General features: G+C 41.3%; 4 protein-coding genes and 1 long non-coding RNA gene across 15 annotated transcripts in view; 1 reads left to right on the top strand and 4 right to left on the bottom strand.

Annotated features, from left to right (window-relative positions):
• The window catches only part of LOC123768445 (vascular endothelial growth factor receptor 1), a 22,195-nt gene extending 14,881 nt beyond the window's left edge, over nt 1-7,314 (bottom strand). The window contains exons 1-8 of the mRNA XM_045758993.2: nt 6,335-7,314; nt 5,570-5,853; nt 4,229-4,472; nt 3,730-3,921; nt 2,968-3,147; nt 1,354-1,508; nt 1,025-1,184; nt 327-464 (exon numbers count right to left, since the gene is read on the bottom strand). Coding sequence (XP_045614949.2) covers nt 327-464; nt 1,025-1,184; nt 1,354-1,508; nt 2,968-3,147; nt 3,730-3,921; nt 4,229-4,472; nt 5,570-5,853; nt 6,335-6,365 — 1,384 coding nt within the window. The 5' untranslated portion in view covers nt 6,366-7,314. The remainder of the gene's footprint in view (nt 1-326; nt 465-1,024; nt 1,185-1,353; nt 1,509-2,967; nt 3,148-3,729; nt 3,922-4,228; nt 4,473-5,569; nt 5,854-6,334) is intronic.
• Nucleotides 7,315-13,675: 6,361 nt separating this feature from the next.
• LOC123768580 (zwei Ig domain protein zig-8) lies at nt 13,676-33,410 on the bottom strand. 3 transcript variants are annotated; one of them, XM_069336074.1, is made up of 7 exons: nt 32,863-33,410; nt 24,002-24,168; nt 20,492-20,593; nt 19,352-19,460; nt 18,226-18,510; nt 14,894-14,989; nt 14,271-14,408 (listed from the first exon to the last, which is right to left on the bottom strand). In XM_069336074.1, the coding sequence occupies exons 1-6, from the start codon at nt 32,924-32,926 to the stop codon at nt 14,913-14,915; spliced, it is 804 nt and encodes a 267-aa protein (XP_069192175.1). In that variant the 5' UTR covers nt 32,927-33,410; the 3' UTR covers nt 14,271-14,408; nt 14,894-14,912. The 3 variants fall into 3 exon arrangements, with proteins under 3 accessions (XP_045615187.1, XP_069192175.1, XP_069192176.1); XM_069336075.1 differs by having other exon boundaries at nt 14,272-14,408; nt 14,907-14,989; XM_045759231.2 differs by lacking the exon at nt 14,894-14,989 and having other exon boundaries at nt 13,676-14,408.
• Nucleotides 33,411-70,123: 36,713 nt separating this feature from the next.
• Nucleotides 70,124-86,394, bottom strand: LOC123768448 (26S proteasome non-ATPase regulatory subunit 5). 2 transcript variants are annotated; one of them, XM_045758996.2, is made up of 8 exons: nt 86,178-86,394; nt 85,348-85,492; nt 83,645-83,890; nt 77,297-77,549; nt 76,709-76,909; nt 75,076-75,185; nt 74,703-74,892; nt 70,124-73,114 (listed from the first exon to the last, which is right to left on the bottom strand). In XM_045758996.2, exons 1-8 carry the CDS (start codon nt 86,357-86,359, stop codon nt 72,903-72,905), a joined length of 1,539 nt encoding a protein of 512 aa, XP_045614952.1. In that variant the 5' UTR covers nt 86,360-86,394; the 3' UTR covers nt 70,124-72,902. The 2 variants fall into 2 exon arrangements, with proteins under 2 accessions (XP_045614952.1, XP_069192403.1); XM_069336302.1 differs by having other exon boundaries at nt 86,100-86,187.
• Nucleotides 86,395-91,391: 4,997 nt separating this feature from the next.
• On the top strand, nt 91,392-126,575 carry Rnb (R and B). Of its 7 annotated transcripts, none has more exons than XR_011230475.1 (18): nt 91,392-91,578; nt 93,303-93,451; nt 93,952-94,069; nt 94,866-95,083; nt 96,670-96,847; nt 97,920-98,151; nt 98,287-98,534; nt 98,681-100,219; nt 101,096-101,257; nt 102,080-102,204; nt 102,670-102,939; nt 103,661-103,805; nt 104,213-111,320; nt 112,908-112,974; nt 114,361-114,676; nt 117,383-117,546; nt 118,790-118,888; nt 126,477-126,575. XR_011230475.1 is itself a non-coding variant. In XM_045758994.2 (13 exons), the coding sequence occupies exons 1-13, from the start codon at nt 91,411-91,413 to the stop codon at nt 105,011-105,013; spliced, it is 4,353 nt and encodes a 1,450-aa protein (XP_045614950.2). In that variant the 5' UTR covers nt 91,392-91,410; the 3' UTR covers nt 105,014-112,095. The 7 variants fall into 7 exon arrangements, 1 of the variants encoding a protein (XP_045614950.2); XR_011230478.1 differs by having other exon boundaries at nt 91,470-91,627; XR_011230479.1 differs by having other exon boundaries at nt 91,474-91,627; nt 94,552-95,083.
• On the bottom strand, nt 126,506-132,381 carry LOC138371445 (uncharacterized). 2 transcript variants are annotated; one of them, XR_011230482.1, is made up of 6 exons: nt 132,146-132,381; nt 129,230-129,450; nt 128,014-128,065; nt 127,502-127,560; nt 127,106-127,167; nt 126,506-126,544 (listed from the first exon to the last, which is right to left on the bottom strand). It is a non-coding gene; the product is annotated as an uncharacterized lncRNA (long non-coding RNA). The 2 variants fall into 2 exon arrangements; XR_011230481.1 differs by lacking the exon at nt 132,146-132,381 and adding an exon at nt 130,518-131,050.
• Between the last annotated feature and the right edge of the window lie 11,798 nt (nt 132,382-144,179).

Raw genomic sequence — 144,179 nt, 5'->3', positions numbered from 1 at the left:
CTTACAAATCAAATATAAATCATGTTAGACAGTTTAGGAATAGTTGGATCTGAAAAAAGATATGTATATACTCACAAAATAGAAATGACTCAGTTATTATGCAACGAAAATTATTCTGACAGAAACAGAACATGGGAGGACAGAAAATGGGAGGTAAATCTCCCGAAGAAAATGGGAGGTAAATCTCCCGAAGAAAATAGGAACTGCATGTCTAAACTGCATGATAAATAATAATACATGCTATACATTCACTACATATATTAGACCTCCACCAATTCACGAAAGGGTTAAAAACAAAAAACAAAAAATCCCACCACATGACGTACCTTCCTGGCGCGCAACTGAGGTCCACACGAGGCCAGACAGCGACACCATCACACTCACTCGACACGTGAGGGTCACGTTGTCACCCTCTACCACACACTCTGTCACCTCCAGGTCGTGTTCCCTTAGTGATGCTGCATCTGTGAGGAACACAAGGCATCTTACCTGTAATCCTTGCAAATTAAGAGTTAGGTACGACAGCTCCGAGGCCTCGTTCATGGCGCACAATGTTCACATCTACCAATTTCAAAATGTTTATAAAACCAGAAGATATCCACTGGACCCCTTCCCAGGATGCAGCGCCTCAACAGTTCACCAACTCCCGGGTACCAATTTACTGTTAGGTGAGGAGAGGCATTAGGTGAAAGGATACGTGCCTAGTCACTTCTATCCCGCCTGGGATTCCCAATTGTGAGTCGAGAATGAAGCCAACTGTGACACCGAGACTGCAACTCTCCCAACAGGCAGACTTCCCTATGGAGATGATGGGTCACAATAACGTGGCTGATGATATGATGAAGCCTCACATCAATCATGCCTCACATCAATCATGCCTCACATCAATCATACCTCACATCAATCAAACCTCACATACGACTTAATAATGGTCCAGGACGGACCGAAACGTCGTCGTTCCTCCATCTTCTGCTGCGTGGTTTGGACATGAGACTTCCCTAGAGAATCAGGAGGTATAACCCACCTGACACCAGCAGGTGAACGGGTCTGGAGGTGTGGCTGCCGTAGGTGTTCCTGGCCCTGCAGGTGTACGGCCTGGACTCTGCTGCCGTCAGCGTCCACTCCCGCACCACCTGCGATCCCCGGGTCTCCTGCTGGAAGTCCGAGGCCCTCGCCTCTACCGCCTGTCGGGGAATAACAACAGAAGGGAATATACAGCTTTTTATATGAAGTTTTATGAGGACGCTTAGTCATGTGAGCAATGTTTTAAAGTTAGAGGATATGTGAAGCATTTTAGCGTTCAGTGTGTTATGTTATTATTTAGATGTATACGCGTCTCAAGTGTTTATTTACCTCGTCCTTGGAGGTGCAGTCGGCACTGGAGCAAGGGTAGAGGGCAAGGGTTGGGGTGGGGTTTCCCCAAGAGTGACACTTAACCTTAACGTCTTGGTTAATCAACACGTAGCCTCGCGTCGTCTCCATGGTAACGCTTGTGTTGAAAGGCGCGCCTGCAGGGAGGGAAGTGGAATCACAACACAGTGTTTTACATTACAATTGCAACACATCACAAGGACATGCAATTTCAGTAGAAAAAGAAACAAAATACAATGGTTTACGGATTAAATAAAGACACGCGATTTGTATGGGTCAATGAGATTCTCAATTATTCAATCGTTCGGTCGCTTGCGGCACGGTTGGATGAAGCCAGTAACTGGATGGGTGACTGTACTGATGCAGCCTCGCCTATGGTCGGAGCCGGTCGGCCGAGCGGACAGCACGCTGGACTTGTGATCCTGTGGTCCCCGGTTCGATCCCGGGCGCCGGCGAGAAACAATGGTCAGAGTTTCTTTCACCCTATGCCCCTGTTACCTAGCAGTAAAATAGGTACCTCAGTGTTAGTCAGCTGTCACGGGCTGCTTCCTGGGGGTGGAGGCCAAGTCGAGGACCGGGCCGCGGGGACACTAAAGCCCCGAAATCATCTCCAGATAACCTCAAGATAAGATGGCTTGAGGGTCCTAATTTATGGGGGGAAAGAAATCACAACAAACTACGTCAACAGTTAATTTCTCGTCGACATCAAGAAGGTGACTAGAATGCGTCTTGATTTTAGTTCAACTGTTCTGCGTCTCTCTATGCCGGAACACACGTGGACATCTTCAAGAGAAGACTAGATAGTTTTCTTCAAGGAGTGCCGGACCAACCGGGCTGTGGTGGAAATGTGTGCCTGCAGGCCGCTCCAAGCAGCAACAGCCTGTTGGACCAAGCTTTCACTAGTCAAGCCTGGCTTCGGGCCTGGCTTGGGGAGTGGAAGAACTTCCAGAACCCCATCCAGGTACAATCCAGGTATGGCAGAGATCTTAAGACATTTTCTCCTAAGCTTATCGTAAGACTCATCTTGATCCCTCCCGGGAGATGAGGTGGACGGGACTATCGCTCTTTCTTAAGATCCTCTAACCCATTTAGAGCACCACGGGCTCACCATAGCCCGTGCTACTTGGAACTTTTTGTTCCCAGTAGCTGAATCTATAACAACAACATTTAGATTAAATATATAAGTTATATCAATCATGGCTATATCCTAAGAGACATATAGCGGAAAATAGAGTGCAAAACAAATCGTAAACTATTATATCATAAGATCACCACATTAAGACTACACACTACAATAATTTTAACGACATAAAAATAGGATATCATTCTAAATCAGTGCAAACAAGATCAAAAGTTTTTCCGAAATTCTAAATTATAACAAATTGGGACAGTGTTTGTTGGGACAATTGGGACAATTGGGACAGTGTTTCCTGCCCGAAACGCTTAGCGTAATAGTGGCTTGAGGCATTGTATGTACTATCTCTATCTATAAATCCATCAACCTTTGTATTTCATCCTTGTATGTATGTACCTTACCTGAATACATATTTGTATTTTGTATTTGTAATTACGACCAAGTTGTGAATCATTTCTTACTGAAGACGTCAAAGGTGGTGTGGACGCTGCCTGGAGGATGACCTTGGAGAAGGAGAGTAAGGTTGTAGTCCCCGGCGTCTTGTAGGGTGTAAGGAGGTAACAGATGCAGGGTAAGGAAGCCCTGGTGACACTGATCTTCCTGTCCCACCTCTGTACAGGTCCCGTTGAGGAGCACCTTTCCTGCGGGAGCCAGCCGACAACGGTAGCGATAACAGTGCTGTTATCATGGTACATATCGAGAAAATAGTGGGTGAGGAGGTAGAAGTAAAAAAGAAAAATGAGAGAGAGAGAGAGAGAGAGAGAGAGAGAGAGAGAGAGAGAGAGAGAGAGAGAGAGAGAGAGAGAGAGAGAGAGAGAGAGAGAGAGAGAGAGAGAGAGAGAGAGAGAGGGAGAGAGAGAGACAGAGAGAGACAGAGAGAGACAGAGACAGAGGGAGAGAGAGAGAGAGAGAGAGAGAGAGAGAGAGAGAGAGAGAGAGAGAGAGAGAGAGAGGGAGAGAGAGAGACAGAGAGAGACAGAGAGAGACAGAGACAGAGGGAGAGAGAGAGAGAGAGAGAGAGAGAGACAGACAGACAGACAGACAGACAGACAGACAGACAGACAGACAGACAGACAGACAGACAGACAGACAGAGACAGACAGACACTGAAATTCTAGGATTTACAGAATGTGCTACGATCACTGAAAACTGAAGTCATTTGGGTTTATTCATTATAATCTAACAAATGTGCATTTGTTATCACTGAAGCTGCCGTTCCTTACCACTAGGATGCGTCCAGATGAAATACGGTTCCAGACAAGTAGAAAACCGGATAATCCAGTCGACAGTGGCTGGCTCCGTACGGCTGCTGGTGTCGAAGACGTCCGCGCTCTGCTTGAGGTCGACAGTGTGGTCGAGGGTGTGGTTGAGCCTCGAAGGAGGATCGACACTGAGACTTGGGGCTCTCTGTGAATCTGGAGGAGGAGAAGCAACACATCACATATTCCTCCAGCCGGCGTGGGTAAAAAAAGAAAGTAGGTGGAACGTGAGTGTGTGTAGGTTGGGTTACTGTTTTGCCTGAGTAGAAACAATCCAATTGACCAATCCGCATTTTCAGCGGATTGGTCAATTTTTGGTAAATAAATTGCGACGTGTTAGACGGGAGGACAGGTTGTTGCACAGCTGACATCAGCTGACGCAATGGTTCCCGCCATGACACACAGCTGACAATTTTTCCCGCCCTGAGACACAGCTGACCCAATCGTTCCCGCCCTAACTCACCAATGACTCCTACGTTAATAGTGGCACTCGTGAGGACTCCAGGCTCTCCCGGCCATAGCACCAGGCACCCGTACTCTCCTGGCACCGTTAGCGGCTCTGACGACGTCGTCACACCGTCTGACGTCACTCTTGTGTCTTCTGACGTCACGCTTGGGTCTTCTGACGTCACGTTTGGATCTTCTGACATCACGGTTGTCCTGACAGTCGCCCTGAGGTCTGGCCAGACAAGACTCTTGACTGGGCCCTGGTGATGGTACAAAGTGCATATGTACCATCTTAAAATAGTGATAATCTATTATGTACCATCTAAAATAGTGATAATATGTACCATCTTATCTTAAAATAGTGATAATCTCTTCCAACCCCTCCTCGGCCAAGCCACGGCCAAGCCACGGCCAAGCCTCAACCAAGCCTCGGCCAAGCCTCGGCCAAGCCTCGACCAAGCCTCGACCAAACCTCGGCCAAGCCTCGGCCAATCCCAGTGACGCGTTTATCAACAGTAATCATCCATAATTCAAATCAGTATTTCCTCAAAAACAAATTATTATATTGTGCTTTAAAATGTTGTGTATGTGTAGTTCTAGGGGTAGATTATGTTATGCATTTGGGTTCTGTTGGCCAATATTTGCATTTGCAATACGTGGGTGAAGTACTTTGTCCTCAGGCTAAGCTCGTTAAAGCAGCGGCTGCCTCCTTGCCCCTCACCTACACACACAGATACATTCATCAATTTTAACGTATTGTGCATTAAACAAAATGGTTTATTCTCATACGTTATTATTTTATATTGAAGTTCTATGTAAAATTAGAAGTTGGTTTGGTTAGGTGTTTATAGGTTCTGTTGGCGATTATTTGAGCACTTAAAGTAACTTCTTTGATTTGAACAATTACTTTCTTAACTTGAACAATCGCTTTCTTAATGTGAACAATTGCCTTAACTTGAAAAATTACTTTCTTAACTTGAAAAATTACTTTCTTAACTTGAAAAATTACTTTCTTAACTTGAAAAATGACTTTCTTAACTTGAAAAATTACTTTCTTAACTTGAAAAATTACTTTCTTAACTTGAAAAATAACTTTCTTAACTTGAAAAATGACTTTCTTAACTTGAAAAATAACTTTCTTAACTTGAAAAATAACTTTCTTAACTTGAAGAGTAACTTTCTTAACTTGAAAAATAACTTTCTTAACTTGAAAAATGACTTTCTTAACTTGAAAAATAACTTTCTTAACTTGAAAAATAACTTTCTTAACCCGAACAACAACTTCCTTAACTCGAACAACAACTTTCTAAACTTTAACAATAACAACTGTACTAGCCAATGACACTTGAATTAGTACCTTACTGAGCCGTCGTCCACCGGGAGTGACAATGGTCAGGTCGTACCCCGAGAAGGCTCTGTTGGGGTCGTCGACGACTCTGTAGGCCTGGCAGGTGAGGTTGAAGGTGGCTCCAGGGGCCAGGTGGTAGGTGGGGGTCGTGGCCTCCACCCTGTACCCCTGAGACAGGTGGTAGGTGGGGGTCGTGGCCTCCACCCTGTACCCCTGAGACAGGTGGTAGGTGGTGACATTCTCCACCATGTACCACGAAGAAGTGGTCAAGGTGAGTTTAAGTTCCCAACAGCCTATGGGAGTAGGCAAATACGAGAACATAATAACAATTACATGAACATAGGCGTTAATAAATTACGATAAATATATGAGGAGGGATGGGGGCCACCACCACCACTGGTTGATGTGAGGACCCTTTGTCTCAGTGAAGAGAATAAATGACCTTCCGGGGAATTCATCTTGGACCCCAGGTATGGATTTCGGTATTGTATTCTATTTCCCCTATTTTTTGTATGTTTTATTTGCTAATAAATCCAGCTGTCTAATGCACATATGTACACATACTGGCGTATACATCCACATATTGAAACACAATTTTAGTGACATACACATTCCTCGTACATAAGTGATGATATACGCATACACAGATTGAAACGCACTCGCCTGCACACTCACACACCAGTTAAGTGCACGAAACAGAGGACATTCATAAAAATATCTGTTATCAAGACTGATAAACACGACAATAACAAAACAAAAGACTGTCGTACTGACCCTTGAAGTGTCTGTAGTATTTCTCCCGCATATCACTGAACGCTTCTTCCGAGGTCTCTCGCGCCCCCAACGGACGGAAGACTCCCGCCTCCTGGGTCTTCTCCAGAAAGATTATATAATATGTCCGTCTGAACGGGAAGTGCCACAGGCCATCTGAGGAGCCGTTGTCAAGATCCGCCACGATGCTCAGGCTGAAGGGCGAGAGGGTCTTGCTCCGGACGCACGGGCTTTGGATCGGCTGTACACGAACGACCTGATTCTTTCCCTCCGGCTGCCCCGTCGCGTTCTTGACGAAGGCCAAGAAGGACACCGAAGAGGAAGATATCAGCTCCTCGAGGGTGTAGGAGGCTGTGGAGGGCGGCGGCAGGTCCTTCTACCCGGAACATCTTAGAGGTGGTAGCCGCCAGAGCCGTCGAGGACATCGCTAGGACTAGAGCCAGGTAGAGCGGACGCATGGTGACAGGTCTTGTGGCCGCGTGGGACTGTCAGTCGAGCCGAAGAACGCGTTTCCCGCCAGAAATGATCAGGTGATAAGCTGCTCTCCGACATCAAGGTTGCTATTTGCAACATCAGTAGCAACAGCAGCAGTAATATTAGCGACAGCAGCAGCGGCAGGGGCCATTAGCAGAATCAATACACTATAAGAAGCAGTAGCAGTAATCAGTGGATTAACAGCCGTGGTATTGGCAAGAACAATGGATACAACGACGGTGGTATTGGCAACAACAGTGTTATTGATCAGTAACGGCAGTAGTCACAGTAACACCGTCAGTAGTCACAGTTACATTAACGGTGAGCAGATCTACCAATAGTTCCATCACCATCGACAGAACAAACTTGTCTGTGTTGGCGCTTCAATATAATTCTCCACACATGCGCGCATGCGCCCTCTTACTTACCGTGTGACAGGTGTGTACCATAATACCCCCAGGTGTACCATAAGGTGTACCACAGGCTGTACCACAAGGAGTATTACGAGGTGTACCTTAGAAGTGTACCGTAAGGTGAAACATGAGGCGCATCATAAGGGTGTACCATGATATGTATTACGAGGTGTACCATACTGTGTACCACGAGGTGTACCATAGGCTCTACAATAGTGTTCTAAATCACGTGTCAAGGGCTGTGACCCCTGATGACCCCGACGACGACGAGGACGACGACTCGTGCTACGAGTCGTCGTGACGGGAGGTCTTGGTGGTATATCGATGCTCTTATATAGGAGGTGGTATATCGATGCTCCTCTATAGGAGGTGGTATATCGCTGCTCCTTATATATTTCACGTGAGGAAGTAGGGTTAATTATACTCTGTGAAAATGTCTGCTATTATGTCTTCACAGCTTGCCATCTGTCTGTCTCTGTCTCTGTCTCTGTCTCTCTCTCTCTCTCTCTCTCTCTCTCTCTCTCTCTCTCTCTCTCTCTAGACATGCGCTAACGACACAATGCCCTGAACTATGCCACGATAAGGTGAAAGAATTACAACCTACAAACAAGTTACAATTCTTTTACCATGTCGTGGCACAGTTGACTAAGGCCCATCTGGAAACATCCCGTGCGTAGGCTCGACATCTTATCAGGGCCCCTTGTGGATTTGCTCATTTGATATATCACGCTATAGTGATTTATGTGTGTATATTATATATATTATATAAGTTTTGAGGGACTATATTTTGGTCATTTAATCAAGACCTTCTTGACCCCAAAAGAACTTCTTATATTGTAAAATAAGACAAAATATTGGAGCTATTTAATGGGATCGAACCTGCGTGCTTGGACTCCTCATGCACAAGCAATAACACCTCACAAATACATCTCCACCTCGTGGCATTGTGCAATGTAATATCATATTTATAAACCATTCTTCATGATAAAAAAAATATTACCAGGAAAAATATATTATACAAGAGACTACCATCGTGACAGCGATAAGAACAGGAAAAACAGGAACGGTATTTAATAACATAAAAAAATATTTATGTCTTGATGCGGATGCTAGGCTGCCAGGCACCTGATTAACAGTAAGATTACATGTCACATTTGCCTATATATATATATATATATATATATATATATATATATATATATATATATATATATATATATATATATATATATATATATATATATATATATATATATATATATATATATATATATATATATATGTCGTACCTAGTAGCCAGAACTCACTTCTGAGCCTACTATGCAAGGCCCGATTTGCCTAATAAGCCAAGTTTTCATGAATTAATTGCTTTTCGACTACCTAACCTACCTAACCTAACCTAACCTAACTTTTTCGGCTACCTAACCTAACCTAACCTATAGAGATAGGTTAGGTTAGGTTAGGTAGGGTTGGTTAGGTTCGGTCATATATCTACGTTAATTTTAACTCCAATAAAAAAAATTGACCTCTTACATAATGAAATGGGTTGCTTTATCATTTCATAAGAAAAAAATTAGAGAAAATATATTAATTTATGAAAACTTGGCTTATTAGGCAAATTGGGCCTTGCATTGTAGGCTGAAAAGTGAGTTCTGGCTACTAGGTACGACATATATATATATATATATATATATATATATATATATATATATATATATATATATATATATATATATATATATATATATATATATACATATACACATATACATATATGTATATGTATATGAATTTTTAAGACAGGTGAGATTATCAGGTCGACGCAACTCGAGAAGAATTACAAAATAAAATAAGTGAAAATTGCCTAAATCGAAGGTATGAAACTAAGGGCCTTTGACATTAAATGAAAATCTGTAGGATGGATTTTTTGTAAGGGTCATTTTAGTGAAGTTGTTGAGCGGATTATATAGACCATATTTTTTATCTTATATGGCATTTTATTATTTCGGAAGGTCATGTTTTGTCAGTATACGGCAGCCTTCAAGAGCCGGAATTGTAGCATCGTTCGTCATTCACGACGGACGTCTTTAAGCTCCATAACCTAGAGTTCAGGTTATCAAGTTAACGAAGACTATACTTGGAGTCACGTGACAAGTGAAGATCTGGCGTTGAAGAAACATGGTATCTTGTTGCCACGTAGACTGGAGCAGGGTACGAGTTCAGCTACTGCGGAAGGTGGACCCATTTCATGTGTAATGACCTCTTCGCTATGCATGCGATTGAGTCACAACAACGTGGCTGAAGTATGTTGACCAGACCACACACTAGAAGGTGAAGGGACGGCGACGTTTCGGTCCGTCCTGGACCATTCTCAATCGACTTGAGAATGGTCCAGGACGGACCAAAACGTCGTCGTCCCTTCACCTACTAGTGTGTGGTCTGGTCAACACCTCTTCGCTAGTCTGAGGCAGGTCAACACTACATCTACCTCCACCAGCCATCTCTCGTCCTCACCAACCAGCTGCTGTGGCCATTACGTGTCACCAAGGAACACGTGTAGAAGCTGCTATGTCAAAGGAGAGTACGCACGAACGCTTCTGAAGCTGTAAGTATCGGACTTATTTTGAGCCGAGTGTTCCAGTGTTTAATTGAGATCGCACGGAGGTGCATACGGGCTGCTCGGCCAGTCCACCTCACTGTCCTCACTGCTACAGTGATCAGCCGAGTTCTGAGTTCATTGTGTTCCGAATATCTTGTACTCAAGCGGTTTCGGAAAACGTCCGATGGATCACCTCATTAAGTAGTGACATTGAGTGATACTCAACACCAATGTGTCAAGAATAGCTACCGAGGTAGATGTATTTTTATATATTACTGTGTATACCATACACAGTAATGTTCCTGGATATCTAGACTTAAGAGCCCCTGTATGATTTCTGCCAGCTGTTGTAAGTGAAGCCAGAGGCAGCAGTGCCACGTATCATGCCAGCGTCAGGTGTAGGACACACCTGCGCTGCACGATTAGGTTAGAATTTTGCTCAGGAGTGAAGGGAAGAGAGTTTTGAAGGGAAAGCGCCAAGCCATTACGAGCACTTGGAAGGGGTCAGGATAAAGATTTGGGATGGGACGGGGAGGGAGGGGGGAAGGAATGGGGGCAAAACCACCTTGGAGGGTCGGGGATTGAACGCCGACCTGCATGAAGCGAGTCCTGCGCTGCACGAACTGGTCGAATTCATCACGAAACAATGACACTATCTCTGAGAGTGCCTGCGACTGTCTTATGTTGTTGTGTAGTAGTGTAAATAAACTAAATGTTATCTCAAGACTTTATATAAGACGCTCACTCTTTGTTTACATCAATGGTCCCTTACTACTGATATATATGTAGGCTAATCATGCATTTCACGATGAAAATGAATATCAGGGCGACGGCAATCATCTTGTTAAGATATGTTTATTAAAATTCTTCACGATGTTTACAGCATATAACTATCTTCATCATCAGATCGACGAGAGTCACACTTCAGCAGTTAAGAAAGAACACCATTGTTGAAAATCTAGGTTAAAATCTAGTCGAAATGTTATTTTGATGTTTAAAAGCGACAATGAACTACGGGCTCACCATAGCCCGTGCTACTTGGAACTTTTTGTTCCAGGTAACGAATCTTAAAACAACAACAGCGATAATGAACCTGTCATCCAAAACTGATGGTACCTACGACGACGAAGATTGGAACGAACACAATATGGATTGTTGCTCAGACGAAATACATAACTGAATGAATTTAAGCGCAATGATAATGACTTATCTAGAATACAAAACTCTACTTACATTCAATGATCAATATAATAAGAATATCCACACATTAATATATATATAAATGAAACTTTAATTAAGTTAGTCAATTTGACGAAACTCAAGTAAATATCTGAATTATTTTTCATAAAATTTACGAACATTGAAGATAATGAAAATAAATATTAAGAACAAAATATAGAAAACTGGTAATGATTTATATAATGCAATAAAATAAATTACTAATTCTCAATAATGCAATTAAAACAAACACAAACAAGGACAATGATAAAGACTAACGCATCTTTTAAAATATTAAGACGGGAAGCTAAACAAACTTTGAACACAATTTAACCTTGGACAGGTGTACAGCAGTCGTTTTTATGACTGTCATTTTCCAGACAAACTCGGAACGTATTAATAGACAATGATTTCTTTAATATAAGATGCTCGATAAGTCCATAATTCCATCAGGAAGGATAAGAATACTGGAATCATAAAGGTTCCCCTCACACTAGTGTACCCATGAATAAACAGTCGTTTTCTGAAACAAATGGGAGACTAATTTGAAAAGCAACTGTTTGATGAAGCTGACTTTGATGTTATAGACAATTACAATTAATTAACATTAATTAAACAATTAATGTTATAAACAATTATCTTTGATCTTAGATTAATGGAGGTATTTTAAAATTAAAGAAACAAAAGTGCAAATAGTTGATATATTTATGAAAAATGAGATATTAAGTAACTCGGTTATCTACCATTCTATTATTCACTCAATCTAATGCTACTCACTCATCTATCAACTTTACTAACTAATCTATGCGTATCTTTACTCACTCATTTGTTACTTTTTCTACTTCCTCATCTATCTCCTGCAACCAAATTTATTCATATCTAACACTTATACATCTTGGGTGGACCTATCTCCAGAAGGTCACGTATGACTGCGTTTTGTATCTGATTTACCCTCGATGAGGTCAGGAAGCCGACGGCTTGTCCAAAGTCCCCATATTTGTATTGATCTTTCCCAGGTAGATTTGCAAACAGAACACATTTTTTAGCAATTACGGCTTCGGCGGGTAAGCGGTTCCTCTTTTGTCCACACACACACCCACTACCGTCTTCAAACTTGTTATATGTGATACCCAATTGTGATCTGATAGTTTCTGTTTAAACTCATGTTTGTTCTCTTAAAATTTACGTTATCCTGTATCTAAACAATTGTGAATAGTGTTAATGTAAAATTTAAGGAATTCTGTAACTTGCTCATCAATGCTGTAACTTAGTTAAACGAATATTGGGGTTCATTTTCTGAGCACATTATGTGTCTCTGTAATCTTTTTCCACTATAACTCAGGATCGGTATGATGTGCGCTGCCTCTCATTGAATGGCTATGAGGATTTATTTATTTATTTTGTATTTATATACTGTATATACAAGAGGTTACATTGGGTTTATGAGAGTACATAGCATGATGTGTTCACATTCTTGTAAAATCCACTAGTACGCACAGCGTTTCGGGCAGGATATATAATAAAAGAACTAAACCATCAGATGCTATATGGTACATACTAGTTAATACTTATTATTATTATTATTATTGTAGTTATAGTTGATAGTACCAACATCGTTATACACTCACACTGTAACTCACAATGTTCGTTTTCTGTGTTTTAAGGATATAGAGAAAACGAGCATATTCGGCTCTACCCATTTTATTTACCCGTAATTACTTTTAGTTCAATTTCTCTCTAATGGCCCTGACGGAGATAGGGAAGCCGGCGCCTTGTCGAAGGATACCCCTCCTCCCATTGTCTAGATGATTTTTTCCAACTGGATTTTAAACTGAAGTAATGTCTTGGGAGACTTCTGATAAGGCGCCGGCATCCTGTCCTCGTCGGGGACACTACAGAGATGTGCCCGTCAAGTAAATTCAGGTACATTTATGGCTTTGGAGGGTAGGAAGTTCCATGGGTTTATAACCCAGTGGTTGAAAAAGCATCTCAGGTTTTCTGTCCTACATTGTGGCTTGTTGAGCTTGAAATCGCTGCTCTTTGATCGTGTTATATCTCACCTTTTAAAGAAGTGATTTGGATCAATATCCTCCAATTTGTTCAGTATTTCGAGGGTATAGTACCTTGCGGTACCCCACTCATCATATTTTTCAGTCAGATTCATTTCGACTTAGGACGACACTGCTTAAACCAATGCTGTATACATTTAGGAATTTTAACATTCATTCTATGTGTTTGTAATTTTCTAGCCAATCTTTCACGTGGTACATTATAAAAAGTACCACACGGGACTACCCACGGCATAGGTTCGAACCCACATCACGGCTCCTACGGATTTTCTCATTATCTAAAGTGTGAGGGAAGCCCATGCATACTACGTCAACTGAAAGTCCTTTGTCTGAATAGTTCGTTACCATTTTCTAAAACGTGAGCAGATTAGTTATATGTAATCTGGCGGATATTATATGTAAACTTCCACTTAAACGTAGACTGAGGTAATGAATAGGCTAATGTCATATACATATGCAGGTGATGGTCATTTATTAGCTATTAGCGGTCATATATGACCTGGTGGGGATCATACAAAAGTAAGTGGAAGGCATTTGTATATTGTCTTAATGTTTGAAAGGAAATACAGCCTCAGAGGCGCCCAAGAAATGGAACTTTATTGCAATTTGTCAACTTGCACATTACATTGATAAGCGCAATGCTTTACCGAGCAATATTGCACACCACATTAATTACAGCAACTTATGATGTCCTCAACCCTTCCTGAGGACCTCAGATGGCTATGAAGTCAGACGAAGATGCGTCCGGAGTACTGTATACACCTTACCAGGGTGTGGGCAGTCAACAGGTCTCTTCCTCCCTCTCTTTCCCCCTCTACGACGCTGTAGGTTGAATAGAGCGCACCGTCGCCAAGCTTCGGGATGTATTGCTCCGGTTTAATGAGGTGGGGACCCGTCCATGTCCCATGTGGGACCATGAGGGACCATGTGGGACCTTGTGGGACCGTGGACCGTTCTCATGCTGGGAACGAACGGCCTTGGCGCCAGACAGTTTCTGGGTACGAGGCTTCGCGAATGAGACACTAGTTAACTTGTCATGATTAGCCAACTACCACCACATACGAAATCTAACGAAGATTCTTTTCAGTTAAGACACACAGTACAGGTGATGCTTCCCACACTTCATAACCACGAGGAGCCGCTAGAGGTTAGATATTCAAAGTAGGCGTGAATTAAATTTGTCAACAAACAGCAGTAGCCAATAAGGAGCCGCGTAGCGAGGCAGTGGGAGGAGCTCCGAGAGGCTGCGACCTCTTGCTCCGCCCCATCGTTGTGACCCTTGTGAAGAGCAGCGTGTTTTTCACCTGAAATTAGATGTTAGAAATATATAAAGACTATCGATAATCTATATTATATAGTCACATAAATTTTTATGTTATCTAGAGTGAAAACAGATAAGTCATCCTTAAAATAGTTATTTAAAAAAAATAAGGAAAATGACTAATATGGCAAGTTCCAATGGGTAAAAGTTTTACAAATTAATTTATTCTTAGACCGAAAATCTTAAATAATAATAATAATAAAAATAGTAATCTTAATATAATAGTTATGTTAAATAAATTATGATCTCGATGGGTAACTCTCATTCAGATCTCTGTTAAGAATAAAACTAAAATATTATTCAAATTAATAAAAAATAAACTTTATAAATATTGATCAATTACTTGCATATACTTGCATTACTATAAATTACGGGCTCGCCATAGCCCGTGCTACTTGGAACTTTTTATTCCAGGTAAGCAAATCTTAAACAACAACATATTGTAAAAATTACACCAGTGATAATTACACAACTGACTGACCAATCCTTATAGACGATCATTGGTGCGGTGGTCACGGTACTGTGTACGTTTAGGGGTGATCCTGGACGGCATGGGTTCGAATCCTGGCCGGGTCAAAGAGTTCTTAGTGATATATGGCTTGCGCGTTCATGCAACTTTCTCACATAATTCATAATATTTGAAAAATAAACAATAGGCAAGACAAATTGCTCACTAAACAGGAATTTTAATGTGGCGTTCCAATTGACGTAATCAAGTCCCGTGCCTGTCACACTCTAGTGGTTAGACGGTCTGTGAGCGTCTCTCTCTCTCACACACACACACACACACACACACACACACACACACACACACACACACACACACACACACACACACACACACACACACACACACACAGGTCTAGGAGGAATGGTATAGAAAATGGCTGCTAAAGTCCAACTCAGGAAAGTGTAAGGTGATGAAATTAGGCGAAGGGAGCAGGAGGCTGAACACAATGTACCATCTGGGAGGTGAAATCCTGCAAGAGTCAAATAGAGAGAAGGATCTTGGGGCTGATATCACACCGACCCTGTCCCCAGAGGCCCACATCAAAACGATATCATCAGCGGCATATGCTAGACTGGCCAACATAAGAACTGCCTTTAAAAACTTGTGTAAGGAATCGTTCAGGACCTTGTATACCACTTATGTAAGACCAATCCTAGAGTATGCAGCTCCAGCCTGGAGTTCATACCTAGTTAAATACAAGACAAAGTTAGAGAAGATCCAGCGGTATGCCACCAGGCTGGTCCCGGAACTGAGAGGAATGAGCTACGAGGAAAGGCTAAAGGAGCTGAACCTCACATCCCTGGAAAACAGAAGAGTAAGGGGAGACATGATAACCACCTACAAAATTTCCAGGGGAATTGACAGGGTGGACAAAGACAAATTCTTCACCACGGGTGGGACACGAACAAGGGGACACAGAAACTTAGTACCCAGATGAGTCACAGAGACGTTAGAAAGAATTTTTTCAGTGTCAGAGTAGTTAATAAATGGAATGCATTAGACAGTGATGTGGTGGAGGCTGACTCCATACACAGTTTTAAATGTAGATATGATAGAGCCCAGTAGGCTCAGGAATCTGTACACCAGTTGATTGACAGTTGAGAGGCGGGACCAAAGAGCCGAAAGCACAACTAGGTGAGTACACAGAAGCAAGTAAAAGGCTGAGCGGACAGCACTAGGGAGTCGAAACCCAAAGAGCCCGGGTTCGATTCCCGGTCGAGGCAGAAACAAATGGGCATTCTTTCACCCGATGGCCCTGTTCACCTAGCAGTAAAGAAGTATCTGGGAGTAAGACAGCTGTTACGGGCTGCATCCTGGGCATGTGTGTGTGTGTGTGTGTGTGTGTGTGTGTGTGTGTGTGTGTGTGTGTGTGTGTGTGTGTGTGTGTGTGTTTATGGTGAAATTTAAGCATCAGATATAATAAGAGAAACAACAGTTCGAGAATCCGCACATTAAACAACAGACAGTTAGAAAGGCGGGGCCCAGGAGCTAACACCTCGATCCAGCAGGCACAAATAGTAAATACAAATACTGTAGAAAATACACACGCACGCCACAAAAAAATGCGTGTATGTTTACGAATCCTCGTCATACATCACGAACATTCATCATAAAAACTACAATGAAACAATCAAACAACGTAGTTAGTGTCTCAAACAATCACCCAACAAACCACATTTAACACAACAAAATTAAACTAATTAAAAAAAAATATTAATATATAGAACAAAAATAAGTAAAATAAAAGGAAGGAAATATAAGAAACATAAGAAAAGGAAGAGAGAGAAAAAAAGACCACTCAATGCGAATTTCCTAAAAGAACGGACAATCAACTTGCAACACACGTTCGGGGAAAACTTAAATTGGATTTTTCGTTGGTCGCCGGTCAGTGTTTGGACCACTGAGGAAGGGAGCAGACCACACCATTTCGGGGGGGGGGGAAGAGGAGGGGACATTAGACCACTTGTAGGAGGCGACCAGAATGCTAAGGGAATGCACATTATCGTATCGAAGTCGTCTTATGAAAGATGAGTTTAAAAGAGTCCTTGTAAATAATGCAAAATAGTCAATAAACATATTCCTAAGAGTGAGGTTATGAAGGATTGTGAAGGGTTGTGGAGGATGGCCAAACTTGACATCACAGGAGTGACGTGAGGTTGTGGAGGATGGCCAAACTTGACATCACAGGAGTGACGTGAGGTTGTGAAGGATGGTCAAGGGTGACATCACAGGAGTGAAATCCTCCACAGGTTATGGAGGATGGCCAAGGGTGACATCAGCGGTATCCAGTATTCACACAATACATCACTGTTTTGGAAGTTGGAGTGAGTAAAAGTGTTCAGGAACAGAGTGAAGGGTGGCCAGGAACAAGCCAGAGAACAAACAGAAACATACAACAGTTCAAACGAAAACAAGCAACGCAAAATACAGCAACAAACGTGAGAGCAGAAAGTCAATATCACTATTCCCAGTGTTGCATTCGAAAATGAAAAGTGAAAATGCACCAATATTTGTTATTTCCAAGAGGAAGAGACGGCACTGCAGCAAGTGCTGAAGGAGCTTAGTAAAATCATTATACATTTGTCAAGGAAAGGCCTGTCTTATAATGTTCACTTATGTTCTACTTATAATGTTCACATCACGTCCCATCATCAGAACTACACTGGATATACCATTCATAATCCTGAAGGATAGAGGACGCTACCTAACATTTTTCATAAGAAAAAAAATTAACATTCGCAATAATAATGTCATTATTTGACGTATACCTCTGGGACCTGAGAGGGTGAACCCCTTCGTTCTGTGGAATACAGAACGGGATCTTAACTAATGTAAATTCATATGAAACATTCAATCACAAGTGATTGATTTATCTATGAGAAAACACGGGGGCTGGACGATGGGATCGAACACTGGGGCGTCATTGATAGCGGATTCAATCACATGGTACTGTCCTCAATATTTTCTTATTAATATCATAAGATATTGTTAGGTTAGGGTTAGGTGTTTACAATTGATTTATGACGTTTTTAAAGTTTCAAACTGGGAGTGAGTGAAGCTTGTTTCGAATCACTGATTCGAAACAAGTGAGCAACACACATACACACGCACACAATTTATACAACTATTTGTAGTTTTATATATATAGTTCAATTCGAATCACTGATTCGAACACAGTGAAATTGACTTCAGTATAAAAAAACAAGACAATCTCTTTCACTAACAAGTGAGCATTTAACCCGTGCGTTGTATTACGAACCCCAAAACGAACCGAACCCTCCATACAAACCTTCCACCACATGGAGAGTGAGGTTGGCAGGTCGAGCGAGGTGAGGTTCGCAGGTATACGACCCGGCGTCCTCCCACGTCACGTTGGAGATGACGAGGGAGCTAGCCAGGTGGTGCTTGACGACTCTCAAGGGTCGTCGAGGGGAGTAGTTGATCATAGTATTGTTGTGGAACCAGAAGATGTAATCCGGAGGCTCAGTGGCAAGCTCCACCGTGCAGTGGAGCCGGAGTCGACCCCCGGTGTGGACGTGAACCTCTGGCCCGCCTCCAATCACCGCTCGCGCCTCTGTAACAGCCTCGTTCAGGTGGTGGTACTATTACCCTTTCCTAACTGCTCGTTCATTTTGACTGCAGTGTCAGGAAGCGCTACCGTACCCTGATAGTGATGACCTCGTACAGGCAGTTGTGAAATTATTGTTCTCCATTTTCTATGATCATACTAACTTCAGGCATTATGACAATACATACAAGGTAGAGTATAATTTATTAGCGGTTATGAACTGCGACTGTTGACTAATAACTGGCATTATTCCGCGAGTTGGCCTCGGCAACTTGCTAACTACACATTCGCAGTAATTTGTTTAAATTATGTCATTTTAATTGTAGTTAAAGTTAAACATTTTGCAATGGAAATACGATATGAACTTCAACATTATCAGAGGTGCTTTAAATGTAAACTAAGAGTTAAAGCTTATATAATGAAGCTTATATAATATGGGGCAATGATGGCATGTTGAAATACAATCCCAATAGATACACCTTAGCTTTCTAGTCTACGTCAGTACCCCCTGCACCAAATTCTCTTTTCTTTTTTCTCTAATTCTCCCTTTTTATCGTTTAGTACTCTCTTTTTCTCCTGTTCCCCTCCCCCCTCTCTGACTTATCAACTTCCCGCAACCCGCTGTCTACCTGTACCCTATCGTCACCTCCTCCTATCCCATATTAACCGGTCCCTTCCACTCCCCATTCCAACAATCTATCCCCAACCTTTCCTAACAAACTAACCCCACGTCCCATCTCTCCTTAACCAGTTATCTCCCCCTAGTTCCTTAGCAAGCTATCCTCCCTTCCGCCCTAACAACCTACCAGGCTAACTAACTACCCCCCCCCCACAACCACTCACTCACCAACAACCTTGAGAGTGAAGAAGAGTGAAGCTGGAGGGTGAGTAGTGAGTTGACACTCGTAGAGGCCAGCGTCACTCTGGCGAACGTCCCTCACCGAGAGTTCCCACAGCTGCTCCAGGTCAGGTCAAGGGTCACCACGCACGCCAAGGGGGTCAACAGGAACGTCAAGGGGGTCAGTCACCATGCACGCCAACACCATGGGTTGTATGGTTGGGTTCAAATAGAATCATTAATTTGTGGTAACAGTTGTATGTTAAAAATCTGTGGTAAATATTGTATATTTACATGTTGCAAGGTTGGGGTTTTGATTATAAATATATATATATATATATATATATATATATATATATATATATATATATATATATATATATATATATATATATATATATATATATATATATATATATATATATATATATATATATATATATATATAACTTTAGAACACTTTCCCACCAGGAGACTCGAACCCTAGCCAGCACAGAAGCCTTCCAGCAACTGGCATAACAGGTACGCCTTAACCCGCTCCACCACCCGCTCAGACCCTTAAAAGAGATGGTAATGTCTATGCCTTAAGCATAGACACTGTGTCTTCCCATATTAACAGGGACTTGATGAAATTAACGTCTAAATGACCCCTCACTTGCTCTAGTGCTCTTGGGAGGTGGTGATCTTTGGTGTATTTAAATACTCCGAAATTACCATCTCTTTTAAGGGTCTGAGCAGGTGGTGGAGCGGGTTAAGGCGTACCTGTTATGCCAGTTGCTGGAAGGCTTCTGTGCTGGCTAGGGTTCGAGTCTCCTGGTGGGAAAGTGTTCTAAAGTTGTATACTTAACTCTCGTGTTTAGGAGAGTTGTGCCTTAGGCATATATATATATATATATATATATATATATATATATATATATATATATATATATATATATATATATATATATATATATATATATATATATATATATATATATATATTGTTGTTAATGGGACCACGTTTACGATAAATTACAAATATGTAGAGTAGGACTGTGTGTGTGTGTGTGAGGGAGGTCAAGGACCAGTGCAGCTGTGTCAGGAGTGAGGAACACCCAACAGGAGAGACAGACAGACAGACAGACAGAACAAAGGCGGTCGACGTACCCTCTGGTGTCTGACGTGGGTCACGGCATACCTGTCCTCCGACGAGTACACCTGTCCCCCAGCCGTCAGCAGCTGGTCCTCGTCCCTCTTCATCCAGGTCACCTGCCGGAGGGAGAGGAAGGGTAGGGGGGTGAGACACACACACACAGGCTTACACGCCGCCAACAACCTCCTCCACTCCACAAAACCCAATTCATTAACCTGCATTTGCATCTAAATGAGAAACAAATATTCCCATTCCCTGACGGAGCCCGGATGTCGGGGGTGTCTCTCGTATTCTGGGTTGATATACTGTCCGTTCTCCAGCTCCTGGTTTTCTTCCTTTTCTCTCTCATTACACTCTTTATTGACTTTATAATTTATTGTATTTCATCTCGTTTATTCTGTACTACTTTGATTTTTTTTATCGATTTGAAACGCGATTCTCAGGCAATTTTAGGTATTTCTTTTAGAGTTATGGACATTATTGATATGTAAAATAATTCATCCATTTTCGCGTTCTTGGAATCTTTGTACAACTATCAAAGTAAACTTAATCTATTCTAACGTAACCTATCCTAGCATAGACTAATCTAGCTTAATCTAACCTAGCCTAGCATAGACTAATCTAGCCTAATCTAACCTAGCCTAGCATAGACTATTCTAGCTTAATCTAACCTAGCCTAGCATAGACTAATCTAGCTTAATCTAATCTAGCTTAATGTAACCAAGCCTAGCATAGACTAATCTAGCTTAATCTAATCTAGCCTAATCTAACCTAGCCTAGCATAGACTAATCTAGCTTAATCTAATCTAGCCTAATCTAACCTAGCCTAGCATAGACTAATCTAGCTTAATCTAATCTAGCCTAATCTAACCTAGCCTAGCATAGACTAATCTAGCTTAATCTAATCTAGCCTAATCTAACCAAGCCTAGCATAGACTAATCTAGCCTAATCTAACAATATATTCAAAGTTTTTTTCTAAAATGTGAGCTAGCTGCGAATATTGTCAACTAACTACTATACCTCGATTACTTGAACAAATTCATAACAGCAAATCTAAGTTCACGCACTAACATCCAAATCACTGGCCGTAAACACAAGCTGAACAAATATGTTTTTGAATGTGTTGTTATTTTTGTTGTTAAAGATTCGCTACCTGGAACAAAAAGTTCCAAGTAGCACGGGCTATGGTGAGCCCGTATTTTTTCCTTCTTGAATGTTTCTCGAAGTTGTTTACCAACGTAAGAACTGTTCCTTTCTGAAACAGGAAGCATCACGCGCTGAATATCTTTATAAACTGCTTAGCCTGGCGGAGTTGGTCAAAGTTTGTCATTTAAAACTTCGTTAAATTCCTGTAAACTTTTTTGCGCTAGAGCAGACATTTTGTAAAAAAGATATCAGGCAAATAATTCACCCTAAAATCAGTGCTGGTTCATCTGGATCATATGGAAAAAAGCGCTTTTGATCAAAGACTTATTACCAGCAATTTAACAAAGTACAAGGCTTAACTAACACAGTAACAAAGCTTAACTAATTTAACCCTAAGCCATTACGAATAGGTCTACGACATGTAGCCGTAATTGGCTAACCTCTGGAATTGGTAATTAAGGTATTTACAAAAGAAATTATAAGGCTAAAACTTTCACAAGTTTTATTTTACATATTCACTTATTCTTATTCTTATATATATCACTTATTATTATTATATATTCATTTATATTCATTTATATAAATATTTATTCACAAAACACAACTATTAAGGATTTTTTTAAAATGGGGGTTTATAATAAACTTTTTCCACATGTGACCAAGCATTAAAGAGCAACAACAAATATTTCTGCTACAAGAAATATATATATATATATATATATATATATATATATATATATATATATATATATATATATATATATATATATATATATATATATATATATATATATATATATATGTGTGTGTGTGTGTGTATTATATATTATATAATTTCTGCAATTGCACATGGGTTTAAAAGCTAGAACGCAGTTATCAAAGCATTACTCTTAAAGTATTTGCAGATGCTGGGGGCCAAGAGATGATGCCGTTGATCTCTATTACGTCTTATTTAACGATCACCTGTGAAAATAACAACCAGATCAGCTGCTTAATGAGCCAATAAGCAAAGGTATTAAGTCAACGAGGCAGTACTTCCCCCCCCCTCCTCCCCATTCACACACACTTAAACACAATCAGATGAGTCCCCCCCACTTAAGGTGATGACTTAACATTTACACTTAACAGATGAGTCCCTACACAAGCACACATTTAAGTCCACAGCTGAGGTGCCAGGGGCCAGATTCACGAGGCAGTTACGCAAGCACTTACGAACCTGAACATCTTTTCTCAATCTTTGGCGGCTTTGTTTACAATTACTAAACAGTTAATGAGCTCCGAAACACCAGGAGGCAGTTTATAACAATAACAACAGTTGATTGGGAAGTTTTCATGCTTGTAAACTTTTAATAAATGTAAACAAAGGCGTCAAATATTGTCGAAAGATGTACACGTTCGTAAGTACTTGCGTAACTGCTTCGTGAATCTGACCCCAGGTCTTGTGGTCCGCAAGAGCAGTCAGGTTTCCTGAACCGGACAATTGTCAGTACAGAGAGTGGGGAAGTGAAAGTACCCTTTCCTTCCCTGCTTCCTGTCTACCTCTCCTCCTCTCCCTCTTTCATCTTTCTCATTAAGTCCCTCTCTCTAAATCTCCCCTTACCTCTCTCTCTCTCTTCCTACCTTCCTACGCTTTGCCATACCTACCCAAACCCAACCTTTCCGCCTTCCTTTCAATAGTCCTTTTCTACCCATGACTCCATCTTTCTCCTGTTCCTTTTCGTCTTGTCCCTCTCCTCTTCTCTCCTCTCCTCTTCTCTCCTCTCCTCTCCTCTCCTCTCCTCTCCTCTCCTCTCCTCTCCTCTCCTCTCCTCTCCTCTCCTCTTCTGTCTCTCCTCTCCTGTCCAGTTCATGACCAAATTGTTGGATCGGCTCTTCTGTACACTCAATTTACGCCATTTTATTGTTGACATTGTCCAACACGGCTGGAGGTGGGAGGGGGAAGGGTACGGGTGGAAGGGGTATGTGGGGAAAAAAAAGGGAAAGGAGTAAGTGAGGGCAAATGTGAGATGGAATGGGTAAAGACTGTCCATTACGAGGCGTGTGAAGCGATCTGACCCTTCTGTTGTTAGAGTTAATAGCCCCTTTCCACCTTCCAACTGGGTGCTATACGGGAACTTATGTTTTGGGAGTCTAACTTGGTATATTTAGGGAGTCTAACTTACTATATTTTGGGAATCTAACTTACTAATGTTTTTAGAGTCTAACACTAATTTTGAGAGTATAATTAACTGTGTATTACGAGAAAATTTACCTCGTCAGTAGAGGCTAGCTTACTATGTCAAGGGTACCAACTTACTAGACTCTGAGCGCTTGCTTAACGCGTCCTGGAGACCAACTTAGCGAAGGCAACTTAGTGGGGTGGTGAGAGGAAACTTACCATCTCGTCGCCGAGGTAATGGGTATAGCACTTGATGGTGGCAGTGCGGCCAACCTGCGCGAGTACGACGGTGTTGTTCTGCTGCTCGGGCGTGACTCTCCGAGGGTTGGCAGCCCTGGAGTGTTTACTGTAGGGAAACACTCCATCATGGCGCCAGCCGTCGGCACCTGTGGGGTGAACACCTTTGTTAATACGTCGAAATACGGTGAGTTACTTTAAAATGCGTTTTGAATTACTTTAAAATACGTTGAATTATTTTAAAATATGTTTTGAATTACTTTAAAACACGTTGAATTATTTTAAAATACGTTGAATTATTTTAAAATATGTTTTGAATCACTTCAAAATTCATTGAATTATTTTAAAATACGTTTTAAATTACTTCAAAATACGTTTTGAATTATTTTAAAATAGGTTGAATTACTTTAAAACTTTTTTAATATACCTTGAAATACTTTGATATACTTTGAATTATTTTAAAATAGGTTGAATTACTTTAAAACTTTTGTAATATACCTTGAAATATTTTGGTATACTTTGAATTACTTTGAAATACTTTGATATCATTTAAGTTACATTTGAAATACTTTGACATTCTTTGATATAATTTAAGTTAGATTTAAAATACTTTGATATACTTTGACAGTCTTTGAAAAACTTTAAATTGCTTTGATATACTTTGAAATATTTTAACATTCTTTTAAATTCTTTGAAATATTTTAACATTCTTTTAAATACTTTGAAATACGTTGACATTCTTTGAAATACTTTAAATTGCTTTGATATACTATCATTTACTTTGAAATTGTTTGATATACTATCATTTACTTCGAAATTCTTGGATATACATTGGATTACTTTGAAATAGGCTTTAATAATTTAATATATTATTATGAATTATAAATTTTTTCAGTGTTCAAAAGTAAGAAAGTCATATTTTCACTATATACTTGGTCCATGCAACTTGTGAATGGATTGTGATTGTGAATGAATATTTGGAAATATAAGGAAGGGATATGCTACATTGTTATATTCTATTGCTGTATCAACGGTACAGTTGACTGCAGAGACGCGGGTCTGTCATTCAATTTCAATTAGCAATAGAAATTGATTGAATAATGTTTTGGCAAAATTTAATGATAATAATTTTTAATAATTTATAATAATACTACTATTACTAATAATAATAATATTAGAATAATAAAATGGACACTATTTATTATTATTGTTTTTATCAGTAGTGTTGCGTAGGCATAATTGAGAAGGGGGAAGAGAGCTCCCAAGAGAGCGCCGAAGACAGCGCCCAAGAGAGCGGCCAAGAGAGCGCCCAAGAGAGCTAGCGAGAGGTGGCAATGAACAAAATTGAGGAGTGTGATGGTTTGAAACATCCGGGGGTCTAGGGTTCGATCCCGCAATGTGAACACTTCTAACTTTACTGATGCATCTCTTAACTCAACTGGCATTTGTTGATGAAAGATTCAGAGAGAGAGAGAGAGAGAGAGAGAGAGAGAGAGAGAGAGAGAGAGAGCGGGCGAGAGGGATAGACAGAGACAGAGCTAGAGAGAGAGAGAGAGAGAGAGAGAGAGAGAGAGAGAGAGAGAGAGAGAGAGAGAGAGAGAGAGAGAGAGAGAGAGACAGAGCTAGAGAGAGAGAGAGAGAGACAGAGCTAGAGAGAGAGAGAGAGAGAGAGAGAGAGAGAGAGAGAGAGAGAGAGAGAGAGAGAGAGAGAGAGAGAGAGAGAGAGAGAGAGAGAGAGAGAGCACACCCATAGATCAAAGACAGTCATTCCTGCTTGATAACAGCTGTAGAAAGGTCAGACGAGTTCACCAGCAGACCTTAGCTATAAACACACTTTACCTCGTAAGCAGAATATGTAATATCCAGTAGTATCCTACTTAAATAAAAAAAAGTACCATTTGAATGCTCTCTCTCTCTCATGAATACCATTTTTGTCATAATATGTGATACAATCAACTCCCAATGACTTGTATTCTATTGGTCTAGCTAATGTTAGAAATAAAAGCTGAACTTAGACGAGAGAGAGAGATGCGCAAACGTAAACAAACCTGGATTTGACACACTTGGATCCGACACACTCGGATTTGACACACTCGGATTTGATACACTCGGATTTGACACACTCGGATTTGACACACTCGGATTTGACACATTCGAATTTGACACACTCGGATTTGACACACTTGAATTTGACACACTCGGATCCGACACACTTGGATTTGACACACACTTGGTGCAAGAGCAGTTGGAGTGGTGCCATCTGGTGGCTCTGTTATCAACATAGCTCATCCATCCTACCTAATGCTAATTCCGGGGACACCTCCCTATTTATTTATATATATAAAAACATAATTGAATACAAACTCCATCAACAATAATGCTAAAAAGAGTAAAATTCTCGAATTAATACTTCGACTAATCTTAATTATATATATATATATATATATATATATATATATATATATATATATATATATATATATATATATATATATTTTAATATATACTAGTTATATTTACTAATTCCTCACTCCCCTACCCCCAACGCGAACTCCAGGCTCCTTCCAAATTATTTCCTACCCCCCGAATAACTCCCCCCCCCCTTCACGTTCCCCACCCCCTCTCACCCCCTTTCCACCCCCTCCCACCCCCCTCCCACCCCCTTCCACCCTCCCCCTCCAACGAACACACCTGAACTCACCTTTCCACGTCACCCAGAACACCAATTTACGAATGCCTTGCATAAACAGCTCAGTGGTCTGCGCAGTCGGATCACAACCAATAGCTCCTGGGTTCGATTCCCACGGCAGGCACATTTCCTTACACCTGGATGTTAAGGAGGAAACAGTTGTTGGGGAAGCATCATAAGGAAGGCCAGTCGGTGGGTAAGGGAGGCCTTATAAGCCTAACAAGCTTCATATACGAAACCGTACGAAAATAAGCTCCGAAAGAGAGAGAAGATGGGAAGAAAATGACAAAAGAAAACGGAGCTGAGGACCAACTACGACAGGTCATTGGTCGTCCAGTTTTATACGAAAGCCATTAAAGTTGGTTGGTAAGAGGGGAATTCAGGATGGATAGGAAGGCTGTAAGGCAGGCTGTAAGGCAGGCTGTAAGGAGAGGGAGAGAGAGAGAGAGAGAGAGAGAGAGAGAGAGAGAGAGAGAGAGAGAGAGAGAGAGAGAGAGAGAGAGAGAGAGAGAGAGAGAGAGAGAGAGGGGCAGGAGGCAAGTGGCTGCTATGAATACTGATGGGTCATGTAAATCTTGCGAGAGAGAGAGGGAGGGAGAGAGGGATTGGTGGGGATGAAGGTGGAGAGGAGGAGGAGGAGGAGAAGAGAAGAAGAGAAGAGGAAGAGAGGGGGGAAGAGGAGAGGAGGCTGTATTCTCTCTTTGTGTTTCTACTCTTCCGTGTGGATATATCCGTGACGCTATCACGCTCACACACACACGCACATGTAGACGCAAATGCACGCACTTATAAACGCAAATGCACGCACGTACATGTATACGCAAAAGCAACCATGCGCATGTATACGCAGATGCACGCACGTCCCCACGCACACACATAAACAAACGCACGCATGCACACAAACAATGCTGAAGAAGGGAGAGAGAGAGAGAGAGAGAGAGAGAGAGAGAGAGAGAGAGAGAGAGAGAGAGAGAGAGAGAGAGAGAGAGAGAGAGAGAGAGAGAGAGAGAGAGAGACAGAGAGAGAGAGAGAGAGAGAGAGAGAGAGAGAGAGACAGAGAGAGACAGAGAGAGACAGAGAGAGACAGAGAGAGACAGAGAGAGAGAGAAGAGAGAGAGAGAGAGAGAGAGAGAGAGAGAGAGAGAGAGAGAGAGAGAGAGAGAGAGAGAGAGAGAGAGAGACCTAAAATGCAGACCTATGCAGCTCTAACACGTGTATTTCCTGTACAGAATTAGAGAAAATAATCAGGAAAAGGACTGAGGGACACATGGATCAATAGATCTATCCTTACCCCAGAGGATAGAGATAGCAAACGTCGCTACAACGTTTGAAAAAGGTTTTAACACCTAACACGTTGTAACAACCAATATAACCAGTTCTAACAACGTTCCACTACGTCATTAAAACGTTATAACAAGATGTTATGACTTTATTACAAGTTGTATCAAGCGGAAAAATAGCGGATAGTTACGTTATATGTTTGCAGGGGTTAATTGCCTGGATAAGGGAGTACCTGTCAGTTAGGAAACAGATGGTCTTAAGGCAGATATGAAATGTCAGACAGGAAAGATGCAACCTGCGGGATCCCTCGTGTGTTCGTGGTGGGGTTAATGCTGTTGGTGATCTACCTTGAGGTTATCTTGAGATGATTTCGGGGCTTTAGTGCCCCGCGGCCCGGTCCTCGACCAGGCCTCCACCCCCAGGAAGCAGCCCGTGACAGCTGACTAACACCCAGGTACCTATTTTACTGCTAGGTAACAGGGGCATAGGATGAAAGAAACTCTGCCCATTGTTTCTCGCCGGCGCCTGGGATCGAACCCGGGACCACAGGATCACAAGTCCAGCGTGCTGTCCGCTCGGCCGACCGGCTCCCTTATGTGAATGGTCTGTGTCATTATGATTAGTTATATTTGTACGAGATGGTATCAATACAAATTAGTTTCTAAACCCTTACTTTGCAAAAGTTTTCAAGAGCATAGACTATTTTATTTTGTACAACTCTACGGGGATGTCTACCCATGTTTCATTATCTCTGTTGTGATCTGAGGATTTGAAAATACTTTTCTGTAGAGTTAAATTCATGTTAAATTTGGTTATACATATACAAATTTTAGAAACTTTGGAGTTTGAGATTTAAATTGTGACTTAAGATAAGGATTTCATACACATCCATACATACAGACAAAGGTCGCATACCTTCAAATATACTCGAACACTCTCCTGAGTGTAGACACACACACACACACACACACACACACACACACACACACACACACACACACACACACACACACACACACACAAACGTACACACACACACACAAACGTACATATACACGTTCATGAACACACATACTTGCATGCAAACACACACACACACACATACACACACACACACACACACACACACACACACACACAAACACACACACACACCCCGTTCTTGTAACTGAAACTTCTTGATCAAAATTATTAACCCATATAATTCTTAGCAGACATTGACCAAAGACAACCTCTGCCAGACACTAACAACACACATACAGCTCTTGACGGACATTGACCAAACACACTCAACTCCTGGCCAACGGCAACCATGAAACTCTTTGCAAATGTTGACTCAAAGTGCTTCCCTGCTATCTCCTCAATATTCCTTGCAGACGCCAGGCCAGCGAAGGTCCCCGAGCAAGGTAGATATTGTTACCACCGTGAGAGTGTCGAGACCAAACATGTAAAAGGGGTGTATTGGTGATGTATTTCCCAGCTGTTGAACGAAAGATTAAACTGTGGTAGGCCAATTGGCCTATACGAGTCAGCTAATATTTACAGCTACCCAAATCATTCATGTGTACGTCTAACCTACGCTTGAAGCAACCAAGGGAGTTCTCATGTCTAGTATGTGATCTAGCAATGAAAGAGGTGTCAACAGAGCCCTCAGAGAAACTCACTGATACCAACAAGACTCAGCCTCTTCGCTACCTTCAGTCACACAATAATCACGTGATGAGGCATTGAGCATCACCTGATCAACCACAACATTCATCATTACTCATCTAACATCACCAAGTCCATCATGATTACAGTACGCAATAGTAATCATATACTTCATATACAGGAAGCGATTTATGTATTCGATATAACTTGACCCCAACTTAACATGGATCTGTAAGATTAGGTAATTATCAAGGGTAAGCGTTAAGCAAGGTGCCTGGGGGGCCCCATAACCAAAGGAGGTCGGATCCTGTAGAGACATCGATGGCAGATTGGTGTAGTGTGTACGGGAGTACCTCGAGCAGGACTGTGTAGAATATCCTGGAAAATACAACATATTTTGTTGGATTTGACTTTGCTGTGTTGATGTTTCGACATGGAGTTAAACTATTCTTGCTGGAGTGTGTATGGGTGTGTGTGTGTGTGTGTGTGTGTGTGTGTGTGTGTGTGTGTGTGTGTGTGTGTGTGTGTGTGTGTGTGTGTGTGTGTGTGTGTATGTGCGTGCGTACTCCGCTTCGTTATATTCCGTGTACGGTTCAAATAGAAGGTCGTGTTTGTCTTTATTCAATATTTGCCTGTGGCCTCGCCCAGCCACTAAGGCTCTCAGCTGGGAGACTCTCTCTCTCTCTCTCTCTCTCTCTCTCTCTCTCTCTCTCTCTCTCTCTCTCTCTCTCTCTCTCTCTCTCTCTCTCATAAACACACACCTGGGAGTCTCTCTCTCTCTCGTCTGGGAGTGAGAGAAAGACTGGGTCACAATAAGTCTCTCACTCAGAGACCCAGCTGGGAGGGTCTCTCTCTCTCTCTCTCTCTCTCTCTCTCTCTCTCTCTCTCTCTCTCTCTCTCTCTCTCTCTCTCTCTCTCTCCCTGATCTCAACAGTGTACCCGGGTCTTATAAATCATACTCACGCCTCGTATAATGGCATCACTTTTTCCCTAACATGGGAAGGCTTTCCTGCCCAAGGGTTTAAAAGCAAGTTTCCTACCTCTCAAAATGACGTCGGAAGCCTTATAGTGAATGGAAAGCATGTTTATGTGTGTGTGTGTGTGTGTGTGTGTGTGTGTGTGTGTGTGTGTGTGTATGTGTGTGTGTGTGTGTGTGTGTGTGTGTGTGTGTGTGTGTGTGTGTGTGTCTGTGTCTGTGTCTGTGTGTGTGTGTGTGTGTGTGTTTGCTGTGCGAAGTTCAAGGTAACCTATTCTGATTACCACCCCGCTTCCGAAGTGACCTCAGATGACCCGATATTATAGGTCATCTGAGGTCACATGACCTGGGGTCATCGCTTCTATGACTAACCACAAACGAACTTATTTGGTTCCACTTCAGATCAACCTGCGGTGCCCGCCCCCCCATTGCCTCGATTGACACGAGGCAGTCAAAAATTATCCACATTTCATGAGGCATTTACTCAACCCTTTACGAAACCTGTACATCTGACCCTCAATCATGGCATTTATCAAACCGTTTATGAGTTCCGAAGTACAACCACGTTGTTAATAACAATAATAACCTGGGGGGGTTGTGGTTTTCAAGTCCGTAAAGTGTTTAATGTAAACCATTACAGCCCCAGGTTTTCTAAACTGAAGTTTTTATATGTTTATTGTTTTCTAATGAAATGATGTAAAGTGAAGGGTATGTGGAGATATGGTTCCCTATGGTATTATATGTTATCGTTTAGTGGTTCAATCGTTATTACTCCTTCGTGACCTTACATGACCTGACCTGCTGTGTTTACATTGTTGCTGCTCCTGACTAACCTCGGATGACCTAGCTAACAATGCTGACATCATTACTGCTTCCTGGTGACCTCAGATGACCTGGGGGTCGCTTTGAAGTGCAAAAGTCAACATAATTTTAATCCCATTCTAAACACCAGTCCCGCCCCCCCCCCCCCAATCATCCTGCCCTTCTTTTCTCCTTCTGCCCCCTGCCCCCCCCATGCCCCCCCCCCCTACCCTCCCCCCCCCCCCTGCCCTCCTCACATTTGCAACCCAATTGCGTTTTCCATATTGACATTTATTTGTGCAAAACTTTTCATTTTCTGTCTTGATTTGTGCAAATAGTGAGATGGAGCCGGTAAGGTCACAGGGGGGGGGGGCGAGCAGTGTCAAGTGAGGTGCTCTTTATTAAGAGTTCTCCTCTTAGTTTCTCTCTTCTTAGTTTCTCTTCTTACTCTTGCTCTTCTTTATTTTCTCCTTTATCTTCCATTTCTTAATTTGGTCTTGTGTAGTTTCTGTTCTTACTGAAATAAACACCATTTTCAGGCGAATTGATGTTCTCGAGGGCAGGATGATGTTTGGACTGTCACCTGTGTTGGTTAGTGTGTCACCTGTGGTGGTTAGTGTGTTACCTGTGGTGGTTAGTGTGTTACCTGTGGTGGTTAGTGTGTTACCTGTGTTGGTTAGTGTGTTACCTGTGGTGGTTAGTGTGTTACCTGTGGTGGTGGTGTGTTACCTGTGTTGGTTAGTGTGTTACCTGTGTTGGTTAGTGTGTTACCTGTGGTGGTGGTGTGTTACCTGTGTTGGTTAGTGTGTTACCTGTGGTGGTTAGTGTGTTACCTGTGGTGGTGGTGTGTTACCTGTGTTGGTTAGTGTGTTACCTGTGGTGGTGGTGTGTTACCTGTGTTGGTTAGTGTGTTACCTGTGGTGGTTAGTGTGTTACCTGTGGTGGTTAGTGTGTTACCTGTGGTGGTGGTGTGTTACCTGTGGTGGTTAGTGTGTTACCTGTGGTGGTGGTGTGTTACCTGTGGTGGTTAGTGTGTTACCAGTGGTGGTTAGTGTGTTACCTGTGGTGGTTAGTGTGTTACCTGTGGTGGTTAGTGTGTTACCTGTGGTGGTTAGTGTGTTACCTGTGGTGGTTAGTGTGTTACCTGTGGTGGTTAGTGTGTCACCAGTGGTGGTTGTGAATCACCAGTGGTGGTTGTGAATCACCAGTGGTGGTTGTGAATCACCAGTGGTGATTGTGTGTCACCACTGGTGTACTAGTGTGACCAGTGGTGTCTTCATGTCACCAGTGGTGTCGACACACCCGACACCGGTGTTGTATAAGCTGCCGTGACACCACATCGGCGATTGCAACACTCCCCCCCCCCTCCACCACCACCGGTATGAACAACCACACCCCTGGTAAATGTAAACAAACACCCCCCCCCCCGCTAACACACACACTCACCACAAGGGCGTAACCACACAGCCAGGACGACCAGAACCAACCCACCGCCCATTTTCTTCCTCATGATCCCGTTTTCTGTGACGGCGCGATGGGGGTGGGGTCAGTCTGGCGCAAGCTGCGGTCGCTTGCGGGTGTGTCCGCTCTCTCCTGAAGGGGTTGGGGTTGGGGTTGGGGTGGGGGATATGAGTATGTTAATATATCCCTTTGCGGCAATTTCTGTGTCTTTTCAGTTTCTTGGCTTTTCTTGCCATTGTCTTAATGGTTGGATATACTGTTATCTTTTTAGGTCTATTTATTATTTTCTTAAAATATATTTACCAGTTTTTTCACGTAAAATATCCTTAAGTTATATCCATTTTTAATACAGTTGTATTTGTCTTATTTATTTAGGTAGATAATTAGCAAGCTCTGTCAATTTTCAGCACCTTTTCAATAGATAAAAATCTTATTAGACGGTCACGTGTTTTGGTCATTATTATTTCGAAAAAGCGAGTTAATCAACTCATAAGTAGTGTCTATCAAATCGTGTTATTTTGATTTCAGAGCGTGTACAGGGAAGGCGAGAGCAGGGTGCGCGTAAATGACACCCTCACACCACGACGTCTAGCGAGACACTGACCGCCTGCTGCCCGACCCGCCCTCGCTGGCTGTTGCCACTTAGGGAATTAAATAGCTGTTGCCACAGTTTGTAAACAAGAAATTTTTTTAGAATTTGTTAATCTAAATTTTTTAGAATTTGTTAATCTAAATTTTTTAGAAATGTTAATCAACTCGGTAAATAAATGGAATTATTATATAGAGTGCAAGTTAGATTAATTGTCAATACATTTGATAATCAATAATTTTCTTTTAATTTCTAGAAATGTAAATGGAAAAAAAATTAAGTCGTTTTGTAAATACAAAGTGAAACAGAAGTGGTTGGATACTTGTTCTTTCACCTAATGCCTCTGTTTACCTATCAGTAAATAGGCACCAGGGAGTTAGGCAACTATTGTAGGGGTTGCATCCTGGGTGAAGGTTAGTAGGTCGACCTTGGTCCTTGGTTCGATTCCAGCCTAATATACATAAATATATAATCTCTTCTTCATTATGGAGTTAAAAAATTAGTTCTGAGGAAAGTTTCTTGTACATTACTATAAGGAAGGACAACTGTCACTGAAGCTGGTTGAAAATCTAAAGAGACAAGGGAAGTAAATAGATTGAGCCAGGGTGTTGTTATTGTTATAGATTCAGCTACTGGGAACCAAAAGTTCCAAGTAGCACGGGCTATGGTGAGCCCGTAGTGGACTCATCTAGGACAGGAGCGGCCTGTAACTTCAATAAAAATAATAATGTTGAGCCAGGATTTTCTATATATATATATATATATATATATATATATATATATATATATATATATATATATATATATATATGTATATATATATATATATATATGTATATATATATATATATATATATATATATATATATATATATATATATATATATATATATATATATATATATATATATATATATATAAAATGCAGCAAAGTGTAACTTGGCTGTTGACAACTCGACGAGTGTTTGGTATGTAGTGCTTTGGCTATGACTAATCTACTATTTTTGTATCTGTCGATTATTTCGGTGTTTTTGTTCGGAATATCTCGGGTGTTAATCTGGTTACTTGTTGACACGATGTAATCTTTGATTGAGCCTTGTTGATTGTGAATTTTCAAGCGCCTTGAGAGAGATGTTGTTGTCTTACCCGTATATTGAGATCACTGTGGAAGACAATCCCCAAGTGAGCATGTAGAAGCGCAGACATCATTCGCCTCTTTTTTTCAAGTCGTTGCATTTGGGAGGTGAACGGAAGGTTAGTTCTTAGGGAGCAAGTTGGCGACCTTCCTGTTTTTTAACTAAATGATGTTCTCTTCCGCTGTAAATACATTGATAAAATCTTCCAGCAGTTGCCTGACATGGAACGCTGACTACAGCTTAAGGAAACACTCAAACGAAGTACCATACTTAGTTTAACTTACGAGAAGGAGAATAAAAGTAAGCTGAATTTCCTAGATGTACCAGTCTCGTAGAAGAATGGTTGCAATCTACATACACTTTCACACAATGGTACACTTTCACATTTCAATCTACATACGAATGTGCCTCAATGCTAGCAGTGAATGTCCTGGCCGGTACAAGCGACGTGTCGTCGCCACCCAGGTCAACCATGGTCTCTGGGCAGTCTGCCACGACACAAGAGTGCCACGGTGATGGTGCCATGGGCGACTGAGTGCCAGGATGATGATGCTCCACCAGCAAGTTTAATGTTTCGACGCAGAGTGCCTAGTTCCCTGACAACAGAGTGCCTTGATGAAACATATGAAGAGCGAATGCGTGTTGAGCTGCCGCCCTGCTCATAGATTCATCTCCACTCCCCCCAACTCCTTCACCACCAGGCTCCTCGGCCAAACGAGAGCGAAGATTAGCGTCGTTATCTTGACCGAGTCACTAAACTTTAGTTCTGATCGACTGAGAAGGTCACTGATGGCGGTGGTGTTGGGGAGGGAGGGGGGATGGGGGTCCTGGGGGAGGTGGAGGTGCTGGGGAGGAGGCGATGGTGCTAGGATGGTGGTGTTCGGGCGATGGGGGGTGTTGGTGGGGGGGATCCTGGGGTATCAGTGGTGGTGGTGCTGGTGTGTAACTTTGGTTTAGGGCGTGTATGTGTCCTCGCCTAAATGTATTTACGGAGGGAAGAGGGCGGGTCGAGCTTTGGCTCATTGGTCTCGCCTCTCACACTTCCATCTAATGGTGTACAGGTTCCTGACCATATTAGCCTTCGTGATATCTTGAAACTGTGTCGATAATGTACCTCCTGAACCTCACTTCTTAAGACATGTGTTCATTAATCTTACAGTGGTTCAAGGTGTAAGATTAGCCACAAGTGACAGTGGCGAGGTCCGTTCTGGCCGGAACGGACCGAAACGGCGAGGTTTCGGTCCATTCTGGACCATTATCAGGTAGTGATAATGACTTGATCACGGACCGGGACGTCGTCGATTTTTCATTTTTAGTTGAGGGTTGGACATCAACTCTCCTGCCACGGTGTTGTGACTCCTCGTCTGCACAGCTCTGGTAGTTGAGTGGTACCAAAGCTGCCCTCACGACCAAGACGACTAAACCTGTGTAACGTTCCAGTAGCGGCAGAAAACGATCCCCGGGTCGAGTGGGCCGAGCTGGTCGAATGGGCCGATCGGGTCGAGGGGGGGCCGAGTGGGTCGCCAGTTCTCTGTGAAGTTCTTGTGGGTTGTCGCTTTGTTGGTCGGGGAACGTAGTGAGGTATGTCGGAATTTCAACTACTTGTTCCCGACTTTAGAGAAGCTAACATTTTTTGTGTCCCCGTCTCTCGTGTGAGTAAAGAAAGGGAAAGTGTTTTGTGGAATCTCTCTCTCTCTCACACACACACACACACACACACACACACACACACACACACACACACACACACACACACACACACACACACACACACACACAAAATGAGAGCATTAACCATTAACACAAATACTCGAACCTTCGAAGCAAAAAACAAGGGGTGTCAAAAATCAATAAACAAGACAAGCCAAGATAATCATGATATGATAACCCAACGTGACTACACCACTTGGCCAAACAACACGCTACGAAGAAGGCAATAACAAAAAACAAGCCAGTAAAACAGAGGCGTAAGAGAGACCCAGAGTAACAAAGAAAGGCATTATAACGGGGAACCATAACTCAAGCAAAATGACTTTACATCGTATGGCCGCATCGTAAAGAGAAGAACTCAACAGCCAAATTCCCGCTGGAGATATGTGAAATAGAAGCACTTTAGTCAATGGCTCCAACGGTATAACGAGGCACTCAGGGAATTTTAACACATTGTACGCGTAAGGGGAGTCAAAATTTGGACCTCGGAGGGTGAGCGGGAACGTAGGATGGGGGTGGGGGTGAGTGGGTGGAAGGGTTCACAACCAATGGCTAGGCTCTCTGTCAGCTAACTTGGGAAGCCTAGCACGAGTCTCGGGTGACGTGATGGAGAGAGCAGAGGTGGTTGTGGGAGAGAGGATAGTGGTGGTGAGGGAGGGTAGTGATGGCAGTGAGGGAGGATAGTGGTATTGGTGAAACCTATTCTCTCTCGTTTCCCCACGGTGTAAACAAATACAAAACCTTTCACTCTAATTAGCTAACCAGAAACCTACAAATCCAAGCACCTCCTCCCTTAACCTACAGAGTCCAATGCACACAAAATGTGAACATTTGTAAACCAGTAATTCCCTTAATTAATTGTATTTGTAACATTAAGAAAAAATAAACATTGCCAAATATTTGGTGAAAGAGTTAAATATACATATATATGTATATTTATTTAACTAGATACTTGTATATCAAGTCATATTTTCTGCAATATTTTAAGATTACAGTATTTAATGTGGTTAATTATTGCTATGTTATGTTACCTTTATTTCTTTATTGTTTCTTGCAATAGCTTTTTATTGTTTATTTTTAGAAATACTCTTAATACTAATGTATTGTTGGTAAACACATCTATTAAATTTGTTGAAATATCGACAGATGTTTGGTGTAATCAGAGCTTAGTTTAATTTTTTAATTTGATGATTGTTCTTCGTGTGTATGGATAGCTATCATTTGGTCACAGGCCTGGATGTGGCCAGGTTGTGTTGTCACACTGCTAAATCATCACTGGTTTGCATGTGTTATAAAGTCCGTTTAAGCTGGACAGAACAACCTCGTACGTTATCTCCCTATCGTGTCTTTGTGGTGACTGATCAGTGATTATTTTAAATGACGTGCGCGCGCACACATAAACATGTGACGTCAGAGCCCTCAACGCTCTGTCATAGGCTGTTGCTCTCGTGCTGCCTTAGCTGTTCATTCATGTTGTTAACAACCACAGTGCACCGCGTGAGTTGTTAGTGTGTGGAATATAAGAGCAACACACTCTTGGAAAAGTCTGAATGAAGCTATGAAGAGTTCACCACCGTCCGATGCTGCCCAGCGGGGTCGGGTCGGCCTGTGAGCGATCATACGACCGTAAGTTTGAGATTAATTGCCATTCGTCACCTTGTTATCCTCAACCATGTCATCACACAAGCTGTGGAGACAACCGCCGTATGCACCAAGCAGCTACGCAAGTACTGACGAACCTGCACATCTTGTCTCAATCATTGGCGACTTTGTTTACATATATTACACAGTTTATGAGTTTCCAAGGATCAGGAGCCTGTCTATAACAATAATAACACTTGATTGGGAACTGTGGATGCTCGTAGACTGTTTAATATGTGTAAACAAAGCCGCCAAAGATTGAGAAATGATGCACAAGTTCGTCAGTACTTGGGTAAATGCTTGTTGAATCCGTGGCCCCTGTGTGGTTATTGGTACCCCTGTCTCACAGGTGTAGGGAAAGGTGGTGTGGCTGAGGGCGGTGTGGTGTGGCTGGGGGCGGTGTGGTGTGGCTGGGGGCGGTGTGGTGTGGCTGAGGGCGGTGTAGTGTGGCATAGTGCTGCATTCTACAAACAATGCACATCAATTCGAATTTGTCTATAATATTAGCTTCTTGTTTGTCAAGCCTTTTTTGTTTTTGAATTCGAACTACTTACGACTTTTCCCTATTTCTGAGAGATCTATCTCGAGTGATATTTAATTTTAGTTAACAGGCGATAAATTACCACAGAAGCCTCCTTCAACAGTCATGATGATGATGTTAATTCTATTCCCGGTGCTTCTGCTCCATCTGGGGCGAGATTCACGAAACAGTTACTCAAGCACTTACGAACCTGTATATCTTTTCTCAATCTTTGGCGGTTTTGTTTACAATTATTAAACAGTTAATGAGCTCCGAAGCACCAGGAGGCTGTTTATAACAACAGTTGATTGGAAAGTTTTCATGCTTGTAAACTGTTTAATAAATGTAACCAAAGCCCAAAGCATTCATCGTGTCAGCAAGGCGGACAGTCCACCTGCAATCATAACTCTCATATCATACCATAGAGCCAATGGGAAAGGGGCACTATCTGGGTTGGGGGTCGACGGGTCCAGGTAAAGGAGGGGGACGGTAGGGAAGGAGGGGGGTGAGTGAGTGAGGCAGGGGAAGGGGAGAGGGGGAAGGGGGGAAGAAGAGGATGGGAAGACGGCCTACACCAGCGCCACTTCGGGTAATGGAAAAATAATCATAAATAAGAGAACATCCATAAGCCGTTAGGCAACAGGGCATCAGCGCTGGTGGAATTTGCATGGGGGTGAAGGTGGGTGGGGAGGTGTGGGGAGTATAGTGGGGGAGAGGAGAGATGGGGGGAGGGTGTACATGGGCTGGGGGGTGGGGACGAATAGGGGGAGGGTATAGTAGATGAGAAATGGGACAGAGAGAAAAGGGTGAGTGTGGTAGTAACGTCTCCTGCCTTACACTATGTGTATTGTGGTGGTGGGGTTAGGGGGTGGTAGGTGGGGGGGGGGTTGTGGTACTGGTAGGGGGTAGGGATTCTGGTAATGGGGTGGTGATTGTGGTGGTGGTGGTGGTGATAATGCTGGTGGTAGTGGTACTGAGGTGGTGGTAATGGTCAGTGGTAGTGAATGGTGATAATGGTAGTGGTAATGGTGGTAGTAATGGTAGTGGCGCTGTGACCATTATGTATTCATAGACGGGCGGCGTAAAGTGAGAGCTTTACTCTCACACTCTCTCTCTCTCTCTCAGCTTTATGTAGATACCTGGAGAGAGAGAGAGAGGAGAGAGAGAGAGAGAGACAGAGAGACAGAGTGAGTGTGTGTATATATGTGTGTGTGTATGTGTGTGTGTGTACTCACCTAGCTTGTGCTTGCGGGGGTTGAGCTCTGGCTCTTTGGTCCCGCCTCTCAACCGTCAACAGTTTAATATCCAGAGAGAACTATATGATAGAAATAAGCATCAATATAGCTTCAGAGAAGGGAAATCATACCTGACGATCCTACTGGAGTGCCATGACAAAGTAACAAAACAAAGCCAAGATAGAGAAGATTGGGCAGACTGTCTTTTTCTGGATTACCCAAAAACCTTTGATACAGTTCCACACAGAGAGAGAGAGAGAGAGGCTGACAGGGGTAAATGAAAGAGCTGGCTAATAAAGTACCTAGGACCTAATAAAGTACTTAATACCTAATAAAGTACCAAACAGACAGGAGTCCGAGTTCGACAGTGAGGGCCAAGGAGTCGGACTGGTGTAGAGCAACAAGCGGGGTTCCTCAGGTGGGGGCTTGGAACCCGTACTGTTTCTCATACATGTTAATGATCTATCTTCTGGAGTTGACTTCTGTGTCGATGCTTTACAGATGATGCAAGTTTAATGAGAAGAGGCGAGGGGGGGGGGGAAATGAGTATGCTTCATGATGATTTAGACAAGCTGTAGACGTGGTCCGAGAAACGGCTATTAGAGTTCAACCCCGAACAAGTGGGAACAGATGTCAGGAGACCAGAAAGACTGTACACAATGGAGGGAAAACTACCTTCCACCCAAATCACACACACACACACACACACACACACACACACACACACACACACACACACACACACACACACACACACACACACACACACACACTCCACATAAAACAAAGGAACGTCAAGCGTGGCGCAGTGCTTGCCACGTTTTCAAAGCGTGAGTTGCATAATAAGCTGAGGGTTTATGAGGAAGCTTTTGCACTTAGTGAGGGATAACACGAAGGAGAGCTGCTAAAATGTTATAGAATGAGAGGAAGGGCTAAGAAAGCATATATATATATATATATATATATATATATATATATATATATATATATATATATATATATATATATAATATATATATATATATATGACTCTTAAAGGGTTTAGTGGTGGCTATAAGCCCTCCTTGCAGGAATCAATCCGTTAAAAAAATTCAGTGCATTAATACAAATTAAAACACCATAATATTAATGTTATTTTTTTGTTTTTCCCCTCGTAACGCCCGCAATGGGTGTGGTGGGTTGCTTGGGTTAGTATTTTCAGGTCAGGTGAAATAGTAGCATTTTCAGACGGTCATTTTTCCCTCTCGGATCACTTTCCTTCTCATTCTTCCCCCAAAACAAAACATTACCAAGTTCTCATTTTCTCCATTCCTTCTGCTTCTCTTTCTCCGCACTTTCCTGTATTTTCCTTTTGCCTCTTTTCGTTCTCCTTTTATTGTCCTCTTTGTTTTCTTCCTCTCTTGTACTGCGGACTGGGGAGTATTGTCGTTCCCACCTTATTGCGAAAGTTTTGTTGGTTCGAATATCAAAAGTCAAGACGAATTCGACTCGTAAAGAGGAAACAGCACTTTCTGTAAGTGTCCTGTGATCGACGATCTTCAAAAGTTAACTGTTAACCGTAGCCTGATCTTCCAGTTGAAGCCCTCGTCAGGCTGCCCTTGTCCTCGCCTGATCTTCCAGTTGAAGCCCTCGTCAGGCTGCCCTTGTCCTCGCCTGATCTTCCAGTTGAAGCCCTCGTCAGGCTGATCTTGTCCTCGCCTGATCTTCCAGTTGAAGCCCTCGTCAGGCTGCTCTTGTCCTCGCCTGATCTTCCAGTTGAAGCCCTCGTCAGGCTGCCCTTGTCATCGTCTGATCTTCCAGTTGAAGCCCTCGTCAGGCTGCTCTTGTCCTCGCCTGATCTTCCAGTTGAAGCCCTCGTCAGGCTGCTCTTGTTCTCGCCTGATCTTCCAGTTGAAGCCCTCGTCAGGCTGTCCTTCTCCTCGCCTGATCTTCCAGTTGAAGCCCTCGTCAGATCGATCAACAAAACCCCAGTACGTGAAGAGAACTTTGTGGCGACCAGACAACGGCAGGAGAGGAAGAGGCTGGAATATGACTGAGAGCGGGCGAGCGGTGGATGTCCAGCGACTTAAACATGATGTTAGACACGACGCCATCGTTCCATCATTTTCATCTTTCCTCGCTAACGCATTAGACCTGGAGCTACGTACCTGCGTCATACCTCCAGGCCGTCCTCCTGCCTCTAGCCTCCACCTCCGCGGCGGACTTGTAGGCAACTACGAGTCCCGTGGCTACTGTAACAAACTAGGCTGGTTGTTTTCGGGAAGAGTGACAGCATCAGTTCCTGGTCCACCTTTTAACGATCCTCCAGGGTAAACGTGGCTAAATCCAGGGGGCCCGTCTTTGAGTCATTCTCCAGATCCAGGGGGGCAACCTTTTATCCCATCTCCAGATCCAGGGGGGCAACCTTTTATCCCATCTCCAGATCCAGGGCTGTACCCTACTCGTCCTCTATAGCTAAGTAAACCTCCAAGGATGACTTGGCTACCTAAGGTTTTTTGGTAAGACTCGTAATGAAGTAGAGAGTCTTTTAATGATATCCAATTTTAGGTTATGCAGATTAGCTATACTTTTGTGAAGCCCTTCCTGCCCAGCTACTGAAGGGCATGACTCTCCTGCCCAACTACTGAAGGATATGGCCCATCCGAAGGATGCAAAATAAGTTAATTGCCAGAAGGCGGTGTAGGGGAATAGATGGGACGGGGCAGGAGGCAGGGCGGGTGATGGGATAGAGGAGATGGTAGTGGGGAGGTGTGAAGGGGTGTTAGGAAGCGGGGGCGCAGGAAGGGACTGGAGAAGCGACATTGCAAAATGATATGCAGGAGAAGTTACCTTGGTGGAGGCGGCCAGTGGTGGCCTCTCGAGACTCCAATATCAATAAATAAGTTTGGAGGGAAATCTGCAGCAAATTCGTGGCGTGTAGGTGTGTGTGTGGGGGGGGGGTGAGTGAGGGAGACGGGGGGGGGCGAGGTGAGGTGAATCTGGGGGGGGGGGAGGAAGGGTGAAAATGAGTGGTGGTAGAGGACATACAAGTAGGCACAGGAAATAGGGGTGGAGACAGCACCGCTCCTGTGCCGGGTAAGTCCACTACGGGCTCACCATAGCCCGTGCTACTTGCCCCGCTCCTGTGCCAGGTAAGTTACGGGCTCACCATAGCCCGTGCTACTTGCCCCGCTCTTGTGCCAGGTAAGTTACGGGCTCACCATAGCCCGTGCTACTTGGAACTTGTTCCGAGTAGCTGAATCTATAACAACAACAACATTGGGGTGGATTTGATGAGGCAGCGAGATACAGGGAAGGGAATCGTGAGAGAGGGTTGAGAACAAAGAGAGAGATAGAGGGGGAGAGAGGGGGGAATAAGAGTGTGTGGAAGAAGAGAAGTGAGGGACACGTAAACAAGTAGAGGAAAGACGTCTCGAGAAAAAGAGAGCAAAACACCGAAAGATTGATGACTTGAGATCCTATAAAGAAGAGAGAGACACAGCAGCTCCTACGGATAAATATAATAAAAACACAAAAAAGCAAGATACAGAAGACAACAAAAATCACACAAGAAAAGGGAGGAAAGAGAAGGAGAGAGCATAGAGAACACAGCAATAAACTAGAGCGAAACACTAAAGCATAAGATACGAAGCAATACGAAACAGTTCACCTGGAGGATATTGTGGCCCTTATCCTTACACTCTTATTGGAGGCGATGACAGCCGCCAGTGGCCAGTCTGGTAGAGAAAAAAAATTCTATATAATACATCAAAATGTATGTATAAGTGTCGAAGATGGAACACCTGACGTTCGGGGCTAGCCTTCATTAAATTTTTGAAAAAGTGGGAGGGAGAGAGGGGTAGGTGAGTGTCAGGGTGTTAGGAGACTAGTATAGGTGGGATTGGGGTTGGCCCAGGTGCCTCCGTTTAAGGAGTTTTGGCTCTTAAGGCGACCCCCCATGAACTCGATAGACGTGAAACATACACTAGGAGGGGATCCCCGGCTGCGCTCGGGTCTCCCCACTCCCGTTCCCTCATCTCTCTTTTCCTATCCCATCTGCCTATAACTACCTTCACCCCCCCCCCCCTTTCCATCCTAATATATAATATGACAGATGAATCTTAGTGAGGATGGACTTGTTTTATTTTGTAAATTTGGAAATTAGTGGAATTTGTCATTTGGTGCAAAGGGGAAACATGGAGCTCCACCCGGACCAACCTATGTACTGCTCGGAACCATAGACGGTTCACCCTGCAAAGTTTCGTGGGGCTAGCCCCTAGCGTCTGGTCGCCTACTTTGGACTGACCTTATCTCGTGTAAATAAATAAATAAATTATATATATATATATATATATATATATATATATATATATATATATATATATATATATATATATATATATAATATACACTCTGGAGCAACCTTAGAACATATAAATACTATAGCAACCTTGGAGTGTATAATGTATATAAAACAGTATGCCTGTCTATCGAGCTTCAGTGCTTCCCGGGATGTCGTAGGGGGTGGGTGTCGACCCGTTGTTCTTCCTGCGTAATTATTTTCTCTGATATAAATTGTAATTACAATTTTTCACTTCTTTTTTTTCTCCCCTTTGAGGTGTGCGGAACCCCTCATTAACGAAATCGTTACTAAAATATTACTTTAGATTTAGAGGGATAACGAGAATGGACCTTGAAGATAGATGTTAGTAATCTAACACACCAATAGATGGCTCTAGCTACATAGGATAGCAAATAAACATGGCCAGAGATGACATTATGGACAAACAAATGCAGTATTTAGTCAAGACGATATGGTGTTGGTAGACACGTTATAGGTGGCGCTAGTGTGAGCTGCTAGTAAACAAGTTATAGATTCTGTGCGCCCCTTGAGGGACTTGAAGTAGAGGGGGTAGAAATAGCCTAAACTACTCTATCCCTTTGAGATGTATTTCTTGCTTATCTCAATAAACATGCTTGAACTTGAAATGGCGCTAGTGTGAGAAGTCAATAAACATCAACATAGAACGTTGCTGGTGAATGTTAAATAAACAATTATAGGGAATGTGGAAGTGAACAGCCAACGCATCCTCCGATTAGACAGTACGTTTTAATACTATATATAATCAGTACATTCCTTACTGTACTGCATAGTTCAAATATATACTTTAGCTGTGACGTTACATTTAACTCGCCATATATTTTCATTTTCTGTTAAGACACTCAAAATTTTAACTTAAAGTTCTTATGGTAAGTTCTTTTCATGAAAGTTTTAAATATGAAGAATTTCTTTTTCAGTTTTATTAAACAATAGAGATTTTATACAAAATTTTAAAATATCCTGAGTTACTTTATTATTTATTGATAGACTTTCAGTTTTGTTTTATTAGTTTTATAAAACTATAATATCAGTATAGCTATAGATTAAGTACTAATTGTAATTAAGAAGCAATAAAATACTTGTCCTCCTATACTAAGACGGTTAGGTTAAAGCGTGGTTTTCTATACAGCTTTTCAGGTAAACTATAATATTCACAATATTTTGGTGCGATTCTGGCGATTAAGTGTATTTACGCACTAAACCGGTAGTCAGGATTGTACTTATTAAATTTAGTATTAAAACGTACTGTCTATTCTGAGGGGCTGAACAGCCTCACGGCGACGCTGGTGAAAACAAAACACAAAAGATGGCGCTGCTGGAGGTCGTTAGCAAACCAGAAAAAAAGGCATGATACAAGCCTAGCTGGCACTGTCTAGATGAACTCCATGCTGAATACCAGAAAAGGTTAACCCCACTTTGACCTCGGTCTGGTCAGAAGGTCAAGTCGACCGCTCTCACCCCGTCCCCCCCACTACTATGAGAGACAGCAGAGTATAATTGGGAATGTAATTACATATTGAAGCCAGAAGATATAAAAAGGTTGTAACAATTAACTGTGGTTTACAACTTTTTGGTTAAAGGAATCAAACAAGGAATTCTACCATCACAACTGTTTGTGTGTGTGTGTGTGTATATATATATATATATATATATATATATATATATATATATATATATATATATATATATATATATATATATATATATATATATATATATATATAGTATATATATATAATATTGCTGAGAAGGTCAAAGGGGTTCACAAATGATAATAACGAGGTCATTGGTGTTTCCTAAACCACACAGTTAGAAAACATGCAGACACGAACGATCCGAAGATATCAGGAACAGTGTGTCCAAGATTAACCCCCTAACATCTGGTATACCAATGCTGATGTAGACACAAACAAAGCCAATGAAATGAAAGAAACGGCTAAATGAAAAGGAACAGGTGAATGCAATATTGGAAACTAACATTTCTAACGTGATATCGGTTGCAATATTTACAGGGCAGTAAAGAAAGAAAGAAATCAAAGGCAAGGGTGTGGAACTCCTAGGCAAAATGATAGTGGAAGTTTGAGCTGCTTGCATATGCAAAAGGGTACACAGACTACATCACTGAAACTCTGATAGCAATTGGAAAGGAGATAGTGGTTCTGAAACTATACAACACTGCCTCCCACCCAGCAAACAGCAGAAGCCCCAGACAGGTGTATATGAAGACTCCAACATGCATAGATGGACCAAATCAAATGGAGATACATACCAGAAATAAGGGATAAAGGTGTAAACAGTTTCACCAGGTAAATACAAAGAAGGAAACGGAAAAAGCAACAGGAAATTAATAATACACATAAACAGAAGAGAACCAGAACGGGGGTTAAACAGCTAACATAAAAACATCAGAAGAAAATTGTAAAAATGGAATTATATCAATAGCAAAGAAACAAAACGAATGTTACTACTTAGCCATGAGACCAGATGAGACCAGAAGGCATGGCAGGATGTGCAGAATACCCCCATTGAAAGTCAGAGGTGCAACAGGTACCCTGAGAGAGAACTCTATCAACATCAGAGGCCCGAGACTGTTCAACACGCTTCCACTACACATAAGGGTCATAACTGGCCGACCCCTCACAGTGTTCAAGAGAGAACTTGACAAACACCTCCAGAAGATACCTGATCAACCAGGCTGAAAATCATACATTAGGCTGCAAGCAGCCGCGCGTCCAACAGCCTGGTTGACCGGTCCAGCAACGAGGAGGCCTGGTCGACGACCGGGCCGCGGGGGTTGCTGAGCCCCGACATCACCTCAAGTTAACCTCACGGTAGCCATACTAAAAAAAATAAAGCAGATGACCAAGAGATCAGACTTCACAAAAAGGGGGAGAAAAAACATACAAGAAATGACGAACTAAATGCTAGCGTCCAGGAGCTGAAGCCCGCCCAGCAGGGACAAATAGGTGAGCACGCCCTGAAGAGGAACTGTCGACTGCAGGTGGAAATGGAGATGGAAAGATAGAGAGCGCAGGTGAAGAGTGAAATTGAAAGGGGTCGCGGAATTGAAATTGCTAGAGAGTGGAGGGCTGGGGAACGAGAAGGGTGGCCAGAGGACAGCAATAATGAACAGGTAAGAGCACCAGGGAAACAAATAACCAAGGAATTAAATTTTAATATATTAACTTTCTCCAAATTCCATAATGCCTTTTAAGTTCGTGGAAACATCTGGACAAGTAACTGTACGTGCCCTGGGACTCTACTTGTAGGTGAACGTGCCCTGGGACTCTACTTGTAGATGAACGTGCCCTGGGACTCTACTTGTAGGTGAACGTGCCCTGGGACTCTACTTGTAGATGAACGTGCCCTGGGGACTCTACTTGTAGGTGAACGTGCCCTGGTACTCTCCTTGTAGGTGAACGTGCCCCTGGGACTCTACTTGTAGGTGAACGTGCCCTTGGGACTCTACTTGTAGATGAACGTGCCCTGGGACTCTACTTGTAGGTGAACGTGCCCTGGGACTCTACTTGTAGGTGAACGTGCCCTTGGGACTCTACTTGTAGATGAACGTGCCCTGGGACTCTACTTGTAGGTGAACGTGCCCTGGGACTCTACTTGTAGGTGAACGTGCCCTGGGACTCTACTTGTAGATGAACGTGCCCTGGGACTCTACTTGTAGGTGAACGTGCCCTTGGGACTCTACTTGTAGATGAACGTGCCCTGGGACTCTACTTGTAGGTGAACGTGCCCTGGGACTCTACTTGTAGGTGAACGTGCCCTGGGACTCTACTTGTAGATGAACGTGCCCCTGGGACTCTACTTGTAGGTGAACGTGCCCTGGGACTCTACTTGTAGGTGAACGTGCCCCTGGGACTCTACTTGTAGATGAACGTGCCCCTGGGACTCTACTTGTAGGTGAACGTGCCCTGGGACTCTACTTGTAGGTGAACGTGCCCCTGGGACTCTACTTGTAGGTGAACGTGCCCTTGGGACTCTACTTGTAGATGAACGTGCCCCTGGGACTCTACTTGTAGATGAACGTGCCCCTGGGACTCTACTTGTAGGTGAACGTGCCCCTGGGACTCTACTTGTAGATGAACGTGCCCTGGGACTCTATTTGTAGATGTCCTCGTACCCGTACTTGCATGTTACACACCTGTACGTGCAGGTGTACGTACCCGTACAAGTGTATAACCGTGCCTGGAGGACGGTGTATGCCCGTGGCTGTACGTAGAGCGGCGTGTCCGGTACGGGAGTCCGTGCTGGTGTTTGAAATAACTTCAGTCTTCACAGCTGCTGCAGTCCGCCTCGCTAAATGGGGATTGATCTTGATATATTTTGTTCCCCCTTTGATTCCTTACTTTCCAGCGTTTTATTTCCATTTTATCGTTGCTCTTTGGCGGCCTGTCTGTCTACCTTCTCTCTCTCTCTCTCTCTCTCTCTCTCTCTCTCTCTCTCTCTCTCTCTCTCTCTCTCTCTCTCTCTCTCTCTCTCTCTCTCTCTCTCTCTCTCTCTCTCACCTCCAAAAATTATGCTGATCTTTCTCTTACCTTTCCACAGTTAACTTTGCAACAAATCTCTCAACTTGGACTCACGCCTCCAAACTTCTGACTCAGGAGTCTAATTCATCCTCTCAAGTTAGCTCATTGCTCTCAACATATTGCACCTTTCACTCGTTTCATCGCCAAGAGCCAACACAAAACACAATTTTGTTTTTTAGCCGGCTTCTCGCTTTGGAGTATAAGAGAAGGTAGCGCCATCTATGGGCACTAAGACCAACGAATGGGGGATGATTTTTTAAAATGGGTTTGGAACCCCCCAAACAAAAAAGAATTAGAGAAAAAGACTACATTGGGGAAAGAATATACGCCAGAGGTTGCTGTGGTGCGTATATATATATATAGGATGTTATATTCGCATTCCGTTATTCCTATGTTGTGAGAGATGGTTGGTGGTGCGAGGGGCAGGTGGCGCTGGAGTCGACTGGGCCCCGTTGCAAGAAAGATGGCGGGACTGTCAGGTGGAATGATCGCCCACTTTATGGACTCCTTTACTTAATTGATGGTTCTGCTTTCAACTCTCACCTCTCTCTCTCTTTCTCTCTCTTTCTCTCTCTTTCTCTCTCTTTCTCTCTCTCTCTCTCTCTTTCTCTCTCTCTCTCTCTCTCTCTCTCTCTCTCTCTCTCTCTCTCTCTCTCTCTCTCTCTCTCTCTCTCTCTCTCTCTCTCTCTCTCTCTCTCTCTCTCTCCTCTCAACTACTTGAGAGTTACAAGTACTACTCTTTGTAACACTATAGCACTGCTAGTAACACTCGCTGTAACCCCCCTCTGTACCACCTGCACCACTCCCTGTACCACCCACCACCTTGTACCAACAGTACCACCCCCTGGCACCACTAGTACCACCCTCTGTACCACGCTGCCTAAAGTCACCCCCAAAATTCCCATTTTCTGCAAGAATCCAAATACTGTAAACACACTCCTCGCAGAGTCGAAGACGCCCCATGGCAGAGTCAACTTGCAAGCTCCATCCAAACTCCTGCAATGTTGAGGCTCTTGCAATATATATATTTGCCGGATTATGTTCCAAGTTTGGCCGTTCTTAGTTCAGGGTCCACTTGGAGGAGATAACTGCTTGGATTGTCTTAGTAGACCAGCTGGACTACGCCGCAGGGAATTGTAAAGTGGAGCGTTGGAGATCACTCTAGTAAGGGAAGGGGTCACAGTGGGACTCTCTCTCTCTCTCTCTCTCTCTCTCTCTCTCTCTCTCTCTCTCTCTCTCTCTCTCTCTCTCTCTCTCTCTCTCTCTCTCTCTCTCTCTCTCTCTCTCTCTCTCTCTCGGGCGATGTATACACTAGGAGTGACGTATACATAGCGGGAGCGATGTATAGGGCAGGCGTATGTATATAGCAAGGTTCAGCAAGGGGTGGTTGAGCCCTCGTGAAATTGGGGCTCAGAGGACTATCCCCCCGAGTGCTGTGAAGGAGGCCACCGGGTGTATTGCTCTCTCCCCCAGGGCTCTCCTGGGGGCTGGCAGGCCAGGGAGAGGGGAAGGAAGGCAAGGGAGAGGAGAAGGAAGGCAAGGGAGAGGGGAAATACGCGAGGGAACACAGGCAAAGTATCATAAATTAGACCTCTTATTTTGCTTTAGAACATTGCACCCACAAACAACCCTCCCAGCAACCCCTGGGACAGGCAGACAGATACTGGTCACAGAGACATCGCCCCTAGATATGTCTGTGATCGAGGCAGATCAAGGGGAGATGTCCCCCTAAGCCATGGCCAGGCATAGGGTCCCCGTAGTACAGTAGGGTTCCTTCTCGACGCACAATCGAGAATACCGAGTTCGTATCCCGGGCAGGACAGAAATGGTTGGATACATTATACAGGAGACACTGGATCATGATCACATGATCAAATGATTATATGATCACAATGTGATCACAAAAATGATCACATGATCACAATGTGATCACAAAAATGATCACATGATCACAAAAATACTAAAGGAGAATTAAGGCTGGGTAGACTGCACATTCCTTGACTGACAAAGAGCAGTGGAGATTGTTGCTCATAATAAATTATGAATAAATAATTATTTAAATAATAAATAATCTCGTAAATAATTATTGACTTTATGAACTATCATAATAGGTCGTAGTCAGAGAGGTGTGGTCGAGCTGGACGGGATGTGGGGAGGAGGGTCCCCAGAGCTTGAGTCTAGGCCTCTCACTGCTTCTAAATGCAAATGACGTAAAGCTAAATTAATAATATATAAACCAGGAATGACTATAGAGCATCACAGGAAGGCCTTGACAAATTTCAGAAATAGGCAGAGAAATGGTTGTCAGAGTTCAACCCTAACAAGTGTATAGCAACTGACGGAGACTAAATGATCATTATACCATAATGGAAAATCAACTCCTAGAATCAGAAAGAGTCTAGAGTTGATAAAGCTCTAGCACTGAGATAAGAGTCCCCAGAGACAAGAAAAGATGAGCAGGTCCCCAAAGAGGCGGGACCAAAGAGCCAGAGCTCAACCCCCGCAAACACAACTAGGTGAGTACACACACACACACACACACACACACACACACACACACACACACACAGGGGCCTGGTAGATAGCGCGCAGGATTCGTAATTCTGTGGCGCGGGTTCGATTCCCGCACCAGGCAGAAACAAATGGGCAAAGTTTCTTTCACCCTGAATGCCCCTGTTACCTAGCAGTAAATAGGTACCTGGGAGTTAGTCAGCTGTCACGGGCTACTTCTTGGTGTGTGTGTGTGTGTGTATGTTACACCTAATCTATCTCCTGAAGTCACATATAAATAGGATAACGACAGCAGCGTACTCTACACTAGCAAAAGTTAGAACATCATTCAGAAACCTAAGTAAGGAGGCATTTAGGGCGCTTTACACTGCCTACGTGAGGCCAGTCTTAGAGTATGCCGCCTCATCATGGAGTCCCCATCTGAAGAAGCATATAATGAAACTAGAAAAGGTTCAGAGGTTTGCAACGAGACTCGTCCCAGTATTACGAGGGATGGGGTATGAGGATTGCCTGAAGGAACTGTGCCTTACGATACTAGAAAAAAGAAGGGAGAGGGGACATGATAGGAACGTATAAAATAATCAGGGGGATTGACAGTGGAAATAGATGAAATGTTCACACGGAATAGTAACAGAACGAGGGGACATGGGTGGAAGCTGGAAACTCAGATGAGCCACAGGGATGTAAGAGAGTTTACTTTTAGCGTGAGAGTAGTGAGAAAATGGAATGCACTTAAGGAACAGGTTGTGGAAGCAAATACTATTCATAATTTGAAAACTAGGTATGATAGGGAAATAGAACCATAGTCATTGCTGTAAACAACCAATGCTCGAAAGGCGGGATCCAAGAGTCAATGCTCGATCCTGCAGGCACAAACAAGTGAGTACATATAGGTGAGTGCGCACACACACACACACACACATCCTGTTAAACTGTTGAGGACATGTACTCACCTACATTAAGTGAGTACACATCCTCACAGCAGTTTAACACATTGCTCACAAGAAAAATTTAACACATTCCACCCCCACCCCTCCAAGCCTCACTAAACGCAAATTAACACATTAAACGCAATTTAACCCATTGCCCCGACTCGAGCAGGAAAGAAACAAGATGAACAATACCCTCTCCCCCCTCCCTCCCCCCCACACACACCAGTCGTTTAGAGGACGAGTCTAAATTGGTGTCTTGGGGGCAGAAGACGAGGACCTTAATGCACAAAATGAAGACCATTAATTCCTGTCTTGTTTCATGTGTTCATGAAGATATATCAAGTTCCAGGCCAGAGAGAGAGAGAGAGAGAGAGAGAGAGAGAGAGAGAGAGAGAGAGAGAGAGAGAGAGAGAGAGAGAGAGAGAGAGAGAGAGAGAGAGATATGAGACAGAAGGCAGGCAGGCTAACAGAGTGATTACTACCAGTTGATTGACAGTTGAGAGACAGGACCGATGAGCCAAAGTTCAACCCCCGCAAGGTCAGGACAGACAGACAGACAATGAAAAGCAACCAACATGAAAACGTCCACACCAGAAAATCCGCACTTATTACCAATAAAATCCGCACTTATTACCAATAAAATCCGCATTTATTACCAATAAAATCCGCACTTATTACCAATAAAATCCGCATTTATTACCAATAAAATCCGCACTTATTACCAAAAGCAATGATCATAATAAACAAAAAAAGTCTCTTACACCTGAAAAAAACGACTTGGTCCAAACACTCCTTATAACCTTCCTGATTAAATCACTAATGAGTCGCCCGTTTAATTATCCAAGCACTGTCAGGGAGTCGACTTCCCAGTTCTGAGCGAGTAATCACAACTTCCTTCTCTTCGTTCCAATTTAACAAGAACTTGTAGAGTGTGAATAAGATTTTAAATTTGTATAGCATCCCAACACCAGTTGTGGAACAGCCTTGTTGTATTGTCTGGATAATATAGTCTTCGTATTCCCTCAGGATAATATGGATATATATATATATGCGAACAAGCCTGAACGGTCTCCAAGGCATATATGCAACTGAAAACTCACACCCCAGAAGTGACTCGAACCCGTACTGCCAGAAGCACTCTGCAACTGATGTACAGGATCCCTTAAAAAGGGATTCCCTTAAGGGAAGGGTTAAGGGATCCTGTACATCAGTTGCAGAGTGCTTCTGGCAGTATGGGTTCGAGTCACTTCTGGGGTGTGAGTTTTCAGTTGCATATATTCATATATATATAATTCATATATGCCTGAGCCAACTGGTCTCTTATCATATCTACGTGTTCGTGTTCACCCCGAATATTTGTCTCTATTTCATCGATTTCGCTGAGTATTTTATATGTCTAGATTATGTCCTCCCTGATTTCTCCTCTCTTCCTGCGTTATTTAAGTTTAACTCCATCCGTCTATCCTCCAAGCTCAATCCATCAGTTCTGGGACAAGTCAGGCAACAATCTCTCTACTTTCTCAGTCTGTTTTGGTACTTTTGACGCTGGGCTCCAGGCTGGTGCCGCATACTCTGGCACTGTTCACACACACACATGCCCTGAACAGCATTTTTGGATGAATGGACATTTAGGCATCAGAAGCGTTTCCTGATGCTCATCAGCTTAGCATATGCTGGTAGTGTGGTTTTACGGATGGGTCCCAGGAGATAGATTCGACTTAAGGTCTTTTTCATTGTATCGATGATATTTTTATCTCGCTGATCTAGTGAGATAAGTGATCTCAACCGATCTTTCTCTTCTCTGATCACATTACTTCTTACACCATCATTATCTTGCACTTATCTGAATTGAAATCGAGTAGCCATGTGTTCGGCCATGCAGCTGCAACCTATCAATTTGAGTACACATCAGGTAACTATGAATAGCGTAGTTACATCATGGAGAATAGCGTAGTTACACCAGGAAGAATAGCGTAGTCACATCCCACATCTAAGAGACACATCTTAGCGTGGGAAGGGAGGAATGCATAGGAGAATGGAGAGGAGGAACCCGAAGATGTGGAAGGGCAAACTTGGACCCGGGAGAGGGAATGGGGGATTTACGAAGGGAAAGGAGGCTGGCCCCGGTGGGAAGGGAGGAGGTACACTGAAGAAGAGGGAAAGGAAAAGACCCGGACAGGGAGAGTGGTGGAGAGTTCCGAGTATGCTAATGACTGAGAGACAGAGAGAGAGGGAGAGAGAGAGACGGAGAGGGAGAGAGAGAAGTCCACCCGCTTTTTATTAATGCAAATTTAGGAGGTAAACACAGAGCCTGGCGTGTTTTGGCGGGAGAGTTATGTGTGTGTTTGTCGCCGTGTGTGTGGCGTGTAAGGCATTATTAAAAGAGGGAGCAGTGGCGTGTGTGTGTAGTGGGAGTACATTGCTCTCTTGTTATGCACAAAGAAACACAAGTTTAGCGCACCTTTGCGCCTCCAGCGTGCACACAGGATGATTCATACGCTCTACAAAGCTTGTGTATATGTACTAAAGACTCTACGAGTGGGAAACAAAAGCTCTATCCATTATGCTATGAACGGCCTTAATAAGAAAAGATTTCGGAAGCAACTAACCGCTGATATTCTAACTGGGCAGTGTTTAGTTGTTTCTGGAATCTGAGTAGAGCTTCTCTCTCTCACTCGTAGGGGTCGGTGGTTCGAGTTTTCTAGTGCCCAGGTGAATGAAATGTTTATTATAATGTAATATATCACTAACATCTCTAAATGACCCGAAAGGGATTCGAACCCATGCCGCTCAGGATCAACCCTAAACGTATGCACTACTGTTTAAAGGTGATCCTGAGTAGCATAGGTTCAAATCCTGGTCGGATCATTTAGAGTTCTTCGTGATCTATGGCTTGCCCGTTCATGCAACCTTTACTCGAGTGCCATCCCCCTGTGCTTTGGGAGAGAAGGCCATGATAGGCGTACCTGTCGGCAACCACCTCGCCTCAAATACACCTATGGTGTGGATTGGGGCAGTAAGGCGGAGGGCGTGTGGTGTGAGACGCATGCCAGTTGCCGACATTGAGGTTGCTAACAGGAAATCCCCTGCACGTGGGGCTGCTACTGCTGTGAGGCGAACAATGTCGCATTGTTTTACAGCACCCAGGCACTCTCCAGCAACTTGGTCTACAGTGGGGCCATCCCAGTTGAATTTCTTGTGGGCTTTTGGGGATGGTGGTCGAGGTGATGGGCCTGCACGAGAGGCCCACTCGGTGGCACAGCGTGTAAAATTGGGATCGTGTACACCTGCCAGCTGATCTAAGTACTCAGGTAGAATTTTCTTCACAGGTTATCGGATGTCGAGGAGGACGACAGGAAGGCTGGTACAGCGATTCGCGTTGCCGTTCGAACGCTGAAGCCCTCAAGAATGACGAGAAGAGAGGCTTCTTTTCACGGTAAGTCATCGAGGGAAAAGTTGAGGGCTGTCCCTAACAGCGATTTCAGTAGCAGTCATGTTCACCTAGCTTTTGGCTACTATAGAATGGTGAACACCTCAGAAAGTAGGTTAACCTGGGGGAGTGACAAGCCTCTGGTGATGAGGTAAAGTGGCTATCAACCCGTCCTCTTAAAAATAACGTCAATTTTCGCTTGTATGCGCGCTATGACCAAAAGTGGACGTAATTTGAAATGAAATCGACTCACAAAAGTGACGTACTGTCCGGTTTTCTGTTTGAGTTGTCCGGCTTACTCGGTAAGGTTAGAAAAGGAAACTTTCACTTAACGTTTTTCATTACGTTTTGAAACTTTATGAGAATTTCCTGCCCACCTAACCTATCAGAGGACCTTTAACTTACTGTTGTTGAAAAAAAATCCGAAATTTATTTTCTTTTTATTTTCATTTTCAAATTACGTCCACTTTCGGCCATACGGGCAAACGGCCACAAAAGCGACGTTATTTTTAAGAGGACAGGTGGCATCAATATCTTCAATCCTCCCATCCATCCTCTTCAAGTCAGCGATTTTTCCCTGGGTCGAGTGACCTATTCAATCCACGTGAGATTCAATTAAAACTTGGAGGAGTTGTCTGATACAGTAGAAGACCCAGTAACTCTTCCGAGCAGGATGACTGTGATGGAGTGAAGGATTCCTCCTCCTTATAACCTCCTCCTTATAGCCTCCTCCTTATAACCTCCTCCTTATAACCTCCTCCTTATAACCTCCTCCTTATAACCTCGTTATAACCACCTCCTGGTGTCCTCGACGCAGACTCAAGAAATGTTCGGAAGTGACTTGTGGCGTTCCTTGCTCGAATGTGCGGACTCGAGATGTTAAATGCTCTATAGTCTTGGACATTTGTCTTCATTTGTTGTAATTGTTGGTAAATATACAAATATTTTTTGTTCGTATTTGCCTATATATATATATATATATATATATATATATATATATATATATATATATATATATATATATATATATATATATATATATATATATATATATATATATATATATATATATATATATATATATATATATATATATATTCTTACGCTGATGACGTCCTTGATAGGAATATTTAACTTAGACTTTATAAGTATTTCTTAATTTCCGTCGACAGGTTAATTTCACATTTAATCACATTTCTAATATATTGAAAAAATACCAAAATCCAACCTGAAAATTAAAATATGGATGTATCAGTATATACTGATGTATACTGATGTATAAGGATGAATACTGATGTATATTTCATTAGGATAATTTGCATAGTGACTTTGATATTATTAAAAGTGGGTCCTTTCTTGTAATTTTTTTCGGAATCGACCAAACCGTTGAGAATACAACGTATTAGTTCACATTAAAGCGCCGTAATATTGACGTTTTCTACATATAAGCTTCGATACTATCCCCCATCCATCGCTCGATACCCCGAGGTACTGTATTCCATTAGTGGGGTACCACGGAATGTGTCTGGTACCGCCTAGCACAAGACGGTACAGGAACATGTCAAACTGCTTAGACCGTCGTCCAACACGGGTTAGAGAGCAACCAAAGATTTAGACAATATTCAGACAAAATTTAGACAAAATGGTTAGACAGTGGCTACTATATTTAGACAAAATGGTTAGACAGTGGCTATTATATTCAGACAAAATTTAGACAAAATGGTTAGACAGTGGCTACTATATTTAGACAAAATGGTTAGACAGTGGCTACTATATTTAGACAAAATGGTTAGACAGTGGCTACTATATTTAGACAAAATGGTTAGACAGTGGCTATTATATTCAGACAAAATGGTTAGACAGTGGCTACTATATTTAGGCAAAATGGTTAGACAGTGGCTACTATATTTAGACAAAATGGTTAGACAGTGGCTACTATATTTAGACAAAATGGTTAGACAGTGGCTATTATATTCAGACAAAATTTAGACAAAATGGTTAGACAGTGGCTACTATATTTAGACAAAATGGTTAGACAGTGGCTACTATATTTAGACAAAATGGTTAGACAGTGGCTATTATATTCAGACAAAATGGTTAGACAGTGGCTACTATATTTAGGCAAAATGGTTAGACAGTGGCTACTATATTTAGACAAAATGGTTAGACAGTGGCTACTATATTTAGACAAAATGGTTAGACAGTGGCTATTATATTCAGACAAAATTTAGACAAAATGGTTAGACAGTGGCTACTATATTTAGACAAAATGGTTAGACAGTGGCTACTATATTTAGATAAAATGGTTAGACAGTGGCTACTATATTTAGACAAAATGGTTAGACAGTGGCTACTATATTTAGACAAAATGGTTAGACAGTGGCTACTATATTTAGACAAAATGGTTAGACAGTGGCTACTATATTTAGACAAAATGGTTAGACAGTGGCTACTATATTTAGACCAAATGGTTAGACAGTGGCTACTGAAAGTGGTCACGTCATGCAAACTATCAAAATCGTCACCAAAGTCCATAATGTGTGTCGCCTTAAAACTCATCGTACGTTTTGTGGATCCAGCACAGGCGTAAATGCTTCTGTAAGCTCATTCGTAACTCCGCGTGAAATTAGTTGCCGGGTGATTCAATTAACTCTCTAATTACCTTGTTTGAGCTCGTTACATTTTTGTTGGGGCGTTTTTTGTTGTTACACACTAACGAATGGAAAAATATCTCGTTGTATCTCTCTCTGTTTCACGAGATTTGCGGAAACTGTTTTGGTTGTGATAAAGGGAGTGAGGAGGTAGTGTGAGGAGGTCACATGTATAAACGCACAGAGACGGTAAGTCTATGGACAGTTAGATAGACAGTCAGACAGTCATGCAGAGAGACAGTCAGATAAACAGACAGGCAGACAGACATGAACATGATTGCCTTGATATGATATTCCTCGCTAATTAGCCTGCTGTAGCAAACTAATCAAATCATGCAAGGTTGACTTCCGCTAGATATCATGCAAGGTTGACTTCTGCTAGATATCATGCAAGGTTGACTTCTGCTAGATATCATGCAAGATTGACTTCTGCTAGATATCATGCAAGGTTGACTTCTGCTAGATATCATGCAAGGTTGACTTCCGCTGGATATCATGCAAGGTTGACTTCTGCTGGATATCATGCAAGGTTGACTTCCGCTGGATATCATGCAAGGTTGACTTCTGCTAGATATCATGCAAGGTTGACTTCCGCTGGATATCATGCAAGGTTGACTTCTGCTGGATATCATGCAAGGTTGACTTCCGCTGGATATCATGCAAGGTTGACTTCCGCTAGATATCATGCAAGATTGACTTCTGCTGGATATCATGCAAGGTTGACCTCCGCTGGATATCATGCAAGGTTGACTTCCGCTGGATATCATGCAAGGCTGACTTCCGCTGGATATCATGCAAGGCTGACTTCCGCTGGATATCATGCAAGGATACCATTGGAAGCCGGGAAAAAACTGAGATTTTGATAACTTCTGCTTAGCAGTAGCAGCAACATTAGTGAGGGGAAAACTCCAACCACTTGGGCCGGACGGTAGAACGATGGTCTCGCTAACTTACCTGGCACAGGAGCGGGGCAAGTAGCACGGGCTATGGTGAGCCCGGATTGGACTTACCTGGCACAGGAGCGGTGCTGTGTGATAATTCTTCCCCTCCTTTTATACAGCAACACTAGTAAGGGGAAACCACTGTTATGCAACAATCACCCCAACTAATACAACAGCAACAACCACATCAATTAATACAACCCAACAGTTCCATCTTGGGGTCAACCATTTTTCTCATTTACATCAACAACATGGATGAGAAAGCACAAAGAAATCCCAATTAACGTGATGCATCAATAAAAAAAATATGAATTATGAGGAAGATTCGAGCCTGTGCTCATGGGTACACATCTTGAGGTTATCTTGAGATGATTTCGGGGCTTTTAGTGTCCCCGCGGCCCGGTCCTCGACCAGGCCTCCACCCCCAGGAAACAGCCCGTAACAGCTGACTAACACCCAGGTACCTATTTACTGCTAGGTAACAGGGGCATAGGGTGAAAGAAACTTTGCCCATTTGTTTCTGCCTCGTGCGGGAATCGAACCCGCGCCACAGAATTACGAGTCCTGCGCGCTATCCACCAGGCTACGAGGCCCACTACAGGCTCAAAACACATGGGTGAAAATATAACACAATTCATCCCATTTGCAGTTGATGTAGGGCTCTACGGTAAAGTTGGAAGCAGGATACGAACGATATTGAGACCTTGCAAAGGATTCTACGTGAAGGTGAAGGGACGACGACGTTTCGGTCCGTCCTGGACCATTCTCAAGTCGATTGTGGGCGTAATGTGGTCTCAAGTCGACAATCGACTTGAGAATAGTCCAGGACGGACCGAAACGTCGTCGTCCCTTCAAATAACTGTAGACTAGAAGGAAAAGGAAAGTTAGTTATTCAATTGTATAAGTCCCCGGTGCGTCCTACAAGTGGACAACTGCATCCAAGTGTAGAGACCTGATCTTCAAAAGGTTATATATATATATCTGCTTTGAATAATGTACAAGGCAAACCAGACATGACAAGGCTGATCTCGTCGAGACCTTTAAAATACTGATCAAACGTTAAGATATTAATCCAGACCACTTCTTTAAACATTCAAATGTTAGATATACAAGGGGTAAAAAACTTCCTTGATGTGATAGAGAAAACGGATGTTTGGTCAGCCATAGGGAAGCGCTTGAGCGCTAAAGCCTTAAAAGTAAAGGCATTTACTCCAGTTTATAATACAGCTAGAGAAAATTGGGGACGGTTGACAAGCCGCTGCTTCCTGTCCCTGTCGAGGCCAGTAAAGATGGTGGCCACTCGGATAAATTCAGATAAATACGCCGGATTAAATCGCTCCTATGCCAAGTAAGTCCACTACGGGCTCACCATAGCCCGTGCTACTTGCCCCGCTCCTGTGCCTGGTAAGTTACGGGCTCACCATAGCCCGTGCTACTTGGAACTTGTTCCGAGTAGCTGAATCTATAACAACAACAACCGGATTAAATTTGAAACACACAACCAGCAACACCATCACTACCACCATCACCACCACCACCACCACCCTCACCTACAACAACAACAACACTACCACCACCAGCTGTACACCACAACAAACACTACCCACTACACAGCAAGTCTCTTAAACATAAAAGTGATTTGCTGTTATCATTATGCAAATGAGGTGGCCTCAGAGGGTGTGGCGTGGTGCTTGCTCCTCCACAGTCACTGCTTGTTGGGGTGGCTCTCTCTCTCTTCCTCTTCTCTCTCCCTCTCTTCCTCTCTCCTCCTCTTTCTGCCTCTCCCCCTCCCCGCCGCCACGACATCTGAGCCAACTAGCCAGAAACATCTAAAGGGCCACTTTCAATCCTCGCTCAGCCTCCCACGGGAGTTCTGAAAGTGCCTCCTCCACACCCAAGCTGCTGATGGCCCCAAGCGGCACTTACTCGTAGCACCGTGATGGAGATGAGTCCTCTTTACCATGGCGCTCTCCATGGTACTGGGATGAGTCCTTACCATGGTACTCTCAATGGAAATGTGATGAGTCTCTCCTCACCATGGCAATATTCATAGAGAATGGCATAGTGATGGGGGGACTTTCTAAGAAGTTCTTGTTCGTGTATGGGTAAAGTTCTTTGAAAGAGATGTTTTTGTCCTACCTGTAGATTGAAATCGCAGGGGTTAGCAGGCCCCAAGTGGCCATTTAAAGGCATAGCTGACATGCGTCTCTTTCTAGGCGTTCATGAGGAAGTAGATAGTCTTCTTGATCTTGTAGTAAACGGTGAACTGAATCTTGCGGTTAGTGTAGCTAGAGGATCACGTGTCTGTCAATGATATCTTTCAGGAGCTCTATTTTTTCTCCGTCTTGCTCGCCGTTTGAAAAAAGTTCATGTAGAAGAGTTGAATGTATGGGATAGAACCCGTAGTGTTAGAGATTGTCAGCAATATATAGGCAAGACAGCATCTCTTTGAAGGCGCCTGACAATGCCTATGGTCAGCGATAGTAGTATATTGACAAACCAATTGTAAAATTATGCGCTCTTTTTCAAGAATATAATCGAAGCACAACGATACTGGAAATATACATAAAATTATAAATATGAAATTATGAAAAGACAAAGCCGGCATTTTACAGTTGAAACTCAAATACTACAATGAATAACAAATGTAGTTTCGTTAGTTGTTTTTTTGTAGTATTGTTAATTGTTATTTTTTGTCTTTGAAAATAGTTATTTAATATAGTATTTAAGTATGAATTGAAACATATTTGAAAACTCTTATTTTCTATTGTTATTTAACATAAATCCCCAGTATCATTGTGTTTTTTATTGTATTTTTAAATATAAGTGTGTAATTTCCTTGATCATTACCAGTTCAAATTCACATAAATACATGAAACCATTTTACTTTATTTTTGTTCAGAATAGTTGAATCTAAAACACCAATACATGCTGTTAATCCGAGTTACTGCCCCGCTCCTGTGCCAGGTAAGTCCACAACAGGCTCACCATAGCCCGTGCTACTTGGAGCTTGTTCCGAGTAGCTGAATCTATAACAACAACAAAATATTATTTCTAGTGACATTTACACACAAATGTGTACCACACATCGTAGTATTCATAAGCACTGATAGTTTACTTTAGTCTTGAACTATATTCTAGATCAAAGTATTTTCGCTAGTAAGCAATTGGGGTAACAGAAACTTGAAGGAAATCTGGCAAGACGTAAATAAAGGGGTAAAAAGCATAATTTTGTTGCACATCCTGACCCGCAAGGAATTGCGAACGGTCTCTTAGGTAAATAGGCGGAAGCTGCCAAACTTAGTTCATTGCCCGCAAGTTCAAGTATGTTTATTGAGACAAGAAAGAAATACATCTCAAAGGGATAGAGTAGCTTAGGCTATTTCTACCCCCCCCCCCCAATTTCCTATTGCCCGCTGTAACGAGTCATTAGATTCTTGGAAATATCTAAGAAAGCATTTTATACTTACAGCAGGTAACAGTGGTGATGTCACTTGCACAGGTATTACCAGAGAACAACTAATAACGGCGATTAAAGTTGGGAAATCTACCGCCCCTGAGGGACGGTAGATTTCCCTTTCCCTTTCTTTCTTTCTTCATATGAAAGATTTCAAATTTGGGGAATTAACTTAGTCATTCTACGCTGGACACGGTCAAGTGAATTTATATCCATTCTATAGTATGGCGACCAAAACTGAACTGCATAATTTAAATGGGGCCTAACCAGAGCAAGATATAACTGAAGAACCACACCAGGTGTCTTGTTACTAAAGCTTCGAATAATAAATCCCAGTGTCCTATTTGCCTTATTACGAACATTCATGCATTGATCCTTTTGTTTTAAATTCTTACTAATCATAACTCTCAGATCCCTTTCGCAATCTCAACACCATCTAGCTCGTATCTTGTAACTCTATCATCATTACCTAACCTCAAAACTTTACATTTATCAGCATTAAACTGCATCTGCCAATCTTTTGACCATTTCAAAACCCTATTTAGATCAACTTGAAGTGATAGTGAGTCTTCTTCCGTGTTAATTTCCCTGCCGATTTTTGTATCATCTGCAAATTTGCAGATGTTGCTACTCAAACCTGAATCTAAATCATTGATATATATTATAAACAACAGAGGTCCCAGGACAGAGCCTTGAGGTACTCCGCTAACAACATTATCCCACTCTGACTTAACCCCATTTATACTAACTCTGTTTCCTTTGGAATAGCCATGCCCTAATCCAACTTAATATAGTACTTCCAATACCATGAGCCTCTATTTTTTTTAATCAGTCTTTCATGTGGCACTGTATCAAAAGCTATGCTAAAGTCAAAGTACACAACATCACAATCCTTACCACTATCAACTGCCTCAACTATGCTGGAATAAAAAGATAGCAAATTTGTTAAACATGAATGGCCATTTGTAAAACCATGTTGCAACTCGTTTATTAATTTATGTTTTTCAAGATGAAGAGGAATTGTAATTGCAATTATCGATTCAAGTAACTTTCCCACAATAGACGTTAGGCTAATTGGCCGATAGTTTGACGCAAGTGATCTATCTCCTTTCTTAAAAATTGGTACCACATTAGCTACCTTCCATGACTCTGGCACTCTGCCTGACTCTATTGATTTATTAAATATGGTAGACAGTGGCTCGGAAAGCTCCTCTTTGCTCCCTCGATTGTTTCAAGCGCGGGTTGGACAAGTATATGAGTGGGATTGGGTGGTTATAGATAGGAGCTGCCTGATATGGGCCAATAGGCCTTCTGCAGTTACCTTTGTTCTTATGTTCTTAATTTTGCCTCAAGAATGTAACACTTATATGCTGTGTTTACTATATTAACCTGCAATGTTAAATGGGATTCTCGTATTGTGATTTGTGGATTTATCCCCATCGCCGGGGATCTATTCCCAGCGATGGCGGAAACAAATGAGCAGATGAAAAAATCCACAAATTTAGTAACAGGAATTGATAAAATCGATAAGGAAGATTTCCTGAGACCTGGAACTTTAAGAACTAGAGGTCATAGATATAAACTAGCTAAACACAGATGCCGAAGAAATATAAGAAAATTCACTTTCGCAAACAGAGTGGTAGACGGTTGGAACAAGTTAGGTGAGAAGGTGGTGGAGGCCAAGACCGTCAATAGTTTCAAAGCGTTATATGACAGAGTACTGGGAAGACGGGACACCACGAACGTAGCTGTCATCCTGTAATTACAAGGGATTCGACTAGGATTCGAACCTGCGTCCGAGAGCATCCCAGACGCTGCCTTAATCGACTGAGCTACGACACAGATTCGCAGCACGCAGGTTCGAATCCTCGTCACGGCCCTTGTGTATTTGTTCATTTGATGCATCACGCAATTGTGATTTCTGTGTGTAAATGAGCAGAGTTTCTTTCACCCTGGTGCTCCTTTTACCTAGCAGTAAATAGGTACCTGGGAGTTAGACAGCTATTACGGGCTGCTTCCTGTGTGTGTGTGTACTCACCTATTTATATGTGTGTGTGTGTGTGTGAAAAGAAAATGGATTGAATTACAATTGAGAGGCGGGCCGAAAGAGCCAGAGCTCAACCCCCGCAAGCACAACTAGGTGAGTACACACACACACACATATACAATGTTCATTACATATATTTTTAATAGGGAGAACTTTAACGCATTTACAGTTGATGGTGATGGATGAAGGCAATTTAAACTCCTTGGCGCTGGAGTTCAGTGGGGGTCGTTGGGGGATAGGGGAGGACAAGGATAGGGTCGTGGGGAAATGGGGGTGGAGAAAGGGGGGACTGGGATAAGGGAAACTAAAATATTGAACCCTAAATTGGGAATGGGGGTGTGGGTAGCAGAAAGGAGGGAGAGAGGATTTTTTTTTTTTTGTGGTGGAATTTGGGACTCGTAGTGTTGGAAATCGATTGTGTTTTTAGTGGTGAGGAGGAGAAGGAATTTTTACGGTGCGAGTTGGTGTGGAATTTTATGAAGTGTAGTAAGGTGTGAGCTGATCTTTAAACGCCTCAATAAGCGTTGACAAAACTTTGCCCCGGGGGTTTCCTAAGCTGAGCCGCCAAGTTTGGATGATCTAATCAAAGTTGGAACGAGTGTTGGATATTGAAAATCCGTCTTGCTGTATATCTCTTCTCTCGGCGCGCCTCAGGGAGAAGCCTATGTCACTAACATAGGCTTTCCGTAGCCTATGACATAGGCTACGGAAACCCCACCATGGAATCTCCATGCCTTGTACCTCAGCTGCAGTTAAAAAATTACATTAATAAATACATTAGTTATATTACATTACATACATTACATAACATACATTACATAAATAATTTTCCCCGAAACGCTATGCGTACTAGTGGCTTTAGGCATTGTATGTACTATCTTTATCTTTAAATCCAACATTATGTATGTAACTCATTGTATGTACCTTTACCTGAATAAAAGATCTAAATCTAATTGCAACAACAGACTCAAGGCTTTTGGAACTGTAGCTGAGTATCAGCCATAATACGGTGTAAATGTTGGAATAGCTAAGAATTATGTTTTAGCATATAAATGATCTCTGAGAACTATCATTCACTATTGAAGATTATCGTTCACCATCCTTAGCAGCTCGACGATTAAATGCGACCTCAGAATACTGAAAAGAATTATTGAACAACAAATTCTACCACCATTCATGCCCGTGCCACCTCTTGGGTGGCTTAATCTCTATCAATCATCAATCAATCAATGCTAAATTAAGTTCTCGGAATCATTCTTGGCTCTCTAATAACTACCAAAGTTTCCTCATACCAAATATGAGGAAATAATTAGATACACCAAGCATCCAAGATAGAATATTTGAAATCGAACTTATGATATGATTAAAGCTTCTCCGTGATAATTAAAATAACATTATCAGTTGAATTTTTAGAGCACATGCGCAGTAGTATGAGTGATTCTGGAGGCACTCAAATACAAATACAAATATTTATTCAGGTAAAGTACATACATACAAGGTGAAATACAAAAGTTGATGGATTTATAGATAGTAGTACATACAATGCCTAAAGCCACTATTACGCAAAGCGTTTCGGGCAGGAAAAACACTAAGACTAAAACTTAATACTAACTTAGATTAAAGCTCGACTAACAGCCACTTAATTTCAAAATGTTTGGGTTCCACGACATATGTAAAGATGAAAAAAGTACAGCACTCCTTGCCATCCTTTTAACGTTGTTTTAGATTTAGCTACTCAGAACGAAGTGTCCATGTAGCACGGGCTATGGTGAGCCCGTAACCCTTTTAACGTATGAGGATCCCAGTAATACAGTCGGGTTCGTTCTTGACGCATAATTCTCGAGAATTCCGGGTTCGAATCCCGGACGGGACAGAAATGGTTGGGCACATTTCCTTTCACCTAATGCCGCTGTTTACCTAGCAGCGAGTAACTCGGGAGTTAGTCAGACTTCGATAAAAGCCAAACGTGTATGAATACACTCTGGCTTCCTGTCCCTCGGACGTTAATTAAAATATGACGTCGTACCCAACCAAGAAACTAATCTCAGACAGCCCTCTTTTTTTGGAGATATATACAAGAGTTGTTACATTCTTGTACAGCCACTAGTACGCGTAGCGCTTGGGGCAGGTCCCTGGAATACGATCCCCGCCGCGAAGAATCGTTGTTACAACCAAGTACACATTTTACTGTTGCGTTAAACAGAGGCTACAGTTAAGGATTTGCGCCCAGTAAATCCTCAAGCTCAGTTTGCTGCTATATTAAACATTCTTGAAGACATACACAATTTACAAACTGAAAGGATTATCACACTGACTGTATACACTCTGATGGTTCACTCAGTACAGTTACGGTGAAGGCGGAAAGTTTATCCCTCCGTCGGTAACTGAACTGAAAGGAATGCGAGTCAGTAATTTGGCATCCACTTTGCAAGTTGAACTCTTGGATATCCTTGCAGAACTCAAAATCATGGAAACACTGCAGTAGACAGCTTAATTATCTCCGACTCCCACTCCTCGTTACTAGTATTGCTTAATAGATTGCACCAGCAACTACCGTACGTGCTTGTCTCTTAAGCCAGGCATAGGTTAGGTTGCTCCAGTTCAAAATTCCGCTGGTAGCCTGGTGGATAGCGTGCAGGACTCGTAATTCTGTGGCGCGAGTTCGATTCCCGCACCAGGCAGAAACAAAGTTTCTTTCACCCTGAATGCCCCTGTTACCTAGCAGTAAATAGGTACCTGGGAGTTAGCCAGCTGTCATGGGCTGCTTCCTGGTGTGTGTGTGTGTGGGTGTAGGTGGTGTGGAAAAAAAGTAGTTAGTAAACAGTTGAGAGGCGGGCCGAAAGAGCAAAGCTCAACCCCCGCAAACACAACTAGGTGAATACACACGTGAATATACACACGCACACATGGATCTTGAGATTCGATTGCACAGTTTCCCCAAACATATCAGACAGTTTGAAACAATCCAATCGCTGGGTCACCTTCTCGACTGGGCTCCCGGTCCCATGGATTGGGTAAAGATTAGGCAAGTTTGGCAGAGGTTAACCTGATCCAACTAAATAATGAAGTTAGTGGCGTAAACTTCACGAGGTTAAAAAAAATATAAGAGCAGGAAGAATAACGTTACTCCTTTTTATATATGTGCCACATTTTTGGGGCGATGAAGGGATTTGGTTCAGCTGTTTCAATGCATTACTATTTCTTTTATATGCATTATATTAGTAGGTATAACACCCTATACGTTTGGCTGTACTTATATGCTATCATGCGTACAGCCTAACACGCATTTCCTAGCTCTCACGTATTCATGCTACAGCAAGTGAACAAAATAAAGTACTTAATGTTCAGAGAGAGAGAGAGAGTGTGTGTATTAATTGGTTTTTCAGTGAACCTGGCTGGATTACCCTGGAAGCCTTCCAAGTTAAAAGGGCCCGCAGAAGCCTCATAAAGTCACAATCTCCGCCTTTTATATGTCTCCTCCACACACACGTGGTATTATACTTATTTCTACCTGAACGCTATATGCTTCCCACTTGTTTCCACTTACATTTTCACCCTAATGGGCCTATAATCTTCCATCCTTATACCGTAACTGATGTCACACTTATAAATCATTCAACTTTTTCATCCTAATGGGCCTTTAATCTTCCATTCTTATAACGAACTGATGTCACACTTATAAATCATTCAACTTTTTTTTGTACCTGTATCTCCCTGATTTAAGTCCTGTAGCTTGCCTTAGTGACCTTATTGACTTATTCCCTACAACTCTGACTTTCAAAATTGTCTTAGTCCCTCCTTTCTCGGGACATTAAACCTATTTAAGTGAACAGAGGCATTGGGAAAAGGAAACGTGCCCAATCGTTTCTTTTCTGCCCGGGGAATGAACCTGTTGTAAGCTGAGGACGTTGACCACTGTACCACTGTTCCACTACGATTTTGATTAATCTTGCATTATTACTTTAGATTCGTGCATAGGCCAAGCTGATTAATCAGTACCAACACTCGACGTAGTATTCCCAATATTACTATCATGGGGGAAGCATCAACATTACTAGAAACCCCAATTTTATACCATGGGAGCCCCAACTCTACCAAGAGAATCCCCAGCACTATACCAGAAGCCCGGGCACTATACCAGGAGAAGCCTCGGCACTATACCAGAAGCCTCGGCATTATACCAGAAGCCCAGACACTATGCAAGGAGAAGCCTCGGCACTATACCAAAGCCTCAGCACTAGACCAGAAGCCCTAGCACTATACCAGAAGCCCCAGCACTAGACCAGGAGAAGCCCCTGCACTATACCAGAAGCCCTGACACTATACCATTAGCCCCACCTCCACCACTACGAGAACAAGTACCACCAACACTGTACTACCAGCAGAAGCTCTATAACCTTCAGCAAACTTAGAGCAAACTTGACCCGCCGACGCATCAGACACAGTTAGCCGAGAAGGTCGCAAAGTTTGGTAACATTCTCTCTTAATTTGCACCGGGATTCACTGGTAGTTCAGGATGGAGGAACAAGGCTGAGGAAAAATTATTTTTCAGAAGAGAAGGTTGGAAAAAAGAGAAGAGGAGGAGGAGGAGGATAGAAAAAAGAGACAGTTGGAGGATGGAGAGATGGTACAAAGAGGAAAGAAGAGTTGATGAGTATAAAAATGGAAAAAAGAGGGGCAAGGAGTGGATAGGAGGGAATGAGAGAGGCAAGGCGGTGATGGGAGTGAGAGGGCCGTAGAAATTCAGAGAAAAGGGGATAAGGAGAGAAATAAGGAAGGGGTAAAGTTAGGAAAGAAGATGGGAGAGGAGAGAAGAAAAAAAGTGAAGGAGTGCTTGAGGAGAGTATCACACCTTGAATCTGTTCAGTAATGTTTGTTTATGCACAGCCTTAATCTTCCATTGTAAATAGTCCTGCTGGCTTAGTGGCTTCTCTTTATAACTTACTAAATTAACTCCCACCCAATGCTGTCCTCTCCATTCCACATGTCATCTTTAATAAGAAACTCTGTGTACAATGTTTCTATGCTTACAATCTAACTATTTTACTGATGTGCTCAACCTTTTATTTTCAGTTGGGGGGAGAGGTTGGCAATCATTACGTTTGTTTGCTTTCCTAACAGTTGGAACAAAGTAATGAACGTTTAGAAGTTGGAAGATAGACATGAAAATATTATTTGGTATATAATACTCTACATTTGTTTATCCTATATAAGGTTGTTCCATTTTCTGGCCAAGTGTAATTTTTCAGTATTTTATCCATAACAATAAAAGTCCAGTAACAGTAGTGAGAGAACAGGTATTTACTTGTCTTGTATTGTCTTTTTTCTTCTCTGCTTTTTCATTAGCCAAGAGTGGAAAAAGGGATGATTATTTAGTATAGTAAATTAGCTTTGACTATGGTATAACTGGCTGCCAGTGACTTCCCTTCTTCTCAGGGTTTTATAATTTTATTTTTCTCTGGCAGTGATGTTTTAACCCAGGAGCTCTCATATGGCAATTTGATTGAATACAAGGAAATTATATGAACAGAAAAAGAAAACTCCCTTAATCATCATTTGCTGATTTTATTACAAAACTATGTGATGATGTATGCCCACCATTTCATATATTATCACAGCACTCTCAAAATATATACTGTACAGTACAAAAAAAAAAAAAAGTCACCGTTTGGGGAACACTAACTTCAGACAAAACATTCCAGCAGGAAAAACAACGTTTGTAAAACAAGATAACCAACAGCTTAATTGGTGAACCCAAAGCATATGCAGCACCTTTAATGAAGAAAAAAAAACAATTCACAAAACAGCAAATAAATTAAACTTGTGCAACAATTGCTCTTAAATTATAAATTTCATTAACTAAAAGGAATTGTTCTCCTCTTAAATCAGATCAAATTAAAATAATTTCCTCTAGATACTTATGTATTCTAAGTGGAAATATTTGGTTCAGTTGGCTAACTTTACATAAAGTACAAATATAATATTCAAATTAGCCAAGTGAATTCATCCATCTAACCCATTGGCTGAGATTTATTCCTTTGTCAACAGATGAACATAATGCCTAACTCGAAACAAATCAAAAGTACATCACGTAGGTACCGAATTATACTCATGTGATCAGTTTGGTATACTGCATATGGTAGTATACCTGAAGGATATTAACAACATACTGCCAGTCAAAATTAAACTATGAAAACACGAAGAAAGCTTTTCAATTGCTTTTCCATATCTGAACACATGTGATTGCTACTACATAAACATGCGAGTGCATGCAAGCAGGTGTTTATGCATGATCAGGTGCCTATACTGAATATGTAAATGTGCCTATCATGATCAGGTGCCTATACTGAATATGTAAATGTGCCTATATGTGTAGAAAGAATAAATTTTGATATTAAGCTTATAAAATCTAGCATTTGTCACACTACTTGTTTATGATTTACAAAGTATTTGAAATAAATACCGTATCAGGTATCCTTTTCCCCAAAACAATGGTTTTGGAATAATCCCAAAACAGTTTATTAACAAAATTAAGGAAATTTGTAAGTTTTTTTTTCTATAAAGGATTCTACCTAAATTTTAGTTCAAAATAACTGCAAGTCAATGGAAACTTCACATTTTTTTACATAAATTATCACTGGCAAATTTGATGTAGATGTAAAAAAATCACTATTTACCAATTTTATGCATGCATTTAACCCTTTAATAGCTCAGCTAATTAAGTCTTACATCGTAGTGTGCCTAACAAAACATAGTTCACAAAACAATTGCATTTGGCAATTCAAGCACAGGAGGAAATTGCAGAAGGCACTTGGACCCGTTTAGGGTCCAGATACGCTCTCATAAAAACAAACACATCTGATGTACAGTATTAATAATGTCAACTCCTTAAACATTACCCAATCTATATTTTCTTTATAATAATATGATTAAAATGAAGTAAATATGATGCTACAACATACATTTAATTGTTGAATGCTGGCTATTTTCAATATTTACTATTAATGCTTCAAATATTTGACCATTGTAAGAATAAGACTTAGTTTCATGATACACTCCAAATACAGTACAATTACAACAACAAAAAGAGGGAACTTCACAAATTATCAAATGGAAAAACATCATAAAAGAACATTAATCAGCAAAAGTGATGATTGGCTTAGTACTGACCTCCCCGAGCAGCTCTTAGAGAAACAGAGCCGAAAGATCCCAGGTCCGTCACAGGACAAATGTTTGAGTGTTTGGGAGCTTTTCCTTTTGCCCAAACTCACCCAGCAGCAAATAGATACCCGAGAGTTGGGCAACAGGCTTACTGTTGTCCAACAATGGGAAACTAGTAAAAATTTGTGTATAAACAAAAAGGGAGTGAAAATCTCAGGGAAAGACATCCCTGTATATCAGGGATAATATACAGAGACGTGTCAACTATAATTTTTCAAGTGTGAAGCTTATGAATAGACACGGTCTACTATTAGGAAAGCCTATTTTACATAAAATGATTAACAAAAACTAACATAACTAATACATATGAATTTGTCCAACTCTCCAACTCGAAAAATATCCAGAATTAAGACAGACACTACCAAGCAGACTCACGTGACTTTCATTTCAAAGCTGAATGTGATTCAGTTTATTGCGAGTTGTAGTTTACATACAAATTATGACGATATCTAGTTTAATGTGTCATAAAACTACAACAATAAAATATTAGCCAAAGCACAACAGCTATAAAATGAAACGACATGTCAAATCACAACACCTGAAGATGTAATTAACACAACTTGAAATCAATGGAGTCTTCATTAATGCTTGTGACCAACAAGTGCATGCCTCATTAATGAAGCGGTAAAAATCTCAAACGTTTACATACATTACTGGCAATCCCATTCCCCACTTTCATGAGGTGGAAGAAAATATTATACTTGTAACACAGTATTGCAAATCAAAAATACCAATAAACACCAGAGGAAAAAAAGGGAGTACTTAAACAATTATTTGGTTTTTAAACCCTTTTTTGTATTTGATTAGCCTTCTATAACATCAGTAAAATAATTTCATAGCCATAATATAATATAAACATACAATTACAGTTTGCATACTTTTACTGCATTGTAATGTCATTAAATAAAGTGCTACCAAAAAACTCTCATCAAGAGTATAACATCCATACTTACACACACACACACACACATATATATATATATATATATATATATATATATATATATATATATATATATATATATATATATATATATATATATATATACCTCCCTGCAATGTCATCACTGATCGAGTACACATGCGTAATGTTTTAACACCTCTCAATTCTGTCCTTCCTCTAGCGCCACCTCCACCTGAGCCTCTACAAAGAAGGGACCCTGGCGGTAGAACTTCTCTAACTGCTCCATGTGATATTCTGTGAAGATGCTACTTGCTGATGGAGACTTGACAAGTGTTTCTACAATAGTCCACTTTGCCTCCTTACCTGGCTTTTCAGATTCAGTTTTTCGATCAAGTATATATTCAATAAGCCCTGAAAGAAAAAGAAAAACCATGAGAACCTTCTCAACAATAATGAATGAGATTATACTGTTGAGAATAACCAATCATAAATCAGCCCAGTATAATTTTAATGTGTATATAACACTATATGACAGATGGAACAATATATATACTGTACTTCACTTTAAAAGCCAACATACTTAGAAATTTGACTATTAAACATAATATTGTAGGCAAGAGTTTTAGACACTATGCATACATGCAGGTTTGCAATATTATGTAACTCGCTTAATAATATTACCAATTACCACTCAAAGACAACTGAAAAGGAATACAAAAATATTCAAGATGAAATCAGTTATTTAGCTACATTTCACTCAACCCCACAAATGATACTGACTCTGAGGAGTTGCAGAGTTTCTCCTGTACGAGTTTGACTCTCCAGGCTCCCCTCACCTCATAATAGTGAACCAGATTCTCCGGTTTCTAGTTCCTGGCAGAAGACGGATGGGTCTTGAGAGGCCCAGTGTGTGGAGCCAAGACTTGGTTGTACCAGTATATAAGCACAGGGAGTTACAAGGGGCCCCTCTGAGACAAATTGCTGGTGCTATCACATTTTTGTTTATATTTAATATTATATTTGTATTATTTCACAGAATAGAACATGCTTTTGTGCACATTTTGATATCTTAATCTGCAAACAGGACTTTTTTTTTAATATTTGGTTGAGCCTTTTTACTGGGTAAATACCCACCAGTAGCTCAATGTACTTAACACTGGGGTGCCAGACTCATAGTGACTAGTTCACCCAGCTGATGACATGTCCTTGTAAATCGTCCTGCACCCTAAAGGGGCAGGGAGCACATGGGGATCGCAGATTAACCCACTACTGTGCCGACTTGATAATTTGCCAGGACAGACCAAAACATCATTGCTTCTTCATTTTCTGACGAGTGGTTTAGTTATCGTATCTTCACCCAAGTTATTGTGACTCCTCGTCTGCATACTGAGATGTACCTTCACAAAAATACTATACAATTATAAATTCAAAATTCTTAAAACTTCCTCAAGGGCATGTATTAGCAACACTGAATCATCAAAAAAAGGCTCCGAAACAGCTCGCCTGTGAGTGGCGACTAGTCAAGGCTCAGAGAGGCCTTCACAGCTAACCTTTTGGCTATTTTTAGGACTGGCATGTTTGCCATTTACATTATGTGTCTCCTCCTGCTTACATGTGCCTGTTTCCACTTTGGTTCAGAATGTTCTTCCCTGATTCTGTTGACTTCAGTTTTACTGTATGTCCCTCAGGGTTTTAGACCCTGTTCATTTTCCTGAATATATAACACTTCTGGTTCAAGTTCTTCTTCCTCCTCGGGTATGCTACGTGTTTTCAGTTGTCCCTTGTGCTAGCAGAGCACCCTCATTATGCAGTTTGTGAGGTGGAAGCTGGTCAGATAATGTTAGTCATATCAGGCATGTATCTTTTGGTTGGATCGAATCTGGCCAGATTAGGTTATGTTGGGCTAGACCTGGCCAGAGTCAACACACACACACACTAACTTTGACAACTAAATAAAAGTATACAGTAGACTCAAACATAGCATTCACACTCTCCATACCTGGCTCACGACAAATGAATCGTTGACCCCATGGCATGTTGGCCAATGCATTTATTAGTCCAAGGGCAGGACAGTGTATATCTGTGAATGGCTGACGAGCAATAGCCACTAACTTCTCTAGGTTCATCCCACAAACACTTGCCCACCACATCTCCAACAAGCCTGTCAAATCTTCTGTCTGGTATTCTACCTGTAGGAACATAAACAAAATGCATATTTCCTGATGCCGTTCAAGTCCCTTTGGAAATATGTATTATCTGTTAAACATACCACATTTACAAGATTTTCTATGCTAAATAAAAATATATCAAAGAATAACCTTGACAAACACTCACTATCCACACAACATTGTAAAATAGAAAACAAAATTTACCTCTAATGTGAAGAGATGAACAAGAGCCTCTAGGGCACATACACGCTGCTCAGTGGGAGCCACTCGCATCTTTGAGCCTAAAACATCCAAGACTTCCTCTATTTCTGTCTCTGAGAAAAAATGCATCGCGGTTAATGAAATGATACGTTATTTGTAGTTTCTTGATAGCTCCTGTTGCTTAAGGCTCTGGTACTTTGCAGAGATTTTCAATTGTATTAGTCCCACAAAGTTCTGGCACAATCTACCAGACACCAGGAGCAGAATCTGGTTCACTTTCAGAAGTGTGAGCAACCTACAAATCAGAAATTAACACAAAACCAAGAAAACCTTTCAAAAATTATCAGCAAAGCAAAACAAACTACTGCTCTTAATAAGAAAGAGTCAAGAAACAAGGCAAACAGTCTATACTAGTTTCTGGAAACTGGCCTATTGTATAGATGTAACATACAGGTACAGAAATAGAGCCCAATGCTCCAGACATAACACACTGAAGTTGATAGCATCCTCCCACAATATTGCTACAGTGTGTATGAATGTGTAAAGTGTTCAAATTTACTCAAGCACTACTCAGATACAGAGAGAAGTAATAAAATATTTGCTTATACAAAAAGATTTGTAATAGGCAAGTGTGTTAACTTTTCCTAAAATAAAGAGTTGTCTAATAAATTTCATAAACAAGAATCGATACACAAAGCATTGACCCATGAGCAATGAATAATCCCAAGAACACCAACATCACTTAGCTGAAAGTAGCAGAGAATGGTTCCTACAGGTGTAATGCAATTCAATCAATACCAGACACACTAGTTAGGACTGTGGCAGACCAGGGGCCAGATTCACGAAGCAGTTACGCAAGTACTTGCAAATGTGTACATCTTTCCTCAATCTTTGATGGCTTTGGTTACATTTATTAAACAGTTTACAAGCATGAAAACTTCCCAACTGTCGTTATTGTTATAAACAGCCTCCTGGTGCTTTGAAGCTCATTAACTATTTAATAATTGCAAAGCTGCCAAAAATTGAGAAAAGATGTACAGGTTTGTATGTGCTTGAGTAACTGCTTCATGAATCTGGCCCCAGGACCCCAAGTGACCTGTGTCGGGGTGCACAATAAACTAGCCGCCTTCGGCGGCAACAATCAAAAATCTGTGTCGCCATTTAGTAGCAGTTAGGAGAGTTGAAGCTAAGGCTGACAACTATCATTTGCCTTGTTTCTTACCTTTCTTTGCATATTAAGACATGTCTTGTTCTGTTTTACCCTGACTCTCTAGGTGGTTCTATCAGTCTTGGGTCAATCTCTGATCCCCTTGCTTCTCTTGCCTCAGAGAGAGTGCAAGAGATTACAAAGGCTCTTTTCCCATGGGTATCTGACAATGTGAAAATCTGATGACTGACAGAGCAAAAGCTAGGAGAGCTACTGAAGGGGGGCTGCCCAGAAAAGTAATATTTGTAAATAATAAATTTATCAATTACTTGAAAGAAAAAGGGAACAAGTTCAGAACACCAGACAAATGTGTATTTATGCCCTCCAGGCCCATTATACCAACCAACAGGTTAAAAGCATGTGATTTTATGATGGAATAAAAAGTGGTGTAGTTATACTGTATATACAAATATTGCACTAGTGACTTACTGAACTTAGCCAGTGCAAATTTGCCCTCGGGAGAACTTCCAATGTGTGCCACTGTTTGAATGGCTACCATCTGCAGTGTTGAGTCGCCAAAATCTAGGGACCCTGATGCCAGACGAAGGACCATTACAACCACAGAACTGTATTCCTCTATCATCTGTCGTGGTCGAGAATGGCCCACATTTCCAAAGAATTTGATCAATCCTGAGAGTAAATGCAATACAGTACTGTTTTTTTAATAAAATTACAGTATAAAACATAAAAGAAATTATGGCTACTAAAACAGAAGTTCAACATAGACTAAAACAGGATATTCAATATAAAATACAAATGTCATGACTAAAACTTGCTAGAAATTTTAAACACAGTGAAACATACTGTAAAACACAAGAGATGCAATAGCTTGTGTGCAAGATGATGACATGATACAAACACTAAGTGTTCCACAAAGAAGTGACTGGTCAGTATTCTATGAAAAATCATACTGCAGAATACAATAAAAGATACATTGACAGTTTTTTTTTTATGTTACGCACAAAATTTTGACATAACATGACCCACATCAAACAATGTTGAGCTCCAGTAACAAACCTGGCATAAGAAGTGCAGCCATGGGGTCCCTCTCGGCAAGAGAAAGAAGGTACTGAAGCTTTGCAATTACGCCCCCTTGATCCAAGAGAGCCATCCCGCTAGAGTTCAGAGCTAGTGGGGTCAGCAACTCGAGAGCATTCAGTTGCGTAAGGACATCACCAGTTGTGACTTCTTCGGTTAGGCGATCCAGCAGTCCAGAGTTAGACACCACACCCAGTGACATGTCACCCAGGAGACACACTTGTACCACAAACTTATAGGACATAAACTTGATTAGTAGAAGATAGCTTCCCTAAAGTCATCCTAACAATAAAGAATGATTTTATTATTCATATAAAACATCATAAACATATTCCTACTAATAAATTATATATAAAAATACAATAATTTTGGATTTTTATTTATTTATATTCATCTATTTAACTACACGAGAGCTAAAATTTTATGTCTAAGAGCATAATGAAATCTATTAAGTACTGTACTCGAAACAAACATATCTGCTAGGTTGGTTGTAAAAAACCAGCGTTGAATGTAATGAAACGCCATTTTCTGGGTGAGACCCGGAGGCTCCCCGGAGCTTTACCGGCTGATATGCTAATGTCAGACTTTGGCATCAGTCATGTGTATGGAGTTCTAGGGCCTACCGGGGACCACGAGCCAGAACCTGGCCCCCTCAGAGAGGCAAGGGGAGCAATGGCCTATAGAAACCCCCGTGTGGTTGGAAGCATTCTATGTCTGCCATCGACCGGGTCAAGCATCCAGAAAGGTAAGCATTCCAAAACAAACCCCTATTCTGGTGAAAATTGCTACCTAAGCCGAACTAGTGAATAGAACTCTTCAACAGAAAACACGGAAACTAGTATGACGTCATACGTCACCGCGCCGCTGTCTGCGCAGCTCCCCCCTCCCCGGGAGGGGGAAGGGGGAGCCCCAGACCTCCCACGCCGGCTATCCACCCATCAGTTCTGAGGCTGGATGTCAAAACACGCGAAAAACGCCGACCGGAGGGAGGGAGGGTTGCCGGGGAGCCTCCGGGTCTCACCCAGAAAATGGCGTTTCATTACATTCAACGCTGGTTTTCTGGGGGGAGCCCCGTCGGCTCCCCGGAGCTAACTACCCACAGAGGAAGGTCAAAGGGACAAAACCGGGAGGCGGACACCACGCACCCCCCAAGGAGGCGAGACAACCGGCAGCAAACGCCAACCCAAGGCGCCACAGCCCCGAAAATCCCGGGAACAACACGAGAACCACGAGCAGCAAGGCCCCTGCACGAACACCAAAAATCCATGCCCGAAAGACTGCAAGGCCACGTCGCCCAGACGGCAGCGAGAGCAGCGAAGCCACGAACGCCACAGGCATAAGGGAAGAACACAGGCAGCTTAGCCACAAGAACACGGCTGACCACCCGGGACACCATCACCCGCGAACCGGGAAGAACAGAACCGGATCAACGCAAAACGCACTCCGGACCCAAACGCCGTGGCACGCAAACAACAGCAGAGGGCCGCCACTGAACACAAAAACGACACACCCCCGGCCCGACCAACAAAGCACCAACAAACCCTGGACCCCTCCAGAATGCAGCAGCCCCACCCCGCGCCAGAAAAGATGGAGACTGCTGCCATCAAACAACCAAAACGCTAAAACCGAAGGAGCAAGAAAACACAGCGAACCGACCCCCAGAGGCAAAGGCCCAAAGGAAAGAGCCGACGAAAAAACACACCGGAACCGAAGGGGCACTACCAACCGAGGAGAAGACAGAGCACGCTGACCAGAGACCAGGATGGTGCAAGCGGCGCACGAACAGGCCGGAGGTGAAATGACGCACAAGACAGCTGACTAACGGTGCAGAAGCAACACCAAGACCGAAAGCAAGCTGAAGCGGCTCCGCCTGCGCCGCACGAAAAGAGGCGACAGTATGTGGCAAGACGACGGCCCCCAACCCCCACTAGAAAACCAAGCCGAGAGTAAACCAAGCCAACAAGAAGGACCCACCGAAGAAGGGACAGGAAAAGGAAGGACCGCCAAAATACCCCATACTGCCGCCAAGAAGCACGCAGGTGGGACACCTACCACGAAGCCACCCGACCACCAACCGGAGGCGAGACCACGAGGCAGAACATAAGCAGCCCCGACAAGGCCCCCCCCGAGCCCAGGAAAAAGGCGGAGCCGCGAGAAGATCTCGGGCGCGACCACCGAAACCCAGGCGGCACAAGGAGATGGAACGTCTGCCGAACAGAAAAACTCCGAAGCATGCAAGCCCGCCAGGAGTTCAGAAACGACGGGTCCGACGCGAGACATCGCAAGAACCCCCCCAAAAAAAAAAAAGAAAACAACAACAACAACCGGCAGGGCAAGCTAGGAAAACCAAAGAAGGCGGAAGGGTCGCCGCCAGAACAGGACCCGAACCAAGGGGCCCGAACAACTGCAACAGACCGAAACAAAGAAGCACATCACAGGACACAGGCTGACCAACGCCTAAGAACACACGCAGAACATTCCTGCTGCAGAAGAGGCAGGAAGAAAGAGCAGAAGCACAAAAAAAAAAAAAAACCAGGAGAACAACCAGGGGTGGACAATCAGGCAGGGACAAAAACCCCACGCAATCCCCAGGCACAAAACGGCAGCAAAGCGCCACTCCACAACCGGACACAGGAACAAGGACACGCCACCGTGAAACACGGTACCAATGCTCACGTGCAGCAGCAGCAGCAACAGGCACCACTGCAACATGCAACATGTAAATAGCAACTCCCCTCTGCAAAGGCAGAGAACGGAGCAGGCAGACCCCAGACAGGGCCAACGGAGACACGACAAAACCCTGCAGGCCCAGAAACCTGCACCAGGCGACCGACGGCGGAGAAACCCCGCTCGATACCTGCTGGATGAGGTACTGGGAGCTCTTTTACACCTCAAGCCCGGCCCAAGGTCAGGCCAGACCGGCCAGAGGATGGCCCACCAGGCAGCTGCTAGGAGCAGTCCACCGGCCCACATACCCCCACAACCAGGACGGGCCGGAACTGCCATACGAAAACAGGCCAGTGCGCCCTGGAAGTCCACGGACGAACCAGCAAGAAGGCTTATGCTCGCAAGTAGGTCGTGTAACAAGCACAGACCACTGATGGTAATACAGTGTTCCCCAAAAGTGCCAATAGCACCACTGCACTCCACTGGTACTATCCCGCAAGTTCTACCAGATAGGCGGGACCCAAGAGCCAGAGCTCAAATCCTGCAAGCACAGCCAGGAGCCTCACCAGGTGAGTACAGAACCAACCCTACAACCCCCACACCTCACAACATTAAAAAAGGAGGGTCCCCTGAACGACTGTAGCATGGGTTGGACATGCACAGGAGGGGGACAGGAAGGGGTGATAAAGGGACAGTCACTGGTGTGCGAACGGTCTCAGTCGTACAAAATTATACCTAAATAAAGACAGGTATATGAACACCGCCGCATCCAGCGCCCGGCCAAAAGACGCCAGACCGCAGAAACTCACCTGGCGAATGGTGGCTCGAACTTGACACGACTCAACCGTGCCCAGAAGAACTTGGGAGCACCGCCAGGTGAAGACGCCAGAGCCGGACCCGCAGGAGAACAGGGAGAGGCGAAGGAGGCGGTCCACACCCATGACACAGAAAACCGCGGTGTCCTCCCCACAACTGGGAACCAGGACACCCCTGGCGCAAAGGGGCACATACCGCAGCCAGGGAGAAGAACGAGAGGCGAAGCACTGTAGCAAAAAAGGGCGCAAAACCCCAGCACTGAACCATCGCCCAGACCAAAACAAACTCCACGGCGCATGCGCATAACACGCTGGCCGAACCGCACACCCTCCCTGCGGGAAGGCGCCAGCCAGGACTATTGCACGAGAAAAAGAGCCAAAAGAGGAAGCAGGAACAAGAAAACCGGCCAAAGAAGCAAAGAGCCCAAAAAAAAGGGAACCCAAACGGGCGACAAGTAGCCCAAACGGGCGACAAGTAGCCCAACAGGGCGACAAGTAGCCCAACAGGGCGACAAGTAGCCCAACAGGGCGACAAGTAGCCCAACAGGGCGACAAGTACTAGGAGCCGACAGACGTTCCAATAATGCGGGAAGTAGCGAAAAACCTTCCCGTACCCTCGAGAACACAGAAGCCAACACTAGTCCCGAAGGCACACGAAGGCGCAGGCGCACCCGAGATCAAAAGTCACGCAGAACCCCATCGAACGGGGAAACATGACAAAAACACCGTCCCAAAAAGCGGGGGAGGAAACATCCACCCACAGGACGGAACCAACCGACTCAAAGGCCAAGGAACCGAGCCCGGGGAGGGGCCGACGTCCAACAGCACGTACGGCGAGTGGGGAGGAAAAACCCCACTCCGCGTAACCACAAGCCCCGCCTAGAGGGGGATAAAACCCCCCACGGGGTCTAACGGGGCCAAGGCCCCCCAAGTCAGCCCCTCCCCAGCCCCGGGAACCTACACGACAGGCCCCGGGGCCGAGCCGTTCCCCCAAAGCCCCGGCCGTACCAGAAAACCGGGGCAGCCGTGAAAACACTAAGGAAGGGAGCCCACTGGCAGACTCATACAACACGGCTGGAGGAACAGGCCCAAATGCCCCCGTCACTACCCCGGAAGGGGAATTCCCCGAGACTGCCCGAGTCTCAACACCACCAAACACCCCGCCCTGAACCTACAGACGGTAAGGAACCGGATGCAGGCAGGAAGGGTGAACCAGGGGAAAAACTAAATACAACGGGGCAGCCCCGGGGCTCCCGGGGAGGAAACCACGAGAACGTTGCCACCACCAAGGCTCAAGTGCAACGCCCCTGCTGCCCGCACCCGCTTTGTTAGCACAACTGGGTAACCGAGCCACAACGAGCAACCAAACTCGCAGGACACCGGGTCGAAGGTGTCACCGACCCCACAGGCAGCAGACGGAGGCAAAACAGAGAGTCACCCAGAGACAAAAGGTGAGAGCAACCCTCAAACTCGCTGGAAGCGAGGGGGGGGCTCTGGGGTCACATCCATCGGACCCGCGCGCCCCCAGGGGTTTCCCAGGGTCCCGAGCGTTTACTTTAAGAGGACTCGCGCTCAGGTAATCCCAGGCAGGGTACTGCTAACCGGCACCCAAGCTACCAAACAACTTTCTAAGAGCTGAACCCCCGGGACGTGTACACTCACGGGGACCTAGCAGGGGGTACCACCAGAAATACTCAGAACACAAGGGACACAAGGGGCAAGAACGAAGGCAGACCCCCCCACCAGGTATATAAACAAAAGAAAAAGAAAACCCCGCAAGAGGACAGCGTACCCAAGCGGAACAGAGCCGGCCGCTATGATTGGTAAAGACAAGCTGCACAGTACCCCGCGCCCCACCAGTGCAAACACTGCCCCTTACTCTAAGGCGAACAAGGGAGACAGAACACCCGAGCACACAAAGAGCGGCCGAAAACCAAGCGGTAAACGGCCAAGCAGGGGCAGGACCCAAGGAACTTGTGGAAGGTGGCCCCAAGCCCCAAGGGCAGTACTTACAGGGCACCTAGGGAAGGGAACCCTAGGCGCATGCAGCCCGAGTACTGAAGAATCACACCCGGCTCACGCACCACCTAGAAAACAGACACCACACTCTAGGTACAGTGCTGAAACAACCACTGGAGCCGGAGCACATAACCATTGCCTATAGCATCAGCCGAAGAACTGATGGGTGGATAGCCGGCGTGGGAGGTCTGGGGCTCCCCCTTCCCCCTCCCGGGGAGGGGGGAGCTGCGCAGACAGCGGCGCGGTGACGTATGACGTCATACTAGTTTCCGTGTTTTCTGTTGAAGAGTTCTATTCACTAGTTCGGCTTAGGTAGCAATTTTCACCAGAATAGGGGTTTGTTTTGGAATGCTTACCTTTCTGGATGCTTGACCCGGTCGATGGCAGACATAGAATGCTTCCAACCACACGGGGGTTTCTATAGGCCATTGCTCCCCTTGCCTCTCTGAGGGGGCCAGGTTCTGGCTCGTGGTCCCCGGTAGGCCCTAGAACTCCATACACATGACTGATGCCAAAGTCTGACATTAGCATATCAGCCGGTAAAGCTCCGGGGAGCCGACGGGGCTCCCCCCAGAAAAACTACCAAACTTTCATGTAAATCTAAAAATACTGAGCGAAAGCAGTCCAGCAATGCTGTATGTGTTTACCAATCAACAAAATGTGCAATTTTATAAGGTAGAAAAAACAAAAAAATACTAACACTCAAAATGATACAATAATCAGTATAAACCACCAAGCCATCACAACCTCAAATTATGCAAATTATCATTATTAAACACATTAAACACAACACAACTGGTACTAGCTCTCAATAAAGGATGCTCACCTCATAAACAGCAAACCTGCAGGAGTCCGATATTGCCATCACATCCTGCATGACAGTAACTGATTCATTGGAAAATACAGAATTTAGCCCTGCATTTTGAGTGCAGATTTTAACTAAAATATTTGTGGAAACTTTGACTACTCCCAGAGTTTTGTCTCCAAGGCAACCGACAACTGCTAACAGCAGACCTCGATTAGTTATTACCGAAACAATTCCTGCTTCATCTTTTTCTGTGCATAGCAACACCTGGAATATAAAGCAGTTAATATAGAAAAAGTTTACATGCACAATATAGCTATGTACATTGCAAAATTACATGGAAAAAATGGAAAAGTATTTATATGTAATGCCATTTCTAATGCATTTAATAATTAATAATTCATTGTGTCAGGAGATAGGTAGCCTGTTTATTCATATATGTTAGGCTTATATTGAGGCATTCTTCCCAGGGGTGAAATACTGACCCTCCCCAGGATGCAAAACCCACAAGCTAACTCCTGGGTACCTATTTACTGCTAGGTGGAGAGGAGCAGGTGGTGATAGGAAATGTACCCAACCATTTCTGTCCTGCCCGGGATTCAAAGCCAGAATTCTCGATTGAGAGTCAAGAATGAACCCGACTGTACTACTGGGACCCTCTATAGTATTTATAGCATTGTGCTTATGGAAAATCTTGTTTCACATTTCAAACAAATGTTTTACGAACACATTCTCAGAGCGTAGCTCATTCAATCTAGGGAGACTGCCTGTACTGCAAAATGCAAATCTTTTGTATACATTAATTATATTTTCACAACTTAAAAGCTGTACTGTATCTGGTTCCAACATGGAGGTATGCAAATTAAGCTGGTCCTCCAAATACATACCAATAATTTGGAACCATAGGGAAGTCTTAATTTGGGTTAGGATTCGCAATGATAAGTTGTAGAGAAATAAGAAAGCACTTTGTAATTTTTCAAGAGATAAGGCTGTTCTTAATTTTTCCCACATTTCAATGGGACCCTTCTTAGTATCAGACTTCAAAATATTATCTTCAGAGAGAGCAATTAGATACATCTGCAGCACTTTTGGTACCTTGGATACATCAATGAGGCAAGATTGGAAAGCTAACTTCAAAGTGAAGTCATGAAAGTGAAAATACAAATAATATACTGTAGAAGATATAAAAATGTATCTTTAAGGAAAAAGATGTATATTTATAAAAAATTTGAACTTCTTTGAGAAAATTGCAGAATGCCACAATACAGCCTTAAGGCCACCAGTTTACCCCCCCCCCCTCTCACTAGATGATCAGCAAATGATAACAGCCACATTTTACAATAAAGTTGTGCAGTAACTGGCAACTGTACTCTATGGAAAATACAGTAAGTATCTGGATTCAACACATAAAGAAATCATAGAATTTGAGGTATAAAACAGAACCAACAAAAATAGGTTTGTCCTGTGTTCATAAGCAAATATATAAATAAATATAATATATTATATATATTATATAATATATATATATATAATATATATATATATATATATATATATATATATATATATATATATATAATATATATATATATATATATAATATATATATATATATATATATATATATATATATATATATATATATATACACACACACACACACACACACACACACACACACACATACACAAAGACTATGTATAAAAATATCAAAGTTTACCTACTTGCTTGAGTACCAAGTTGCGAACTTTCTCATGTGGGTGGTGTAGACCACGCAACAGCTCAGCACTGAACCGTTCCACAACTTCTTGGGCTCTTACAAGAGGCAACAGTCGCCCCAACACATCAACAGCCAATTCAACTTGCTCGCTGTAAGTTACCAGACTATTTATTATGAACTGATATTACTAAATTTCAAAATAAATCATACAAAATGTACCAGTGTTTGAAACGTGTCCCTAAGATTACCCCCCTGCTATGGCTGTATACTCAATTATTTTGTATTATATTAGAAAACATAATACATAATAATGTTTGTTGAAAGTTAATTACAGTATTTTGGAAAAGGTATGCAACTTGAAAAGTAGGTTTTCTTTCCCTCATCTATAACTTGATAAAGAATTATAAATAGAACCTATCCCTTATATACAACTTAAATATAAACTAACATATAAAACAAAATCAAATTCCATAAAAATCAAAATTACATAAAATGTTATTTTATGACCAAACTGATCACACATTAATTATACAAATACAAATTACAAATACAAATTTTTATTCAGGTAAAGTACATGCATACAAGGTGAGATACAAATAGTTGATGGATTTATAGATAGAGCTAGTACATACAATGCCTAAAGCCACTATTACGCAAAGCGTTTCGGGCAGCTATTAAGCTATTAGTTACACTACACCAGTAAAGAGCAGTCAAACAAAACCACATCTTCTGCTCTATATTTCTGCATTACTCTACCTCGTGACACTCTCTGAGTGAGGCACAACAATTGTATTTAACATAACACTGGCAGTTGGGTTAGGCCGACTGACTCACCCATCAGAGCTGTTGATGCTATCAAAGAGGGCATTTAGCTCCAAATTTTCAGGTACGCCCTGAAGCCGAGAGGCTGATAATGGCATGAGCGTCGCCTTCAAGTCTATCAATTGCTTTTTGGGGTCATCGGAGAGGTTTAACTCGCTTAACAACCGGATGACTTCGTTCATGCTGCCTGCCATCTTTGTAGTTGCGACGACTAATAGTGACGACTCTTAAAATTTTCTTTTTCTTTGGCTAAGCTTTGCTTATTTGAGGCAAAAATATTGTATCAGATTGAAAATAAATATTATTTTAAACTTAACAAAATAATTATATTAATTTGTTTTCTTTAAATGTGCTCCAAATGACAGGTAACAATTGTTCGGCAGTATTAGCCCCAGCACGCCCGGGGACGTAAACATTGAGCTTCACGAGGCATCCAACACTGATTCTTAACTTCACTGTTATGATGAAGTAAAATAATAAATATAACAAATGACTTTATTTGTGCATTTATTTATTTATTTATTTACTTATTTTATAATATAAGAAGGTACATTGCGTTGTGAGAGTACATAATATTGGTGTTCTTACTTTCTTGCAAAGTTACTAATACTCATGAATGATGATGATGATGATGATGACTGATGTACATAGATGATTGATGAAGATTGCGCCACCCAAAAGGTGGCACGGGCCTGAATAGCCCGTAAGTGGTGGCCCTTTTGAGCCATTACCAGTATCAAGAGCTGATACTGGAGATCTGTGGAGGTGCGAATGCACCCTGCATGACGGGAGATGTCTCCTTTGTGAATGTGTTAAGATGAAGATGAAGCCACCCAAAAGGTGGCACGGGCATGAATAGCCCGTAAGTGGTGGCCCTTTTGAGCCATTACCAGTATCAAGAGCTGATACTGGAGATCTGTGGAGGTGCGAATGCACCCTGCATGACGGGAGATTTCTCCTTTGTGAATGTGTTAAGATACAATACAATACAATACAATTTTATTTAGGTAAGGTACATACATACAATAAATATTTACAAGGATTGTTTAACTTATAGGTATAGCTAGTACATACAATGCCTAAAGCCACTATTACGCAAAGCGTTTCGGGCATGATAAACTTAAATGACAAGCTTAATACTAATTGAGCATAATGAGTAGAATGAAAACAAGAAATGAAAACATAGATGAAAAAGCAGCACAAATACAATTATGTCGACAAACAGCGCTCTTTAAAGAAAAAAAACAGACATTGGTTGACAATAGAAGGGTAAGGTAGGTTACAGGGAATTTATTAGGTATAGCTTCGCTTTTAACTTAAACTGGTTGAGAGAGGTACAGTCTTTAACATGGTTGGGAAGGTCATTCCACATTCTGGGCCCCTTGATTTGTAGAGCATTTCTAGTTTGATTAAGTCGTACTCTAGGAATATCAAAACTGTATTTATTTCTGGTGTGATGCTCATGGGTTCTGATACAACCTTCTATGAAGCTTTTGAGATCAGGATTGGCATTATAGTTTAGCGTTTTATATATGTATAATACACATGAGAGAATGTGCAGTGACTTAATGTCTAACATATTCAGAGATTTAAGTAGGGGTACCGAGTGATGTCTGGGGCCAGAATTGGATATTGTCCTAATAGCAGCCTAAGCCTAAGATGAAGATGAAGCCACCCAAGAGGTGGCACGGGCATGAATAGCCTGTAAGTGGTGGCCCTTTTGAGCCATTACCAGTATCAAGAGCTGATACTGGAGATCTGTGGAGGTGCGACTGCACCCTGCGTGAGTCCCCGATGTGAGGATGTACATAATCATGATGATCATCATATATTGGTACCATCTGCAACTATTAATACTTCCTTCACCACTGGATTTGGTGGTTATAAATAAGAGCTGCCTCGTATGGGCCAATGGGCCTTCTGCAGTTACATTTATTCCTTCTGGAGTATTTATTTACTTTATTACACCTTGCCTTCCGTACCTATTTGCCTTGCTCTAGGGTTTCTCCTTCCCCTCACCTCTATCTTGCCTATTTATTTCCCTTCCTTCATTAGTTTAATCACAATCGACTTGATAATGGTCCAGGACGAACCGAAACGTCGTCGTCTCTTCAGTTTCTAGAGAACTTCAATTCGTCGTCGTCTCTTCAGTTTCTAGAGAACTCTTCAATTCGTCGTCGTCTCCTCAGTTTCTAGAGAACTCTTCAATTCGTCGTCGTCTCTTCAGTTTCTAGAGAACTCTTCAATTCATCGTCGTCTCTTCAATTTCAACATTTTTCAGCCAGGTCATTCTGACTCTTCATCTGCCACACGTAAGTTTCTTACTCTGTTTAATTTCTTCGATGCTCTACCTTCCTTCAAACTGCCTTTTCCCGCCTTCGAGTCTTCCCTTCTTGCGGCCAAACGTCGAAAGAACCAGCTAAGGTTTCTTAAAGACTTGCACAGCAAGTTCTCCATCTTTATCTCACTTTCTCCAGTTCAACACTACGGGTTCTCCTTTTTCCTGAACCTTGGCACTTTTTCTCCTGCCCACCTTCGTCACTCTCAGGACTTCATAGAAAGACTGCTCCTGCAGCCCTCCTGTACGATGCTTAGTCTTGATGTCGATTCTGTTTACTAATCAATGGTATCTTAATTAGTTAGGGATAGATTAGTACATAATACAGTGATAGGAGAGCAGAGTTAGGTACATAATATCTGATTTTGGAAAGTATGCCAACTGTTTTAGAGACTTTCTTAGTTATGTGCTGTATATGGGTGCTGAAGTTGAGTCTCTAGTCTAGGAATAGGCCAAGAAACTTTCCATCATTTTTATTACTGATGTTAACATTGTCTATCTGAAGCTGAATTGCATTTATTGATTTGCTTCCAAATGTAGTAGGTCTTTTTTATGTTTAGTGTTAGTTTGTTGGTTGACATCCATAAGTGGACTTTTTTCATTCATTATTCACAACATTATTTAATGTGTGTGGGTTGGGGTCTGAGTAGATGAGAGTAGTATCATCAGCAAACAATATAGGTCTCCTAATTTTCCTAAAAATCTCCTAATTTTTATGTAATATCAAACAACCTTATCATTGTGTTCATTGCTGTCTTCTTTTATGTGCTAGCCATATGCTGTATTGTGACTACCAATTTTTGTCAACTACCATTCAAGCTGTCATTGCAATCAATCTTATATTGTTTCTGCTGTATTGTGCCTACCAATTTGTTGTCAACTACCATTTTAAGCTGTCATTGCAATCAATCATAGCTACCTATGTGCTTTAATATACTGTACCTATAATTTTCTCTCATCTTTTTTTTTTTTTCATTCCATGTAATCTGTTATCATTTTTTTGTCTATAAATTTTGCAAGTATTTACCTCCTTAAAATTTTCTTAGATTAAGGACCTGCCCGAAACGCTGCGCGTGCTAGTGGCTTTACAAGACTGTAATTACCATAATTGTATCCTCACATTCCTTATGTACATTCTTGTATATGCATAAATAAAAATAAAATAAAAATAAGGTTTAAGAATGTTAGAGACATTAGGCAGATCATTGATGTATATAAGAAATAGGAGAGGACCTAAGATGCTGCCCTGTGGCACCTGGTAGATGCTGCCCTGGTTAATGGTAGAGTGGGAGAGGTTATATCATTGATGGCTACACATTGGTGTCTATCACTAAGATAGGATTGGATATAGTCCAGGGCAAGGCCTCAAATTCCATAATGATGAAGTTTAAGTAAGAGGTAGTTGTGATTAACAGTATCAAAGGCCTTTCTCAGGTCAATGAAGAGTTCAATCGGAAACTCATTTTTGTCAAGGGCTGAATAGATTATATCAAGGAGACTAATAATTGTATCGTCGGTACTCTTTTGGGAATGGAAGCCAAACTGACAGGGGCTGAATGTTTCCCCTTGATGAAGTTCTCTCTTTCCTTAGACAGGCGACTGCATTGAGGGCCTTCTTCCTTTCCTCTCTTCCCACTTAACATTTTCCTCGAACTCATTAGAGTCAACACTAGAGTCGTGTTGACTCTAACTCTTTCTCTTTCAACGGTAAATACTACTCACAAACTTTCGGTGTCGCTATGGGTTCCCCTCTGTTCCCTGTTATTTCCAATCTCTACATGGAATACTTCGAAACTGTTCTTCTTCCTTCTATTGATACTTATCCGTCTCTCTGGCTTCGCTATGTTGAAGATATTTTTGCTTTATGGCCTCATGACCTTAGTTTTTTCCAGCCTTTCCTCTCCTTTCTTAACAATCTGGCTCCTTCCATCCATTTCAAAGTTGAATGGACATCTAATTGCCTTCTTCCTTTTCTTGACGTTCGCAGCTCTGTGTCCAGGTTCTCTTTCTCTGTCTACCGCAAACCCATGCATAGTGGCATCTACATTCACTTCTTTTCATTTCTTTCTTCTGTTAAAAAAAGTGTCCTCGTGTCTCTTCCTCCACGCTCTACGCATCAGCGACCCTCAGTTTCTTGATTCTGAAATTTCCTTTATCTTAAAATCTTTAGTTACCCCTTTACACTTTATCAACTGTGCCTATTCTCACGTTAAACGCTCTTAAACAAAATTTCTTGACTACTAAACCTGCTTTCAACACTAGTAGCACTGTGCTTGCTCTGCCTTCCCTTCAACTTTTACTAATGCCTTTCGTCCTCTTGACATAAGCTCGCCTTTCGACAAACTAACGCTCTTCGTAGCAATCTAGTTCACACTGCTCCTCCTGCTTGCTGGTGTCTACTCAACATCTGTTTGTCCTGTTCTCTCCAATACTCGTCCTCTCCAATATGGTGAAACTGGCCGTACACTTAATGACAAACTTTAAGGCACACATACGAAGTGTAAAGTCTGCAGACACAAATAATGCTCTCTACTGTCATGTTAGGGATTCCATTCATCCTACTGATTGGTCTTCCTCCAAAATAATGTTTCCTGCCTCTACTCTACAGAGGCATGAAAGATTATTAAGTACTTTCCTGCCTCTACTCTACACAGACGTCGTCTTGTCAAATCGGCTCTGATACACAACCTACCCAACATGAACCTGAGTCCTGGTTTTGTTGCTGTTGACTCTTCCTTTTCACCGTAGTTAGTTTAGTTCATTTATTATGCACCCCATGCCCATCTTGTGGGCGGCAGTGGAAAGTGTTACAGAGGCACATGATGGGCTCAGGAACTGAACCCCAAAATTCATTTAGCTAAGCTGCAATCGTGATGAGCTGGTTAGAAAATTCAATACACATCATCAATGGGCTCGAGATCGACCATTATATTAAGCAGGTATTACGATCATTTATATGAGGAAATCTCAAAGTGCGGCGATGTACAGGAAGTGTGTTGGATGAGGAGGGCGGTGGAGGTGCCAAGACCAGCTGCTGGGTCTCTCTTCGTCAACAACACAACAGCTCCAGTTACTGTAAGCTGCCACCACCTGTACCACCTCGCTCAGCTGATTACCGACGCATGTAAGCTTAGTCTGTACAGGGTGTTTACTGTTGAAGGTGATGGTAGCATTGTCCGATAAAATATATTTTTTTAATGGTAATCATATTTTGGTTTGCATGGGACCTTAGTCCAGGCGTCAGCTATGGGGTCTGTAAGTTCCTTTCTTATGTTAAGTATCAGTAGCAGTCGTATTTGCCCAGAGTGGTTTGGTCAAGAGACGTTAGTAGTGTCGTGTTGTTCTATGTACAGATGTAATAGGACCCATTATCACCACACAAGAAATAAATATCTCTTTGATATCCCCAGGGTCAAACTTAATCTGTGTAAACACTCGATGCAAATTGAGGGACCTAGTCTATGGAACTCACTCCCTAGTGAATTGAAAAGCTGTCAAACTTTTGCCTCATTTAAAAACAAAACCAAAAAGTATCTAATTTCATCTTCGTAGTTTCCTACGCTGAGCTTTAAATTTGCTTTGTATCTAGTGTTACCCAATCTTTATGTACTTAATCCAAACAACTTTATCATTGTGTTTATTGCTGTCTTCTTTTATGTGTTTACTAGTTGTGTTTTTACGGGGGTTGAGCTTTTTTGCTCTTTCGGCCCGCCTTTTATGTGCTAGCCATATGCTGTATTGTGCCTTCTAAGTTTTGTTAAACTACCATTCAAGCTGTCATTGCAATCATTCTGAGCTACCTATGTGCTTTAATACACCTTACAATTTTTCTCTCATCTTTTATTTTTTTTCATGCTATGTAACTGTTATCATTTTTATAAATTTTGCAAGTATTTACCAACTTATAAGTTTCTTAGATTAAGGACCTGCCCGAAACGCTGCGCGTACTAGTGGCTTTACAAGAATTTTATTACTATGCTATGTATCCTCACAATCCCAATGTACCTTCTTGTATATATATAAATAAATAAATAAATGTAGGGACTTTCTATGTAGGGATAGGAAGATTATTTTAGTCTTTTATGATTAAAATTTTTTTTATGTTTTAAGTTTTTTTCTGAGGTGCTCCCTGGGCCAACTACAGACCTTCTCAAGCATGTACAATACAATACAATACAATACAATTTTATTTAGGTAAGGTACATACATAAATAAATATTTACAAGGATTGTTTGACTTATAGGTATAGCTAGTACATACAATGCCTAAAGCCACTATTACGCAAAGCATTTCGGGCATGATAAACTAAATGACAAGCTTAATACTAATTGAGCATAATGAGTAGAATGAAAACAAGAAATGAAAACATAGATGAAAAAGCAGCACAAATACAATTGCCCTCAAAAATGTAGCCCTCAACAGTTGCTGAATGCCTGGGTTCTTGTTTATTGCTAAGTGAACAGAGGCATCGAGTGAAAGTAAATGCTACTTAAGCGCTTCCGTCCTTCTGCAGGCATTTAACTCTGTATTTTGGGTTTGAGTTTGTAGAACCATTGTAAAAACACATTTTTGATGCCCAAGTATATTTTGGAAATGTTTTTTTGTCTTGTGTATGTGAAGCTATACAAAAGTATTATGTGCTAACATATACTGTGCTTTAAGTGCTTAAAGGTATCCACTATTTGTTTTTCCTTTAATGTTTATCTTATGCCATGAATAAATGTTATAATGTATATATACCTGATTAAAGAATCAGGTGAAGTCAAAGCAAGGATTTTTTTAATCATTTTCTATTACAGGGACTTCGAAATATTCTTGAAATGGACAAGCAGAAGGCTAAAATTTTATTCAACCTTCTCCGATCCAGCTCTAATGAAAAAGTTGTCAGAGGTTTACGAGAAATCAAGAAAAGGTTACTGACAAGCAAAGACAATCTGGGGATTTTCCGGTAAGTTGTGGCACCAGACAAAAATAAAATGGCGAGTACAAAAATTGAATCCATTCTGGTTGGCTTCCGTTTGTATGTTGGTCAGGGATCTAGGGCCAGATTCACGAAGCAGTTACGCAAGTACTTGCTAACGTGTGCATTTTTCCTAAATCTTTGACAGCTTTGGTACATTTATTAAACAGTTTACATGCATGAAAACTTCCCAGTCAACTGTTGTTATTGTTATAAACAGCCTCCAGGTGCTTTGGAGCTTATTAACTGTTTAATAATTGTAAACAAAGCCGCCAAAGATTGAGAAAAGATGTACAGGTTCGTAAGTGCTTGCGTAACTGCTTCGTGTATTTATTTTATATTTATTTTACTTATTTATTTAGTAACATTTAAAATATTTATTTATTTTACCTTTTATGGCATAAATTTTTGCAAGATTCTCGAGCTTTTTAATATGAAACAAATGAGCTATTTTATTTCAATACTTAACAAAATGTTATATTATGCAGGAGCCTTGGCCTAGTTCCACAGACACTGAAACTAATTCAACGACCAAATGAAGACATTCTTAATGGATCTCTGAGTATCTTGAGTGGCTGCTGCGCAGATGAAGCAGTCAGAAGTGAAGTGAGTTTCTCCCTTTTGACAGTCAAGTTATCCTTGCTTTGAATCTGTTACTTTATGTGGATTAGTGGAGGGCAGTGTGTGGATGGGTGGAGGGCAGTGTGTGGATGGGTGGAAGGCAGTGTGTAGGGCACTGGGTGGTGTGTGTGTGTGTGTGTGTAAAAGTTGTGTATGTGTTGCTTGGTGGGTGGTGGCTGGATCTGAGTCAGGTCTGGGGAATGTGCTGGGATGGTGGGATATGTATAAAAGCAGTTTATTTGAAGGTATGGAAAAATGCTAGACTACCTTTACTGTTTTTGTATCTATAATGAAAATATTTAGTGTACAGGTACATAAAATTATTTTAAAATGGGGGAAGCTTATGTTCAATTCAAAAGATGAAAGCATTGTATTTTTTGGAATATATTAGTTCTTAAAACATAATTTATTGTAAATGCTTTTCTAATTCAAGAACACTACAGTATTTGTTGTGTGGGGTTTTCCAGGAGGGCCTTCCGTCAGTAACTCCTTGAACTAAGTATTGGTTCAAGCCCTTGGTACCAACCAGCACCAGGCCTCGGAGACCTGTCCTTGCCTACAGGGAGATAGGATCAGAATCTGCCTCTCTCTCTCTGAAGTGAAGAGAGATTGAGAATTGATAATATACCCAAGGCAGCTAGGAAACAATCATTCTGAGGGTTCCACCAGAAAAAGGGCATTTCATTAGTCAATGCTTCATTTGTGTTATGTAATTATAAAGTTTAAGAGCACAGTCTCCTTTTTAACTACAGATTAGTTAATGCATTCTCTACACTTTCAGGTATACAATGTTGGTGGCATAACTCATCTACTAAATGTACTGAAATGTGCCAAGTCAGAGTCCCTACAGGTGCGTGCATGCAAGACAATAGCTAACCAGGCACAGCACAAATCCAGCTGTGATGTATTATTTAAGCTGAATGCAATTGATGTAGTCATTGAGATGCTAACGAAGTGTAAGGAAGATGAGACCAAGATACATGCTATTAGGAACTTAAGGTAATTGAGCTTTTCATAATTTGTATTGCATTACACTGTATATAGTACAGTTATTCCATATTATACGGGGCAACTTTATTCAACTTTTATTCAACGTGACTTTGATCTGGGAATCTATAGGTTGTGTACAATGCAGCCACTTGCTGGCAGTCAGTGCAGGTGCCCAAGCAAGTTAGTAAATACTCCAATTTTAGTGGTCTCCTGTTATGTCAAGGGATTGTTCAGAAATGCTTTTGGTTTTATGAATGATACCTCTGTCAGTCATTCTGTGTTGGGTTTTGTTGTTCTCCAGTTTTCTTCTTAAGTGTATTTAATGACCCTGCAGGGATGCTTGAGAAGTTGTTATTGGTGTTAGTGCCAAAATATCAGTCTGACTGTGCATGGTCCTGATCATATATGGCACAGTGGATCCTTCCCTTTGGGAAGCAACAAAGTAATCTGTGTAGAAAGGTGCTTTTCATATTTACTTAATGCATTATCTTTTAGCCAAATTTGGCCTGGTTAAACTTAGAGAAACAAACCCAGATTTATCAGGTTTGTTAATTCTCCACACACTTCTACTTAACTATAGTTCAATGTTGTGGAATTCTGAAGTATCCTTTCTGCTTCTCTATCGCGTTGACTCCATTCATGTAACCTTCAAATGGCATTCCATTGTCAGGCACAGGGAACCTGTTTGGTTTATCAAAGAACACCTTGCCAAAGCAAGGTTGTTCACACTGCCAACTAAATAATGAATGTGCTAGCCACATTTAGCAGTGTGTAACAGATTGATCTAGTGACGTGCACATCATGCTCTGCACCATCTAAAGGAGATGGCAGAAAGCTCTCCCTTTTCCAGGGGTAATGGTGTTTCATAATTATCAACTTAATTCCACAAAGTTCTCTCTCAGGGGTATGTTGCCATGCCTTTCTCTTCTCAATAGTTTGTCTGTTGGCTAGAGTCTGTGTCTGAATAAATTATTAGTATCTATATCTGTTTCTTCTAGAGGTATCTTGAATAATAGGCACTGACAAGTCTCACAAAGTCTTTCAGGATAGCCCAAGCACTTTTATTTTATGTCGTCACACAATTCAGCCACAAGACTTGTTACTAGGTAAAAATTGAAAATAACTATACACAGCCAAGATGAAATCACCTTGTCTCTGATGTTGGCTGCAGGTTAAATAATTTTCTGTAAGCTAATTGCAATATGATTTTCTCCCCACCTTCTTGTCGATACAGTACTTCCGAATTGGTTGGCTGGACACATTTCGTGTGATTATTCTATTTGTAATTAGAGATAAACTTTATTAGTCATGTTTAGGATTTCATATATGGATAAACTTTAGTACAGTACTAAGATTGCACTCTCATTTGTACTAAATACTCAACAATATAAAATATACAGGGTTGACAACTTACTCAGAACACAGTAGATATACATGTGGTTTGTACAGGGGGTGGAGGAAAGTTTGCATGAATCGCCATGGCCAGAAGAATGTTGTGGCCATTTGGAGTTATGTAATATTGGGTCAACAGTACAGTACTGTTGGGTATTAAACATGAACAAGCATGAAGTCCTAAGAATTTATTTCTCATTCAGGATGTTGGCCAACAATGGGGAGCACTGCCAAAAGATTGTGATGAGTAAGGGCATCCTGCACATCTGCTCTGCTGGATTTGGTTCTGCTACAAATCCACCGAGTTCTGATCTTCTACGTTCTACCATAAAGGCCATAGCTCATTTCTCACGGGTATCCCATCCAGCATGTGTGAGTCAGGTAAGCTGCTGAGTAAGGAAGGATGAATTAAGAGTAGTCTTTAAATCGGCCAATAAAGTGTAAACTTGAGTTAGTTTCGTCATAATCTATAAACTAAAAAAAAAAAAGGTAAGGAAATGTTGAATGTTAACAATATTTTATGCACTATGGGTTTAATTTTATGTAATGTGTTTATCTGGCATTATAGAGGAAGTTTTAATGCTTTATGATGCATACAGTACTGTGTATGAAGAGCTTATATGTGAGGTTAGATATTAAAGGATGTATCCAGTTGATATCTCCTTGCCTTGCAGACTCGTAGCAATGCCAATCTCTAGAATTAATTTTTTGTTGTCATATAAAAGAGGAACTATAAGTTAAATATAATCTTAACAACACTAATTCACTAAAGAATACTTTAGTTTTATTGCAGTTTGAATATTTTTTCAAAAGCAGTAAATTTTGTATTCATATTGTATTTTTACTGAATTTTGTTCATCTGGGGGGATTCATCTTATATTATTTCAGTTATCTATTTACAGTATTCATTCCTTTTATACTAAGATTGCTTCTCATATTTACAAATTCTAAACTCTCCAGATTTTTTTTATCATCACAACTCCTGCTATTTTGACTCCCTTTCTCAAACATTTTCAACATCTATTTATCATTATTATTACTTATATAATTTACATATACTTGCTAGTTCTTTTTATCCCCATATGCATTAATATACTCTTGGAAGTTCCTTCCATCAGAACAGTGTCTTCACTGTAGTTACACCTTGCAGTATTTTCACTTTCAAATCTCCCCTTTTAACTTTCCATTACTTCCAACTGGAATATTGTATATTGCTTGCCTAGGCCTCTTTTATTACTTTGTAAAACCATTGAACAGCTATAATAACATGAGTATCCTATCTTTTCTGAAGCCCAGATTGCACTAGTAATTCAGTTCTTGTGTCCATTCAAAGGCGCTGATATTTTTAATTATAACTATCCCTTTTGTTAGCTTTCAATGTATTTCATTCCATGTTGTGGGCAATATTTCTGTTATCATCTAATACCAAATAATAATAATAAACATCTTTCAGATAATGGAAGGGACTGATAACATGATGACGGTGTCAAAAATGTCGGCCAGCCCAGATTTGGAAATTTACGAGTGTATTCTGCGAACCATTTTAAACATAGTGCAGACGTGTTTTGAGAAGACCACATACAAACGAGATTATCTGGATGTCGATGTTATTGATCGTCTCTGCACTGCTCGTGCTCCTAAAATCATTTTGACCGAGATTCAGAATAGAAGAGTGAATAGCATTGGTAAGTCAGATGGTATAATTAATTTGATTGATTTGATGGGATGCCTTTTCATGGAATTATCATAATAAATCTGCAAAAATAATAAATATTATGACACAGGAGCTTTGTATTACTGAAGTTACTTTTGGGTTTCAGAAGAGGAGAAGCTTATATTGGCACTCTGCAAGTTTTGTGAAGGACCAAGTGAATGTAGCAACTTTGCACATGGCACACTTTCTGAGCCCCCAACTTTTATGGGAAGGGCCTGGATGCAGTTGCTAGAGTGTGGAGGTGCAGCGATGCTCGTCTCTCTCTTGATCACTCATCGCCATCACGAAAAACTCCGACCAGCTATCTTGAAAGCCATACTTGGTGTAGAGTACAATTACTCATTTAAAGATACAGTAGGTTTCTGTTTCTTATCACTGTTATGAAGTTTATTCATTCATTAATGACATAATATTTCAATTTATTGAGAATGTCACTGAAAATATGCAGTATTATCCTAATGTTCAGCTTCTCATTTATAAGTGATTCTCTTAATTTACAGGTTCTAAAGCACTTTCTTGCTGCCAAACTTCTGCCCCAACTTGCTGAACAGTTTGATGAGCTAATGGCTGAGTACAGGAAGGTACGCAGAGACTCCAAACCAGGAAGCTGCGTTCACACACTTAAGACTGACTCCTCGGATATGGAAAATGAAATGGAAGAAAATGAAGAAAAAATTATAGAAGATTCGGATAATAGTAAAAAGGATGATATGAAAAGAAATGAGGTAAATGGTGAAAAGATCCAAGTTCAGAGAGTGAAAGGAAATGGAGATTGCAATGTAGTTAAAAAGTGCATTAATCCTAATGAAAGTGTTCCGCAGGTTTCTCCTACCTCACCAGAGCCTATGATTAAGGGTTCCTCAAATAGTGTATCTAGAACTTCTCAAAGTGAAGTGCTTGATCCAACTCCCAGCTCTTCCAGTGGTGAAGAATTAACATCACATGTAACAGCTAAACAACTTAAAACACACATGGAGATCTTCCAGCAGAAGTCATTACCTAGTAATTCACATGCCAGAGAGTGCACCAAAATCTCAGTTGATGCCTTTGGTGCTGGTTCTTCAGAGAGCTATTGGTTAAATAACCCTCGAAGTCCTGGAATTCCTGACTACTATAATCCAAAGAGTCCTGGAAGTTTGTCGTGTTCCCCACGAAGTAATCATTCTGGCTCAGGATCAAGTCAGTGTTCCCCTACGTGGTCTCCAGCTCAGGAACGTGGTGAATTGCCACAGTTTTCACCTCCAAGTGGCTCTTCTCTTCAGAGTAATGTATTGAATGTACCTCCTTGGCCTATTGACTTTGTTTCTTCATCAGCTCCAACGTCTCCATATTCATCACCGCCACATTCTCCCTTGATCCGCTCCCCACGTCGCTCCACATCGCCAATTAAATTTCCTTTAGATTGGGAGTACAATGATGAGGCTGAAATAGAGCATTCAGATGATGATGGAAGATTCTCCCCTTCTATACTTGATGCAAAGGGTCATGACGATCATGAGGACAACAAAGAAGAAACAGATATATTTGAAGAGGAAAATTTAATCAGCACTGATGATGATAATACTCAAGAGGGAGGTGCCAGCAGTATTGTACCAAATATTGGAGAGAGGTTAGTTGATGATTCATTTACAAATAATACGCAAGAATTTGCCAAAGATATTGATGAAAAGTTAGTCATAAGCCCTACAGTTGGAAAAAGGTCGAGAGATTCTAGTCCGAGTTGTTTAACTGTAGGTACACCTCATGGGAAGAAAGTAAAATGCGAGTCAGAAATGTCGAACATTAAAGAACCTCTTGAGAAAAATACAAACATTCTTTCCAGCAGAGAAGTTGAAATGGATGAATGTCAGTTATCTTCAGGCATTGTGTCTTCAGAAAAGGAAGCAGGAAAAGGGGCACTAACAGGAGCCGATGGAGGTAAATCTCCTTTTATACGTCTTAACCAAATCAAGTTTCGTGTGAGGAAGAGAGGGCTTGTCAAACGTCAAATCAGCTATCCTGTGGGAGAGACTAAGAATGAAGCCTATAGCACAGTGGAGGTTAGATAATAATCATTTCATTGTTCATAGTTTTAAAAGTGCATATGACATTTAAAATATTTTCTTACAATAATGACTCTTTGTTCATATTTGAATGCCATGCAAGGTACTGAAATTAATATTGCTTTGCTGACCAGACCATACACTAGAAGGAGAAGGGACGACTTCGCCCTTTCTCCTTCTAGTGTATGGTCTGGTCAACATACTTTAACCACGTTATTGTGACTCATCGTCTGCTTAATATTGCTTTGCTTTAATCCCATTTCTGGCAGATATTCTCTCCCACCATGACAGATATTCTTTTAGATATTTTGTTTATTTTTTTGTGCCTTGGTCTTGAAGTAGAATTGTACATAATACAGTACTTGATAAAGGCTATAGAGGTGTTATTTATAGATGCATGAGAGTAGGTGAAATGTGACTTCATGGAAAAATCTATTTTGAATGATGGAATAGAAAGTGAGAATTCATTTGGGCTGAAGGGCAAGAATAAAAGTTAAGGTGGCTAATGACAAAACTAAATAATTTTGCTGACTGCTAGTGGTTTTTGTATTTCTAGAGTGGTCTTGGAAGTGTAAAAGATAACTATGACTGATCTCTTGAGAGATGTTTCCACTTAGAACGGCCTGCTTGATGGTACATAACAATCGACCAGATTTAAGCATGCAAGTACAACCTTGTACTGTAGAGGCCTACTATTAGGCTTATTTGACCAGCTCTGGTATTACAGAAATTACCTTAAACAAAAAAAAATTATATATAGTTGGCCTCCTTCTCCAGTTTAAAGTGTGGGGAGCATGCCTTAGAATAATTAAGCAGTGTAGGGAAGAATATTACTTGTATTATTAATTGTTTTCTTGCACCTTAATATTCTAGGTGGTAGAAATGGGGCCGGAAGACCAGCAGGTTGATCAGCGACAAACCTGTCCTGATCGTAGAGACAGCAGTGTTTGCTCTACGTCGGCGTATTCTGATCTGACCACTAAAGAGATTCAAAGTTTGGAGCTGCTCGAATTGGTGGTTCGTGTTATTGGACAGGTAAGAAAACACTGAAGTCTGAATAAGTAATATTTGTGTAATTTGGATAATTTATTGTATTAAGGTGAAAAATTTAATTAAGCTAGAGTCCTGTAGTTTGTAAGCTGCCTAGAATTCATAATTTGATATGCAATATTTAATGCTTTACCAAGTAGCTCTAATAAAAAACTTATTTCAACCTGGAATTGACACTAGATAATACAAAAAATTGGGGAAGAGAAGTAAATTCATAAGACACAAAATCACTACAATGTCAACTGCAGATAGATATTTAAAGTAGATGAAAAATTAGCATATGCAGTTTAATACTGAAAACTGTGTGGCTCTGAGCCTAGTTTACAATAATAGTTAAGATGTCAGCCAGATAATGTTAAAATTACGAAATATGAATGTGAAAAGGTTCTGAGAGTCGTGATTATTGTTACTCTTTAGCCGAAAAATCAATGTACAAATGTATGGTATAAAGAAAGTCCGATACCAAGATTCATTTCTAGAAGTGTTAGGAATACTGTAATACATATAATATTATTTCTTGGCTTTATCTTGCACTTGTTAGGCCCCATTTAGATTATGCCCAGGTACCCATTTACTGCTGAGTGAACAGAGGCTACAGTTAAGGATTGACACCTGGTCAACACTCCCCAGCCAGGATACTAACCAAGGCCAAAGCGCTTGCGAAGCGCCAGCCGAGTGTCTTAACACTGCGCCACAGGGACTGCTGTAATTTGAAGCTGCTTCATATAGGGAAAGAAAGAAAAAAAAGGCCTTTTGCATTATCCTTTATTCTTATGTTTTCCTTTATTCTTATGTTCTTTTCCATAGGTTGCAAATGTAAAGGAGGCAATAAATCCAGTGTGCCGAGAATTTGTGCCTCGTATCGTGACTTACCTCTCTAATGTACAAGTCATCCATAAGTCAGCAACACGAATGTTGGTTACAATTGCCAGGTAAGATAACTGTTGTTGAAATAATTGATACAACATGTGTGTTTTGCTTATTTTTAGTGCTGTTTATTGATACAAGACTTGTGGCAGCTTTTTAAGTTTAGACCTATTCATGCTTGATACAACATTGCCTTCAGCAAATTTGTTTTATTTCAAGGATGCAGTGATAGGAATTGAATGAATGATGAATGGAATTGACATCAATTATATAGTAAATGAGGCACAAAATTATGATGATGGATATGGAGAGTTCATCTTTCTGATGATTTTGAATGTTCAAAAGTCAAATGCTATTAATGAAATGGTCAATCACTTGGTTTACATAAAATTGAGGGTGTTTGATGTAATCAATTAAGCTTTTTGTATTTATATTAAAGCATATTAAGCTTTTTATGTACAACAATAAAAAACTGCAGCATTATTTCTGTCTTTTAGATGTGTCTAATATCTTGTGAATTATTTTGACAGAAACCCTTTGTGTATCCAGCCTCTCCTAGATAGTCTCTTCATTCCATTCGTGGGAGTTGAACTGGGTGAGGCAGGAGACCCTGAGTCCCCAAACGGCTGTTCTCAGTGTCGCATACTCTCTGACGGAGCTGTGGCCTTTCTTGATCAGATGGTGAACTTTTTCAACCATGTTCATCAGTATGGACAGTGTGAAGTCTCGAACAGGCTCCATCCTGCACGCGCTCACAGTTTGAGAGAGGGATGCATAATGGCACTTCCGCATGTAACAAGGTAACATTTTTTTAATTTTGGGTATGATAAAAATACTAGTACTGTATATATTCTTGATGTATATGCTATATGGTTATTTTAGAAGTGTCTAAACAGGCTCCCTATTAATGCCTGTTATGCCGGTGTAATTTATTATTAATATGTTTATTAATAAGTTGTTAAGGAAGTAACTCTTAATGTTGAAAATCATCATTGCTCAAACTTTAAAAAATAGGGAAACTGGTTTATGTTGATGACAATGAATATAATATTTTTTTTTAAGCTAATCACTATGCAGTGTTCCATGTTAATGTATGCTGGGACGTGGCTCCAACATTGCCCAAAATTAAGTGATGCAAATGGCATCGTATCTTGTGTGATAAAGGGGGTTAGATAATTATGCTGGGGGTGCATCTTTCTAAATATCTCTCAGTTAGGTCCAAAATTGGCCTTGGATTTAGGGCTTGGGGCATGCCCCAGGACGTAGACAGAATTGACAGATTTTTTACAGCTGTGAGTGGAATGTGATTGTGTGAGGGGGGGAGGGGAATGTTCACATTCCCCTCCCCCTCGTTGAAAGGCTTGATAATGGTCCAAGATGGACCAAAACGTCCTCATTACCAAAACCACACATCTTCTGATGTGTGGTTTGGTAATCATACACTATTCATCCATGTTTGTATGTCATGTATGAACATTTATTCTTGTTTTGATTAGTTTTAAATCAATCTTTAATTTACAGGTGCCCAAAACTTTTGCATGACTTCATGGTATGTCACCCAACACTGGATGTAATCATGAATATCCTACATTCCGAGAAACCTCCCAATGAAGCGAGCTACATGTATGCAACAGCAGCCATCTCAAGACTTGCCACAACACTTCAGGTAAATTTAGTTAGCTCATTATTCTTTATGCTTATTGAACTCTTAAGAGCTTGCTATAATCTGAACCCCACTAACCCAGACCTTTGGGGAATCCAGACAGAACTGCTCGTATGAAGCATTTTGGATTTCATTATGTGACGAATTTGTTGCTGGAAAGTGGAATGCGTATTAGTAATGTATCCAAATTGTTCTTACTTTTTGTTGTTGTTGTCAGAAAAATATTTCCCATGCAAACTGAACACTGTTTGTATTGTAGCATTTTGACTTGTCATCATCCTAGTGACTATAATGTAGACTTGGTCACTATAATGTAGAGTTGGCTTTAAATTTTTGGGCATCAAGTTGTCATTAGCTAAATAATTAATAAGGTTTTTATTTTTTTGGTGACACCTAATTTTTCTCCACAGCTGGATAATCAGTACAAGCCTGTCATGTGTACTGTGTGTTTGCATCAAGGAAAGCACACACCTGAGGAAGTTGCTGAACATATCAGGATGCAACAGAATAAGGACAAGAAGCTCAATTACACACTGGACAGTTCATTTTTTTTCAACAATTCTTCGGAATCGAAGGAAATTAAAACCAAAGAGTGCAAATGGGAAAATGATAAGGTTAAGGATGTGATATTCAAGCTGGATGACGGTAGCACAATATCGGCTAATAGGGAATTTCTGTCCGAGAAGAACGAGGTACTGAGGGGCATGTTAATGGGATCATTTGTTGAGAGTGGCAGTTCGTACGTTAAAATGCCATTGACAAACAAGGCAGCGCTGGAAATGTTAATTCATTTTATATATGGATGTCGGTGCGATGTGATGGACAGTGGTAACATGTCAGCGTACATAGATCTTGTGTTCATATCCCAGATGTACTTTGTGAAACATTTACATGCCTATGCTGTGTTTAAAATGATGGCTTCAATAAGTGATGGAGAAGATATTCTCAAGATTTTTGAGAGTGGTGTGGGACATATTGACGAGAATTTAATTTTGCAGGCACTTTGTACCGTTCTTGTTAGACCAATGAAGACATGGAAAAGAGCTCGTTGGATGAAAGAACTCTTTCAGTCAAGCCATTCTAAAGACATTGATCATAATATTCGTATGATCATTCACCATCCTTTGGACATGAATAGATTAGTTTGCACCTGTGATCAGTCACTTTCCTTGTATATGGTTAGTGAAAGTGTATATACAAAGCTTTGTTAAGTGTCTGCAGAAAGCAAAGCAGATTCCTTCAAAAGTTTATATTTATTATGTAATATTCTTGTACATAGCATTTTCACTTTTTTTCATTTATGTAATGGAAGTTTGAAATAATTGGTAAAATTGTTAAACCTACAATATTCTGAGTTTCTAGTTAGCCATACTTATGCTAATAATGGGAACCAGGTTGATTAAAGTTTTCAATTGTATGAATAGTTTTGTAAAGTTAACAGTAAGATAACTGAAAATCTTGTTTACTTTTGTTTGTTATCTATGTAAATTCTGTCTATGTTGATGGATTCACTGCATGCAAGCTGTACAATCATTTTAAACTGGCTCAGATTTTTGTTTGTTTTACAATGATGATAAAGTGTCCCAGTAACTTGAACCCGGTATTATATTTTCTGTTTTTCTTGGAATTTCTGTTGTGTTAAAAAATGGACCCAGTTACATTGATATACAACTACATTTATCTTTTTTTTTTTTTTCTAAATTGTCTTAGCCAATTGAGGGCCTGACAGCTGAGTGGACAGCACCTCGGATTCGTAGTCCTGAGGTTCCAGGTTCGATCCCTGGTGTAGGTAGAAACAAATGGGCAGAGTTTCTTTCACCCTGATGCTTCAGTTACCTAGCTGTAAATAGGTACATGGGAGTTAGACAGCTGCTATGGGCTACTTCCTGGGGGTGTGTAACAAAATAGAGGCCTGGTCGAGGACCGGGCCACAGGGACGTTATGCCCCGAAATCATCTCGTGATAACCTCAAGATGGCCACCACATTCTTTAATACATATATAGATGAACGGTTTTGATATAAAATTTGAAATGTTTGAAGCTACCATGTTTTTTCTTTGACCCATGGGCATTAAATCTGCACTTCCTCCTTTAAGAGAGTACTTACATTATCCTTTTAGATTATGAAAAATATAAATAGTTTAAATTAGTTATAATGAGTTTTAGCTCTTATTAAATATTCAGACTTTACAAACTATCTTATGACCTTGAATTTTTCACAGCTTTACATCAAGGTTAAATTTTTGTTGTAACTGGAAAATTTGATGTGTGTTATTGCCAAAGTATTTGATGAGCTTAACTTTTGGCATCCTTTAAAAATTGGAAGATGATTTTTCTTTTAAATGGTTTATTTTTGTAAGCAGTGAAGATTAACATCACTATAGAAGGCCAAACTTATGTGAAGAAAGCCATATTTTTAAGACTTAATTTACAATTTATTTTACAATACAGTATGGTATAAGAAAGATAAACATCGATGTTCTTTCTGCTGAAGGGAATAACTGTAAAAATGTTTACTTTCATAAAGATATGAAGTTGTTCTCTACTCAATTTTTTGATTGTTCAGAATGCTTGATGCTGACAATGAAGTAGAGACATGCCAAGTTGAGAATTAGACTTTATTAGATATGTTACATCACTGCTTTATCAAATTAAGGAGAAAAACTTGAATAACTGCATTTGAAGGGAAAGAAGTAAGTAATTATCAAAAGAAGGCACCAAGCCAGGAAGTGTGTCTAGCATCTGAAGGGAAAATAAGTAAATGGAAATGTTAAAGGTCAGGTCAGAGAAGCAAAGAATTAAAGAAGTTATAGTTCATATTTTTGTAAGTACTGAATTAATTTATCATGTGAGGCTGTGATATTATTTTCCTTGATTGTGTTTGATCTATCTTCACTATCTTTATTTTGTATCAAATACAAGTTATTGTATTATATACAAGTTATTTCTTCATAGATAATAAGTTTGTGTATAGTTGTTCGAAAGGCATTTCTTCCTGCTTGTCTGTGTGGAGGGAACATTGGCTGTGTTATTGCAATGATACTCGTGCATATGTTTGAACTTTTATGAACGTATGTACAAGTGCTGCACCGATAATACCAATCATGCTTGCCTCGCACACGGAATCCAGAAACTAAACTCATAACTGGGGAAAAAATAATAACGTTAGAAGGCATTGAATAAAATATGCAGTCATTAAACATTACCAAATCATCAAAAAGAATCTATAAATATTCTACAATATATATATAGTTTTTATTTAGCAAATGGGGTTTTGCTAAGAAGTATATGAATGATGGTGAGCATAACCCCTGGCCCCTCTTTTCTATTGTAAGCTTGCTTGCTAGATAGAGCATGTGTGTCTTGCTTTCCAACTGCCCCTCGCGGTCACCTGTCCCTCAATAGAATTCTTGGTGACTCGGATACTTTTGTTAACGTTCGCCTTGTGCGTTTTTTTGTTCTCGTATTGGCATCCTTGGTGATATTTAGCGCCCTCTGATTATTCCGCACATTTGATGGTGCTAGATAGCCTTCCCGGTTTGGTGCCTTCTTTTGATAATTGCTTGCTTGCTAGATTTGTCAAAGGCCTTACAAGTGACATGCTATCTGTAATGTTTACTCTTGATTCAGCAATTCTCTGCATCATTACTGGTGTGTGTTTAGCAAAGGCATTGGCTATTAGAAGACTAGATTTATAAATTTAGTGGCTAAATGCAGGGAATCTTAATTTATCATAGGGAAACTACTGTTCTACAAGCTTAAAATATATACTAAATTTAGTTTGTTGCAAGATACTTTATTACTATATCATGTTAACACAAATTGGTTACAAGGTTGGTCTTGCAGTGTAAAAAAAAAAATTAAGAATTTTGTTTGGAGTTAAGTTTCAGGCGGATTTGCATATCAGTTAGTCTTTTTCCGTATGTTATTTTCATTATGTGCAGCTTATTTTACGTTCTTAACTACCAGGAATATTACTGGAATAAGCTGTGATTATTTTAGTAATACAGTATTTTGATAGATTCTGTTTTGCATGTTAAATGTTGTTTCAATACAAATAGAGGGTTTTGGGCACAATCCTTCAATTTATTACCAGTGATTTTACAATAGCCTTCTGGTCTAAGTGAATGTTGTTTAGGTATGACCTACTAAGGATGGTCTGATTATGTGATGTAGACGTATAGTACATGTATATAGTTAGAGCTTAAAAAGTTTATTCATCAATACTACTGCATAGATAATTGCATATCACTATATTGCCATTTTTGGTGTGTATCCAAAAATGGATACACACCATTTGGATACACACGCTGAACAAGTAGGGTTCAACCCTACTTGTTCAGTAGTTACTGAACAAGTAGGGTTGAACCCTCCATACGCTTCTGATAGTTTGACACCTGCTTTCTCCTGCAAGCAGGCCAAATCCCTATCATAATGGGAAAGTGGCAGAAAAAAAAGGCAATTAAAAATTGACTGCTGAAACTGGATAAAGTTGTAGGAGAATAGTAAAAATGAAATATTTCAGTGTATTCATCTGGGTATATTTTTATTTGTGTGTGTATATATACAGATGCATGCTAACCACGAGTTGATTTTTGAAAACAACACTTAGAGAAATATGCTCTTCTCAAATTGTTAGGAGGTACAGTAATCGTGTAATCATATTTTGGCGTACATGTTCTGCCAATATACTTCAATCCAAAAATAATTTGTTTGGAAAAGGTTTTCTCGTCATTAAGTAATTAAACATTTGAGTTTAGAAAAACACAGTTATGTAGTAAATCTTTTTATTTAGTTTTTGTATTTTGGAAGAGTTGCATTTTTAGTGTAATATTATTTTGAGTGGATTTGGTGAAAACAGTGCGCTGAATAACCAAACTGGTTTCTACACTGATCCCAAGATGTAAATCTGTTCACTAATTTCAGGATTTTACTTTTCATTGTAGTTAAATATATAGGTGATAGGACAGTAAGGGGCAGCAATGGGGGAAGTAGAGATTTATAACAGTGTTGTGTAGAATTAGAGTGTTTTATTATTATTATGAGAAAATGGACATGCACAGTATGTGAGGAAGGGGTAATGCATCTCATGCATTGTTTATGAACAATGCATGGAATATTGGGTAAGGAAAAAAGGGCTGTTTGCTTGCCGTTTCTAATGGGGGGAGTGAGTGAATGTGTATTTGTGCTGCATTATACCATTCACTAGAGTAAATAGTAGTGTACACCCGGTTTTAGTGAAATGGGGGGGGGTGTTGCTGTTGTTGATTGCTGGAGTGGTGTGCTTGTTTATCTGTGATGCTGTATAATGTGTATTCTGTACAACAAATGGATGAGTTATAGATTTATTTTGTATATTTTTAACCTTATCTAATCCTTTGGCTGATATGTAGAGCCAGATTCTAGTCCCAACTCCTGGTAGACAAGAACGAGTCTTGGAAGCTTGGCTGGACCAGTAATTACGGTGCCTACCAAGGTGTAGTTGCAGGCCAAGAGCTACGCTTGTGGTGTCCCGTCTTCCCAGTACTCTTTGTCATATAACTCTTTGAAACTACTTGGGGTTTGGCCTCCATTATCTTCTCACTTGTTCCATCTACCACTCTGTTTGCAGAAGCGAATTTTGTTTTTTGGCAGTTTTGTTTCCTTAGTTGGAACCCATGTCCTCAATGGTAGCTCAGGGAGGTAATGACAACCTACACCAAAGGAGAACATTTTATTACATTCAGTGCTTTATTTTTCTCTGGTCTATTGTCTTACCTTCCCCAATTAAAGTGGGAAGGGGGAAATAATAAATGAAAGCAGTTGTTTTAGAGTGCAGGATATTTGTACAAAGGGGTATTAAACAGTCATTCATGCATTTTTTTGGGGGGGACATTTGGCAAATAGATAGCAAAATATTTTTTGTATTAGATGATTAAGAATAAAAACACAGTATGGGATGAGGAAAGACAAAAAGTACTTTTTTCACAATAAAATGCTAATAAAGTGAAGACGACATACAATAGTGTTACATCAGGTAGAAGGTGGAGATGCAGACCTATGAAAAGATGGGCAGAAGTGAAGCGGCTAGGGAAAGCAAGTGGTGATAATGGTCCAGGATGGACCAAATGTTGTTTCTTTCACTTTCTGATGTGTGGTTTGGTCAGCCCGTCCTCCAAACAAACACCTAAAGTCCATTCCATGCACTTGCCAAACCCTGTTTATGAATGAAAAACGGTTTACACATGACTCACAACTAAACTAAATTTATTTTGAGTATATACCAAGTAGGTGATGTATTTTAAGGATGATAATTATTAAACCATTTATGCTTAAGTTATCAATGTTTTTTGTTAAACTGCTATTTACCTAGCAGTATACTAAAGGATGTACAGTATAGATGGTCTTATGTTGGCCTTGTTTTTTTATTTATTAAAAGAAAATAGTCACAAATAAAAAACATTCAGTAAGTATATTCTGAGGAATATTATGTGTAAAAGAAGTAAGGTAAGATAATCGGGGAAAAAGCACTGTGTCATTATGAGTAGAATGTACTTGGAAAGGGTAAGGATAGGATGAATTATTTGCTAAATTGATGAATGTACACTTGAATGAATGAATGTACATAAATGGCCACTGCCTTTGAACGAAAGGCGGTGGAGTTTCTGATGGGGGAAGGAAGAGACATTTGCGCATCGCGTTCCGCAAGGCGCGGTGCGGCCAGCCTGGGGCCGGATTCAGGAAGGCACTTACGAAGGTTTTTCCTCTTAGCTAAGAGCGTTTTCCGTCTTAGCACCTTCGTGGCGGCTACGTCCGTATTCAATTAACTACCCTAAGTGGAAAAACCTTCGTAAGTTCATTCCGGGATTTAAGTGTGGTTTCGACCACTCGTAGCTTTACGTAAACTGGATACAAGTCATTTTTTCTCTACTACATAACACTGGGATCGATTTATGATATTGGAACATGACCAAAATATTATAGCTGGTGAAACTAGTGAAGAGGAATCCTTCGTGTTAGTTATATATGCATTCTCTGCTTGAAACTTGAAGTAAATATGTGTTTGATGATAGTAGAATTAGTTTTATAATAGCAAGATATTATACCCGTAGTTATTAAATAAATAAACATTGGTGAACATGAAATATGAGAGAAGGTGATGAGCCCTGCCTGATGGGATCATTTACTATCACCAAATGCCCCTGTTCACCTAGTAGTAAGGGTGTACCTTAGCTATACATACCCATTTCTAATTTATTTACTTTGGTTTTATTTTGAAATTAAATCTGGGTGAGACATAAAATAAAACTATGCTGCACAAATGATGTTAGGTAAGGAGAAGGGTAAAAATGTCACAAACTTTATTCATTGAATACTTAAAGCTATAATTATGACTATATAGACTATTAAAAAAGAGAGAGGGAAGTAGGGGTCCAAGACCTCTTCCTGTTATACAATTTGGGTGTGGAACAAGTAATTGTCAAAAGAAGGCACCATGCCGGGAAGGCTATGTAGCAGTAAGGCAGTGAGGTGAGGCAGGTACTTATTTGAGAAATGCTTATTTTATTTACCTTATAAGCTGAGGCAACTTATTTTATTTGAGGAATACTCAGCTGATTCCTCTACATTTAGCATGGAACAAATTTGTGTCCAAGACCTCTTCCTGTTACTGAATTTGGCTGTGTGTAACCAAACTAGAAGTGCTCTACAAATCAAGGGACCCAGAATGTGGAATGACCTCCCGAATCATGTCAAAGGCTGTACCTCTCTCAACTAGTTTAAGAGTTAAACCAAGTACTGCCTAATTAACTCCATGTAACCTAACTTACCTCCTAAATGTCAACCCATGTCTTGCTATTTTTTAAACAACGCTGTTCACCAACATGTGCAATTGCTGATTTATGCTATGTTAACCCCCTTTTTGTATTTTTTATTCCTTCTTTCAACACAATTTATACCTAATACCGAATACTATTAAGTTTTAGTCTTTTTTTTCCCCCCACCTTGCCCGAAATGCTATGAGTATTAGTGGCTTTAGGTATTGTATGTACTAGCTCTGTCTATAAATCCAACATTATGTTTGTAAATCAACTGTATGTACTTTTCCTGAATAAAATGTATTTATTATTTATTTTTTAATCAGTAAGTATTAAAAGAAGGCACCAAGCTGGGAAGGCTATGTAGCACCATTGTGTGTAACAATAAACCAAATTTTTTTTAACAAATAATGCACCTGTGTGGTAAAACAAATCCTGTCAGCTGTAAAAATATAGATGCAGTTATTTAAATGAAAAATATAATGAAAGAAATATTACTGGTTTATTTTTATCCTATCTTTTTGTACTGTACAGTATATCCAAGGAAGTGAAAAATTGAGACATAATGCACAATTTAATGAATGATTAGCATGGATTAGCAGTTCAAAAGAAATATGACTTGTATTACATATCAACATGAGATCTTAATGATCCATGGTCAACATGATTTAATAAGGATAATACAGTACTGTATTTGTAATAATACAAACTATAATTTAAAATCTTTATTACTGATTTTTTTTATTAAGAAGATTAGGTATACACAGCAATGTGCTGCTACCCTATTCTATATGGAATATTACACAGTGTAGATAAAAAACTAGCTATAAGTTTATCTAATACTCCCATCTCACAGGATGGTTAGACATACTGTACATGGTCCTTGTGCACAACAACAAGGTTGTTGTGAAAAAGAACAACAATTTCTGTTTTGCACCTGACAGAAATCTCCATCTAACTGAATAATTTACTCGAATAAGAGGGCAGAGCAGCGTATCATTATTTGTGTCAAGGCAACCCCTAATAATGACGCCTCAAGTTAGGTAGCCAGCCCATTTTTATATCACATCTGTTATATCCTGCAATATTTAATTATCACTTTATTAACAAATTACCCCACAAAATACAACTAACGCCATCTGTTGCTTTTCCAACGCACTATAAATAGCCAAACAGCAACCCATAAGGCGGGTTGTTGTGCTCGGGTAGGAGGTTCCAAGCTCCGCCCACAGATGGTATGGGGTGCATAATAAATGGCATATCATTGGTAGATATTCTTTGTTGACATTCACACAACAGCCAATCACAGGCGGTCCATAGAATTACCCAAATCAGCCCAAATCGGCCCAAAACTACACAAATCGTCCTAGCATTACGTAAGTAATGAAGAAATATAGTATATTTACTTACTATAATGTTGGTGCTACACGTAGAACATGATCAAACCTATTTTTACTCTGAAATAATCTAATTTCATAACGAAATGAGACGTAAATATGTGAGAGGTGACGCCATAGGAAGTCGATGGTCCAAGCGACAATTGTGTGGAGCGACTTATCCAAGAAATATGGTCGCCAGGACAGTGTTTGCTGCCATATCAGCCTCCTGTACACAGTGATCCAGTCCTTTTCGTTCATTGAACACCGAACCCTACACGCCCTCTGATATATTGCTTAATTAACAAATATTCACAAATAAAGATTATATTTGTATATGTTATCAGAAAGGCAGATATAAAATAGTTTTTGTGAATCCATCATAGAGATTATACCTTATTAGAGAGGAAAAATATTCATACTTTAAACAAGGCTTCATGGCCGACGCTCTCCTTACCGATATAGGAACTATGACCTTCCGAAGATCAATGTTAATTTAATCTAGATATTGTAATAAACGAAGTTTTCTATGTCATCATAAAGACATAAATATAAGCTGCATGTTAATACTTTGGCATAAATATAACTGAAGTGAAAGTGAAGATATATGCCTTTTTATAGTTACTTGATGGCTCGCTCAGGGAGTGTGAAGGCCTCCACACAAGCCAATCAATTTTATAATTACTTTGCATATATGCAAAGTAACGCCATAGGTCTTTATGTCAGAATAAAGACATGTAGACGATAATGTAACTACATTTCAAGGAAAACATATCTTAATATAATTATTAAATGAATGCAAAGTTATGGTTAAATAAATAGCCAATACCACACAATCGCCAGGTGTCCGGACACATGAATAGTCGCATTAGGTGAAAGGAAATGTACCCAACCATTTCCATTTACCCAACCAGTTTGTGCACCCTATACTCATCCTCTGTGCGGTAATTTATTGTGCACCCCATACTCATCTTGTTACCGGTAGTTTGTGCAACCCATACTCATCCTGTGACCCGTAATTTATTGTGCATCCCATACTCATCCTGTTACCGGTAGTTTGTGCAGCCCATACCCATCCTGTGACCTGTAATTTATTGTGCAACCCATACTTATCCTGTGACCTGTAGTTTATTGTGCAGCTAATACTCAACCTGTGAGTCACAGGACATTGCGCAACCCTTTCTCATCGTGTGAATCTTTGTTTACTTTGCTCTCCATATTCATCCTCTGCGCGATAGTTTCTTGTGCAACCCATACCCATGATGTGAGTGGTAGTTTATTGTGTACCCTATACTCATCCTGTGAGTATAGGGCGACCCTTTTGGAAACGCATGGAAACGCAACACTTGGGTTGACCCGATTGACGGACTGGTTATATTCCAACAGGGTCTGAGATATTTGCACTGGCGGGCGGCGTTCTTGCCAACTATATGGCTGTTAAGTTGAAAATTGTAACTGTTAAGAGCATTCTATTGTGGTTTTAATATTGAACAATTATACATATACGAAACAGACAAATCTGGTGTCCGAAATAGTAAAAATATTAGTGTGCGATGTGATCAATGTAAGGGGGATATTGGGTGTGCCTCGTATCCCCTACAACAACAAGAAGTTCGAGAGCGATGAGGCCGCCACCTACTAGCTTCAGGATGTCGTCGAATCTAAATCAACAATATACTACCGCCGCTACTTTCTCGGAAACGTAAGTACCTGCCGCTTTACTTCTCTCACCCTGCCTAGCCTGGCCTGGCCTGACCTGACCTGGCCTGACCTGGCCTAGCCAGACCTGACCAGACCTGACCTGGCCTAGCCTTACCTAGCCTAGTCTGACCTGGCCTAGTCTGACCTGACCTGGCCTAGCCTTACCCAACACTAATCACCACACGTGACAGCCCAAACGAATCGCAAATAAGTACACGTAACAAGTCATATGCCCGGACACTCTTTCACCTTGGGGACTGAGTGGTAACTATTGTATAGAAGAGCCGGCTCCCTGAGAGTGGTAAGAGGGCGTGATAAGAGGCTAACGTGTGGTCTTGAAGGAAGTCGATAAAGCAGACAATTTTCAAAAGGAAGGGCAGTATAACGAGCAGACAGGAATGGACAGACAGTTGGTTATCCCATAATGTGTAATACGCCCCGCACAGCATGGGTGGAGTTGGGGGGGGGGGGGTTGTAGCAGGGCACAGTATGGTGATGGTGCGGCTGAAGTACACACCCACTGAATTCCTGCCATCAATATTTGTTTTCATAACCATTAGAACAATGGCATCCCTCCAGCCACCATCCTTCCACTGACCCCCTCCTCTGGTCCTCCACCTCAGACAATAACCCCCCACACCCCCTCTCCCTTCCAGACATCAGCATGTCAAAATCAGTACCATAATGTGTTTAAACTATTTAAACTAAGTCATTGTGTATCTCAAGGTATCTTAATTCATTTGAAAGTGTACATGTGCATTCGTTCATATACTCGCCTAATTGTGCTTGCTGGGGTTGAGCTCTGGCTCTTTAGTTCCACCTCTCAACCATCAGTCAACAGGTGTACAGGTTTCTGAGCCTATTGGGCTTTATCATATCTACACTTGAACCTGTGTATGGAGTCAGCCTCCACCACATCACTTACTAATACATTCCATTAGATATAATCATATATGATTACACATAATCATAATCATTCCATACACATAATCATATATGTGTACGTCAACGTATACATACATGCGTATATATACCTCATATTAAAATACTGATAAACGAATGACCATGAACAAATTAATTTATAATTGTAGCACTATATATAATTTTAATAGACTAATTACGTGTTTATACATTTGAATGGTCCAGACAGGTGGCCAGCCTTGGACATATACACTTCTGGTAGGCACAATGACCTCATGTTAGACCCTTGATAGATTATGTGAGAGAGAGAGAGAGCTGGGGCAGGGAGGTGCGTGCCCCAGGGAGATAATCCATGCCCATGCCCCGCCTCGAGGTCAGTTCTCGAGTCACACCAAGAATAACAATCGAGCAAGTTGTCCTGACCAGGATGTGGCATATTAGGGAGGGTTGAGGAATAGGAAGCCTGTCTGATAGGGCTCTTGGCAAGCAGCTCTCCCTCAGTCTACCTATCTATATGGAAGAAATGTATCTAGGCCCTCCTCCCCCCTGCCTATTCTCTCTCCCCCACCTTTCTTCCTTCATTTCCTCCCTCCTTCCCTCCCCCTCACTGGTGAGAGAGTAGGAGTGCGAGTGGTTAGAGAACTCGTAGTTCTCACGCTCGTGAAATTGTCTGCGACCCTGGAGGAGTAGAGCGGAGGGGGGGTGAAAGTAGGTGACGATGGAGGAGTAGAGGGGAGCATTATATGCAGTGAACGTAGGTGTCTATGGAAGAGTACATCATAGAGGAGGGTGAAAGGAAGGTGACGATGGAGGAGGAGAAGGGAGGGGGTGTGAAGGTAGGTGATGATGGAGGAGTAGAGGGGAGGAGGGGGGCAAAAGTAGGTGTCTATGGAAGAGTACATCATAGAGGGGGGTGAAGGTAGGTGGCGATGGAGTAGAGCAAAAGGGGTGGGGGTTGAAAGTAATCTTGAGTTTAATTTTTTAGTTATATATAGTGACACCTCGGCTTACGAATGAATATTTATGAACTTTTCGGGTTACGAGCCTAATTTCTTCGAAAAATTTGAATCGGGTTACAAACTTAGCCTCGGGAAAGGAGTTTGTTGATATACGTATGGGCATGTGAGAATGACCATAGAGGAAAAACAAGAGAGCATTCATAAACATCAAAATGGTGCACAGGTTGTTGAACTAGCTAGGCAGTACAACAAATCTATGTCAACAATATGCACTATACTTGCTAAGAAGAAGGACATTATGAGCATTAAAGTGGCAAAGGGCATATCAACAATCCCGAAACAAAGAACACAAACACTTGAGGATGTTAAAAAGTTTTTATTAATTTGGATACACAACAAGGAGTTAGCAGGTGATAGCATTTCAGAGGCCATCATTTGTGAGAAACCAAGGCATTTGAATGAAGACCTTTTAAATAAAACCCCTGGAACGAGGGGGAAAAAGATGAATCAAGTTTGAAAATGTGAAAAGTTTGTGTGACAATAGAGCCTCGTAGAAAACTTTTGCTGTGGTCATTACCTGGTGGAATGCACCCAGGATGGAGTATCAGGGCTATACATCTTTTAAATTATAAAAGTAATAAACATTTCCCATCAACCTTACAAACCATATTAACCTATTTTCATGTATTTCCCCCATGTGCATTTTAACAAAGTTACTAAATTGCCTTTATCATTCTGTAAAATTTCAATTACAGTATACTGTATATAATTTTGTTAGTATAAATGGACTGAATATTCTGAAATCACAATTAATTTTACAATTTCAGATTCAAAGGTGGTCTGGACACCCAATTTGGTCAGACAGGTGAAGAGAGCATTTAGGATAGTTCGAAGAGATGAAGATGGTTACAATTGTGTTTGAAGAGGCAAACGCCCCCCTTTGCTCCTGACATTATGTTCAGCCTATTGACCCCTGCACACCTAACACAAGGTAGGTTGAAAACTCCTCCTTCATGTCATTGGTTCATTAGCCAGAAACTTAGGGCCCATGCAGGAATATCCCTAAAAAAAAAAAAGTGGCCCCAACAATGCATCCTCCAAGTCTGGAGGATGAGCAGGAGCATTGTCGAGAAGCAGGCCCTTTAGTGTCAAACTTTTCTCTTGCAGATATTTTTTGATGGCAGGGCAAACCACTCTACATCAGTTTTTCTGCAAGTTATATATTTTTTAAAACTCTTGGATTTTCGGAATGATACACGAGCAAGGGTTTAATTTTCAAATTGCCACACAGCACAAGAGTTAGCCTATCCTGACACAAGTTAGCCCAAGTTAGCTTGTGTCAGGGCAGTGACGTCTCCTCTTGGGTAATGTATGTCCTCTTCGGCAATTTTTTCCAGAATAGTCATGTCTCCTCACAATTAAACACTTGTTGTGGAATATATCCATCAATACAGTATCTACAAAATCTTTAAAATCACGAACAAATCTTTCAGCCCCTACTTTGTCTGAGCTGGCACCCTCACCATGCCTCACAACACTATGAATACCACGTCTTTTTTCAAAATTTCTCAAACCATCCCCTACTCACCTTAAACTCTTTCGTATCTGCAAAACTCGTTCTAGGGGTTTTCTTTATAAGATCTTGCATGAAGATTTCATTGTTGACCAAACCACACACTGGAAATTGAATAGACGACGACATTTCGATCCATCCTGGACCATTATAAAGTCGATTGTGATGAGATGAGGGAAGCAAGAGCATTAAGTAGGCAAGAGAGAGAGGTGAGGAGATGGCAAGTATGTACGTATGTACATGAATAAAACATGTACATACTTATACATAACGTGTGTAAATAGTGTAATAAACACAATAACAGTATTTTGGGAGGAGGAATGTTGGCGAGTAATGTGTTGGAGGAGGGAGGGAGGACTGGCAGGGTGTGGCAGCTCACTCATGATTTTGGGCTCACCATACCAACATAGTGGATCGTTATGGTGAATACATACGTAGATGGGTATATACAATGTGTGTATATAGTGTAATAACAGCAAAAGCACTGTTTGATTGTAGAATATGTCGCATATATGAGGCCCATAATTTTGAGCATAGCGATGTTGTATACTTTGAATTATATAAATTCCACAAATTACACACTTTTAAATAATATTACAGCAAAAAAAAGGAAGAAATGAATGAGAAACTTCAAAATAATTGCGCAACATTTTATTCGCAGCAACTGCCGTCGCACGGGGTGGCGGGGCCGACAGACCCCCATCGCTCCAACGCTCAGCGCCCATAATTTGCTCAACTTCCCAGCTCCATCGCAGCTAAAGTAAGTCACATACAATATTTTTTGTTTAGTTTCCCCGTGATCAGACTCTGCATTTTAACAATATAAGAAGAGAAAAAAAATTTTTGGAAAGAATTTATTTCTTGTGCACCAGGGTGTTATTTGGAGACAGAGCAGTTCAGTGGTTAACTACTAAATTTTTTTTCTCCCACACACGCACCCCCCTAGGAAGCAGCCTGTAACAGCTAACTCCCAGATACCTATTTACTGTTAGGTAACAGGGGTCATCCCCTTTTGTACAAAGAATCTGCTAAAGCTTTTAGGGCTAATCTTTGACACTCGTTTGTCTTTGTCGCCCCATATTTTTTACGTCCGAGTTGAATGCTCTAAGGCCCTTAACTAACTTTAGGTCATGTCCCATAATTCTTGGGGAGCTAATCGACACTGCTCCTCTCTTTACATTCCTCTCTCGTTCTGTCTAAACTCGATTATGGCCCTGTTTACTCGTCTGCTTCTCCTACCCTTCACCATCTGGACACACTGCATCATACTGGGTTACGGCTCAGCTCTGGTACCTTTCCTTCGACACGTACCCTAAGCCTGTATGTTGAAACTGGCGTCCTGTTTCTACAGGATCGCCATGATCGCTACTGTCTTCTCCACCTTGCACGGTCCTTACAGCACCCTCACTCTTGCTTATGTCATGCCTTGACCTTTACCCATCCTGTGGTTCCTGTTCCCCTTCACCACCTATCTCTTTCTGTACGGTTGTCTCTCTTACAAAATGCTCTTTCAGTTTGTGTTACCAATATTTCCCCTCGTGTCATTCCGTCTTTGCCCCTATGGAGGGGTCCCCGTTCCTAAATTCTGTAAGCCTTGACCCACATGACTAAAACTTTTACCCCTCCTACAGTTCTAAATCACCTTTTCCTTGAACACTTTTCTTCACACTTCCACTCTATTTCCGTCTTCACCAATGGGTCTTAAGTCTGCAGACGGTGTAGGCTACTCTGTTGTTTTTCCTGACTGCACCTTTGTGTCTCCTGCCTCCGGAGACTAGCATCTTCATGGCAGAACTTTATGCTATTCTCTATGCTCTTCATCAACTCTTTTCTTGCTGTCAATCCTCCTCTGTGTTTGTAGTTGACACTTGCAGTGCCCTCATGGCTCTAGAATCCTTTAATCCAGTCCATCCTTTGGTAGTTGAAATTCAACATTGGCTGTTTCTTATCTCCAGTAGATTTAAGACAGTGGAATTTCGCTGGATTCCCACCCATATTGGTGTGTTCTTAAATGAGCGTGCGGACACTGCCGCTAAGGAAGCTATCCGTACCTGTCCCATCTCCCGTAAAGGTATTCCTTATTATGACTTTTACCCAGTTATTCATTTCCCCATTCTTGCCCGTTGTCAGGGTTTTTGGTCTTCTGTTACTGGTAACAAACTGCGTGCTCTTAAGAGTAGTGTGTTCCCGTGGCCTTCCTCCTACCACCGTAACTGGTGGTGGGAAACGGCTCTGGCGAGGTTGTATATTGGTCATACACGTTTAACTCACGGGCACTTAATGGAGCGCTGCCCTGCTTCTTATTGTCCAAACCGTTGTCTCTACATGTCCTGACTTCAGGACTTACGTGTCTTGCTTCCCGACCATCCCTCACTGTCAATTGTCCCTCGATAAAATTCTTGGTAAATTCAATACCTTTGATATTGTTCGCCGTATGCGTTTTTGTTCTTGTATTGGCGACGTTAGTGATATTTAGCGCACTATGATTATCCCACACATTTGATGGTTTGATAATTACTGTACTGTACAGTACTTTGGTTTGGAATGTATCAAATAAAGTTGTTTCATGTATTCAAATGTGTGAGAAAATCCACTGGGGCTGTGAGATGAAGCGAACCTGTAACAAAGGCATTGCCAGTTGCATACTCTACCACCACTGATGGTAAAAGTCTTACAACTGGATATCTTGTGTGACGGGTTATGGTATCACAGCTATACTGAACCAAGATGGTATGGCTCTCCTTCACATAAATGAAAGAAATGCTGCTATTGGCCTTGCAGTGTGTAAGTTGCAGGTGGAAACAAATGAAAATTATCAAATAATTAAACAATTTACTGAAATAGTAATGAACAAAAATAACACATGACAATACTTGACTATCATGTAATGCAAAGGTGAACAAGTTAGTATGACCTTAAATGCAAAAAATAAACTATAAGCAAGGAATAAAAGTATGAAGATATACTGGTGTTCTGAAGACAGCTACCATACCACCATGGCATCAGTCACACGACGTTGGCTGGAAGCGGACGACGGGTTAGAGACACGAAGGTGATCCTAGAGCACTAAGGGAGAGATTGCTTCTCCAGGGAGGCAGCGCTCTTTATATAGTCCGGCGGTGATGCCTCATCCAGTGTCAACACGAGGTGGACATCTGGTCAACTAGCAAACTGCTCGTTGTGGCTGGCGGTGCCTTTGTGTTGAGCTGTACCACTGTCAGTTGAAGGCGGCTAACTGCTTGTTTGTGGGGACAAACTGCCAGTTAACAGTGGCGCCCGGCTTGCCTCTGAGTCGTACCAGGCCGTGCCAGGCCCTGGGGGGGTATGGAGAGGTGGCAGGACTGATGACTCTTCTGGGCTGGTGTAGATGTATACTTCCAGTGCAGAGGCATTGAAGGTGAAGGGTAAAGGCAGTTCCACTGCTATGCAGGAGATTCACGTGACACTTGTGAAGCCACAGAAAGTCTGGAGGCCCTACTGAAGCCAGTCCAAGTATTAAATAAAACCCCTGAAGTACGCCGGTGAAGGGTAAAGTGAAGGGTGAAGCAAGACCGTATGCCCCAACTTCAGGCACACACAGAAAATCACGTTTTGGTCCCGCCTCTCAACTGTGTATTTGAAGTTGGGGCGTATGGTGTTGAACTGCTTCAGCCTTCACCTGAGTGCTTGTAGGGCTTACGTAAGACGTTGACTCAAGGAGTGGCCTCAAAACTTGCTGTGATTTATGGGGAAATCCGGTTGTAAGACTTTTACAAAGTCAGTAATATACTGTGGTAGAGTATGCAGCTGCCAGTGCCTTGGGCAAGGGTTTACGTTGCCTCACAGCTCCAGTGGATTTTCTGCTTGGTGTATATCAGGTTGTGATTTTGTGTGTGTACCGTATTGTTATGATCGCCGTCTGATAAGTCCTTTCTGGCCTCAAGAGTCATTGTTACCCACCTAGAAAGATTGCAGATGGCCAAAGCAGTTATTTAAGTTAAGAAGGGACAAGTCTTAAACAGAATTTTGCATAATATTTGACTGTAAAGGGGTAAATTGAGGTAGATTGAAAAACAAAATGGTGAACCGGGCAGGCGGTACTCACAATTAGGCGAGTACACTCGGGAACTTTTAAAGTGCAACCAAACATGCTTTAGGCTCTCACAAGAGGTGAGTGGTGGTGGCTCAGGTGCTCAGCCAATCAGAGCACCTAAGGAGGGAGGGCAGGAATGAGAAGGGGGTGGTATGTGGAAGTTTGGTGACAGTTGTGTGTAGTTTGTTCATCTTCATTGTAAGTTTCATGGCTTGGTGTGCATTTCCCTAGTAAATTTAATTAGGGAAAAATTCAGGTGTTTGATTTTTTAAATCAACTTTTTAAATGTTGAGTTGTTAAAGCCTCAAAGTGCAAGGAGTTGGTTTGGGAGTATGACATCCTCATGCTGTTGCGTGCTCGCGTGAGGTAGCAAAGGTGATGTAAAGTTGTGGGGTGTACATGCTTGGGACGTCCTCTCTCGGGATGGCTGGTGTTAGACCTGTGTGTTTGTCGGTTGTTGAAAATCAGTCATCCTTTGCTGTTGTGGTATTGATTTTACATTGTTCATCTTGTAATTAATACTGTAGTGCGATATCTAGGGCTACCATTTGTAGGTTTAAAATGTCTAATACAAACAGTTGTCCAATGAGTTTTAATAGGAAATATCATCCACCAAGCACCATTGTACAATTATATTAATTGATAGTACCTGTATATGGATTGTGCAGAACTGCTTAGAATGATCTTTAACACTTGGCTATATTGGTCATGTCAAATACTTGCACGGTGAATGCTCAAAGACCCTTTCTTTATTCAGTGTTGTCACATACCTCATGGGGGTATGGATAGGCAAACACTCATTCGGTTAAACTTGCCTTGTAGTACTTTCAGAGTTCAGTAATTTGGAATCTGGTTAGCACTTTCCAATTAAATTGACCTTTAAAGTGAATTCCTATTTAGGTTTAAAACATTATACCGAATGAGAAACTCGGATTATATACCCGAACACCAGAAATGTTGTTATTCAATTTGGTTGCCTAAAGCACATTCAAGGACTACACATTACATGGCATTCCAGGATTCCTCTATACCTTGCCTTATGCTGTAAACATTGCCACAACCCTGTGTTTTATTGATTTAAATGGCCACAGGGAGGCATACAACACTGCAGATTATGATGTCATTAGTTATCCACTGTGCTGACAAGTGGGCTGACTGATGTTCGTTGACACCTGTATCGTGCTTCAATTTAATCGCCAGGAGATCACCCTCTCACTAGACTCGTCTGTAGGAAGTATAGTATCTCAAATTACCTTGGATCATAAATAGCATAAGACTTGGGGGTAGGAGAGGGTTGCAGTGTTTTTCATGGCTCTCAGTTGTTCCTGGTATTAGGCAATTTAGTTCTGGAATCATTTTTGTTGGCCAATGTTAAACTTTTTCGAAAGTAGATGTTTTTCTGAAAGGGAAGGGGGGGGGGAACCTCTATGCTTGGATACAGTTATCTAAGTGAATACTTAGACTTAGAATAACTACCTTCTTTTCCTTAGTCAAAAAGGTTGCTTGTTTATTTCTAGGGACTTGTATTTTCTTTTATTTTTAACTGCAGCAACTTTCAGTGAATGATAGATTCTTACTGAAAGGACCTTTACTTCATTGTTGTTGTTTTATGGTCATGTCATTGTGTACAGGGATTCCGCGAAGCTTTTGGGGTTAGTCATTGACACTCGTTTGTCTTGGTCAGCCCATATCTCTTGCCTCCGAGTTGAATGCTCTAAGGCCCTTAACCTCCTTAAGGTTTTGTCCCATACTTCTTGGGGAGCGGATAGGCGCACGCTCCTCTATTTGCACTCCTCTCTCGTCCTGTCTAAACTTCTGCTTCTCCTTCTACTCTTCGCCGTCTTGATGCTTTGCACCATACTGGGTTGCGTCTCGGCTCTGGTGCCTTTCGTTCAACTCCCGCCCTTAGTTTGTATGTTGACACTGGCTTTCTCTCTCTTCAGGACTGCCGTGATCGCTACTGTCTTCGCTATCTTGCGCGGTCCTTCCAACATCCTTCCTCTCGCCTCTGTCGTGCATTGACTTTTCCTCCTCCTGTGGTTCCTGTTCCTCTTCATTGTCTCCCACTTTCTGTGCAGTTATCTCGCTTACAGGATTCTCTTTCTGTTCATATTTCTAATGTTTCTCCTCATATTGTTCCTTCATTACCTCCGTGGAGAGTCCCCCTTCCCAAGTTTTGTACGTCCTTGACTTGTATTACTAAAGCCTTTACCCCTCCTACAATTCTGAAAAGCCTCTTCCTTGAGCACTTTTCTTCGCACTCCCACTCTATTTCCATCTTCCCTGATGGGTCTAAGTCTGCGGATGGTGTGGGCTACTCTGTTGTTTTTCCTGACCGTACTTACATGTGTCGCCTCCCTTCGGAGGCTAGCGTCTTTACGGCAGAACTTTATGCTATTCTCTATGCTCTTTGTCTCTTGCTTTCTCATTCTCATTCCTCTTTTGTGGTTGTAGTTGATTCTCGTAGTGCCCTCATGGCTCTAGGGTCCTTTAATCCTGTCCATCCGGTGGTCATTGAGATTCAACATTGGCTGTTTACTGATTTAAATTTAGAAATAAGAGAGTTTTGCTGGGTTCCCAGCCATATTGGTGTTTCAATGAGCGTGCGGATGCTGCCGCTAAGGAAGCTATCCGTTCTTGTCCCATCTCCCGTAAAGGTATTCCTTATTCCGACTTTTATCCTGTTATTCATTCTTCCCCGTTGGCAGGGTTGTTGGCCCTCTGTGGTTGGTAACAAGCTGCGTACTCTCAAACTTAGTGTGTCCCCGTGGCCTTCCTCCTACCACCGTAACCGGCGGTGGGACACTGCTTTGGCACGGCTGTGGGTTGGTCATACCCGCTTAACTCACGGTCACTTAGAGCGCCGCCCTGCTCCTTATTGTCCGAATTGCGTTGTCCCTCTTACAGTTGTGCATATCCTTGTTGAATGTCCTGACTTCCAGGACGAGCGTGTGTCTTGCTTTCCGACCGTCCCTCGCCCCTCGACCCTCGATAGAATTCTAGGTGAATCGGATACTTTTGATATCGTTCGCCTTGTGCGTTTTTGTTCTCGTATTGGCATTCTTGGCGATATTTAGCGCCCTCTGATTATTTCGCACTTTGATGGTGCTGCATGGCCTTCCCGGTTTGGTGTCTTCTTTTGGTAATTACCTTACCTTCATTGTTGTTTCATTTTAATGTGGTAGTTGTGATATGGATTGTTCTGGCTCACGTGCAAGGTCTTGGATTTTTTTTTTGTTTTATATTAAGAAATTGCCAGTCTTGTTACTATTTGTAGAGTTAGAGATCTGCATTAAGGCCTCAATATTATATTCTTTATAACGTAATCAGCTATTTTTGTGGTTGGTAATATTTAGATTAATGTCAGTGATGTATATGACAAGGGTTAAGACCCCTTGTGGTATGACAGCATTTTTCCCCAGTCATTTCTTTAACAAATGAAAGGGTCCTCATAACCATTCTTTTGTCCTTTCTACCATGTACCTGTTTGTTGCTTCTTGGTCTTTCATTTGGTACTTTGGCTATTAAAACAATGGCCTTTGGTAATGTTGCAATTACCATTTCTAAAAAAAAAATGAGCAGGTTCATTAGGCAGGGTTTGTTTTTAGCAAACAGTTTTACAAAAAAATTCCATTCCTTCAGGACCTTGCAGATGTTAGGTCAAACTAATTGACAGTAATCTGTTTTGCACTTTCAAACAATGATGGTTTTAATCTAGGTAAAATATTTCAGAATATCTGAAGAGTTTGGCAGACAAATCATTTAAGAGCTTTGATTAAATTTAAGTTACCAAAGACTGTGAAAACCATGTTGTATAGATGCTTCGGTGTCACTTTTCAAATGTTTTGTAAATTTAACAATGATCTTTAGTTAATTTAATCATAATTTGTACAAAGCTTAGGTGTTGCATAGCTTTAAATTTACTTTCAAATATGAAAACTAAAATATTCACTAAAAATTTTTCCACTTTAATATTTCAGACTAATTTGCAATATTTGTTAGTTTATGTAAATTGAATAGGTAGTCCACTTTTACATCTCTTCAATGCATTTTGCATGCACCTATGTAACAAGTTACAAATAGGTGTAAATTTTACCAATTATTTATTTTCAAAGTAAAAAAATTTCAGATGTTTAAACATTGCATCAATAGTAGTAAACAATAATTTCCAGCATAATTTCAGGATAAGGTATAAAGTAGTTTCATTAAAATTGTTTTATTTAATAAGTTTTACATATAGTATTTATAATACATCTAATATTTATTACTGTTTCAGGTTGTGGGACAGATGCTCCTAGATGAACAGAAGATCCAAAAGGCCAAGACAACTCCAGAGACAATCACCTGTAAAAGAAAAATAAACATTAAACAGGGACACTACTTTTATTATCACCAATGCCTAATAAGAAGCCCCAAAAATCCTAACTTCCTATCTTTTAAGATAGGCTCAGCAAGGCCTATCCCTTACTCTGGTTTTAGTGCAGAGCTTGTTCCCTGAATGGGTGCATTACATCCACCACTTTAGTGCCATCAACACATTGTACATATGCTTTTCTCAAAGCACTGTACAATGCATGCCAGGCACTAAAGTTTTAGATGCATCCACCCATTCAGCAAACAAGCCCTGTGAGAATTAACAATGTAACCATTGTTAAGGGTCCCTAAACCTATGCCAATCTAGTCCATCTATTAGATGGGTAGTAGAGCAAAGCTCTGAAAAAGCCAAGCCAGGGAAATCTGCAAGACTGCCTGGTCCCCTTTTATGAAATGGGGTAGGATCAGTACAAACTGCATCATCCCCTGTGGGTTGTAACAGTAGGACATGGTTACACACCTATAAATGGACTAGATAAGAGAATTAAGATTAGGTCATTGATATAGCTAAAACATCAAATTCAAACTCACCCACTTTCATAGAGTAAAGGAGACTCACTCCAAGCCAGTCCATGCATCATAATCACTTTCACCTGAAAAATATAACAAATTAATTTCAGATTTAAAGCCAATCTTGCTTTACTTTTCAAATTAGCATTCAGTAGTTTACAAATTCAGATGGAAAAAATTTCTTTAACGAATTTACCTTTCCTACATATTCTACTAGCAGTAGTAAAGATCTAATTTAGCAATATAAATATATATGGCATCAATTTGCCAAGTTTCAGTAAATGTCATTTGAGAAACTATCAACTGCACTTCAATGGCAATTTACATTTATCTTTAGCCAATGCTATATTGTTTAAGTTATTACTATTTTTTTACTTTTATGCAAATCTATTCAGATTAACCTTTACTACAACTCACCTGATTCTGTTTAACTCTTCCAACTGACAGAGGGACTTCTGGACTTTCCAAACCACATTCTGGAAAACTATATAAATTTAAAACCAAGCTAAAGTAAACATTGAATATTTTTTTTTACTTTCAAGGGAAAAATACCATCACTTAGAACAAAACTTTTCCTACCATTAACTTTATTTGACTCATGATTACCCTTAACAGTGTTATACATTTATAGATTAAAGCTTATTTAACAAACATTTAATGTTAACTAAACAAGATTTATATTTCATTAAAATTTTATTAATAAAACACCCTCTACTATGTTTATGATCTAATGCCCCACATTACAATTTTCACAATTTCAACATACCATTCTATTCAATACATTCCTGAAAGGACTGAACTTGCAGATATGGTACCCACTAGCCTAAGCCTAGACTTCCATACCCATTCAATTTCCATACCCTAATATTTAATAGGTTTTTAGCAATTAACTTCTACCCTCTAATTCCAATGTACACAACACTACTTACTGTAGATCTGCAAGTATTTTCCTGCAGCTCTGTTGCCAGGACCTTCCACAACCTGTCATGTGAACAGCAAATATTACTAAAAAGTTATTTGCATAGCGATGGCATTTTGTTCGTACCAGTTTAACAGTTGCCGTTTTAAATGGCACACTATCTTGTTGTCCCATCTTTATTAATTACAAAGCTATAGTCATTTCAAGTCAACATGCTATACAAATTTTATTTTCCAACAACTTTAGTCATGAACATTTTTCTGGAACATTGCAAAAACTTTAATTTAACCATGTATAACATTTGAATAAAAGCAATACAAAATTTATATATACAAATTTATTCTTTTGCAACCACTGCTTACTACTAGGGGGACATTTATTCTGTTTAATTATGTACCAAGCTTTTTAGTCTGAAAATTCATAATTAACCCAACTATACTACCAAGACTGATTTTACTAAATTTAGTAATATTTTTACACTAGCAACTATACAAGGCCATATTCTCTCTAGTTATCACCACACTTCTGCAGGTGTAAGGTTCTATCTCCCCCATCTGCAGCACTCATGACCACACTTGGTCTTTATTATAAATTTCTTTATGAACCTGATACAGTACTGTTAATGGATTAATTGTGGGAACAATTTAGCTACAGTTCTGCCAAAGGAATGATTAATACACCATGGAAGCCAATATTAAAATTATAAATATTTATTAAAAGCAGAAGTTTTTATCATATGGGATGTTATTTTAGAGGAATGGGTGGTGTGGTGGTTATGTTATGGTTGAGTAACATGGTACAAGAGGGCAAGTAGTTGCTGAGCAAGTATGCCAATTTCAATTTCTAGCAAACTGGCAGATACAGCAGAAGTGCACACTTTCGGAATGGACTCTAATGGCAGTAAAGTTCCTAATATAGAGTTACTGGCCACCATTCACTAATGACCAGGGGAAGTTAGCTCAGAGCATCTTTGATGTGCTTTGATGGCAACGAAAATGTTGCCCCCCCTTCAAAAGTTAAGCTTGTCTACAGCATTTCATTTTTAATTAACTATGTAAGGGGGAGATTCTGAATAGCAAGTGCATATAGGCACTGCCACTGGCTTATGGCAAAAGATTCTGTAGCAATAGAACTATAAGCCACACTTTCTCCCCCCCCCCCCCCCTCTTCCTCCCAACTGTTCAGTGTCAAGAGGGGGGGGGGTGTCCATTTACTGTACCACTTACATTTTAGTGTGGGCTTCATCCACTATTCTGATGTTAGCTGCAACATTTGTGCCACCTGCTGGTTTGAAAGGGAGGCATACCATGTGCCAATTCAGGAAGCTTTCCACGTTCCTCACTGCATGTCAGCTCGGGACCTCACTACCATGTTGGGAGGCAGTTGAAGACTAACCAATCAACATCCCAGGCTGGAGAGGAGTGCCAGCTCTGGAAGAATTTACCACCTGCAAAAAATTTAATACTCTTAATAATCTACACCATCTATCTCATCTTTACCTAGCCCCCAAACCTTACATTTGTCAGCATTAAACTGCATCTGGTAGTCTTAACCATTTCAAAACTATATAGGGCATCGGTATTTTTTATTTGCCAATTCTGCAACTATTGCAGTCTAAACCATAATCTTGCGAATAACCGAGGTCCAAGGAGAGCTTTTAGGCACTACTTACAACACTTCTCCCAACTTAACCCCATTTATACTAATTTCCTTTGGTATAGCCATGACCTAATCAACTTCAGTCAGCATTCCCAATGATCCGAGCCCCTATCAATTTTGCGCCACTATCAAAATCTCTGCTGAAGAGAAGGTACACAAAATCACAAACCTTATCACTATTTCCTCAACTATGCAACCTAATCCATGAACATTTAGTAATAAAACTATGCGATTCATGTATCTAGTCATGTTTCTCAAAGAGTAGAGAAATGGCACTTGCAATGTTAAATTCTAGTAACTTTCCTCACAATAGACCAAGCTAATTGGTCACTAACTTAAGCGTTAAAGTTAACTCAAACTTCTCCTTTAAAACTTGCTATATTAGGAACTTTCCACGACCGGCCTTTACCCGACATAATTAAATAGGGTAAAAACGGTATATTAAATGCAGTAAAACTACGGTAAATTCAATATGATAAACTTGCATTCTTTAAGCATGGGCTGCATAGTAAGTGAACTAAACTAAATGTTAAGCACCCTGGCAAACCACTTCGTTCTATTCAATTTCTTTAATCACTTTGTCCGGCTAGAATTTTTAGATTAGATTAAAGGAACACCCTCCCTGGTAACGGCTGAACTAGTTAACCAAATACAAATATTTAGGTAAAATACTTTCATAAAACCCGTCTACTTCCCCCACCAGTAGACTTGTTCAGCTAAAGGCATAATATAATGTTCCACTTTAGTAAATAAAGACTTAAAAAAACACTACCCAATCTGTGTAGTTACCGGTTACCTGACATTCTACGCTTAAAATAACCCATCTATTCCCCATAATTGTTCGATATAACTTACCTCTCACCCGCTGGTCGAGTACACAGCAGTATATATCCTCCTCCATCACTCACCGCGTGGATACTATTTCACTCTGGCCGCAAATTGCCTCAAATCACCTACGTTGTCCATAAACATATATAGAAGAGCAACTGACCGTAACACCCGTATAGCGATCATCACATAACGTGGGAACATTAGTAGTACTGCTGTCAAAACATAGATGGCGCCAGGACAAACGGTAATTCCTATGGACTCGGATACAAGACACTCCGTACATTGACAACATCGCACACTAATATTTTTACCACTTCGGACACCAGCTTTAGACGTTTCGCATATGTGTACGTGTTCCATATTAAAACGACAATATAATGCTATTAACAATTAAAATCTTCTATTTAACAGGCATATAGTTATTAAATGAAGTTTAGTGATGTAATAGACATAATCCGGAGTTGGTAAGGACGCCGCCCGCCAGCGTAAAAACAACACACCCGAATGCCCACAAACACGATACAACGCACAAAACACAACACTTCTGTCAGTTTTTTGATAAACTCCTTTTATATTTATTATGTGATAGTTATACTTGCATAAAATGATAACTATTATAGGTAAGCGCTTAATATTTAATATTAATCAATAAAAAAGAAGTCAGAAGCCACACGCCTGTCTGTACATGTCTTTTGTGTAAAAGTATTTTGGGCGCTCATGTACTTGTGCGCTAGCTGGCGTTCACAACTGTTCTCGCCTACAAGCATTAGAATTAAACAAACGAATTTATTTTTTCATTTATATACAAGAAGAGAAGGCTACTCTTGAGTCTGTAATATTCATCTGATCACTAGTCTCCCATTTGGTCCTCATTGATTTATAAAAAAAAAAAAAATAAAAAATAAAATGTTTATTTAGATAAGGTACATACATACAATAATTTTTTACAAAGATTGGTTGACTTATAGGTAGAGCTAGTACATACAATGCCTAAAGCCACTATTACGCAAAGCGTTTCGGGCATGATAAACTTAAATGACAAGCTTAATACTAATTGAGGATAATGAGTAGAATGAAAACAAGAAATGAAAACATAGATGAAAAAGCAGCACAAATACAATTATGTCGACAAACAGCGCTCTTAACAAAAAAAAAAAAAAAAAAAAAACAGACATTGGTTGACAATAGAAGGGTAAGGTAGGTTACAGGGAATTTATTAGGTATAGCTTCGTTTTTAACTTAAACTGGTTGAGAGAGGTACAGTCTTTAACATGGTTGGGAAGGTCATTCCACATTCTGGGCCCCTTGATTTGTAGAGCATTTCTAGTTTGATTAAGTCGTACTCTAGGAATATCAAAACTGTCTTACTTAAAACTTATCTTAACTTATCTTACTTAAAAACTTAATATCAAAACTTATCTTACTATTATTGAATGTCAATAACCGTATTATGCAATTTCAATTTCTTCTATTTCTTTCTTTATTATGCACCCCATACCCATCCCGTGGGCGGTGGTGTAAAGGATTACAGAGGCACATAATCGGTTCAGGAACTGAACCCTCTAGTTCGGTTAGCTAAGCAAGTAACAGTGTTTGACGCTAGTTACAAAATTATTAATGTTGTATACACATGTACACACACTCATACATACATGTATGTACGAGGACTGGATCACTGTGTACAGGAGGCTGATATGGCAGCAAACACTCTCCGGGCGACCATATATCTTGGATAAGTCGCTCCACACAATTGTCGCTTGGACCGTCGACTTCCTATGGCGTCACCTCTCACATATTTACGTCTCATTTCGTTATGAAATTAGATTATTTCAGAGTAAAAATAGGTTTGATCATGTTCTACGTGTAGCACCAACATTATAGTAAGTAAATATACCATATTTCTTCATTACTTACGTAATGCTAGGACGATTTGTGTAGTTTTGGGCCGATTTGGGCCGATTTGGGTAATTCTATGGACCCATCACAGGAAGGGATCAGCTATAGGTGCCATCCACTTAGTAAATCATCTTAGTTCAGCCCACCAGTCCTGCTTATGGAATTCTGCTTTAACTTTAATTTACCCAAGAAAGTGAAAGTACCCACTTTCTTGGACACTTACCCAGCAACCCATAAGGCGGGTTGTTGTGCTCGGGTTGGAACCTCCTACCCGAGCACAACAACCCGCCTTATGGGTTGCTGTTTGGCTATTTATAGTGCGTTGGAAAAGCAACAGATGGCGTTAGTTGTATTTTGTGGGGTAATTTGTTATAAGTGTAATTTGATGTCAACAGATGGCGTAAGCTGTATCTTATGGCCACTATTGACCAGCCAGTTGATAGTGTTCTCTTCTGCCAACAGATGGCATCAGCTGTATTATTATTATTTTAATAATATTATTACAATAATAATAATGTATTATTGATACTTTAAACACTGATCTATACGTCTGGTAGCTTATAATAAGGTTTTATACCATGCTGGTATTAGGTAACTAGAATTCTGCAATTACTTTTTTTATCAACTGTTGAAGATATGTAAGACAAATGTAAGGTTTTAAGGCTAAGTAACGAAGATAGTTACAAGATACGAGCCAAATGGTGTTGAGATTGCAAAAGGGAGTATGATTAGAACTTAAGCCAAAAAATCAATGCATAAATGTTCGCAAATATGAGACTGGGATTTATTTCTCGAAAAGTTAGCAATAAAATACGCTTTTTAGTTCTTTATTTTTAAAATTAAGACCAGGGATTCTGTCTAACGAAGCTGCAAGCTACAACACCGTTATCCTATAATGTTCATCTGTAGCTTGACCCTAAATACTCGTTTATTAAACGAATTTTTTGTTAGAGTTCATTAGGAATCATTTCTGTTGAAGGCAGAGTTTCCAACAAATACCTTCCTGTGATTGGCTGTTGCGGGGAATGCCAACGCTTATATGAATAAAATGCAAAATAAGAAATACATCCTTTTGCTCAATAACCTTGTTGTTATACAAAAGAACAACAATTTCTATTTTATACAAGACAAATTTCCATCTAACTGAATAATGTAGAGCAATAAGAGGGCGGAGGCATTGTATCGCCGATATTTCTGAGGTTGGAAGAAAACGTGCTCAGATTGGGGACTTGTTTATTTTATAATGGTAAATAATAAATTAATATATAATAAATTAATATATAATAAATTAATATATAATAAATTAATTTATTATATAAATTAATAAATAATAAAATTATTATTATATAATAAATAATAATAATAACAAATAGTATAATGATAAGCAATTACTTTTAATGAATCAAATAGCTAATTAGGATGAATGATAAATAATTATTGACTAGTGCATAACAATAAAGTATTAAGGAATAATTATATTGAATAATCCTTAATGATAAAGGAGAGATCAATTACAATTAATAACTACATCCATAGGTAGTAAATGAAAGTTGCATTAATTAGACTAATTACAATTCATGGGAATATTTCTTAGCTATCTGCAGGCTTATCACTTTGGGGGTTCCGGCGGAGCACCCCCAATCCCGCGAGGGCCAGCGGGAGAAGGATTAAGGAGAAGGGGTTCCTTACTCTTACTAACATGTAGACTGGGCAAAGGATTAGCTGCGGACAGCGGGACACTTGGGGACCGGCGCTGCACCCCCACCGCAGGCCAGCTGGCCGGACCCCCCCCCCCCAAGGGCGAGGCCCGCTGGTCGCAAGGAGGCCTCAGAGTGGCAGTGCAACAACGTCCCGGACGTAGTCAGCTGGGTGTTCCAGCTGGTTGCTGGACCCGCCGTTAACTCCGATGGCTAGCCCGTCAAGAGAGCCGAGTGGCCCTTGTCAATTCTAAAGGTAAGAGGGCGTGGTCGGCTGAAGGCGAGCCTAGCTCTGCGAGGGCGGCGCGAATTAATCGCCCTGAAGAAGTGTTGCCTGTTCACTGGGCACGGGCCGGGAAGAACTTGCCGGGGGGCGCTCGTTGGGCTAGGGTATGCGTGCGTCCTGCACTGCGCTTGCAGGATCCGAAGAGCGTTGATTCCTGACCATGTAAGCGATACCTGGTCCAGTCGGAGCGTGCGTCGATTTTTTGTCGCGTAGATCACCTCCCCCGGGCTGAAAGATATAAGGCAGTAAGGGTGGGCAGAAGCGGCATGCAGTGTTATCGTGACAGGCAAGAGCACAGACGAGAGGGAAACCCTAGCTGAATCAATACGTAGACGAAAACGGGGGGAGGGAGCCCGGCACAGGAATTAAGAGATTCCTTAATTAACAATCCTGGATGAATAAAGAGTTTTCCGAATAATTATACTGTAGCAATGAAGGGGCTAACAATTCTAAGAATCTTCCAGCAAACGGGAGGGGGAAGTACCTTTGCTAAGAGCAAAGGTGGGAGAAAGCCAGTAGGAGAGCAGCAAAGAAGCACAAAGCAACTATAAACAGGGATAATACGAAACACTATAAATCTTGAATATAAACAATACATATACCAAGAACGGGTATATACAATAAAGCAATATATACATAAACCATAAAATGGAATAAGAACCAATTCTTAAAGCCAAATCTATAACATGCTTGTGTCCTAAGCGGATGTAGAATGTGAGCGGGGAACATTACCCTTGGTCTCCATCCCATCTCGGCCTCCAGACGGGTGATAGGGCTGGATAGAAGCCAAGGAGTCTGCCTTAAGTGGCCGCTGAGTGTAGTCTTGTGTTGTCAATGAGCGTCTGCGAGCCGCAGCTAGTGCGCCGTGAACTTCGGCTACATCTTTTAGAACAGGAGCAAAGTGAAATCGACGGCAGGGAACCGTCATCCAGTAACTGTAATAAGGAATAATATTAAGAATACAATGTCGTAAATAATCGTACAATGTAAGAGTACAATGTAATATCGTAAATAACCGATGACGGCAAGTGCCGCAGAATGGAAGAAATTAAGAAAGCAACGCCAACCCATAATAATTTATATTTTTAATGAAATAATACTGGAATGACAGTAACGATACGGAATAATATTAATACTACCATATAGCCCAGCAAATAAGGGAAGATAATAGTATTAACGTAGGCCCTGGGCGGCTGCAACCCGGCACCGCTGCGTGCGTTGTAAAGGTGATAAGAGGAAGCAATAAGCACGGGATTTATAAGTTAAAGAATTATGCACGTGGGTAGTACCTGGGCCTTAAACCCACATTAACGTAGCGTGTATAACACAAACACCGATAGACAAAATTGTGCAAAATAATGGATTAACTTAACGACCGTTGCCGAATGTTGAACTGCAAAATCCTGCCGACCGCGGCTGGAACATCGGGGCTGGGCACCTGCAGCTGGTCATCAGCAGCTGGAGCATCGACATCTGATAAAGGGAGGAAAATAACGGCAACTGGCCACCAGGGAAGACGTTAGTGGTAAGTAGAGGGCCAGCCGCAAGACAATTTAGGCTAAAGGCTGGAATATAACTGTCCTAGAAATAACGGGAACAATTCATGAAGCTGGGAAAGCGAGAATTACAAAACTGAAAAGAGTGATAAATTGCTGGGCGCAACGTCGGTTGGAACGTTTCAGCTGGAGGTTCCTGACTGAAGCATCGGCTGCCGGGAAGCCTAAGATGGAACTGGGGCGTTAGCAGCTGGAACATCGTCTGCTGAAACTAGCCGAGTCTGTGAGGGCGCCTGCTGCAACAGCTACGGCCGAGCCACCAGCTGGCCCCTCTGCAGGAACAACACCGGCTGGGACGACGTCGTTGTAAGAGCCTAACAATGTAATAAATTATATTACATGAATAATCTTAAATAAAATGGTGTAAATAATAAAATTATAAACCAATTATAGCAATAATTAATTATAAATAATTATAAATTGCAAAACAAAGTATGCTCAAAATAAAGCTGGACTATAACTCGTTAGAGAAACGGGATTAACACTGAGCCGAGGTAAATACAACCAAATACAATAACGAAAAGGATGAAAAAAGACACGTCAGCTGGAACTTCGTGACCAGCGGCCTGGGAGGCCGCAGTGACATCCGGGCTACACCAGGCAGACAACACGTCTGGATAAACCAGCGGCCTGGGAGGCCGCCTATTTATATGACCAAATAAATATAAAACTGAAAACAGCGATCGAACGAAACGTGGTGGAATTGACGTACCAGGCTACACCGGCCAGACGAAAACGTCTGGGTACGAACGTGCCGGCTATACCAGCCGGATGAAACGTCTGGGAACAAATGTACCGGGCTACACCGGCCAGACGGAAACGTCTGGGTACGCAAGGGCGATGTAAAAAGCGGGAAATTTGCTGAGGAAACTAAATGTAAATGCAGGGCCAGAATAAACTTAAAGCAAGAGGCAAGGGCCCGATCCCTACAACTATCACATCCTAGCTGACTTTACGTAATAACTTAAAGGCAAAGCAGAGGATAAACAAACCTAAATGTAAAGCCAGCAAAGAAACACGCAGCTTGACACTGCATAAAATTCATTAATAAATTAAGGAAACTTATGGAAAAACAAGTCCATAAAACAAAGCTAGGGGCCAGAGGCCTGTGACACTGCAGCTAGCCTAACCTAGCTGACTTTCCCTAATAACTTAAAGGCAAAAGCTAAAGTTAAATAAACCTAAATGTACAGCCTGCAACAGAAACATGGAGCTTGACACTGCATTAAATTCACTAATAAGTTAAGGAAACTTATGGAAAAACTAGTCCATTAAACTTAAAGCTGGTGGCCAGAGGCCTGTGACTCGGCAGCTAGCCTAACCTAGCTGACTTTACCTAATAACTTATAGGCAATAAGCAAAAGTTAAAACAGACCTGAATGAAAAGCCTGCAAAAGAAAACATGCAGCTTGCCACCATTAAATTCATTAATAAATTAAGGAACTTATGAAAATACAAATCCATGAAAAATTAAAGCTAGGGGCGGAAGCATAGGTAAATTTACAGTAAATCTTGTAGCGTGAGGAAACACACCCTGACTAACAGTCAGACTGTAAGGAAGGACTTATATAAAGAACGTAAATAATAAATAACGGCATAACAGAAGTCGCCCAACAGCATACCTCACGTCGACTGGGTGAGGGAGCTTAAGGACAGGGCTAAGCAGATGGGGAAGGTGAGGGTGGGGGGTGGACAGGCCTCCTCCCGAGTGTGCTTCAAATAACAGCCACCTGCTGGAGAAAACCCAGTGCCCCATAACACCGAGGGTCACCTCCCCCTCTAGAACCACTGCACCTGCATTTGGTCACCAAGGCTGAACCAACAGGCGTGCTTCAGGCGCGCGCGCCAATAAAGAGACAAACACTGGTCCGACGCGCCAACAACACAAACACTGGTCCGACGCGCCAACAACACAAACACTGGTCCGACGCGCCAACAAAACACAAACACTACCTTAAATGTTGAGAAGGGCAGGACGCCCCTAACGGGTCGCTCCGATTCGTTGTCGAGAGGAACTGTTGTAGGGTCCATGCTGGGAGAACAGTTGAGCGGGCTAAACTTCTGTGTTTACGACTCGCTGAGCAGCAGGAACGAATTTTTTGTTAGAGTTCATTAGGAATCATTTCTGTTGAAGGCAGAGTTTCCAACAAATACCTTCCTGTGATTGGCTGTTGCGGGGAATGCCAACGCTTATATGAATAAAATGCAAAATAAGAAATACGTCCTTTTGCTCAATAACCTTGTTGTTATACAAAAGAACAACAATTTCTGTTTTATACAAGACAGAAATTTCCATCTAACTGAATAATGTAGACCAATAAGAGGCGGAGGCATATTGTATCGCCGATATTATGTGTGAGGCAACACCCACTGATGACGTCACAAGTTAGGTAGCCTATAGCCCATGTTTCTGTAACACTCGTTACATCCTGCAGTATTTAATTATCACTATATTAATACTTTTAAATACTTAACATTTCACTTTTTAGATAGATTAAAGTTGAAGCAGAATGTCATAAGCATCGATGGTGTGCTGAATAAAGATGATTTATTAAGTGGATGGAACCTTTAGCTGATCCCTTCCTGTGATTGGCTGTTGTGTGAATGTCAACAAAGAATATCTACCAATGATATGCCATTTATTATGCACCCCATACCATCTGTGGGCGGAGCTTGGAACCTCCTACCCGAGCACAACAACGCGCCTTATGGGTTGCTGTTTGGCTATTTTTAGTGCGTTGGAAAAAAAAGAGATGGCGTTAGTTGTATTTTGTGGGGTAATTTGTTATAAGTGTAATTTGATGTCAACAGATGGCGTAAGCTGTATCTTATGGCCACTGTTGACTAGCCAGTTGATAGTGATGTTTTACATACACGCCGTTCGTTCCCTGGTTGATTATGCAGCGCCTGCCTTACTTACTCTTTCTCCTGGTCAGTGGGCAAACGTTGAGGTTCTTCAAAATGATGCATTGCGAGTCATAACAGGTGCTCCCAGATGGACTAAAATACTGAACCTAAGATTAGAAACGAAGCTAACGTCGATTGAAATAAGGGTAAAGGGGATTGCTGCGTGCATGCTGACCAAGATATTGACTAGACCTAGAATCAGTTCACTTAAAGATATAATCACTGGAGCACTGACTCTGGACAGAAGAGCCTCCAATGGCAACAGGTGGACCCATTGTGCGATAAACGCCATCGATACTTTCGCTATGGCAAACACAGTCACTGAGAGGGGTGTCGACGACATACATGCAGACTTTGTTATACAAGCCCCTTGGGAATCTCTGCCAGCAGACTTTAAGATTATGGCTCTTGACGGAAAGAAGAACCAGACACATCCTCATCTGCTACGTCACATTGCACAGATGCATATAGAAGCAAACATGACATCCGACAGCTTCACTTACTTCAAGGATGGGTCAGTGGACCAGCAGGGACTCGAAACCGGAGCTGCAGTTAAAGCAGGTAACTCTGTATATAGTTGGAGGCTCTCAAATGGGTGTTCGACTTTACGGACTGAGATGCTAGCCATTCAAAAGGCTTTGGAACATGCTCTTGCTGAACACCGCCAACAAGTTATCGTCCATACAGATTCGAGAACCGCCATTGAAACCTTGCAACAGGAACACATATGTGATAACATCCATCTGATCACCAATGTCTTATCATTCATGCACACACTCCACCGACAAGGCCGACGGGTGCTTATCAACTGGGTGCCAAGTCATGTGGGACTATTAGGTAATGACATTGCAGACGAAGCTGCAAAACTTGCTACTAAGAGGAGAAATGTAGACATTTACATACCACAGAGTCTATCCCAGATGAAGAAAGTAATTCGAAACAGAGCAATGCAAAAGATGTACAGTGACCACACCACAGCAGTTGCAACATCAGGATCTGCGGGTTGGTACAAGAATTCAACCAACTACGAACCACTTAGTTTGATGCAAGGGGTCAGTAGAACAACAGAAGTGCACTTACATCGCATCAGGCTTGGATACCCATGTGCATGGGAAATAGGCTTACAGGTTCCGGAAGCTGAGAGGAAATGTCAACACTGTGGAGAAATGCCCGACAGACCACTGGAACATTATCTAACACAGTGCACAGTTACAAACCCGTTAAGATTTCACCTTCGATTCAACAGAGCAGAGGAAGTTGTTAAACACATATGGCAAAATCTTACTGAAGCGACCATACGAGTCATACATACTCATCCTCCGCCCAAGTAAACCAGAAACAAGCATCACTTAGTGGGCCAGCCAGAGGCTTAGGGCCCGCGCAGGAATATCCCTGCAAAAAAGAAAAGAAAAAAAAAAAAGTTGATAGTGTTCTCTTCTGCCGACAGATGGCATCAGCTGTTATTATTACTTCCGAATTCCCTTTTAACACTGATCTACAAATCCCTTGGCTTATGATAAGGTTTTATACCATTTATGATAAGTATTAGATAACTGGAGTTCCGCAATTACTTTTATTTATCAACTGTTCAGGATATCATCATATAATGTTTGGTTAGGACGTACTGCTCTCGATTGATAAAGATTAAGCCACCCAAGAGGTGGCACGGGCATGAATAGCCCATAAATACTGCTCTCGTAATATTATTCAGGGGGGTGGGGGAACTATCAAGTGAAAGCGCCAAGCCATTACGACTATATAGCACTCGGAAGGGATCAGGATACGGATTTGGGATGGAACGGGGGGAAAGGAATGGTGCCCAACCTCTTGGGCGGTCGGGGATTGAACGCGGACCTGTAGGAAACAAGACCGTCTCTCTACCGTCCAGCCCAAGTAGTTAAGCGTAATATTATTAAACAACAATTTATGCATATAATAACAGCATTTCACACTAAAAATACTTGGATATATTGAAATTTGGTAGTGAATTCCAATCTAGGAATCTCCTATGACTAAACTGTACTCTTTAATCATTTTTATCTACTAACTACTTATTATTCAATTATTAAGTACTTACTATAACAAATAAATTATTTGATTTAATATTTAAATTAAATGATAAAATAATAGGTAATAATAAATAATTGTGTAGGGGGACAGGCAGCCAGTGTATATATACATGTTAGGCTTATACCAAGGTGCCACAAAGGTGCCACAAAGGTGCCAAATTAAAGACTGGGTGCTGCCGGGGCGGGCCCAAGGGCTGCTGGCGGCCCTGGCCAGGCTGAACTTCCGCGCCCTTATAATCACCATTGTTTAATAATCTTCACAGGGAGAAACAACTGTAAATATAGGAATAGTTTATTACAACATACACGGTAAAGAAAACAGCTCGGACACTAAGGAAATAAAGCTGCCGAAAAAACATCAAAGTCCACTTCAAGTTCAAGTATGTTTATTGAGACAATAAAAAATACATCTCAAAGGAAGAGAAGCTTAGGGTATTTCTACCCCCCCCCCTCTACTTCAAGTCCCTCAAGGGGCGCACAAATTCAGTGAGTACAAATACACAAATCACAATACAAGAATCCCATTTAACATAGCAGGTTAAAATAGGAAGCACAGCATATAAGTGTTACAAGTGAGTTACAAGTTACAAGGGAACAAGTGATATATATGTGTGTGTGTGTGCAGAAATAATATTAATAAAACAATGTACATCGTGTAGTGAACTCTATATATCAAAATATATTACTTTGAAACCCATATCATTCACTAAAAAAGATTGGGCTACTATTATTTCAAATTCGCTACTTTTAGACCGTCAGCTTCATCAATCAATCAAGAGGTGTGTAACGCACGGTTATGTTACGTTGTTGGGTTGATTAGATACACAGTTTAGTGAGTTTCATATTTATTTAGTAGTCCTGGATACAGCAGTGTCGTAGACGTTGAGACGAAGCCTGGAGCAGAGCAGAGAGCTGAGTGTGGCCGGAGTCGCGGAGCTCTATGTGGGAGAGCGTTGTAGCTGGATGCGGTCCTAGTCTGCTGCCTGCTCTGTGTCGAAGCTGTAGCGTCTTGAATCGATTAGAACTGCCTATACACCGAGTACTATACACAATCGACTTGAGAATGGTCCAGGACGGACCGAAACGTCGTCGTCCCTTCAACTTCTAGTGTGTGGTCTGGTCAACACCGAGTACTACATTCTTGACTGGAGATTGTACTGGTTTGCTATTCGATTGATTGATTGATGAAGATTAAGCCACCCAAAAGGTGGCACGGGCATGAATAGCCCGTAAGTGGTGGCCCTTTTGAGCCATTACCAGTATCAATAGCTGATACTGGAGATCTGTGGAGGTGCGACTGCACCCTGCGTGACGGGAGATGTCTCCCTTGTGAATGTGTTATGAAGATGAAGCCACCCAAAAGGTGGCACGGGCATGAATAGCCCGTAAGTGGTGGCCCTTTCGAGCCATTACCAGTATCAATAGATGATACTGGAGATATGTGGAGGCGCAACTGCACCCTGCGTGACGGGAGATGTCTCCCGGACCAAGTGGTGACCAAATGGTGATTTACTATTCGATTGATTGATTGATGAAGATTAAGCCACCCAAAAGGTGGCACGGGCATGAATAGCCCGTAAGTGGTTTTAAGCCATTCCCAGTATCAAGAGCTGATACTGGAGATCTGTGGAGGTGCGAATGCACCCTGCATGATGGGAGATGTCTCCCTTGTGAATGTGTTAAGATGAAGATGAAGCCACCCAAAAGGTGGCACGGGCATGAATTGGTAAGTGGTGGCCCTTTTGAGCCATCACCAGTATCAATAGATGATACTGGAGATCTGTGGAGGTGCGACTGCACCCAGCGTGACGGGAGATGTCTCCCGTGAGAATATGTTAAAATGAAGATGAAGCCACCCAAAAGGTGGCACGGGCATGAATAGCCCGTAAGTGGTGGCCCTTTTGAGCCATCACCAGTATCAAGAGCTGATACTGGAGATCTGTGGAGGTGCGACTGCACCCTGCGTGACGGGAAATGTCTCCCATGGATGAGTAGAGATTTACTATTCTCAAATTGCTGGCTTATATACGGTTACTACACCTCACAGTAAGATAGGAGGGTGGAAAAACCGTTACCTGTAAATAGGGATAGGATTATAGCTTGTGTAATTAGTTATGCCATTAAGATGATGAGATAATGGAGCGAGTATAGGTTTACTCGCTACAGGTGGCACGAGCATGAATAGCCCGTAAGTGGTACAATTTTTTGTTCAGTAATTCTTTTTCAGTATTCTGAGGTCGCATTTAATTGCCAAGCTGCTTTCGCGGGGGAGGATACTGCTTGACAGTCTTTATGAGGGTGTCCAGCTGCTGGACACCTTTTTTGACCAGGAGAGTGGCTGTTGGTGACCGGTCCTCAAATTCACTAAATATTAAAATATCAAGGGGTGAAAAATATGATTTTTTTTTAAGGCTCACTCCTCACCTTCTTAATCGCTTTTTCCCTTCTCTCTATCTCCATCTTCTCCCTCCCCGCCCCCTTCTCTCCTCCTCATCACACCTCCCTCGTTAAAGTTGTTAAGAAAACGCTTGAAACTGTAGCCCCTCTCAGAACTTTAGAAAAAGGCAAAGTTGCTCCTAATTTTCAGGAAAGTGGGACAGACAGAAGGTATTAAATTACACACACACTGACAAGTATTCTGTGCAAAGTGCTCGAAAAAGGAATCAGATTGAAAATAACTGAAATGAAGAGGATAAACTTTGTAATGAAACACTTTAGGCTTGTATCGAGCTTCCCCCTCCCCCCCCGCAAGGTGGAACTACTGACCAATGTCAGGATGCCGCCCCCCCCCACAACAGTTGCCTAACTCACATTTCTACCTATTTACTGTTAGGTGAACAGATGCATTAGGTGATAGGTACCGAAACTGCGATCCCAGATAGTGAGTAGGACGAGAGAACACAAGTGGAACCTGGAGACACAAATATTAGGAAATACTCAAATCTTGTACGAACGGTCTTCAAGTGGAATGCACTGAAAGAGGAAGTTTTGGAAACCACCTCCATCTACATCTTTAAGGCCCAGTTTAGACCTTAAAGACTTCTAACGTCAGAACTTCAACGGGTACATCAAGGCAAGCAGGCTGGGCCCCAGGAGCTACAGTCACCACCCCGTAGTCACTGATAGGTAGGAAAGAACATTCCCCCCCCCCCTCTCTCTCTCTCCCTCCCTCACTACCTCCCTCACAGGACACCAACACATTAAAGCGAGGGATATTCACCAACGCTGGCAAACTTAGGATGCTGCTCACTTACACAAGTTAGCCGCGCGCCTCC

The sequence above is a fragment of the Procambarus clarkii genome, chromosome 35 (genome assembly GCF_040958095.1).
Source record: "Procambarus clarkii isolate CNS0578487 chromosome 35, FALCON_Pclarkii_2.0, whole genome shotgun sequence".
NCBI classification, from domain to species: domain Eukaryota; kingdom Metazoa; phylum Arthropoda; class Malacostraca; order Decapoda; family Cambaridae; genus Procambarus; species Procambarus clarkii.
Note: the sequence above shows the minus strand (reverse complement) of the source record. Positions and strands in the feature narration are given on the sequence as shown.

Excerpts from the sequence above, each read along its gene's own strand:
- LOC123768580 (XM_045759231.2), bottom strand. The coding sequence starts at position 32,926 with ATGAGGAAGAAAATGGGCGGTGGGTTGGTTCTGGTCGTCCTGGCTGTG. Across the intron at positions 24,169-32,862 it reads TGTGTGGTTACGCCCTTGTG|GTGCCGACGGCTGGCGCCAT; the intron begins GTGAGTGTGTGT and ends TTCACCCCACAG. Across the intron at positions 14,409-18,225 it reads CACTCTCCATGTGGTGGAAG|GTGAAAAACACGCTGCTCTT; the intron begins GTTTGTATGGAG and ends ATCTAATTTCAG.
- LOC123768448 (XM_045758996.2), bottom strand. The coding sequence starts at position 86,359 with ATGGCAGGCAGCATGAACGAAGTCATCCGGTTGTTAAGCGAGTTAAAC. Across the intron at positions 85,493-86,177 it reads AGCATCAACAGCTCTGATGG|CGAGCAAGTTGAATTGGCTG; the intron begins GTGAGTCAGTCG and ends GGTAACTTACAG. Across the intron at positions 77,550-83,644 it reads GCAGGTTTGCTGTTTATGAG|TTTGTGGTACAAGTGTGTCT; the intron begins GTGAGCATCCTT and ends ATGTCCTATAAG.
- Rnb (XM_045758994.2), top strand. The coding sequence starts at position 91,411 with ATGGGCTCGAGATCGACCATTATATTAAGCAGGTATTACGATCATTTA. Across the intron at positions 91,579-93,302 it reads ACACAACAGCTCCAGTTACT|GGACTTCGAAATATTCTTGA; the intron begins GTAAGCTGCCAC and ends TTTCTATTACAG. Across the intron at positions 94,070-94,865 it reads ATGAAGCAGTCAGAAGTGAA|GTATACAATGTTGGTGGCAT; the intron begins GTGAGTTTCTCC and ends CTACACTTTCAG.